We start from the raw sequence: 143694 nt of genomic DNA, 5'->3' as shown, positions 1-143694 counted from the left end.
CATACTATTGCAGTAAAAACTATTAGTTAATTTTACTTTAAAATGCACAAGTCAGTATATTTTCTTGGATAACTTAATCCAAAAAGGTGCCAGGGAAAAGTTGGAGAGAGGTGTCATTTAGATTTGGAGAACAGACATACTAATGTCCAAAGAAGTAAACTCTTACATTTTTTTGCAGATATGGATGTTAACAGGAGATAAACTGGAGACAGCAACTTGCATTGCAAAAAGTTCTCACTTAGTGTCTAGAAATCAAGATATTCATATTTTCAGACCTGTAAGTATAGTTCAAACTTTTTTTGTTGGTTCATCAAAGGATTGCTAATAGCAGTGATGCTGTATTCAATTAGTAGCTGGCTGGCTGTTGAAAGTTGTTGGGTTATTGTACTGAGTGTCATTGTAATGGTCAAGCGGGTAGTACTTTGGTTGTTATTCAAGGCAGTAAAATGACAAAGCATTTAAGGGTGTTGTTTTCTAGAGCTGGTGATGTGCTGTTGAAATGTTTGTAGCCATGTGTGGGTGACCCAGGTTCAACACACATTTTACACCCTTCATAAGAGACATAGCAAGATACCTCTAAATAGTGATCTAATAAAGGGGTCTGTGTGAGGTGAGGTGCTGAGCTACTAAGAAACTGTCCATGCATTTAGGCTGTCTGAATGTCATTCTTGCTTGTTTTAGCATTTTCATTGATAGAACTCTTTAGACTCAAGCAGAATTAATCCTGAATGAAACTGTGAACATCTCCTCTGTAAACAGAGATCAAATTGATATGAGAAATTTTTTTCATGTCACTATATATATGTGCATTTTACCAACAGACTGTTTAAGTAATTGTTAGAAAAGTAAACTGAATCTTCTTCTATGTTTTATATGCATGCTATTCACTTGACTGAAGCCAAACAAAAATAGATTTTCCAGACATTGATTGATGCTGTGTGATCAGACATAATGTGTCTGTTTGTTCTAAATGAACCACTTGCACCTACAGAAATAATTATATGAATATAATTTACATGTAAATGTATTTTCTTTTGAAGCATCAGAATGGCAAATTAGGCCCTGCAGACTACTATTTGCAATTAAATTATTAATGCTTCTGATAAAACTTCAGATCAATTTTTGTTGACCTTTCCACATTGTAACACCACAAATTAAGTCTTCCTGAACAAAATGTATTTAGTTGAGTCAGATTTTTATTTTCATTACCTTGACTGGTAATAAGAGATCAGCATAAAACTGTGTTAACTTAGAATACGCAGTTTTAAATTAGTTAGAAAACACATTTATACAGAATTACTTCTGTGGTTATACTTGTTGCAAAGAAATAACTACTGCATTAATGTAAGAAAATATCAAGCACTATAACACTTCTACTGTAGTTATAAATTAAAACGATAAAACCTTTTGCTACTCTCTTTCCAAAAAGCTGTGTTTTGTTTTTAACAAAACTCTTTATTCTTAGAAGTTTCAGCTTCTATAGTTTGTAATTCTGCAGGTATTTACAAATTTAAAAAAAAATGCGTTCTGTTAGGTTGAAATGTAGGACAGAGAGGAAGATCACTGCTCATCAGTGTGCACAAGTGCTGACATCTCTTCATCTCTGCAATGCAGAAAGAATGTACTAGGCCAACACAGTCTGGTCTTCCTAACAGCTGTCAGACAAGGAGGTTTCTCTTTTCGTGCTTAATTGTGGAAAAGAAGGAAAAAAAATTCTGAATTGGGGCATGTGTATGAGTTTTTCTCTTTGCAGGGGCTTTTTAATGTAACTCAAATTTTATGGGTAGTAGAGCCCATCTGGAGAGAGAAAGGTTCTTTGAACTGCATCAGGCTGGGTAGTTGTGGGTCAAGGACAAGACTTCATATTCAATGTCATTAAGATTCATATATCTTAGAAGTTATTTAATCAATGTGATCTGTTGACAGAGACAAAATTAAAAGTGTAATCAGACCTTGTGTTTTATTCTGTGCTTGGAAGTTTGTCTAGCATGATACCTCTAAAATACATTGATATTTATTGGGAAAAAAATTAAAAAGAAACAAACAAAAAACCCCGCCAAAAACCACAAAACAAACAAAAACTCCCCCACCACCACACCCAAACCTGCCAGTCTCCTCAAAATCTGATTATAATTTCAGTTTTTCATATTCTGTTTATAGTTCAAAACCTTCTAAAATGCATTTAGTAACATTTGACTGTTTTTTGCACTTCACAGCTGGGCTTTTCTGAAGCAATTATGTAAATTTTTAAAATCTATGATGTAATTCTTTCATGTTATGCCTCTTGATCTTGTCTTCAGAGTCATGCAAGATCCAAAAGGATTAGTACTAATGAGCATCTTTATGTCCCTTTGAAATCTGTGCCTGGTTTTCCTTCCTGAAACTGAAGGAACAATTAATAGGGACACTTTATATTATTCTAAGAGCATATTTTGCTGGTTAATAAACCAAAACAATTGAGGTTTGCTTGGGAAATTTTTATATTTTTCTCTAGACCTGCCAGGATGAAAAGACTCAGGCCAGTTCAAAATTCAGATATTTTAATGTCATTAATTCAGCACTATTTTAGCCCTAGCAAACTTTGGTGAGGAACCATTTAAGCTGCCTACATAGATTTTACTTGTTTGAGGATTACTCTGTCAATTCACAAGGCTTGAGGCTTATAGTAAAATTCCATGGGTATTAGACTTGCAATGGGATAAAACCCTTGAACCAAGGCTTCTGGGTATGAGTTCTCAAAACTTGATTTGTTTAGGCAGGGATTTTTTAAGAATGTAACAAAATCTTTTAACTGAGTGTTTTTTATTGAAGGTTGTCACTCGAGGAGAGGCTCACTTAGAACTAAATGCTTTTAGGAGGAAGCATGACTGTGCCTTGGTGATATCTGGGGACTCACTTGAGGTAAAAACTTGGTTTTGGTCAAATTATTTATAAGCTTATGGTCAGAAAGTAATGTATCAGCATCTTCACGCTCTTTTTTCAACTATTTGCCCATACTTTTAAGTAGTCCTTAGAGATACTTTTGCTTATCACTGAGTGTGAATTAGATGATATATGTTGTAAATGTTACTGGGTTTCTACTCTTCTGTACAGTAACAGAAATGGAATTTGTGTACAGCATGCTTTAGTACTGTCTATTCTCTTAACATCAAAGAACTTTGCTGCTTAATCTTTTTGATTTAAAAAATAAAGCCACAGTCAGGAGAATCTTTCTTTTTTTTCCTTCCAGTTGGATGTTGTACATGGAAAACATCATAAAAAAATCTTAATACTGTGTTTTTGTGTTGGGCTACATGTAATAATATTTAATTGTAAATAAATCCAAGCATTTTTTTCCCTCAGGTTTGTCTGAAGTATTATGAGCATGAATTTGTAGAGCTGGCTTGTCAATGTCCTGCTGTGGTGTGCTGCCGATGCTCTCCCACCCAGAAAGCCCACATTGTGAAACTGTTACAGCACCACACCGGGAAACGCACGTGTGCAATAGGTAACTCTGGGCACAATCCTCCTAGGAAAATCTGTAATAAATGTAAGCAGCAGGTGGCACCACAGAGAAATAACTGAAACAAAACCAGAGAGACCTCTTTACCAACCTTTACCAGCAGCCAGGTATTGCATAGTTATGGTGCAAAATGCCATTCCATGAGAAAGGTATGGTTATCTTCTCTATTCTGCAGGAAAGTCTTGATTACTGAAGTAATTAATCATAAGTCATAGATTAATTGTAAGAATTTAAAGGCATGTAAGAGGTTTCTCAAGTACTGTAAGGCCAGGAGAATAAAACCTCTGAAGAACTGAATATTGCAGTGACATTTTCCAGGTGATGGAGGAAATGATGTCAGCATGATCCAAGCAGCAGACTGTGGAATTGGAATTGAAGGCAAGGTAATGTTAACAGTTTCACTGTGAAATGTGTGTCACATAGAAGCCTAGTAGAATGTGATTAGAAGCTTTATTCTTAAACAACAGTGAATTGATCATTTCCAATTAAAGTATTCTGCAAGATTATAAGAATGCTTAGTCTTTAGTATTTTTGCTTGTATGTCTTCTGCTTTATCTTTTTAAAAACAGGAAAAATTGTAGTTGTTTCTGTGTAGCATTTACCTGGAAGAAGCAAGAGAAGCAATGAAACTTATTTGTTACAGCACACTGCATCTTAGAATATTCACTAAAAATTGTCGTGTCTCATTGTAGGGTTGATTTTCAAATAAGGCACAAACTTACCTTCTAAAATTAATTATTGCTTAGAATTTTGAAACTTGATATACATCTTTTACACTGGGCTTCATATTTGAAATATTTTTCTTTTTTTCTAGGAGGGAAAACAAGCTTCTCTAGCAGCTGACTTTTCCATCACACAGTTTAAACACATAGGTAGGCTGCTGATGGTACATGGTCGAAACAGTTACAAAAGATCAGCAGCACTTGGTCAATTTGTCATGCACCGAGGCCTTATTATTTCAACTATGCAGGTATTTAAAACTTTTTCTGAATAGTTAAAATCCCTATGTCTTTCTTTGAAATGTCACAAAATCTTAACTAACCAGTATTGTTATTTTTTTCTATATTGTATCATTTTGTATGTAGAATTATATTAAATAATTAATTATCTGCTTTTTCTAGGCTGTATTTTCATCAGTCTTCTACTTTGCATCTGTTCCCTTGTACCAAGGATTCCTAATGGTAGGGTAAGTCAAAGCAACAATAACAATTTCTGGTAATAAATACAGCAAACTAACCAGTTAAATAACACCATGGGCTTGCTGTCATCCATGTTTTCCATGCATTTATCATGGGTACACTACCAAAACCTGGGATGAGTGTACCAAGAGAAGTCACATTATGTTGGTTATGCACTATATGATGGGGGAAGTCTCATTATCACTTCTCTGGAGAGAGGGATCTGCATAGCCTTAGAAGATACCATAGAACTTGTGCACATACAGGGTGAAAACAATAAAGAAAATCTCCCAGACCAGACCAGCTTCAGCTGTCACACAGATTAATGTACAAATCTCAGTGAGAATCACAGGGTTTTGTGTTTAAAATGGAGCTGAAGCTACTGTGAAATTTCCTCCGAGTGTGCACTATCCAACTTTGCCACATAGATTTCCATTCATGTGAATATGTGCAGCATTAGGAGCACCTTGGTCACGTTGCAGCTGCTGGTTTACTAATATGGTCCCCCAAGTTACACAGCTGAGACCTGTGCATATGTTTGTGTTTGTCCCTGTTCTCTGTCCCTATGACCTAAGAGCTTCTTTTTATTCTCCTTGTAAATAGTAACAACTTAAATCAAGAGTAACTTAAACCTTAGTTAAACCATGGTCTAAATACACCAGACTTTGCAGAGGCAAGCAGCAGACCTCTCTAACAGGTTTGCAGAAGCTGTGATAAGTTCCAGGAAAGTACATGTGAAAGTGTGTATCTGGCATGTGTACAACAAAATCCAAAGCCACTTAAAGAGCTGTTAAGACTCTTATTCATCTACCTACCTTCTCCACATTGTCCAGAATATAGTGCCCTTTTTTAAATTCAGTTTTCATTCATCCATCTATAGATGAATTTAAATGTCAGGTTGTCCAAAGTGCAAGTGCACAGGGAGTATGGTAACAGGTGATAAGCTTGGGTGATAGAATAAAGAAATGTGTTTATTGGTTTTGACTGTATAAGACCTCTGTAACTTCTCACAACTGACAGCTCTCAGAACCACAGGAGCAGGTTGCATGTGAAGCTGTGTTGGTAAGCTGCCTAAGTACTGGGGAAAAGAATCAGTTTCATTTCTCTTACATAAACAGAATAATTGAACTCACTGAACTCAAAATTATGTCATACAAAAGTGTTAATGTGTGTTCTTCCTTTCTCCTAGGTATGCAACCATATATACTATGTTTCCAGTCTTCTCTCTAGTATTGGATCAAGATGTGAAGCCAGAAATGGCATTGCTATATCCAGAACTTTATAAGGATCTCACAAAGGTATGAATGTCCTCAGTGCTCAGCTACAAACAAATGCTAAAATTTCCAGTGTGCAAAACTGGGAATTGTTGCAATCATTTTTATAAGGTATTCCAAGCAAGACAGATTGCATAACTATTGCCAACTTCTGTACTATTAAAATAATCCACAGTACTAAACATTTCAATCATTTTTATTAATACATTTCTCTAGTCACCAGTGGCTGTACTGAAATAATTCAAACCTGAAGGTATGTTGATAAAGCAACCTTCACTCTGGCCCCAAAATCTCTCATGTGGAGTTATTTATGTTTACATTTTCACATCTTACTTTTCCATTTTAATTGGTAGATGAATTTATAGATTTATTTTTTCTTAACATGCAGAAATTACTGCTGATGTCTCCAAAAACTCTCTTATTTTAAATAGCAGATATTTATAACTGAGATATCTGAACTCAATCATCCATGGATACTGCTTTCTTTGTGTTTGCACATATTTGCAAACAAAGTTCATAATTTTGTTACCCACAAGAGTGAAATAAAGCTCAAGATTCTGTTTTAATAAGCTTTTTGAAAACCACTTCTTCTCCATCCTTAGCTGTCAGCTAGGAAAGTTATGATCCAAGACAGAAGCAGACGGTCTTTTTTAGGGATAGTAAATTCTTCAAAGATGTTTCTAAAAGTTCAGAAGCAGACTCTAGTTAAAGACTCCAGTTCAAAATTTTCTGAGTCTTTGTCTTTTTAATTGCACTAAATTAGCTATTACCTATGTTAATCTGGGATCATCTTTTTTCCTCTGTTGGAGATCTTGGTTCTTTCTCTGCTTGAGAATCTTTGAAGTTTTTGAGATTTCAGTCCTTTATCAAACTCCAAAAAGCATGGCCTTCACCTGCTAAACAGAGTCATAAGCTTGCCTGTGGAAAGCTGTTCACAGAACTTGGAACTTGCTGCAGTAATGAAGAAGTGCTGATTCTTGCCTGTTCTAGATTGTTCCTTTTTTTTGTGGCAAAATGGCTGCTTTGTTTGCCACTTTATCCTTTAAAATGTGTATCTTTTCAACTCTTCAGTTCTAACATATTTCATCAGTACCCTCACAGAATGCAAGAGTCATATCACATGTACAGAATTTATTCTTTGATTTTTGCTTATATTTCGGTCTCTACCATTCACAATCAAAATATTTAAAATTTATATGGTAATAGTTACTTGCTGAAAATTTGCAGAAGTCATAAATTTATTCTGTGGAAGCAAATGGGCAGTTTATCCAACATTTAGAAGTTATTAGTAAATAACTGCAAATTTGCTTAAGGTTTTGGTCAGTAGGTACAATACTTTAGTTGTTTTGAAGATTACATTTTACAAATAAAAAATAAATTAATTTTTCTGTATTTGTCATTCTGAAAACCAGCCAGAGCATTGCAAGCTAAAATATCTCTTCTGCTTAAGGCCTTAACTTCTTACTCCCAAATTTAGGCTTTGTGCAATTTCTATACAAGCTTGAAATGAAGAATCATAAAAGCAAGTAGAAGCTTTGTAGCCTTTATCACTTCAAATACCACTTATTTTACTTGTAAAATGTTTCTCTAGCAATGAACTATATATGAGCTGAGTAGATTTATTTTTTTTAATTGTGTTTAACTGTCCTCTCACATGTTTCCCTTAGGGAAGATCTTTGTCATTTAAGACCTTCCTCATCTGGGTTTTAATCAGTATTTACCAAGGTAGGAGAGAGTCCTAATTTTGCTGAACTGAGAAATTTTTGTCTGCTATTAGCAATATTGTTTTTCAGCTGCAGGTTGAATTCCCAAAGCTTAGCGTTTCATCAGTAGTTATATATATTGCTTTCTGTTTATCTCGTAAATCGATATTCCTGTAGTGTGCCAGGCCTATTCAAAACACAGCATGATTGGTTTTTTTATTGGTGCATGTCGCCTAAAAAAGAACATGTTTTTAATTAAATGCTAATCCAGAAAAATTTTAATGAGTGCTTATCACATTGCATGTATTTACACAGTAGTTTTCTTTCATTGAATGACAGAAGTACTGTTGAAGAAATCTGAATTATGTAATCAGTTGAAAGTAATTACACTTTCAACAATATCTCATTTATTTGTAGTACTTGACAAAATGAGGTTAATTAACAGTTCATCAGATATATTGCACTAAAAGGTGTTTAATTTTCTAATAGCTTTATTTCTGTATGGCTTTACTTTGGTTGGCTTATTTCACATGTACAAAGTACAGTAAATATCCTTCTTTTAGAAAGATCAATGTTTTAAAAATTACTGGCCAAATTTTCATAATGAGCAATCAAACGTTCAGTGTGCAGTTGTAAAAGCTGGTACAGTGAAATTTCACTGCAGGGTGCCTTGCCAACCTTGTGTGCCTCTGCACCCCATGCAGGTGGTATTCTGATGTATGGAGCCCTGCTGCTTTTTGAATCCGAGTTTGTACACGTCGTTGCCATTTCCTTCACTGCCCTGATCTTGACTGAGCTCTTGATGGTTGCACTGACCATACGAACGTGGCACTGGTTAATGGTGGTGGCTGAATTCCTCAGTCTTGGCTGCTATGTGGCCTCTCTTGCATTTCTAAATGAATACTTTGGTGAGTAAAAGTACTTTAGCAAAGAACTGTTTTGTATCTTTAATAATGTTTTTCTCTTTCCTTTTTTTCAATGAAGAATAGGTGATGTTTTAAAATGCAGCTTTCTTTATAAGAAATATAATTGAGTACAAATTAGGCCCAATTAGTGTTGGGTTAAAATATTCTCTTACCCTTTTCTCCTAGAATTCAACAATCTTTATCCTGTTAGTATGGTATATCTAGATTATAAACTTTAGTCAAAACACTCCTGCCTTTTCCATCCTTGGTCTGATATTGACAGTCCAAATTGCATACTTTATATTGACTTTGAGATTTGCACTATTGAAAATAGATATGGTTTGTTAAAAGTCAGGATCTTTCGCTGAATTGGTGCATTATTTTGCACGCCAGGCCAAGTGGACCTCATTAGATCTAACTCACAAGGCTAAAATTGCTGAAGTATTGTTAGGAAGTGATGCAGCAGCCTAGAAGGGAAGATACATTATATAGGAGCCATTGCTTCATAATTATAGGAAGCTTGTATTAAGCTTGCTTTTCTTTAAGTTTTGGCATGCCATACTGTGCCTTAAGGTACTGATTGTTTACAGTTCACGAGATGAAAGAACATATTTCAACTGCAAATCTTACCAGTCAAGAATCTGAGCATCAAAATAATACCTATTTCTTCTTGGATCGACTTATCCTTTAGTAAAAATAAAGTATCTAGGTGTGATTTTACAAATGTAGCTTACAGAAATATACATAATAGCTTTAATTATACCTCACAAGGAGCAGAATCCAGCTTCTTCTCTGACTTTTAGGATCTGATGAGTACAGAGCTGGCCTTCTTCGCCTGTCATTTCACATAGCAGAATTGAGCCATTACATGGCAGTTTCTAGAAGTCTTACAATTCTGCCTTCACTCTGTCAGTTTCCAGGTGGTCAGTGCTAGGGTAGTGTGTGTGCATCATACCATCATTTATATAATTATTTATTTAATCAGTAAATGCTTCACTGCCTGTCCCAGGTGTTCTAGTACTTCCAAGATTTCTCAGGAGTGAAGAAACAACTCTGCTGGGCTTGGTACTTATTTTGCACATTATTTCAGGTTTGCCAGAGCACCCTTTTTTTTCCTCTGACACTGATGCACAGACACAATAATAGAGATTATTGGGTTGATTTTTGAATCTCCACGTCAAATTACAAATTAAAGGAACAAACAAGATCAGATACAGGTACTTGCACTTGAGTCCAGACTTCCAGGAACTTCATAAAGCAGAGCTTGCAGCTTCACCTTTGAAAGTCTGTAGTATTGGTGACAGCCAGTCCTTCCATCCTTTCTGATGTTGTTCTGTGAAAAACACTTTTAGATGAGGTTCACAAAGGTGTAGAAACCACAGGAACTTTGTTTCTTGCAAACTTTTCCATAAAGGGGAGTGTTTTCCTCTCTGTGCTTGTGGATTTGCTGGGCAAGCCCAAGCGAGTCCAGAAGCGGTTGCATGGCTTCTTGCAACCCAGGGACTTAACTTCACTATTTTTGTATTTGAGAGTACTGAAAAGGCTGCAGTTTCATGAGATTTTGTAAAGATGTATTTTATGTGTGTTACTCACCATTAATCTGAGAAAATGCCTTTCTTTTAGTCTCACTTCTGCTTAATGCTTTATTCTTATTTAATCTGTCCCATTATAACTGGGGGGAGGGAGCTTTTTTGTGTATGTGATGCAGCATAAACCTAAGTGATGGTTTGCAGTTCAAGATATGGAACAACTTTCATGGATCAGGAAAAATGGTCCAGACCAATAATGCTTAACTTCACTTGCAAATAAACTTATTTCAGGGTTTTTTTCAGTTTATTTCAGTGATGTTGCTTATAAGGATCATCTCCTTCCAGAGAAATTATATGATGACATGGCACTCAAATTAGAAAGGCAAAAATACCAAAGGCAAAACAGATACTGTTCTAGAGCTCTGACTCATGAAAGCAAACCAGTTTTTATGTTTCTGAGTTAATTGCACACAGTGGCCTTTTTAGGGTGTCTATGATAGGTTACACAGGCTTTCAGTATGTCTAAGCAGGCTTAGGCTAAAACTGCATAACAAGTTTATACATTGAAATTTAATATACTAAGTATTTTAATGAGCAGAGTTGGAGCAGGAAAGGATTTCTTTATTGCATTTTATGAAGTGAATTTTCATTCACATGATCAAGTTGTTTATACAGTAAATTATACCTTGAAGTAAAATGTAAGAAAAGTGCCAATCTATTTACAACCTTAAAACATGACCAAATATAAAATCTCTATGTTTTCAAAGTGTTTTTATTTAATTGCTGCTTAAAATAATCTGATTGACATGTGAAAGGCAATACTAATCCAGTTAATGCTACTAACATATTTTCCATCTCCTCTTTGTGTAGCTAACCTGTTGGAGTTTGTTGTTGTTTTGGGGGTTTTTTTTGCATAACTTTTGTATTTTCTGTAAAATCTATCCTTTCACTTTCCCTCTTTGTGAAACAGGTATAGGCAGAGTGTCTTTTGGAGCTTTCTTAGGTAGGTGAAGTTTAACTTTTCTTGAAGTTTTGGTTTGGCTTTTTTTTTATCTTTAAAGATTCACTCAGGAGTTGAGAATTTCTTAATATATGCATTTGTAAATAATGGGCAAAACTAAAAGAAAAAAATTATTGGGGTTCTCTGAGTTCTGGGATCTTTTCATGATTTTTAAGTATGATCTAATTATCATAAATAGGGTCAAAGAATTCATTAGCAAATATAGTATGTCAGCATTATTGTGAATTTTTTGTCATAAACAATTATCTTTTCTGTGTGGTAGGTAGCAATATCACTACATTTTTCCTTGAAATATTTGGGCTCTAATTTAATCTCTATAATTTTAAGAATCATTCAGCATAGATGTAAGAAAAATAATACAGAACAAAAGATCCAAACTGGTTGGGAACTTATAGCAGGTAAAAAACATTCTTACTAGTAAAAAAATAAGCTGAATTAACTTTTTATTATGAGAGAGTCGAGCTTTTAAACTGAGAATCTGTTTCCCCTAAAAGTTACTTCAGCTGCACAACAGTGTGAGGACCATAAAGGAACTCTGAAGTTCCTGTCTGAAAAAATAATTTGCGAAAGCAAAAGCCTGAGGTTAACTTTCTGTTGCTTTATTGCCCTTTTTTTTTTAAATTGGACAATAGCATAAGCAAACAATTAAGATACTTTCATTGACTTTGCACTGTGGAAGTTCCAGTTTCCATGTTACTGGCTCCCATTACTTATTTTCCCTTTTTGTTTCTGCAGATGTTGCCTTTATCACAACTGTGACCTTCCTGTGGAAAGTGTCAGCAATCACTGTTGTAAGCTGTCTTCCACTTTACATTCTCAAGTACTTGAAGCGCAAGTTCTCTCCTCCAAGTTACTCCAAGCTTACCTCGTAAAAGTGATTATATTCCTATGGTTTTTTCACTCACACCAGTCTGCAGATTACATATTCACTGTGCTTTAGTGTCTATGGATTCATGTTGGACTAAAGAACCTTAAAAAAACAAATCAAAATTCAAAAGGGATAATGTGAATAGAGCACAAAAAGAGGAGGAAACATCTGAGAAATACAATAACACAGAAGTACACTAACAACTATCAGAGATAAACTAAATTTTCTTTGTGTTGATTTTCTTTTTTTTCTTTCAGTTGTTATGATTATAAAATAAAACCAAATTACCTTTGATTTGACAATGCTTCTGAATGGTTTCATTGCTACTGTGAAGGATCTTTTGCTACTATAAAGGATTTTTTCCAACTGTGTTTATCTTCTGCAAGTTAAATTGAAACTTTTGTTATTTATTACATAATTTTCCATCTTTAATTACTGTATGACTTCCTAATTCAAGCCCTTTCTTTTAATGTTTATATATGGAAAAGTTTATTCATCCATACTTACTCTAACAAACCTAATACCTGTAAATGCCTGTGTCTGTATTAGCAGCTATTATTCCTCATCAGACATTGATTAATATGCACTATTTGAATTATGTACTGATGTCTGCATAGCACAGTATAATTTTAGGAGCTGTTGTCCTATTCTGTACTCTCCATTTCTGGCACCAGTAAATTACAGATGTATGATGTTGACAGCAGTTCTTTAAATGCACATTACAGCCGGGTTGCACAAAAGCTGTTTAAAAATTAAATTATAAATTCTGTACATAATTCCACAGCACTTATTGATCTGTACAGATATCAAAACATGGCTGCTCAGTAAATATGTTTTAAAGTTCTTATTCATTTTGTATTTGTAAAACTGCAAATAGTGTCAAAGTACATTTCTATATATGAGAAGTCCAGTAAACCTTGTATTAGCTAATATGTCTAAATTGCCTTGTAATCTGTTTACTTAGGTTACTCAGGTAAAAGAAAATAAGAGGAACACATGAACATCATGGTAGGAAAATCTTTCATCTTCCAAGTTGTAAATGTTATGGTTTTATAACTTAGTTTGGGTGCAAACTTATAAAAAAAAATCAAAACATTTTTTGCTTGTAAGCTGTCAGAGTTGAGTGTCTTGGTTGAGTTATGACACTTTATCACACTGAAGATTTGTTCCAGAAACTCAAATACTCTGATGCAATCTGAAAGGTCCAAATCTTGCACACTGTACTGGCAAGTAGGATATATTAATTTTCTATCGTGATACAACTTTGCTTTCTCACGAAGTACATATAATGAATTTGGCATAGTCTGTTAATCAGAGGAAAGGAACAACACAACTATTCATGCTGTCTTTATTAAATATTTACATGTGTGTTTTTAAAACCCACTTAATATGGATGTCATTTTTATGTTTGACTGTATGCCTTTACAACATAATTCCTTGTTTAGTCTCTTTTCCCTTATGCCATTATTACTTTGGATGAGTAATATTTAAGTGATAATTATAACTACTTCCTGGGAGAGCAGAGGAAATGGATACAGAGCTATTTGGATTCCACCCCATTCCATTAATTTCTGTTTTCAAAGTTTTTCTAACTAGCTATTTATCTGCTTTTTAAATTTTCATTCCTCATTATAAAAGCAATAAAGCCTAATTTCTACCAAATATTAGTGGTATATGTATTAAATAAACTACTGAAGTAGAGTTTCCTTTAATTACCCAACATCACAGATTAGTTTGCTCTGTCCCTCTGTGAACTCGATTCTGTAAATCCCCACAAGATGTCACTGTTCTTGCATATTAGTAGGAGCCTTTCTGCATTCTGAGTGGTTTTGCCAAGATGCTCCTGATTTACATTTTTAGCTTAGGTCTGTGGTATTTTTGTCACTGATTTGCTTTAGTTTTTTCTTTTCCCCAATAAGTGGTGATTACTTTCAAACAAATAAGAAAGTCACTGTGTGCAGTTCTTCTGAAATGTTGGTGGCCTTTGCTTCAGACCTTTTTGTCTTACACGTTGTGGGCTCACAACCATATGCGTAAGATTTGGGAGATAAGCACAAGCTCAGAGTTGGTTGTCTTTCATCTATACATCACATCTGTGAAATTAGGCAGAAAATGGGGAAAAAAAACCAGAAATAGAACTAACAGCATGAAAGTGATAGTGTTACTGCAGTACATCTGTATGAGACACAATTGTACCCAAGGATAAAGAACTGCTCGGTTTGAACTTAGTGTAGGTATTAATTTTAAAACCCTTAAGGTTAGTGTGATAGCAAATGTATGGTTCTGTACACAGCTATAAGCCTTTCAAAAGTGAAGTCAGTTCTCTAAAGTGCCTGCTTCCTTAGTATTTCCAAAATACAGCAAAGGTCCAGTTTCAGCTCACACTTTGTTTTAAGGCTTGTGGAAGCCTGACTCAAGTCACTTACCTTGCTTTTGAGGTTCAGCTTACATAAACAGATTTAGGCCTTGGCTCTGCAAGTTACACCCAGAAGGACATTAGATTTTCTTGGTATTAAATAAATGTTTACTTTTGAGAGCTCCTATGTCAGATATGTATTTCTGAAATGGTAATCACATCTCTCTGAAAACATATTTGGAAAACAATTTCAGAAGTGGGACAGAATGGAGGAAGGAGCAAGGTGTGACCAGGAAATACATCTTCACCAAAGTAACTTACATAACAATACATGGACCATGTTTAATGAGCGTATGAGCTGAACACCTAGACTTCCAATGTAGTTTGATGGAAGAAGAGAGGGAAAGGATAGATCCTGCAAAAAAGGAGGGTACTGGTAATTATATTGGGTTTTTCTGATGCTATTCCACAATTCTATGTTCATGTAACTGCTGGAAAACATTTTACTACCTAAGATATTAGTTTGCAAATGAAAGATAAATTAAATCCTTGTATCCTTAACATTAAATCTGTAGCACTCGTCCATGAGTGCGAGTGTTTACACCAATGTTCTTATGTTCAAACTGAGCTTGCTGACTCATGCAATCAGAATTCAGCTGTGTAGTATCTCCTGTTTTCTTCCTAAACCTTCAAAGTGGTTGTCAAAAATGTGCCATTGCTTTTATATATACGCTGGAAGTGTTTGTTATCTTGATGAGCAGCTTCCACTCAAGCAAGCCTGTATTACAAGTGTCCTACCCTCCATCTGCAAGAGTGTGAGCTGAAACTTTTCTTCAGTCTCCATTTAAAACATGTCTGAAAGAGGGAGCTTTGCAGTTGGGAACCTTTTTGGACTGGACAGCATTTCTGTAGGTATTTAAGCAAGAATTTTGATAGCCAGTTATGCTGTTCGTCATGAGGCTCAGACAGACAAAGCTTCTGTGGGTGAAGAGGAGGTGATTTCCCCACATATTGCTCTTGCAGGGCTCACTGGAGGGTTCCTTCATCACTGGAGGCTGGGGCTGTTTGAGCCTGATCCACCTGGGGTTGCATATTGACCTCATCCCTGCTGGTGGGCAAGGCCTGGCTCACTGTGCAAATGACAGTATGGATTTCCTCGAGGCTTTGGAGGTGGGCTGTTAACAGAGATACCCCTTTGCCTGCTTCTGCAGAGTTGCATATTCCTGAGTTTTATACTGGCAAAATAATATGAAAGAGGCTTGCATCTGTTTCACACTTGCATCCCTTCACATGCTCAGAGCTATTAACGTGGCTCCAAAACTCCTGCAGGGCAAAGGAATTAATTGCAGATTATGTGGGCTCTGGATGGACAGCTCTCCTTAAAAAATGACAGCCACAGAAGGAGATTAAGCTGTCCCGCTCTTGCCACTGATGCAGAAACTGTTCTTGTAGGTCCTGCTTACGCTGACATCCATTTCAATTTTATCTTCCATGGAGTTTCTCCTTATTTTTGCTGGCCAGAAAAGAAAAAAAAAATGGGTTAGCAGTCTCTTATAATACTTAATTGAATAACCTCTCTGTATCTAGGCTGTTATTATTAACTCAATTGAAAGTTGAAGGCAATCAAAAAAGCCCTTCGATATGTTAGCCCCCTGTAGGGAGGAAAATCAGTACAAGTGAACAAAGATAACACAGATCGAACATTATATGTAAATAAACAGGAGGCACAATGTCTTTAACACTGTGTTAAAAAGCGTAGGAATTTCTTTTGTAAACAAAACACACTTAAAGCGAGATACTTCCCAACAAGTATTAACTACCCAACAGCTGCCCTCAGCAGGGTTCACAGCTGTTATTGCAAGTGGGAATTTGCTCAGCCAATTGCCAACAAAATCCCTCTCAAACAGGCAATTGCACTGAAAGACCTATTCACTACTTCATCGACCAAAACCATAGTTTTGATCAAAATATTTTACAGCAGAGGTGGTGAAAACTGGATGCCATGAACAGAATAATGAGAGCGCACTCTGCAGTGGAGTTGACAAATTCTGCTTTATTCTTCCATCCCTGACCAGGTTTTAGCAGAGCTGCAGCTGAGGTTTCTCCTGATCATAGCCTCCTCCTCTCCTCTAGCATGCTTTCAAAGTGAGATGGTAATCAGCAATATTAAACTTCTAAATTGCTCAAAAAAAAAAAGCAGGCTTGAGTAATTTTGGCTTTGGAATTTAGCCTTTATGCATTACTGAGCTATGAAAAGATCATCATCTGCTCTAAGGAGATACTGTGTACTATAGCTGTGATGCATGATAGGTATTTATGTGCCTGGCTTTATTCTTCTGGCAGTAAACTATCTTTATTTCCTCTGCTTTTGACAAAACTGCTAAGAATAAAAAGAGCTTTGGTTATAATCATGTAGCTTTAAGCAAGCAGTACACAAAATAGACCATTGTAATTCTTATTTGTAGAACTGCTTTCCATTGTTTCTCTATAATATACACATCTAGTTTTTTCCATGGGCCCTCTGTGTTTTGCTCTAAGTTCTAAGCATGCATTTGATTTTGCAAAGTAAACACACGTTGTGTGGAAGCAAATTATAGATAACTACTTCAAAAGTCTGTTGAAAATGAATTCCTGACTGGAAGGCTGGGGGGATGTTAATGGATGAGCAGACCTGTAAGGGGTAAGTGTATGTACATATGTTTCGTATTTATTGCAATTATCTATTGCCTATTTGAAGGAGAGATCTGGGAATTCTCAGTCAAGATGCTCCCCTGGGGAAAAGCTCTATGCTGCATGTGCTCAGTAGAGGAAGATGAGCTGTTGTTTCCCCTGTGTGTAATTGCTGGTTGCTGCCTCCTCTTGCCATTGAATTCCAAATTCATCTGCAGGAACACAGGTACATAGGCACTTCCTCCCACAGCTGCTGCTTCCCAGAGCACCTTCTCCCTTCATTAGGGTACTGACTCTTCCATGACAGTCACTTGAATATGTCATTTGGTTATCTTGATCCCAGCTGAATGGGGTTTATCCCAGCTCTAGAAGGTAATTTTCCATGTGAGTGTCATGAGCAGGACAGGTGACACAGATGTGGTCTAGTACATACTTACACTTATCCAAATGCAACTAAAGCAATTGTAGACAATCTGTGATTGAAAATAAATAAATGCAACAAACCTGAGCACATGCAATTTTATTGTATTCTAAGAAGGAGGTGAAGGGAAACAAAAGCTAATGGCTTTGAAACTTTTACCCTGTGGCTGTAGTGGTTTTGCCTTGCTTATAGTTGCCTTTCAATTTCTTGCATAATCTTCTTCACATGAGAAAATAGTAAAATATTTCAAATTACTAAATTATCAATCTGATTTTTTTTAAATAACCTAGCTGGAGGCCTTCACATTACCTTCCTACCTGTGCATGGCTAGTTTTAATTCTGGTAGGTCCTTTTATATCATTTTTGGTATTATAATACCTGGAGGGTTGAAAGCTGAAAGGAACATATGAGGATATCCATACATTTGCTCCACAATTGGATGTTGTAATGGAGGATGCCAAGATTTAAGATTTAAGAATCTTGAAGTGTTTTAATTTACAATTATTGTATGATTCTATGAAATAAGAGGTGGAAGGAAGAAATCTGCTGCTGACAGCAACTTAGGTTTTAGATGCCCTTAACTTTAGATGCCCTAGACTTCAGAGAAAAAAAAAACAAAAACAAACAAGAAATCCCCATGGCAAATCTTATTTGAAAAAAAAAAAAAAAAACATTTTAAGAAATGAAGCATTTTAAGATGACTATGAGACTCACACCTGAATGTCTGGAACTACTGAGACAAATCATGTTTTTAACAACCCATCTTGGGAACACCTGCCTGAAAGAAACTATTCCCGACAGTCAAAATCCCTTGCATTTCTGCCTAGCTCAGGTATGTCTGGCCCTGCTTGTATGAGAAGATGTTTGATTTCTCCAGGAATGACCAGGTGGGCTGTCACACTACACTTGCATTGTCATGTTACCCTGATAAGGGCAACCACAGCAAGGTCCCTCTGTGCTTTGGTTCAGCTGTGCCCACTGGAATGTTGGGACACGGGTGGAAGAAGTCCCCAGCCCGAGCCGTTCTGCAGTTGCTGAAACAATTGACTTCTGTGTAAACTGGTTTGTAGTGCTGGAAGGGAAGTAGGGAGGAGAAAAATAAGCTCTCTTTGTATAACCAGAAGCAGATTTGGGGGGAGTGGGAAAAGTCAAGCTGCAGTCACATAACCATGCTGCCACCTTGCCATCTGTCCAAAAGCAATTACTTGGAGATGGCAGGTGAGGAGGGAGAGCAAGGTTATAGCTCAGCTGTAACGCAGAGCCAGCCACAGTCACTGATCTGGTATGTGGCAGCACAGGAGTCTTTCTTCTTGACGTGCAGGTAACTCACTCTGCCAGCTCAGACATATCATCACTGTGAGTGATGGAGTTCACTGCTAGAGAAGCACGGAAAGGCCTGTTACAGCAAAGCCTGCCCTAGATGCAGCTACCTCAGGGCATGGCAGCAGAGATGTCCAAAAGTGCACAACTTTACATGTTCTGGTCAAACACTGGAAATGCCTTTGGAGGCAGAAGGCTGGGGAAGAAAATGGGGGAAACTTCATTTTGCCTGAGGCCCAAGAAAAACAGACCCTCACCCCTCCACCCTGTGCTACACTGGACAGTGCAATGGAACCTCCAGACTGTGCCCTGCTGCAGGATCCATGCAGCCCTTTGCAGCTTCCACCTCCCAGCCCCCTGGAGAAAAATCTGAAGGCTGCTTGCAGCTATCTTGCCGGAACCCTGAGCCAAGTCCGTGGGGCTGTCTGTCTGGCCCTGTATCACCCAGTGCTGGGTGTGCAGGCGCAGCCAGCCCCTCAGCACAGCATGCTGCTTGGGCCCTGCACTCTTGACAGGAAGTCACTTGGCATCACCCTGGGGACATCAGGAGATCTCCCTCAGTCTTCCTGCACACCATCTTGGTTCTTGTGTTTTGATAATTTGATTGGGCATGTCTTTGCCCTAGCTCTTCATCAGCACCTTCCATTCCTGCTTGTGGTGTTCTCCTCTGAGTAACCTGGGTGTCTGGGGCCTCTCTGAAATTGCAGCCTGCTGATCTTGTAGCTGTTGACTCAAGCACGACACATCTGCATGTGGGTCAGGGCTGGTGACTACAGTCAAGACTTCATTTATTTGTGTTGTATTTATTTTTAAAGATGGGACACAAATTCCATGAGAGAGACTCATTTGGTGATCATGTGAAGAGAATGACCAGGCAGCTGCATGTGGCTGAGCTGCTTTCTGGCAAGCTGCATTCAGTATATGCCAGTATATACTGGCAGTAAGGGAGGAATTTTGGAAGGAAGACACCAGATAGAGCCCTCCAGCAATTCAAGGAAAACATGAAAAACAAAGGCTTCTCTATAGTCTTTCTTTTACCTGCCAGTCCTGTTTGAGTCACAGACATCTCACAGCTCCTCTTCTTTGTGTCCCTCCTTTCTTGGTTTGATACTTTTCCCAGGCATAAAAAATGTGGGAACTTTATCTTTTCTTTAGAGAAAGAAAAAATGGGAGCTGCTTGCAAGTCTGAAATACAGCAGTAAATCAGTTTCATGTTACACAAATTTCAATGAGAATATCAAAACCTGAGGCAGTAACTAAGAATTTGAGATGTGAGGTGAGTCAAGGGGGAAAGCTAATAATTTCCATTGTTTTGCCCATGCAGCAATTTATATTCCCAGTCTATTCCACCAGAAGGACTGGTGATTTTAAAGGATACTATTTTGAAGATGTTTGTTTTGTAAGTGGGAGCCTGGTTTCCAAAAAAAAAAAAAAAAAAAAAAAAAAGCTAAATAATCCGTGTACAAGTCTTCAGTCTCTTGAGTCTCTTGATTAATCTTAAGCTGGGCAACCAAAATGATCAGCAGGAAGGGAATAAACCATAGTACATGAGCAGCAAATAGATAATAGTGTTGGTAGCACATTACAGAGCTGAGTAGGATGCTGTAGATAATGATACAGGTTATTCAGAGAGAGAGAAAGACCCCCTTTACAAGGGAAGAAGTTTTGCTGCCATAGAATGAATTGAAGAGAGAAAATAAAACAAGTAATAGTGAGAGAGTGAGGTGATAGGGCTAGGATTAGTCTGTGAGGAGAAAGGTCCTAGGATGTCCCTGACATGACTTGGGAGGAAAGAAATATTACCTTTTTCTTAGAAGGAGGCAGAATTTTCATCAAGGTGGTAAATCTATTGATTTAAAATCTCTGACATGGGGGGGGCTCAACAGTGTCAATTACACATGGCATGAAGGAAGGATTTCTTCACTTTTAACCTGAGATTGATCATCCTTCTTGTTTAAGGCACATCACCTTAGGGACTGCTTCACTTGGATTCGAATTTTTTTACATGAAAATAAAGTGTGAATTTTTGCTATATTCAGACATGGTCACTCTAGAAGTTATCTGGTTAACTTTGGCGTAATTCCGTACCCATCACTCAATTTTCTTCTCATCCTCCAGATTACTGCAATCTCACACAAATATGTGCACCTCTGAGTACAGGAAACACACCTGCAGAGGCTTCTGTCCTGCTCACAGCTCTGCCTTGGTGCTGTGTCTGGGCAGGTTTGAGCCGGTGTCCTGCTGCTCTGCTCCTTCCCTTGTCCCAGAGCTCCCAGGAGATCAGCTCTTTGTTGTAGCAGTATTCCAGCCCACGAACTGCTCGAACTCCTGTTCGTCTCGTCCATGGAAAGCACGGCCAGCACTGTCAGAAGTGATTCGTGTGGAACTTAAGAGACAGAACTGAGGCTTCTTAGCACAGTGTAATGACCGAAAGAGCTGTACACTCGTTCCAGGGAGCCAGCACTGGGGAGATAATGTCTGTACAAGCTCTCCATTTCAAGCCAGTTTCACAGCCACCAGCCCCTTTCACCCAGTGGGAAGCAGTACCTGCATTGTTTCCCTTGCCGTTCAGCATCCCTGCTTTCCAAAGGTGGGCTCGGTTCCAGTTTGAATGACTGATTTTTTTTTCAGTAGATAATCGACAACATCAATAAACATGGAGGGTTTTGCTTTAGTCCATTTCCAAAGGCAAGTTTCTTGTGAAACTTTCTGGTGTTTTTATACAAGCCAGAAGAGGGCAATGCAAGCCAACAAATAAGTAAAATTCCACATTCATGGTCATCACAACCAAGGAAAAAAGATCCTTCTTTCTAGGCATACAGTGCTCGTTTTCTAAAACTGTTTCCACAGTATGGGGGGAGTTTCCTGATCGGTAAAAATTTTAAATTTTTAAATCCTTAAATTTTTCAGATGACCCAAAAATCTGTTATGTAAAGGGTTTCTTTCCAGTTCAGTCACTGTTAAACACAATCACCACAAGTGCTGCCACTGAGGATGCAGTCTCAGTGACAGGCTAATTTATTTACCAATGGGGGTATTGAAAGGTGAAGGTACTTCTGCCAGCAGTCGATCCAGGCTACCTTCAAACCAAAGTCTTGGGTATTCAGAGCCCTCGCCCTCTGAGGCAAGCTTGTGGTTTTTATTGAACTTTCAATTGGGTGAAGGGAGGAGAAAAAGCCCTTAACACCCCACAAAGGGTGGTGTCTGGATGGTGGAGGCGTCTGGGTCAGGACAGACTTTGTGTCGGGGCCCTCATTAACCACTTTTTGTCAGATTTGCTGACCACTAGTGCCAAGCATCAGAAGCAACATGATCCCATGTACCTAGCTGGACATGGATCCTAGCAGGACATGCTCCTAGCAGGACAGGATGTTTCATCCCAGCAAGACACCCCCCTCCTCACCGATCCTGAATCAACGAACTCTGCAGGGCTGCTCTGCCAGACCCAGCGCTGTGATGTGGTCTCTGAACTGAACCAGCATTCTGGTAGCCCTTCCTCTGCCTTCTGCTGCTTCACTTCAGACCTTCACAACAACATTCCTGGAAGACCCTCATTACTAAAATGTGAGCCCATGCTTTGGCCCCTCCACATTTATCCCAAACAGATAACTCTCCCTGCCTTTACCCTCCTCTGATCTGCCACTGATACCAACCTTAAATGCTGTTCATCCAAGACAACCCCAGGACATAAGATGTCTTGCACTGGGCTTTGTACCCAGGCAGTGGATATCCTTCAAATGCCTCTGCCAGACTAAGTTTTTCCCTGAGGTCACCAAGTCTAGCTAGCCATGAACTCTGAACAGAGGGGATGCTCCTGCATGTGTATGTGCCCATGCATGCACAGTTTCTGAGGTCTCAGTCTGCCCTATCCTGTGGGTCACTCTATACCTCTTGGCACTCTGAGAACAGTGACAGGAGCTCCCAGGTCTGTGTATTGAGGGGGCTCTGCAGCCCAGTGACCAGTGAAGGAGCTTTCTGTGGGAAGGAGGAGAGGCTATGGTGGGTGAGAATAGCCTGCCTTTGTCCTGCTAGGGTTTGCTGGCCGCTTCTGTGAAATTGGTCTGCAGCCACTTCTTGGAGTGCAGCCAGAGAAACTTGGAGCCAAATCCCAGACTTACAGACTTGACAGCTTTGACTCATGTAACTTGAGAAACACCACGAGACTTGCATTGTGGCACAGCTCTTATGGACTGCTCAGGGCATCAGTGCTGGGCAGCAAGCAGGGAGCAGCCCTTGAGCAGTAAACACAAGCGGCTTCCACCTCAAAGACTCACCTCTGGTGACAGATTCCTCAGCTGAAGTCCCAAAGGCAATTTCTGTGAAACAAGTCTGTGAAACAATCCCTTGAAACAATCTTCAGCTCCAGTCTTTAGTCTGTCTTTTCACACCTGCCTTCCCCAGAATCAGCCTGGTGGACAGACCCAGCTCTGGGAGGTTGTTCTGCCATTGCTCTGCCTCGTAGCTTAACAAAGGCTTTCCTGTCTGCACAGCTCTGTCCATGCAGTTCTCTCTTGCACCACGTGCACATCTGTGGGCAGCCTCCTTCTCATACACCACAGATAAGAGGTTTCTTTAATAGTTTACTCAGTGTGCTTAAAAAGCAATCTGAAATTTAATTGGACTCTCAGAAGGAAGAGCGTAATGAAAGTCCTGGAAGCAAAGGCGAAGAGATTAATTTGTACCATCTTCATGGTTTTCTGTAACTGTTCCAGGCCTGTGTTTGATATATCGGCATTAACTTGATGTGGAAGAGTCTGTTGATGAGACCTGAGGCACAGTGCAGACACAGAGCCTGGTGTTAGGAGATTGTGGGGTTTCACAACACCCGTGGTTTCACTGTTGCGCCAGAGCACCATTTAGAGCAGAAGAATCATAAGGTGCTTTTTGGCATTTTTCTCAGCAACGAGGAAAAGGATTCTCTGGCTTTGCAGAGGGAAGAGTCTCATATTTGGACTGCTGGGGCTGTGTTCATCCTGAAAAACTTTTCCATGGCTTTTGGAAGGTCTTGCTCTACAGTGTATGCCAAGCAACTGCAATGACTTAACACATTTAGTTTTCAGAGATTCAACTGAGGGATCTCAGATAGAAGTTTAACACTGCTAATGTTTGCAAATGTGTCTTCTTCTAGCTGCTAGTGAAGTTGCACTCTCACATACAGCAACAGATGCAAAAGAAGAGATGGGGCTCTTCCTGGGACTTTTTGGTTCTGCATACTCATTTAGAAATCAATTTAATGCATTTTAATTGCCTATTTTTCTCCTTGGTTTTCTCTTTACAGCTACACACAGCAAAAAATAATAAGGTAGAGTCTAGCCAGGCAGACTGCTAATGAGGAGGCTTGACTCAAGAAGATTTTAATTTTCAGCATTTGCTCTTCAAGATAGCTACTTCAGCATGCAGGGATGTCACAAAACAGGAATGCTTCCAATGGAACAAAGGCTTTGAGCTTGTACATCATTTCCGTACACAAACAACCAAACCTATCCTTGACCAAACTACAGGAGTCTGGCAATTCCTTTTGGGTTGCTGGCCCCCTCAGTCAAACCACCCCAGTAAAGAAAACTAATTGTGCATGGACTGAGGTGTGAAAAGAATGAGGGAGACAAAATGCAAGCTGTGAAAATGGTGTATGTTAAAAGCCCAATTTCTTGCTAGCCTTTCAAGATCCCTCTGGCAAAGAGAAGCTTCTGTCTCTGCCAACCTGACTGAAGCGCTTCTCAGAAATTCCCCATCCATGGGGCTTTTCTGTGAGAAACCAGAATTAGCTGAGGTCTGTGGCATCCTTGGACAGCCAGAACAGGCAGGATAGCACAAAGTCGTGCTGGGTGTTGGGATCAAAGCCAGCCTACCACCAAGGTGCCCCTGATTCCCTGGTCACTCAGCTGTGACCTTGGCACCACTAAATGCTGTATCTGAACCTTGCCATTGCTGCTGAAGTAGCACATTGCAGCTGGGGACATCTGTGTCACCAACCCCATTATAACCTTTCAATAGCACACAGTTCTTATCATTTCATCTTTTAGGTTGAAAAGCTCCAAGTTTCGTCCCTGTCCAAAACCCCTGTCTTTGGAAAGGCTGGGCTGCTCAAAGTGGGGTGAAAATAATAGCAGAGGAGAGTATATTTCTTTACACCATTGGACTGTAATTCATTACCTACTTTACATCAAATGTAAAGGATGCTTCTCAATAGGGCACAGCCACAAGTGAGGGAATAAAACCTTGGCACCACATTTCATAACCTGGAAAATATTTCATTTCTCCCTAAATACCTCTCATCCCCTGAGTTACCCTATCTTGCTGCAAGTATTGGGGAAAGGGGGAGCAGGGACTGGCGTATGCAACCATCTGGCACAAAGGGTCATAGTCAAAATTGCTGCTAGAGTAGTCCAAATCCTATTCATAAGGTTTGTGAAGGTGAGCCCAGAAAATTTTAAAGCAATGATTTTGTGTTTGCTAGAGTTTAACAAGGTTACTGACTCTGCCTCAGAAAATGAGGTCAGTAAAATGTATACAAGTATTGGAGTATCAATATTAGGAGGATAAACTTGGGTTAGGAAAGAGAGAAGTGCAATAAATAGCTCCGTGCACCAGAAGAGAGCTTACAGGGCAGATCTCCTGGGGCTCGGAGCCGGGACTTGCTCTGTTTAAGAGTTTTGCACAAATGAGCCCGAGGCTGGCGCGATGTGCCGGTGTCCAGATGCGGATGACATCATGATAGGAGGGGAGGCTGCTGATAAATTTCAGGAATGCACTAGACTACAGGAGGATTTGGAGACACTGGGGGGAACAGGCTAATACAAAGGAATTCAATATTACACAATGGAAGGTTATTCATTTAGGGAGAACCAATAGCACATTTAAATGCAGGTTTAATGAACTAGAGCAGGAGGAAACTAATGAAGGCAAGGACTGCTGGTGCTGAGAAGCAGTAGGAATAGCAGCAGTCTGACAAGTAAATAATAGTGCAGCTGAGATACTGGAAAAGAGGGCTCATGCTGCTGCCAGGGAATCCAGGACTTCACATCGGGTCATTCATTCCATGTGGCAGTAAGCGTGCTCCCAGCAGTGAACTTGAAGTATGAAAGAGGCTGGTCCCCAGTTATAGAGAGGAAGGCTACAAATGGCCCCTCACTGCTGGTTCTGCTCTGTGCACAGGGACATGGAGCCTTGGATCTAAAACAAGATGCTTCCATACGCATGGAAGTGAAGGTAACTAAGTACATGTTTGGGCTCCCAGGGCATTTGGTTGTGACCACAGTTCAAGACATGCTGCCAGTGGAGCAAATCAGCTCAGTCTAGGTCTCCTCTGGCTGTGGGGAGAGATGCACTCAGGGACCAAGCACTGGCAGAGGGTAGAGAATGAGAAGGACTTACAGAGCCTGTCACTAAAAGCAGAATTTCCAGGGGCTGTAGAGCTTGTGGGCTAGGCAAGAGGGATGGAGTCCCTTCTGCACTGGAAGGGCATGTGCAGCCTTTCCTGACTCCTGACCATCCAAACTCAACCACTAGCTCCTGGACTGCTGAGTGAAGCAACACTTCTGCACATGCAGACACCCCAGGCTTTGTGTCCCTCTTGCTGGGTCACTGCTTCCATTAAGCCTCCTGCAGCAATTCTGCTCCTTCAGAAGAAACACGGACATCTGGGGGAAAAAATGCTTTGCACTGCCTGAAAATGAAGCGTGATCCTGTGCCTCGGAGCATGGATGAGGCGAAAGCCGCCATCCCCACAGTGCGCAGGAACTGATCCCTACCACAGGTCCCAGTCTGCCACAGCCATCATAAATCTGATGTTTCCCTTCCCAAGGAGAGGGGTCTGCTCTGCTGCCAGCTTGAGTCCCTGTGTACCCAATAAGCCTTTCTCTGTCATTAAGTACTTCTGAATGAGGCCAAAAATGTGTTACCACCCCCTGTATCAGCAAGTGGGGAATTCTGAAACTTTAAATATTTCCAGAGTTAAAATATGATGCCTGGTACAAAACCCTGTCACTTTTTCTTTGCAAGTCTGGCAATACTGCAAAAGTACAAACAGAGAGTTAGACATGCTCTTATTTTTTAACCACCCTGCATTGCACATTCCATCAGCAGGGTCCAGGAAGAAATGCAGAGCATCGGTATTTTCATTGTTGATGGCTGTTTTGCCGTGTGAAGAGAGTTCCTGAATGGCCACGGTGAGACCTCAGGGTCACGCAACAGAGACGGAATTCAGCCAACTGCTGGCACCCACCTCAGCTGGGACAGCTACAGGGAGGATGCTGCACATTGACCCCAGCCAGCAGCAAGGGTTCTGCCCTGTACCTGCCCACAGTCTGGGTTTGTGCAAGGGGAAAACTCAAAAGGAAACAAAGGGGCACTGATGCAGCATGTATCATTATGAAATGATTTCTCTGAACTAATGTCCCAGTTTAATTCAGTCACGGCTTTCTGTATATGGGTCTGGTGTGGCTGTCTGATGTCTATCTTGATTTTAAAAAGTTGGTGTCTGAACAGATGACTGTAGCTCCAAAAAGGCTTAAGGTCTTTTGCCTGCAGTCACTGGCTACATTCCTAAACTGTCGTTTAAAAAGAGTCCACTAAATCAAAAGCCAGGTAAATCAACAGAGCACTCAACATCGTAATGAGACCAGTTATAAGGTAAATTACAACATTATTCAAGCACACAAAATTTCTCCTCTGGCATTTGTCCTGCTAAGTGCAATGCACCTTTAAAGTGGTGAAATGATTTCTGGCAGCCTGTGAAAGAGCCTGTGTCAGGGGGATGGGAGGCTGAGCCCAGCCTCTGCCTTTGCACCAGCTTCCAACTCTGGGCAGCAGCCGGCCACTGCTAAGGTGTGCTCCCTGCCCTGTTTGAAAGGTTTATGGATGGGTTTTCGGAATGGTGCTGTACCATCCATAAACACTGGCCATGTGGTGTCTCTGTTTCCAGCAAATCTTGTTATAATTTTCAAACCAGGAGACTAGAAAGACTTTAATTAGGTCCTTGGTTAGGGAGGCTTGAGACTTATAAATCTTTTGTTACAATGAATGAAATTCTGAACAGATGCTGATGCTTTTGAAGCTGCCAAGACCCAAAAGATGGGCATGCAGACCCTAAGGAGATGGCCGCTATTATGAATGTTAGATATAAAAGGCTGTAAGGATACAATGGCAAAAAGCCCAAAACAGGACAAAAATTCCATGCAGAGCACAGGTGGCTTTTTCTGATACATATTTGAGATTATGGGATTCTGTGCACTTATTGTAAGAAAATGTTTGATATTGGTAAACACTGGAAAGAGGGGTTCCCCCCTCCCCCACCCTGCTTTCAAAACACTTCTGTGTAGACAAAGCTGAAAGTTTTCATTTTACAGGACATGGCCTGAGGAAAAAATTTGCCCCAAGTCTTGCAAGCAGCTCAGGGTGCTAGTCAGGCACAGCCTGTTGCGCAGTGCTACTGACCTAAACCCTCTGATGGGGCAAGAACAAAGGAGTTTTGGTTGAATTAGAGGTTCCCGGATAAGTACTGTGGCTACTATGTGCAAAGGTTCATGCAAACCATCCCTCCGAGACTACTGAGGCCCAACGAAAAGGAGAGGAAAGGAAAATGGAGGAGGAAATGCACAGACTCACACAACTTCACATTATATGAAACTTATCCAGTGAACATAAAACATCCTGTATAAATACTCTGCAGTATTTTTTTAAAGGATAACACTACATGCAAGAGCTGAGAACAGGGGACAGATTTAGTGCTTTGCTTGCAAAGATGAGCAGAAGGGGTAAAATGTAGTCCAAAAGTGCCCACTGAAGCCTGCATCATTTGGCTCCTTCCTGGAGCAAAGGAGTGGTGTTTGTGGCTGGGAGGAAGCAAGTGTCAGATGGCCAAGCTGCACAGGGAATGCCAGCGTGGCTCTGGGACCCACAGGCAGCTCCAGCATTGAGGGGCTCAGCCCAGCAATCACCAGCGGTGGTAAGTACTGCAATTCTGGGGCACTGCTCTGCACGTCTAGGAGAGGAGAGAGAGGGGAGGCTCCTTTTCTACTCCCACTGTCCCTCCTTCTGTAACACACCAATTTTTTTTCTTCTTGTGATTTCTCCAGTACAAACTGATTGCTGTCAGGGCAGTGGATATGGGTAGGAACCCAAAAAGGCTGGGTCCCAAGGCTGAGGCTCTGTGGCCTGCTCTGTCCCCCTTCTTACCAAACTCTTATCCCAGTCCAGCTGCTTTCCCTTGGGACAACTGCAGTACAGCAAGTGCCCTGTCTCCCACAAGCACCACCTCGACATGCAGTCGCACAGACGAGTCTCTCAGCCTGACCCAGGCCACACAAGCCACTGCGTGCTGTCTCAGCTAGGGAGGAAAGGTAGAGCAGGGCAGCTGATTAACCCAATTACTGGTTAAGTCCAGCAAGTCTTTTGTTTTCAAGCACAGCTGCCTCTGTGGAGGGGAAGGGAAGCAGCAGCTCACCCCGCCCTTGCAGTGGGACATGCGGATGGAGAGGGACTGCCCAGGGAGCCCATACAACTCCGTGGCAGATGTGGATGGTAAAAAGAGAGGGCCTAGCAGCAGTATTCCTGTGGAAAGCCAGAGAAGGCTGGCCACATGGCAGTGACAGGGGGGAGACACATCCTGGCACAGCACTGGTGCCAAGGGAGGATTTCTAGCTGGGATGCATGCCTGAACAGCCCTGTGTGGAGCAGAGCCTGCTGAGGTCCCACCAGCTCTGCTGGGATTTACCCATGAGGGATTAGGACTGGTCAGTGAGGGACTAGATTTGGACAGCAGGAGCCCTGTGTCTGGTCTTAGTGCCTGAACTGGCATGCAGTGATATCCAGAAAGGGAAAAGAAGGGTGATGGGGAGGGAGGCAGCAGTAGCAGACACATCACCCTGTTGTCCACCACTGACCTCTCTCACATGTGGGCTGTGAAGGTCAGCATATCATGCGGGGGCCCAGGGAGCTGCTTAGAATGAAGCTAGATGTGAAGACCTGCTTCTTGCATCTTCCCTGGGAGGGGAAGAAGCTCTACATAATCATCAGCCCTGTCTCAAAAGCCACGGGGGAGGCTGATACTGGTCCCTGCTAAGTCAGCACCAGAGGTCACTGAAAAGTACTCCAAATACTTTCATAACATTTTCCCCCTCATTTTTTAAGCTTGTTTTTACTTCTGTTGAAAGAAGACGTCCTAAAGTTCAAAATAATGAAGGCCAACGGTGGCCGAAGCCTTTACAGGCAGGATTTAGGGAGGAGATCTAGGGAAGCAAAGAGAGCCAGCCGGTGCGCGAACCTCAGGAACAGAGTCCTGTGCAGCACAGGACGAGAGACCTGGCATGGGGGATGTGGCTTTTAGAAGCGCCGGGGTGCGTTTGCTACAATGATCCACTGAAACAACAGCCGTCTAAAAATAAGGTTGTTTTCTGTACTAAGCTCCTTTTAACTTCGTTAGTCATCACCGACTCCCAAAATAAGCTCCGTGTAACAGTCTCTCCTAGTAGCGGCTGTAAACAAACTCGGGGAGGCGGGAAGGAGGCGCAGGGCCGAGGGAAGCGGAGGCGGGGCGGCCCCGCGGGGCTGCGGGGGCGGAGGGGCCGGGAGCGGCGGCGGGGCCGGGGCGGGAGTCGGGGGGCGGCAGCGGGGCCCGCGCTACGCCGCCGCCACCGGCTGCCCGCGCCGGCCGGCGGGGGCCTTGGAGCGGCGCCACGGTGGTCCGGGCAACGGCATTAAACAGGAGGAAACAGACGGGGGATTCCGTCATTTCGGCGGAGAGCGGGGCGGGGGGGAGCAGGAAAGGAGAGTCCCGCCGAGAGCAGCGCGGCTATCTCCCGCCCCCGCCCCAGCCTCCCGGGAAGCAGCCGGGATCTCCCCCCCCTCCCCCCCGCGCCGGGCAGCCCCGGCAGCTGCCGCGGCGGGCGCGGGCCGGAGCACGGCGGCCCCCGAACGCCGCCCCGTCGGGGGCACGGGGAGGCTCCTCAGCGCCGCCCCGCGCCCTCCCCGCCCTGCGGCGCCCCCTGGCGGCGCCCCGGCGTCGCGCGTGCGCCACGTCCGGGTGGCGCGCGCCGCGTGACTGAGGGGAGGCTGGGAAAGGCCGCCGGGGGCGGAGGGCTTCCCCCCTCTCTTCTCCCGTTCGGTTTTCCTTGAAAGAAAAGCATCGCCCTCTTGGTTCAGGTTTTGGGGTTTCCCCACCCGACGAAACGGCGAGGTCGGTGGACGGTGCTGCGCTCCCCGCCGGGCGCGCTCCTTGCTGGGCACCGTCTTCCGCCGCTCTTCAGTGGAGGAGTCCGCCCCGAAGAACCAGCCGCGGGCTCTCGTTCCCTAGAAGCAGACAAGATTTCTTTTATATTGGGTTTATTTCCAACCACGCATGGCTGTCGGGGAGCAGATTTATGATTTTTTTTTTCATCACACACCAGATATATGCTCAAAACCACCCCAACTGACCCGCATGTCCCATTCCAAAAGTTTCATTCCCTCCTGCCAGCTGTGGGGGCAGAGGGAGGACGGAGAAGAAGGGGGGATGAGGGGGGGAGCGGGGGCGGCGCGGCCCCTCTCAGCATCTCCCGTCCGGGAGGCTCCCGCCTCGGCCGGGGTATCACGGCCGCGTCGGGGGCCGGGACGGGGCATCCTGGAGATGGGAGGTGGGAGGGGGAGTCGCAGTGGGATGGAAATCTCTTCTCCCTGCTACGAAGTGATGAGACACAACTGTGTTGCTGAGATATTTACAGAATAATAATAAATAATAATAATAAATCTGGAGCGACTGAAACCGAGTCCGCGGGTCTGTTAGTAATTTAGCAGAATGGGATTTTCCTTTCTCTCGCCTGCCAGTTGATGCTCTTTTCCAAATTTCCACAGCGGGGGAAGCCTGCGATTTTTTATATAATGATTTCAGCATGCGAGGCTGCCTCGCCTTTTTTTTTTTTTTCCCCTCTCCCTGCCTGCCTCTTTCGCTCCCCGGTCTCCCTTCTTTCTCCACCTTCACTTTGCGACCCCGGCGCGCCGCCCGTTCTCCCGCAGGAGGGCACCCGGCTCCCGCAGGCTGAGGGGACCCCGCGGGCGGTGGCGGCGGGGCCGGGGCTGGGCGGGCGCCGTGCCCCGTGGAGGGGCGGGCGGCCGGGGCCCGTCGGTGCCCGCTGGTGCCCGCCTCCCGCTGGCTGCCCGCCGGCGGTGGGGCCGGGGCCCGGCTGACATCACGGGGCCGGGGCGGGGAGAGGGGCCGGGAGGGGAAGGGAGGTGGGGGGCGGGAGGGGGTGTTTTCCAGCTTTAAAAGGCGGCGCCGGGCGCGCAGCCCTGCGTCAGAGCGAGACTTCCCCCGCTCCGCACACTCACTGTCCCGGTCCCCCGGCTGCAGCTCTCCGCGGGCGGCAGCGCCCGCCGCCCCGTCCCGCCGCCTCAGCGCGGGCAGTGCCTCCGAAGTCCCCACGCACACCCGCCCTCCTCTCCATGCCCCGTCCCCGGGGGGGCGGCGGCGGCGAGCTCCTGTGCCTCCGCGGGCGCGGCTACCACGCCGGGGGCGGCGCGGTCCCGGTCACCGGGTCGTGAAGGCGGGCGGGGGGCGCGGGACAGGCGACGAGGGGCCGGCAGTGGCCCAGGGCGCGCGCCGGGCTCCGCCGCCCCGCCGGGTGGATGCCAAGCGCTGCCCCGCCGGCCGCCGCCGCGCCGCCGTCGCGGGACCCATCCAGCGGGAGAGAGAGGCCGGCGGCGGCCCCGCAGGACGGCGCCCGCCCGCTCGGCAGCACCATGAAGGCGGCGGAGGAAGGTAACGGGTGGCGCTGCGGGGGGCGGGGGGAGGGCGGGCGGGCGGCGGTGTCCCCCGGTGTTTCCCCGCGGCGGCCCGGAGGCTCGCCGGCGGCCGCTTGCCAATAAGTGTCTCTTTCGCCTCTCGCAGGGCGCCGCCGCGCCCGCGCCGCTGCTCCCGGTCGCTTCCCGCCGGTCCTGGGCCCGGGCCCGCTCCCGGAGGGGCTACGAGGGCGTCTGGGATCCTGTCAGGGGCGTACGCTTGGGGATTCCTTCCCCATCTCGGGGTTTGATTTGGGGGAGGTCAGTATACAGCCCGTCGTTGCAGGCGATCACGGTCCCGGGAAAAGGAAGGAGTCCCGGGTAGTGCCAGGCACCGTACCGGCGCTCCCGGCACACCGAGACAGGCGGGCACGCCGCGGCCGCGCTGCGGGGCTCCGCCGCCCCGCGTACCCCCCGCCCCCGGCGGGCAGCCGCGCTGCCGCCGCCGTCCCGGCTCCGGGGGAGCGCTTGCCCTTCTATCCCAGCTCTGAATCACAGCTTCTTTCTCTGCTCCTGCTGCGAAAAGTGCCCTGAAAACACAGTGGCAAAGTTTCTAGAGGGACAGATGGTGGGAGTGGAGCTCGGGACGACCTCAGCTCCTCCGGGCTGAACTTGGCCCCTGCCATGGGTAGCGTCTGGCTGACTTCGCCCTCCCCTCTTGCCAATCGAGACGCTGTTCTCCCCCAGGAGCATCGCTATCCACCTACCGCCAAAACTTTCGGACCTTGCCGCTGCTTACGGCTCCTTTCGGTCTCGGCAGCGGGACCTCGCGGGCATCCCCGCCGGACATCGCCTCCGCGCCGCGGCAGGTGTGGGGCAGATCCCCGCTCCTCGTTGCGGGCCCGACGGCTCCCTGCTCCCCTCCCGGCTTTCCCCGGCTCCCAAGTTTCCTCCCTATCCAGTGGTGCTGCCGATTTGCAGCGGCTGCTGCTGGGGCTCGGAAAGGGCGCAGAGAGCTCGCACGTCCCGGGCAGAGAAAGTTGTGAAGAGGCGAAGTGGGGGGGGTTTGTCCATGTCCCCCGCTTTCTTTCCGCAGCGTGGGACAACGGGACTCCATTCCCCAGGTTTGTCCCCGGAAAGCTGGAAGGGAGCTCAAGACCCATCTCTCGCTCTTTCTCTCTTTTTTTTTTAATATTTATTTTTACACAGCTGTTTTCACCTTAGGGGTTCATTGCAGTTGACGAGATTCTGCCAGTGCGAAATCTACAAGCGCGGCTCTGACTGTGGCTCTGCTTGCGAAGTGGAGAGCCTTTTGGGATGGAAGTTAATTATACTGTATTTAATATAAGTGGCTGGCGTGCCAGTCGCACACTCAGACATCCGTGGGCTGCACGCACGGCTCTTCCAATGCCCTGGGCTCCAAGGGCACTGAATACACCGTTTGTAAAAATTACATCCAGAGGCAGCTGACATAAAAAGCATTCTGCAGCCTCTTGTAAAGGAAAAAAAAATTACCCTGCTTTATTTCTGTGGCATTTCTGATGCCTATGTAAAAATGTGCCAACCCTCGTCGATAGTTCTCTTCCCCGGTGGTGTGGTGTATTTTGTAAGGGACTAAGAAAATGAGTCCAGCCAGAAAGAGTGACCCAATCCAGGAAACACGTAAGGGAGCCCTGCACATCAGGATTGCTGCCTGCAAATTAAGGTGCCATTTGATTGCCAAACTACAACAATCAAAGAAAATACTTTATTTCTTGTTTAGTCTGGGAAGAAAAGCACAAAGAGTCCTAGTGGGAGGACCTCGTTTTTTTCTTTGGGTGATAGCAAGGTGTGGTGTCCTTTACCTTTGAAAATGCCAGTGTTTATGCCAGGTTTAATGCCATGGACCAGTTACATGTCACTTCAGGCTGGGGGGCTGCAGCTGAAGCAGACCATCTGATGCATCCGTTGTTGAACCCCGCTTTATGGAGTTAGAACAAGTCCAATTAACTCCAAGGAGAGGCTGGGTGGGCAGCGGCTGAGCTGGTAGATCGGTCCATGGGTGTGCAGGGGCGGCTGGTGACACAGAAATGGCCTTGCCATGGCGCACTGCCTCCCCATAGCTCGTTTCTCTCTCCTCAGTTCAATGACACTGTTTTGAACTGGACTGTTAGCAGGAGGGCCACTGTTAATCTGTCCACACACGTGGTATTGCTTCGTTTCTAACCTTTTCATGGCACATCTTTCCTCTTTCTCTACGGGAAGGGTGCCAATCGAAATATGTCATTGACAGCACTAGTACTAATGTCACTGACAAATCAAGCCGTCTGTAATTAGTGTGGGACAATTCACCAGTCTTACAGGTACCACATGGGGGAGAGACGAAGGATCGAGGGCAGCAGGTACTTGGGAGCTTCTCCTCTTCTCCCTGCCAGGGCACTCCAGGAGTTGGGCGTCTGGAGCAGAGCAGCGTCAGGGAGGATTGACACTGGTGGAACCGGGACCTGGCGGCTGTCCTGCCTGTAGGCCCTGGGCAGGGAGGGGGACAGGAGGCACATCGTACCCGTCGCCGGGGCAAAGGCTGAGGGGTGTGCGCGGGTGAAGCGGGCCGCTCCTCCCTGCGGCGCGGCCTGAGCCGCCGCCCCGGGGCGACCACGGTCGGGGCAAGCGCAGGGGGAGCGGTTCTCCTGCTGCCAAGGCCTTTAGCACTCTCGGGTGGGTCAGCCCCGGCGGTTCGGCACCCATGGCCCCTTCGGGGCGAAGCCCAGCTCGGCTCCTGCAGGGAGGCTCGTCCCGGCGAGGAGGGGCAAAAGAATAATGGGCTCAGATGGAAAATAATTGTGTTTTCCTGGCACTTTAGAACGGAGATTTCAGTCGCAAGCCTGGAAAATGGTATTCCCTGAGTTTATAAGAGAATACTATTTCCAAAACTGCTTTAAAAAACTGTTCCTTTTGAAACCCGACCTGAAGCTTCGGCAACTGAAGAGCCGAGCCGAGCTGCTGGGGCGGACGCTCCTTTGCCTGGCGGGGATCTTTAGAAAGGCCCGGTATAACATGACAGGAAAGCACCTCGAAACATAAAGTCTTAATTTACTTTTTCCCTAATTTGTATTACGTACGAGCGGGAAGAGGGACAGGCCGGGCAGAGCCCTGTCAGCACAGCCACCGGAGTCCTTTGCAGGCGCCCTCCTGGTGTATGGCGGCGGCCCGGAGAGGACCTTTCCCTCCCCGGCGCACGGAGGCGGCCGGCAGCGTTCCGAATCCCGCTTTACTGCGCTTTTTATAGCAGCTGGCACTAGTGGGTGCTGCGATTAAGTGAAATTAATAATAAATAAATGAAAGCGGAGCCTCTTGGCTCACAGACGCGGCGTGGTGGGCATCCACGGAAGAAACTTTATCAGTCGTCAGCGAAGAGGGAACACGCCGGTGTCCCCCTTGAGTAGGCTGAGCAGCCCACCCTCCCCACTTCCCTCCCGCTGAAGTGCGGAAGGAGCCGCTCCGGCTCCCCGCCGTTACCGCCGGTCGGGAGCAGGTGAAGTCCCGCTCCCGGCCCACCCCCGGGCTCCCCATCTCGCCCACGGCGAGCCTTCGGCGGTCTGGGTCTCCCCCTGGGCCGGGTCCCCCGGGTGGGGCGAGGGCTCCCCGCGGAGCACGGACTGCGCTGCAGGGGCAGAGCCCCGGCGGGAGGGTGCGGGGGGGCCGGGCACCGCGGTTGTTTGCATCGACCCGGAAACATCAACAGCGCGCGGGAGGGCGGATCGGAGGCGGCGGCGGCAGCGAGACAGGCCGCCCGTCGGGGCCGAGATCACGTTACCGAGCGCAGCCGTCCCACGCCGTGCCGGGGCTCCGCGCAGCCCGGCCCGCCGGCAGCAGGTGTCCGGGCGCGACGGGGCGGGCCGCGGCTGCGCCACCACCGCTGCCAGGGCGCCGGAGCGTGGCAGGGGTCGCGGCGGGAGCCATGACGGGCGTGGAGGCCGAGCAGGAGTTTGACTTCGATTTCCTCTTCGAGTTCAAGCACAGCGATGAGGGTGGAGGTGGGTCGCGGCGGGGCGGCCGGGGTACCTCCGGGGGTGCTAGCGGCGGGATGCTGCGGGGAGCCCTCCTTGCGCTGCCCCGTTCGGGAGGGGAAGAGGCTGCCTCCCTTCGCGGGGAGGGGGAGCCGGCAATCCCACCCGGACAGGTCTGCTCGGCCCCGCGCCGCGCTCGTCGCCTCAGCCTCGCCGGGAAGCGGCGAGCGGGGCCGCGGCGACCGGGATAGAGTCCTGACCGGGCGGCAGGCGCTCCTCTGGCGGGTCCCTGGCAGCAGCCGAACGAGGTGCAAGGGGAGACGACCCAGGGGGGGCTGCCGGTGCAGAGTTTTTAGGAGTTTGGAGTTGTTTGAGATGTCCGGACCCCTGCGCTGACCGCTCGCACGGCTTCCCCGGCTGGCTTTGGATCTTGCCCGTGACAGAGATGGCCCGGTTGAGAACTCACTTGAGCCCCCTTTCCCCATCCCCCTGTGAGCCGGAGTTAGGCTCAGGGTTTAGTTTGAAGGTCATCCGCAAATAAAAATAACGGGCGTGAATTTGTCACGAGTCACAACTGTTTCCAACTCTGGTGTCTCGGTCCCGCTGTCTGTTTTTATGGCTTTAAGCAATGCTTGAGGTGGAAATGAGGCGAACAAGGCTGGAACTGGCAGAGAGAGAAGGTTGCCGCTTCCTGGTGTGTGGTTAACTCGCTGCAGTGTCGGTGATAGCGGGTCACCGTAAAGAGCTCTTCCACAAGTGGATGACTTAATGCTGCCTCAGAGTAGGGCTGTGTTTGCTCTGTGCCTTATCTTTTTGCCTGTAAATTCTAGCAGGTTTGCAAATCCTTGCCTGCTTAACGCAGCCTGCCAGGATATGAGCGAAGGTAGTTTGCGCCTTCCTACCTCTCCCCAGTTGCCCACCTCTCTGGGAGAATGTCGGTGTCGAAATAGTTGTTATGAGCTTCTAGTTTTTAGAAGAGGGCAGTTTTTAGAGTTTCACACCAAGCTTTTCAGATAAGCGTTCTAATAATTAGACACCTGAGTGTCTAAAGCGGAGGGGCCTAAGCAAATTAAGTGTCAAAGTCGTAGTGTAAGAAAAGTACCTAACTCCATTAGGCAATTTTGAAAGCATGAATTTAAACACAGACATAGATGTGGCTTCATCTTGAGCAATGTAAGACAGCCCTCATCTTCTCTAAAGACTCTACAAGCTGCAGGTGTTCAGCATTCCTATTTAAAGTACGTAAATAAAAAACGATGGTGCTCAGTGCCTTGCAGGATCCAACCATTAATGATAGAAAGGAATAAAACTTGCTTACTGTGAAATTAACTAGAGGAAAAGAAAGAGCTTTTTAACTGCTACAAAGGGAAACGTAATATGTGGAGGTGTGCTCACAACTCAAAAGGGTCCAATTTCTTGTCCTAGTTATACTTACCATAAGTGTGGATTTGTTGGAGCAGAACTGATGCAAACCTGCACTGGTCTATCTGATACTGGGGCTTGGCCCAGGATATTAAAATACCCTATTAAATGTGTCTTGGTAGTCTGTACACTGGTCCTGGGTGCCTCTGTGAATCACAGTCATAACAGTGACACCATGGCAAAGGCATTACCTTCCTTTCATCTGCATCAGGACTGTCAAAATATCCTACATAGCTACATTATGTGATGCAGGATTTTATTTCTACCTGTCTCATTCACCCTGGTGAGGAAAATGTCAGCATGTTATAAATGCTGACTATGGATGTGTGTATGATGAATTTTGTAAATATGGAAGTTTTGGAGAATGAGCTTATTTCAGAAATTTTAGCTGGTGGTTTTTAGCCCATAAACCAACGTCTCTGTCTTGTTCCTAGTTCTGGCTTTGAGGCTTTTATATTTGGTAGACATATTTTCTACATGCTGCCTGTAATTTTAAGATACCTAAATACGTTTGGAAGGCTTTGGATTTCGCATCTTTCTATTTTGTGTACTATTGTACACAAACTATGAATTGTATGGTGTTATTTTTCTTGGGCCTTTAAAAGTCGGCTTTAAAAAAAAAAGCATAATAGTTCTAAAAGTGGCTGTTCCTTGTCATGTGGATTAAGGTACTTGTTGCTTATAGCACTTGAGGCTGTCTTTTAATAATTTTTTTTGAACTGGATTCCAAAGGCTCATCTGAGCTTTGTATTGCCTGTTGAGTCTGGGCTGCAGATTTCCAGCAGACTGCAGTGTTTGAATTCACCCCAGTCATGCATCAGAATTTGAGCAAACTGCTGGGCTCACAGTACTTGTCCCTGTTATTTTGTTTGTTTACCTATTTATTTTTAATACAAGATCTAAGAGCACTGATTCTGCAGTCAGCAGAGGCAAAGCCCACCTGGTGGGTGCAGAGCTGGGGCAGCCTGCCGAGCCCCCAGTCTCCTGCCGGGACTGTCTGGCTGCATGGTGCATGGTAGGGACTGGCTGGGAGCGATTCCCAGCTGTGCCATGTCACCAGTGCCTTCCAGCTGTATGCCAGAGCAGGAGGCTGTGGAAGGGTATGTGGAAGAAGAGCATAGCCAGTGTCCCAGCAGCAGTGTGGACATGGACATCACCTTCCTCTGGGGCTGGAGGAAGCAGTGTAGGGGCTGAAGCTGCCCTGAAGGTGCTACTCTAGACCCTTTCTCTGAGCGAGTTTCTGAAACAGATAATGTCTTACCACAGCTGTACCATGTCAGGGTTTTTTTCCATGACGGGTAGGAGGGAGGGAAGTGGTGGTGGTTGTGGTGACAGTGGATGGTGCGGCCAAGTGGCAGGGCAGCAACAAAACAGAACAGATTTTGGAAGGAGGGAATTCTGATCCCCCTGGCAGATCTGCCCCTTGGTGTGACCAATGCAGTTGGATTTGTCAAGTAGCAACTCTTTTGCTGTATTTCCTGCTTCCCTTGTTGTTTGAATAGAGTGTGAAGCTGCAGCATGTTTTGAATAATCCAGTGTTATTTGTGGCACACTGCAGTGTAATTTAATGACCTTTCCTGAGCAAATGGCCAGTATCTGAGGGCACACTAGAGAGCAAGTTCAAAAGGTGTTGTTGCTCATCATTCCCAACTGTTACCTGCTATGACATGCATCAGCTGGAGCTGCTGTGAAGCTGCCACAGCACATTAATTTTTCCTAAGTACCATTTGCCTTGGAGTTGTTGCCAGAGAGAAAGGTGAGCGTGGGATGACACCAGAGAGGGTTGAGCTGATAAACAAGAGAAAGAGAATAGCTGGCTGTGCTGGTTTCCAGCTTGGAGGCTCGTTTGCATTTGCAGAGCTCCCTGGTCACCTCTGGAATAGCAGCTGCAGTAATTAACAAAGCCTTTCCATATCTTCCGAGGGAAGGTGCGCAAAATGACTGCCAAGGGATCTTGCCTCCTGGGATAGAAAGTGACAGGTTTCCCATGTGGACTGGCTGTGGCCACGGGGCATGTAGAGTTTCCCTCTGTCCTGCAGGAAAGTGATGCTGCTGCCATAATAAACCTCAGGGAGGGCTGATGCATTGCAAGCACAGCTTGGGGCTGGAGCTGGGTGCATTTCCAGACCTCTGAGAGGAACCTGTACACCAGCCTTACCCAGACTCAGAGTTCACCATTCATTGTCCCTGATACAAAGATTTTGCTCTCTTTTTCCAGTAAAGTAAGAGATACTGGTGTTAGGGCTTACATGTCTGGTTCATGTGTCCTGGTGACACAGAGCCTCCCTATATCAGGAAGAATAGAAGTGAGGATTCCTCATCCCGCTACAGCTCAGAGCACCAGGGGCATGTTGTCTGTAGTTGAGGGCTGCCCATTTCCCCCATGGGCAGCCCACCAATATCTCTGGGTGGCAAAACGAGTCACTTATGCATCCCTGGGACAGGGGAGCGGAGCTGAAGGAGTGCCTTCAGCCGGCAGACAGCGAGGTGAGGCAGAGATGATGCCATGTGGACCGGCTTTGAGATGCTGGTCCACAGGGATGGTGCTCTACAGGGATGGAGGCATGCAAAGGGCACGTTGTTCCTTGTGCTTGGTCAGGGAGCCCATTGGCACAAGGCTGTGATGTGATCTGTCACTTTCCAGGTTTTCCACATTGGCTGTGCAGCTCTGCTCTTGCTTTTATACACCCAGCACTGTTAAATGGCTGGAGAACTGGCCCAGAGCGCGCTGCTGGCAGCGCTTGATGTGGCGTGTGCAATAACCAGCAATTTCAGTGGAATTTCAGCTGTCGCTGAGTAGTGAGACATCCATGTTTATCCTTCACCTGGCCTCTGCCAGTTGGGCTGGAGGATAAGTGGTCCCAGAAACCAGAGCAGATCAATAGATCCATCTTTTTCCAAAATCCTAGTTAACTGGAACCAGTTGGAAACTTGCTGTAATGGAAATTTCGATTGTGTATAATTTTTTTAACAGAATGCAGTTGATCTTTTTCTTTGCTTTAGTCTGCCTCCACTTTTGTTTTTTTGTCCAGTTTTTTGTGTATTCCAACTTTTCAGGGAGGGAGTTAGGCTCACTTATGTAAAAACACATCTCTTCAGCTGCATCTCTGAATGCTGCAGTCTCCCAAAATCCTGAAGCAATGTTGTTTGATGACTCAATTTTTTTGCTTTGAAGGTTCACCTAGGAACCATGTTCTCAAGACCAGCTCTGTCTGTGTGCATTCCCCATCCCAAGATATCTTGTCTTGTTCTGTTCAGTTAGAGGCATTTTCAAGGATGCTAGTCTGCAGCCTCTTGCCCAACATGGTACACCTCTGGGCTGTGCTGTTGAGGAGAGCTGTGCTTTTGTGTGTTGTGCCATGTCCCACCATTTCAGCTGGGTATGTTACTGAGTATATTTGTGCAGCGCCTCATGTCATTCTTTGTTGTTTGTTTGTTTCTTCCAGAACACTATAATTATGCATCTTCAAATGTAAATGCTGGCTTGCCTCTAAATGTGGCACATTCCTCATTGTCAACTCCATGTCATGGCCTGCAGACATCAAATCCCGTCATTTCAGTTGTCCCATCGACAAACCATCCCTCTGGATATGGAGGACACATTGACAGTGGAGCCTCCGAGTACTACCTGCCACCAAACATGAGACCTAATGGGGCTCCAGCGCTGGAAAGCCCCAGAATTGAGATCACATCTTACATGGGATTGCATCATAACAACAACCAGTTTTTCCACGATGAGGTGGAGGAGGCCATCCCCAACGCCAAGCGGTCGCCTTCCACTGCCACTTTGAACTTGCCGAACATCGAGGCATACAGAGACCCGTCCTGCCTCAGTCCAGCAAGTAGCTTGTCTTCCAGAAGCTGCAACTCTGAAGCGTCTTCTTATGAGTCCAACTACTCATATCCATACACTTCACCTCAGACGTCTCCATGGCAGTCCCCATGTGTCTCTCCGAAGACCACCGACACAGAGGAGGGCTACCAGCGCAGCATGGTGGCCTGTACTTTGCTCAGTTCTCCAAGGCACTCTCCATCAACGTCTCCCAGAACGAGCATCACAGAGGAGAACTGGCTGGGCGCTCGCAACTCCAGACCTCCGTCTCCCTGCAACAAAAGGAAGTACAGCCTCAATGGCCGGCAGACCTCCTATTCCCCACACCACTCCCCCACTCCTTCTCCGCAAAACTCACCACGGGTGAGTGTCACGGATGACACGTGGCTGGGGAACACAAACCAGTACACCAGCTCCGCCATCGTCGCTGCCATCAACGCCCTCACCACTGACAGCACCATTGATATGAACGATGGGATTCCCATCAAGTCGAGGAAGACCACCATTGATCACACCCCATCTATGACTCTCAAAACTGAGCCAGCTGGCGAGGATCATGGGACCATATCGCCAACTGCCGATTTGTCACCAGAAGACTTCTCCAGCTTCCAGCACATCAGGAAAGGAAACTTCTGCGAGCAGTACTTGTCTGTGCCACAGCATCCTTATCAGTGGGCCAAACCAAAGCCTCTATCTCCAACATCCTACATGAGGTAAGAAACCCCAACTTAGAGGACAATCCCAGTAGTATCTTTATTGCATGCTTTTGTTTCCTCCTTTTCCTTCCTGTCTCGTTTCCTGCCAAATCTGCCCATCCACTCACTCCACTTTACTGTGTCTTGTGACACTGCCTCTGTTGTTGGTGTGGTGTAACCACCAGTCAAGCCTTGAAGGGTAAAAGAGGCTTTTCTAGGAGCTGGCTATGCATAGGTTGTAACCAGTTATCCACTTTCCAGGGGATGAGCCCCAGGCTGGGAAGTCTGGAAATCAGGCATTCAGAAGCTCAGGGAGCAGGACAATTTGGTGCCAACAAACCTGTAGCTTTGCTTGAAGTTTACTATATCTCAGTATTTTTATGTTGCTGGACAAGCATATGATCTCATTATGGTGATTGTTGCAGGGCCTTTTACATTTATGCTTTGTGTACAGTGAATACAATTTAGTTAAGAAGATGGTTCTTTTGTGAATTATTTCACCTTATCTGAAATTATTTCAGCTCATCTGAAGGCTGTCTATCAATATATTTCTGTCTCTACTGAACAGTGATTCTCTGTTTTTTTCTGTCTTCCCCAATACTTCGGTTTAAAGAGGAAAAACTAATTTTTCAGCTGCTGGCGGTTCAATCTGTTCATCAAATTTATTTATCACAACAGGGCTCCGGGTAGGAAGCAGTACAGAATAGCTGAAATCTTAATTACATTCATTGCATTTTCTTTGTGTCGTAGATATAGACTTTATTTTGGAGTCTTCTGGAAGCTGTAATATGCAGAGGCATGTGGTGCAGGAAAATAGTTCAGCTTTCCAAGGGCTTGTCAAGGCTGTTCCTAGTCCCTGATTCTGATGGTCACCCCCATTTCCTCCTCCTCCCCAAGCACACCAGGCTTCTTGCTCTTGACAGTGAAGCTGCCTTTCTCAAAATGAAAGCAATAAGTGTGTAGCTGAAGTGTTTTAGTTAGCAATGCATTTCCTGGTTTTCAGCCTTGTCAGTCTCACCTTTCTTCAGCACCTCTCTGCCTTGTGCTGTCTCCTGAAACTGAGGTGGAGTGGTCCATGGCTCTTAATGTTGCAGCACACTCCCCTTCCTCATCATTCTCATTCTCCTCTGCATTGCCAAGCTCCTTTCAAGACCCTGGCTCAATTCAGCGCTGGGAAACGCAACAACCCCTTTGGGTATGGCCACCCAGAGTTAGGTACTCATCTTTCAGAGCTGGGGTGGAGACTTCTAACACCAGGCAAATCCTTTCAGAGCCTTCCCATTTACTTAGAAAAAGCCTTTTATGTTCCCCCACTGCAGTGCCGAGTAGCCCACGTTCATCAGAGAGGCTGGCCCTCAGCTGTTGTGTCAGGGGCAGCTTTTTGTCGATGACTTCAAGGGCAGGAATAGGACAGTTTGCCCAAACAGGCTTTTATCTTTCCGTTGCAGCAAGCGGCCGTAGGCGCTGTGCCGCGCTCCGTCAGGAGGCACCCGGCGTGCCTGTGCACTAACACAAACAAGAAAGGTGAAGTGCACAGAATGAAGCCCCACTATGTTGTGTATTTAACATTTTTTCCACTGTTTTGGTCTTGTATAAAATATGTTTCCTGGTTTGCAATATGTTTCCATGTGATCTCATTAACTCGTGCTCTAGGGCAGTTGGAAGTTACTGTTGAAATGTGATTTTTAAGTTGTTTTACCAATCAGATACACTGACAGTGCTTCCTTCCACCAAAAATACCTCTCATTTTATGTATATGAAAGTACTGGGCAAGTGAGCATGGACGTCAACAGGATCACAGCCTACGCAACAGAAACTGTTATTTTAAATCTTTCCAAAAAAATTGGTTAAGAATTTGTCACAACAGAGCTGGATTTTTTTCCTGTTATGTTACACATCTGTTCTATTTCAAACGCGAGGACTGGAGGGGTGGATTCCAACAAACAACTCAGGCTCCAAAATCTACCCGGTCATAATGATTTTGAGATAACCAGAGTTGATTACCTCCTCTGTCCCTTCCTGAATATGTAGTACACTTTTCATCAAAAGCCAGCATGCCTTGGAAAATCACTGACGCCTTTCCCTCCCTCTCTTGCATTCCCATCTCTTTGGGAGCAGGAGGGAGCAGGCTCAGGCACACCATTGGCTGAGTGCTGTCTCTGTTCCCAAGATTTTATAGTGGGCATCAGTCTCAAAAGGAAACTGCTTTTTGCTATTGTTACTAAAATTGATGATGTTTTTGTCATAATTAAAGTTCAGTCCGCTTTAGGCTTTTCAAATCCTGGAGCAGGGGAATAATAAGAGTGTATAATGAGACTATAATAATGCCTGCCTTAACAGAAATAGAGTCTTTATTTGTTTCGTGAGCTCGGATGCTCAGCCCACTCCCCAGGCCGTGGGCTCTGTGGTGCAGATCTGGGCTCACACATCTCCTCTCAGACTATGAACGTGTGACTGTTCCTGCACGGGACTCGTGGGTGCAGAGGATCACAGGACAGGGTGGCAGGAGAGAGCCTGACCTCACAGCTGAGGCTTGAGCTGCGCAGGTTAACCCAGGGCTGGCAAGGATTTGGCTGCAGTCCTTTGGTTGCAGCCCAGGGCCTTGCACCAAATCTACGGATGTAGAAAATATTTAAAGACCAAGCAGACATTCCAGGAGAAGCTGGAACAAGCACTGAGGTAACAGTGGGAACCATACCTTTTCTAGACCAAAATAGTTATCTAAATATACCAGTCTGCCTCAAAAAGCCCTGGAGGTAAATCATGGTGCAGAGTCAAGAGATGGTCTTCGTGAAGCTCTCTTTCAGTTTTATTTCCAACATATTTTTTTATTTTAGTATTTGTGCATTGTGCCGTCTCATTCAAATGCAACAAGTTTCTGTCTGTAGTATGTCTCTTAGAGTTGCTGTAGGAAATAATTTTAAGAGAAGCACTCTACTGGGCAGTTACTGTACAAGCAGGGGAGGCTCTGTGTTTCTCAAACCCTTGCTGTGTCAGTGGTGTTCCTTCTGTGCCATTTCTCCATCTCTCCTAAGTGCTGTGTAATGCAGAATGTCTTGTGGGCAAAAATACCAAAACCAAAATGGAAGTACAGGACTGGACTTCTGTCCTCAGCTATGGGGGCACTGTTAGTGACTACTTCCAAACTAAAATCCTATTTTTTGTATTCTGCACCTGCTCATAAGCAGGTCCTGAATCACCCTATAACACAACAAAAAGTATAGTCACCCACCAAAGTGCCATGTTTCTGAGTATCTTGTACATTTTATATGACTTCCTCTTCACCTGCTGTAATTGATTAAACACATCCTGAGATTTCCTGGAGGCAATTTCTTACTCTTTGAAAAGTAGTGCATTGTATTTATATCAAGTGTAATCAGTTTAATCCAAGGAGTGTGTTGGCCTTTAACACTTGAGCTTGCACTAAATGTAGTGTTTTTCAAGAGAAAGAGAAATGGTTTGGTTTGCTGGTTGGGTGTATGGCACATATGAGGTCTACCACACCCAAAGGAGTTTGCAGGAATAGACAGGTGACTTTTAAAAGCTCCCTATGGTGTTTACTTCCACAGTTTATTGTTTTTTAACAGTCAAAAGCCACAATTTCTTTAACTGCAGTCTCTTTTTCAGCCTCAAAAATATGATGTATATTTTTCACCTCACAGGCATGTGGTTATGTAGTTTTACATATGGAGACTGAAGTCTGTACCTAGAGAATGTATGGTTGGATACCTCTCTGCAAGTTGCAAAAGGACATTTGACTTTTGTCTGCATCAGTGAGCTTTTTTGGGGTTTTTTGTGGATTTTTTGGATTCTACTTTTGGGACTCTGACAGTATTAAACTCAAGCATGCAAAAGTTGAGGCCCAAATTATACAGATGATGTTTCAACAAACTATGATTACAAGTTATGACTTTAAAATGTTGCAGACATTTTTCTTCTTTCTTTTGATTTGCAGACCTTTCAGATGCTTTTGATTTTGCGGGAGTTATGATTTGGTTGGTTTTGGTTTTTGTTTTTTTAGAGGTGTTTTGTTTGAGACCATGAGATAGAGGGCAGCCCTACTTGGGAAAAGCTGAATTTCTCAAGAAAAAGGTACCAGCAATCTTAAGATGAGATGAGATAGTCAGTGGTGCAGCAGCACCGGATTTGCTGACCTGTGCATCCCTGGCGAACTTGCATGTTTATGGCAGGCGAGAGGAAGTTCCTCAGACAAAGCAAAGGCAGGGCTGTCTGGGCAAGACTCAGTGAAGTGGGGACTTGTGGCTGCGTGGCAGTGACCATCTCCTGGGACTCATTAGTGTTAATTGAGGGGCTGGCACTGGGGAGTGGACAGGAAAGAGCCCAAAATGCCACTAATATTTTTTTCTTTTCTGCTATATTCTTGCTGAATAGGAATGTTTGGATGCTTTCAACATGTTTGTTTTGCCATCACATAGCAGTGACTTTTTATTACATTTGGTTGCTGCACCATAAGGCTGAAGACTACTTGGAAGCCTGTCTCAGTAAACTGATATATTTTTGTTTGTTTGATTTAATCCTCCCCACACTTTCTCCCAACTGTTTTTTAGTTCATTCAAACAACCCTGTGAGCATCTTATTAATGGCCTTCCTTCACCGGCTCATTTTAACACCCTAGGATTCTAAATTCAGAATAAGCAGAAATGCAATGCCAGCCACTTGTTGTCTCCATTCCTGCAGCAATAGTTTCTTGTCATTTCTCTAAGCCATCAAATGTGAAACTTCTCATGCAAACCAATCTCTGAGTGTGAATTTTTAGGACAGAAGGGTGAAGTATTATGTGGGAGAATGACAACGACTCATGTTTTCAGACTTCAGCATGAGGAATACCAGGGCGCCTCATGCACTTCACAGAGGAGCTACTTGCTCCACATGCCAGCAAAATACAGCCAAGTCTAGGGTGGGACACACCATCTATTTTAACAGCTCCCAGCCAGATTGCTCAATTGTCAGACAGGAAATTCAAAAAAAAGAGAGAGTAAAATCTGCCCGCGTTAAGTCATAGGTGAAATATAAAGGAGGTGTATTTTTCTGACCACAATCGAGTTGGTGGACACGTAGCCATCACCGTTGTTTCTTACTCTTTCAAAATCACACACAAGGATCTTTCACAGGCATCCATTTCAATGTGAGACGAGTAATAAATAATAAATCGTAACCATATTTGCATTTGGTGTAGAGTTGGAGCAGGTTCAAGCTAGTAGCAGCTTGGTAAAAGTTTCAGCAGCCCTGTGGTTTTTCTAGTTTGTGTTTTTGTTTCTATAGGAAAACTCCTTGTCAGAAAAAACTAAGTTTAGCACAGGGCATCCAGTCTCAGCTGTACTCCTTCTAGGTCACTCACTTTACTTTGGGTGCTGAAAGACGCTGAGCATCTTCTCCTTCTAGGCAGTGGCTCATGCCACTCTCAGGCAGCTGTCTGGGGTAGATGACTCTGTGCTGCAGTATTTGTCCAAGAACAGGGATAGTCCCAGGGTGAGACTGGCAGTTGTTCTTGTACCTTCTGCAGTTTGGGACAAAAATGTTTGTGAATCCCTTTTTCCAGCGGCCTTGGGCTAGTAGCTTAGAAAGTGTAATTATAATTTAATTCCCAAATGGATAGCAGCCATGTGAAAATGGAGCTTAAACACCTTTGAAAAGTTTAGCAGAAGTTTTTAGCTTTGTTTCCTCCCTGTCTATATTCCAGTGGGCTGCTTAGTATCTTTCTTTTTTTTTTTTCTGTTTTTTTTTTGTAACTTGATAAATCTTTCTGCTAAAGGCAGAAGTCAGCCAGACTAGATAATCTGTTTTTGATTTAATCATATTGTGTATCTGGTGTATGCAAAATAAATCACTATTCATCTGGTTTTTAATCTGATTTATGTAGGACGGAGTTATATTGAGCCAGTTTGCTACAGCCTAGCACCAGGTTTTGTGAACCTGCCTTGAAGTAACCATACCTCATTGCAGCATTTAGGAGGACTACAGTGAGACTTCTAGGGCGCAGAAAGAAATGGGACAGGTTTTCAGCTGGTGCAAAATGTCATCTGAGGAAAAAAGACTGATGTGTATTTGATAGGAAGACTGCATGAAGACCTTTAATTCCTCTTCTTGACTGCTGTGGTGGGGCTCTTCTAACCTCCACGTGATACTGGGTTGATGAGGTAGTTGGGATCTTTTCAAATTAATATTTGCAGCAACCAGATTTGATTTTACCACTACACTATTTGTTTGGTGGCTTTTTCCTTTAACCAAGTTTAGCTGCAGAAAATTAAGTGCATGATGAAGATAACCTAACAGGAAATAGCTCTGACAGCCCCAGTCCATGACACTGCTAAATGCATCACTTTGCTTCCTTTATCAGGAAAACTCCCATTAATTGTCAATTTATAATTGGGCAGGTGGTGCTTTGGAATTTTGATTGTAGATTTGAGGCTAACAGCAAACCATATTTTTGTTTTCATACTTTATTTGAGAACATGAATTTTACAACTTAATTATATTAACATTTTCAGGTGCTGATTTGAAAAGGGGGGGTTGTGTGTTTCTTCTTTGGCTCTTTCAAAGAGATGTCATTAATTACAAAACTATGACTTCTATGTATCTTAAAAAAAAACAACCCTCTTCACTTGAGGACTACATGCTGTCAGTCAGAGTTCTCCTTTTTAATTAAGTGTTAAAAATTTCTAATCTGATAGATGTTGTATCCTCAGAAAAAAAATCCATCAAGTGAGAATTTACTTAAAACCAGAAACATCTGTTTAAAAATGTGTGCTGATCATCACCAGGAGAGACACAGCTGTTTTGCTCTACTCTTTGTCATTTATCATTACTCAAATATGCTTCATCCAGAATTTTTTTTCCAGACTAAAATATGTGTACCTAAAGTGCTAGGCAAAGAGCAGTGGCTACATACAATGGCCATCTGTCAGTAATTTTCTGCTGTCTCCTCGTTCCCTGTATGAGTGTGTAGTAGCAGAAGAGATTCCCTTCACCTCCAGAGTGGGCCCTGGCCATTCTGGGGGAAAGGCTTGCACAGGAGCCCAGAAGGTGCAACATCCTGCCTGTAGCTGAGGCAGGGGCTTCCATGTGTGGAAGGGCAGAAGGAAAATTCAGAGTTTGTCCCTGGCAGGATCTTGCCAGTGGAGAGGGTGCCCCCCTGGTTTCTCCTGACTCCAGATGTTCATGGAAGCTCAGAACTTGCAGAGACAACTTTCTTTTAGATAAGCTTCCACTTAGGGTGAGCTGGGATGATGGATACTTTGCTTTCTGTTATTGGGCTTCGTGTCCTGAAGGCTGGAGAACAGAATACCTTGATGTTTGGAGCCTGCAACTTTCCACTGAGCTGTCCTGGAATAGCAGGAGGTGCCCAGGGAGCAAAGGTGATCCTGGTCCTCACCCAGGATGGGACTTGGTGGCTCCAGCTGACCCCTGTAATGTGTATAGTGTGTGTCCCTAGGCATGCAGATCTGTGGCTCAGACTTATAAAAAATGAAGGATAATGTAGGGAAACGTAGCGCCACCTGAAGTCTCAGCAGTGCATACGCACACAGGCGGTAACAGATGTGAGTTCAATATACTCGTGATACAGGGCTGGGTAAGCACTCAAAAACCCAAAAGTCAAAGCACAAAAATGCCCGTGCTAGTGGTAGAAGTCCTGTCCTGCAGTAGAGCCAGCAGGGCTGCTTAGAGCTGTAGTGCCTGTGGAATGTATAAGCACACTGAGTGTGGATGGTAACATGGAGTATCCAGCCTCCAGCTGAACATGTGTTTGTAGTATATGCATCCAGTGTGGAAGCTCTTGCACATCCCTTCCCCTTCAGGCAGGTCACAGGGAAAGGAAAGATTTCAGCTGTGATCCCTACTGCTCAGACTGTCCTTGCTCCTGGGCTGCAGCAGTGAGGCAAGGATCCAGTAAATACCCAGTTCCCAGCCTCCTTGCAGGCTGGAGAGAGCTGGTGAGCCCTTACCTACAGGCTGTGGGGGCACAAGTCCTCTCACAGTGCCAGGGACCCCTGGCCCATGGTCCCTACAAAGAGCCACGATTTTCTGCTTGCTGGTTATCTTCTCCAGGCTGATAGGAGAAGTAATAAAGTTTCACGTGAAAGGGCAGGGGAGGGTGTTGCAGTTGGGCTGTTTAACTACTTGCAAAGACTTTTGAAGGACACTCAGTGAAGAAAATTCACCAAAGGAAAGAATATAGAGTGGACATGAAATTAGTGTTTTAATTGTAAAGCTTATTGCTTCAATTTTAAGGTTAGTAAGTCTGTCTCAGGGCTGCTGTTTCTACTGTCCTTGTTTCTTTTCTTTCAAGGTATCAACTTGGCATTTCTTAGAGGTCTCCCAACTATTTTCAAGTGTGGTTTTATACTGGAAGAGGGTTTCTAAGAATCTCATTCTCCCACCATTCACCATTGTTCCATCAAGGCTGCATGATGGTAATAGGTGCTTGGTATTTTAGTATTTTAGTTAATTGTAGAGTCAATGTTGAGCCAGAAGAGTGAGCTGCATGTTCTGCAGGCTTGCTTGTCACCATCAATAGGATTCATAAGCAAGTTCTGACTTCAGAGTTTTCTCCTTTGCAGTGTATTAACCCAAAAGAGATCAGCTTTGCTTCGAGGATCTCAGACATGCTTTGTGTTGGGAGTGAAGCAGGGAAATAGCTTTTCCTTCTTCTTTCCACTTTCTGTAAACAGAGCAGATTTGTTGAAACCCATTAGATTCATTAAATGCCAAACTAGTTTGGCATTCACTTTCACAGCAGAAATCGTCTTCCTAAAACTCCCTCGTGTCTTTCTGCCTTTTTATTTTGCTTTGAGAGTTAATATATATAATATTTGTAATCTGTGTCTTAAAAATTTTCACTTTTGGATACAAATCAGATAGCATCTGGGCCAACAGATATGCTCCACCCATAAATCTTCCTAAAATAGCCGATACCTTCTAAATTACGTACGTCATGACATTATCCTTATCAATTAAATTTTAACTGTAAGATGGTGAAGGATGAACTGCGAGACTCGGTGTTTAAAGTAAGAGTGCTGGCTGCTTGTGGTTTGTGATAGTGTACTTGATGTTAATTTTTAATCTGTTTTCCTTTCCATTGTAGCCCATCCCTGCCTGCTCTGGATTGGCAGCTGCCATCTCACTCAGGACCTTACGAACTGCGCATCGAGGTGCAGCCAAAATCCCACCACCGAGCTCATTACGAGACAGAAGGCAGTCGAGGGGCTGTGAAAGCATCTGCAGGGGGCCACCCCATTGTGCAGGTACCAAACATGTAACCAGCAGCGCAGGTTGTTTATCTCAGTGCTCTGTGGTGAGCGCCATTTCTTCTCTAAATCCAAAAAGTAATGGGAGATTTTTCCTGTCCTCAGAAATTCCTGCATGTGACCACTCCTTAGACCGCATTTTAAACTGGGTGGACCAAGCTTTTGGTGAAAACAATGGAAGAGCAATGTGAATACAGGGTGGATTGCTGCTCTGTCTGTTTAGGGCTCAGCAAGTGTTCAGCTGTTCAGTGCTGACCATGGACCTGCTTGTGCAGTCCCACTCCAGACTTTATACTGTTTATTCAGTTTATACTGAAATCGGCTGGGGACGTGCCTCAGTACATTTAGTCCTCAACTGGCAGTTGGATCTAATCAGATCTGTGAATGCATGTTGGAGTGCAGAGCTGTAGCAGTGATACAGAAGTATATTGCTGGTTTGGATGTTGCAGTGAGTTCTGAGCAAAGGCTTTTAGAGTTTTTCTGTTCAGTTTCTAGAACCCTTCCAGCTGCTTTGTAAAGCATCTGAGATCTGAATCTAGCTTCATTAATTCCACCAAGCTCTTTAGTTACTCTGTATAAAGCATTTAATTTAATAACACTCTAAACTGACCCTTAATTCGTTTATATGAGTAGTCGAATTCATTTTAAAGGGCTTTGCTCAGGAGTAGGGAGAACAAGATTTGGTTGTTTAAAACAAAAAAAGAAAAAGTAGTGGGAGAGAGTGAGAGACAGTGCCTGTCTCTCCTCAACTGCTGCTTTCTCTCCCAGCAATTAAGTTCCCAGTGCTGCCCATCAGGACTGTGTCCCTGTGTGCAGCAGAGCCCAGGTTTTATCGCTGCCCGGATGCCACAGGACCCATGGATGCCAGGGCACTGCTGCCACGCTCTCACAGCTTGGGCTCGTGCCACAAGCTGTGCTGCGGGAGCAGTGGCTTGTTGAAAGCCCCAGTGGCTCGAGATGATGTACGGAGCACACGTGCAGGGCTGTGCATGTTTGTTTATTTGCTGTAAGCCCCTGTTTGCAAACACGTCTGTGGAAGGAACAGTGGGAGGCTGGGATGATGCTGGGCAGAGAATGCTGCTGTGTAAATGTGTGCTGCTGCCACAGCTGGAAAAGGAAAGTGAGGGGAGTTGTCAGCAGCAAACACACTTAAACTCTGCCAGAACTTGTCAGTGACATGGGATTATGGAAGCTGTCTGCTGGAAGTTGAAAGGTTTTAGCAGACGTTTGTGAATGATATTAAAGAGGGGCATGTGGCAGACATGCTTGTTTACAATTAATGCCTTCTCTGTTTGTGGTTTGATGGAAGGAAATGCAAATGGGGAGGTATCAATTTGCAATGGCCAGCTTGGTGCTTAAAGTTTCTTACGTGCATTTTGGAAAGACTGAATGTGATGCCAACATTTAATTGGACTAAATGTGTCCAGACATTTCCCCTCTCATCCCCTGTCCCGGTCTGTCAGGAGGGAGCATGCTGCTTCCAAACACAAACAAGTGTCAGAAGAGGGAAAGGAAAGGAAAGGAAAGGAAAGGAAAGGAAAGGAAAGGAAAGGAAAGGAAAGGAAAGGAAAGGAAAGGAAAGGAAAGGAAAGGAAAGGAAAGGAAAGGAAAGGAAAGGAAAGGAAAGGAAAAGGAAAGGAAAGGAAAAGGAAAGGAAAGGAAAGGAAAGGAAAGGAAAGGAAAGAAAGAAAGGAAAGGAAAAAGGAAAAGGAAAAGGAAAAGGGAAAGGGAAAGGAAAGGGAAAGGAAAGGAAAAGGGAAAGGGAAAGGAAAGGAAAGGAAAAGGGAAGGGAAGGGAAAGGAAAAGGAAAAAAGGAAAGGAAAGGAAAGGAAAGGAAAGGAAAGGAAAGGAAAGGAAAGGAAAGGAAAGGAAAGGAAAGGAAAGGAAAGGAAAGGAAAGGAAAGGAAGGGAAAGGGGAGGGGGAGGGGAGGGGAGGGGGAGGGGGGGGGGGAAATCACAGAAGGCCATGAAGGGAGGGCAGAGGAAGCAGACTGTCCCAGCCTTGTCAGTTGGCTCTACCGGCTTTATAAGGATTAATGTATTTTTCAGTCCTTTTATTACAACCCAACATCCGTTTCTCCAAAGAGAACAGAAACACAAAGAGATGCAGAAAAAGCTTTTCTGTGCTGATATTGCCATCATGGCCAGTTATCTGTTTGAAGAAATGCATAAAAGCTCTGACTTAGACCAGAGTTGAGTAGATGGATGGATTAAAAGCACTTCCAAAAAGAAAGTAAGTGTTTATAAATAATTTTTGTAAGACAAATAGTAAGTACTTACAAATAAAGAAGTACCTGAAAAACAAATGTATGTATAAATAAATGTAAGAGAAGGAAATCTAGGGAGTATTTTCTGTTTAATTGGTGACTGGCACAACCTGAAAAATGCATCTCTGAAGCATCAACAGGTTTCCAGATGGTTTGGATCAGGTTTGATTCATTCCACTGGGTTGCACAGAGAGGAGCCCAAGTTTTGAAGTTCAAACCCAGATGTAAGCTCAAACAGAATCTGAGTGTCTTCAGGAGAGAGATTTTGGATCAAGCTTTTCGCTCTTTAATGTTTTTGGTGTTTTCTATTCTGTCGACTCAGGGAAAATGCTCAAAAAACTGCTTTGACCTCTTGTGCTACCCCTTTCTGTTACATTTTGCCCATGCTGACCCTCAGGTCTTTCTTATGTTGGTACTTTGGGGGAAACTTGCTTTCATTCTGCTGTTGTTAAAGCTCTTCCCGCTTTATCTTCAACAAGAGGAGAATATGGATGAGGTCTCTCTCCTCTCTCAGTTTTTCTCTCTTTGTTTCAAACCCCCTCTCATTGGCATCTTGCTTCCCAAAGTAGGGGACGTTCTCACATTAATACCTCCACAAATCTGTCGGGCATGCTAAGGCAGAGGAGAAGTAAATCCAAAAAACATCCACTGTTCATGGCATGGTTCCCAAGCAAAATTGCCAGGAGGTTGCTTTCTCTGCAGCCGGAGCAGGTTTATCTATTTTTCCCAGCCAACATTAACTTCCTTGCTGCTGATCCATCTCTTCTTTTAAGAGGTGGAATGTCTGAGGATCAAAGGTTTCTGAGGCAAGCATGCTGGATGAGGAGAGCAGTAGCGCAGGAGGGCAGGAGTCTCTCATGGGTATGACATGAAGCCCAAGCTTCAGAGCCAATTTTTTCCTTGGCTCCTCCAGTCTGGTGACTTTTCTGTGTAGCTGGAGAGGACCCCATGTATAGCTGAGGAGCTGGCACTGTGCTCAGTGCCACCGCTGTATGAGATTGCTTTTCTCTCCCAAACCTGAGCACAGGGAGGGGCAGGCAGAGCTGAGCACGGCAGGCTGCCTCAGGAGTTCATATTGACCCATGCAAAGGCAAGCCTGGTGCCTGCTGGGGGCTGCCTGTGGCAGCAGTTCTGTCTACCACTTGCTCCTTATCATCTTTGAATCATGTATGGGACTTGCTCACTGGAAGCTCCCGTGTACCATCTCCCAGGCGTATTTCAGCCAGCAGGATTTCCTGTGGATTTCCTTCTGTGGAATGGCAGCACCTTCCCCGCTGCACTTAGGAATTATATGGTTTGGAGTGCTTCAAGTTGCCTGTGAAAGCTCATGAGCCTGGTAACACAATATTCCTCTCTCTCACATTTTGCTTTTGCCTGTTTGGGTGTTTGGCTGCCATGGCAGCTCCAAGCTATCGCTGTTCCTCATTGCTAAACGTTTGGAGAGTGGGGTGAGCCGGCGCGCCTGGTGAGCTAAAAATGCCGCAGAGGATTGGCAAGTGAGTGGCGCTGGGGAGCGGTGCTGGTGAGCTCACAGCTGGTGCTGACTTTCACCCCTTGGCTTGGGGAAGTATTTTGCGAGTTGCTGTTGCCTTTGGTGATTTTAGACTGGAGTACTCCCACCTCTGAGTCAGAACAGGGGTGGTGCCCTGGCTGGCACCAGGCATTGGGAAGCTGCATATTGTGTCCAGTGACTCTTAAACCTGGGACCACTCTGAGGAGCAAAATCCTGTCTGTTACCATCCTGCTGGCACCTACTCCTTCTCAAGAGTTCGTGGCTCAGGTGAGGATTTTTTAAACAAAGCAAAATGAAGTGAATGCGTTAGTTAGGAAACCCACAGCATTACGTAGCTATAGGCACATTTTAAGTAAGGTAAATTTAATTAAAGGGGTTTACATCCAGAACACCTTAAAATGTTCTCCATTTGGACCTATCTCACAATTCTTCATTTTGAGAGTAGTGGTGAGGAGTTGCACAAGATGGGGTTTGCATTTCAGCCAGTGATGGCTCTGTTTCAGCTGCAGGTAAGTAATGCAGCAGATAAAAGTTTGCGCTCCCCAGGGAGGGATGGCACCAGATTATAAATACATGGTCTGTAGATATTCTAATTAATAACTCATCTTTGAAATAAGTCAAGCACTTTGACTGCCTGAGATGGAATTTTTACAAGCAGGGTGTGGTGTATCTATGAGATAAAATCCAAATACTCAAGAATGTTTAATTAAAGGGCATGATGTACTCCCATAGAAGATTGTATTCAACAGTGAAAGAAAATATTCAAATGCACGGAGTAGTCTAGTAAGCACTTTTAAAAGCCATGACTATTATTAAACTTTTTGACACAAAATATGCTATGAGTTCTCTTCCAGATCACTCCTGACATGAAGTAGATAAATTGGTTAGAAAAAAGGAAGAAAATGAGTTGTAGGGGTTTTCCTTTTTATCTAAGTAACCAGTACTATCTAGAATTTGTTTTCCTCTTGAAAAGTAAAGTTATTATGGAATATACAGTGAATGCTGCCTTGCCTTTCACTGTACCTCTTAAAGTGAGAGGGTAAAGGTTGTGTTTGGCTCCTGTGCTCCAACACAAAATTTATCTGAGCCTGTACAGAGCTGAATTGTCAGAACACCCTCCTTTTACAGGCAAAACTCAATGATTTGCCTGCTGATTTACATAGTCAAAATGTTGTTTGTGCTGGGAGATTTGCTCAAGGATCATCTGTGTCCTTTCTTGACAAGACCTCAGGTAGGCATTTCAGGTCTGATTTTCAAAGGCCATGAGGCATACACTGGGATTTTTAAATCCCCTTATGACTAACAAGTGTCAGACTCTCCTCTATGGCAATCGCTGCCTTGGTATTTTTTTTACATCTCCACATCACCATAATTAGGCGCCAACATGCCCCTCAGTGATTTGTGCATTTCAGCAACACATGGAGTATCTTATTGTTTGCTTCCCATGGATCAGTTGGTTTTGTTGCTTTCAGTTAACAAGCCCAAAGTCCCCGTGCAGGTGCTGGCCACCACAGCTATCTGCCAGAGCCCTTTCATCTTCAGACCTATAAGCAATGAATACCTTTTGCAAACCCCTTGGGGAATAGAAAGCCTTTTTGACAAAGCAGTATAACTTCAGGGGCCATCACACTCTGATCAGCACCTCTCATACCCTGGCTTCACACACAGCCAACAGCGCGATGTCAGACAGTCCTGTGATAACCAGAAGGCTAGATGAGAACAGGAGAGAACTGGAGAGCTAAAGGAAAAGACTGGAAAGAGCTGTTCACCACTGATGATAGAAAGAGGATGAAGGTAAAAGGAAGCCAAGGGAAGGTTCTTCCAGGCAGAGCAGGCCAAGTTCTTTGCAGCAATGCTGTGGTGCTGCACAGCAAGAGTGAACCCATGGCAAGTCCCATTATATGGGACCTGCAGTGCATTCAAAAGTGCTTTTCTTGGTAGTTGTCCCCACTGCTACAAGTTTGTTTTAAAACAATAGAACTGCCACCATTGCTGAGTGAGTCAAGGGAATTAGAAAGAAAAAACAGTCCCTTGTGGGTCCAGCTCATGGCCATCTGACACCTGAGCAAGAGGAGAGGATGTGGAAAAAATAATGTTAGCTGCTTCCCTCTTCTCTCTCTGAGTATATTGGGGCAGAGCAGAGGGCATATTCTCATTAGTAAGCAGTGATTCAACTCATCATGCTACGGTGGACTTCCTCTCTGTGCTGCTCTCAGCTTCTTTTTAGAAGGCAGCATCACCCTTTTGTTCAGATGGAAATATAATCCTTCCTTATGGTGGGCATATAAAGACATTGGCAAGCACCTGTTAGCCAGGTTGCAATTAATAGCACAAAGCCATGCAATCGCACAACAAACCAGACAGGGGACCTACACTTTATAGCCTTGTTTTAGACAGCCGGTACTTCTAAGAGTAAATCTGAGCTGAATAACTTTCTCACTTCTTGCATCTGTATAGTTAAAGCAAAACCTCAAACTAGCAGACAGATAATCAAAACTGAAATGTAGAATGATTTGGCAGATGTTTTAAGACTGCTGTTGCTTCTATAAATCCAGCAAATGGAAGAATGCCCATTGAAAGCTTTTCATCACAGTTGCTGGGTGTTTTTTTATTAGAGGAGTGCATTTTGGAAAGGAGAAATTTTGTCATTTTTGGGGTTCACATGAAGTTGGTCCCACAAAGTAGCTCCACAAGCACAGCTGTATCACTAGCTTGTGGCCTCCCTGAGGAGGGGTAAGTCCAGAAGGGAGCCGTCCTGGAAAGTGTGCTGCTGTCAGCTGGAGAAGATTTTGTGACCCTGAAAATGCAACTTCAGTTCTGATTTATGAGCCATCCTGGGGACAGGCCTCTGCTGTTTGGTGCAACTGTCCTTTACAAATGAAAAATGAAGTTTCCATCAGCCAGTGCTTGGGGGATGCACTCTGCTCTCTGTTAGAAATGATACCTCGCCCACGCTCAGCATGATGGACGCCACAGTACATATCCCGGCTGTTAGGATGCTGAGATGTTCAATCTGGCTTTCCAGCCTCAAGGCTTCAGCCCTAGGTTTGCTTTCAGTTTGGACTCAGTGGCTGCAGGCAAAGCAGAAGTTGCTTATGGCCTTGAGGGAGGGGAGGATGGAAAGCCTTCACATTCCTCTGCTGCTGCTGTCTCCATTCCTTTGGGAAAGGGGGTGATGACACCAGCTCCCAACTGTCCTTTTCATTGGCCTCTCCTGGTTTCCTGTCTTCTTCTTTGCAATAAGGGAGTCAGTGGCATTGCTGTCACTGTGTGGGCAGTCTTCTAGCTGGCCTCTGGGGGTAGTTGATATGGCAGAGACCTTCTGGATTAGAGGGGAAGCAGAGGAAATACCTTTACCTCCAACACTGCCCACAGAGCCATCCTTTCTGCTTCCCTTGTCAGTCTGGTTTTGGTAACCAGCAGCACATGCACCCTGAGTGACTGCAACCAGTGTGATAGAAGTCTCTGCAAGGTCAAGAAAGGCAAAACATAACTGTAGTAGTCCTCTCTGATTCCTCTCTGATTTGCTTTTCCTCAGGCCTTGTGCTGCATCCTTTTGACTCGGTGAACTGTTTTCATTGTGGACAGAGGGTTTTTTCTGCATGTGGTCTAAAAGGGCAATTCATCATAATTCTGGAAGTGTACCTCTAAAATGGGTATTACTACTTTTCAGCAAGGAATCAGGACTCATCCTTGAGTGTTAGAGTGTGATATCTTTTCTTGCCCATTCCATCCTTTTTGTCCTGTGCTTAATACTGCATCACTCCTGCTAAAAGCTGCAGATGCCATATGTCTTGCACTGTCACAGAATCAGAAGGCAGAGACTACCAGTAGTGCTAGAAATGGCTACCCACTTTTCTAAGGAAAAATACAAAAATACAACCTGGGTAGATCTTCTGCTTGAAGACCTCAAAAAAAAAAATAAAAAAGAAACACCCAAAAAAACCCAACAACAACAACAAAAAACCAAAAAAAAAAAAAAAAAAAAAAACCCAAAAAAAACCAAACCCAAACTCAAACCAAATTACATTCAAAGCCAGACAGCTTAGCCTGCTTAATTCAAGCACATGCTTAGGGCTTTGCTGACTCTTAGTTTAGCCATTTTTGAGAAAATAAGACTGGATGGGTGAGGTGTTGACAAGTGGATTTAAAATAGCTTTTCATGGCAGTTCAGGTGATATATGAGGCTGTGGTCTGGGCATGAACCACAGTTGTCACTTGACTTATTTTTGGTGCAGTTGAGAAGACCTACACCAAAGTTACCAATCAGCAAATCTGCTCCAGACTTGCCAGATTATTGCACGTTAACATGTACCCAAAATCTGAAATGAAACACAGTTAAAATTAAAATGCAGTTTTACCAGAAGCCAGATGCTTCATTATGAGCTGAGCTAACCTACCTGCCAAATACTGCTAACCTGCATGAGGCAGGCGATTAATTTTTTACAAGTCTGCTTTGGGAACTAAACATCTGTCCTCTGTTCCTAAAAGTAATATCTCAGGGCAAACGATTTTTTTTTCTTGGTACTCCAAATTACATAAAACATATATAATTTTCATTATATTGCCTGCATTCTGTATCAAGATATACTGGGGGCCAGTTCTTATTTCAGATCCCTTTCACACCAACCTAACTCCAATGGAATTTCTGATTTTATACTTTCTAATTTTTTTATGTAAGAAGAGTAAAAAATTACATCTGTAACACACTTTGTGATCTGGAATATCAGTATATATAGTTATAATATAGATTTTCCATTTTAATTAGTCATTATTTCAACTAACAGGCTGAATCAGTGGAAAATATGGTGTCCAATTACTCAGTTGCTCTCTCAAAGTACATTGCATCTTCCTTTATGAGCAGGGGTTTATAATTTCTTTCTTTGCAAAGAATAGCTTGAGATCTACTTTGATACATGCCATGAAAGGGAGATGATCCATTACAGCATCTGCTGTATACATACACAGAAATAAAATTTGTTGCATGCTGTCAGTGCAGTGAAATCAAATAAACTTTCGTCTCCCTCAACATGTTTAAGAAATAATTCAGGAGGAGTTGCATATTTTCACTGAAACTGTTGAAACATGCTAGTGATCAGTTTACTTACACATGGTAAAAATAATATAGGTTGCAGACAGATTTGTAATGCACTTTTTAAACACCTGTTTTTAATGTTTCAATATCCAATAAAGCAGAGGAACTCCTGCTTTTGGTTTGCATGCAGACGTTATGCACACTGGGATTTAAAAGTCTGCTGCCTAGGTTTCAAATGCAGTAAACAGCACTTGCAGGCACAGCGTGGGTACATTTTGGGGAGTTACAGACTCTGGAGTCTCCCTCAATGAATTTTGCTCTTTGGGACATTGATAACGTGGTGTTACAGCCAAATGTGAATCCTGGTGAAAACCCACAGTCCTCCTGAGAAAGAGAACACCTTCCTTGCCACTTACAATCCTGCTCATTTAGAAATACTGCTGGTCCAGTTCTGTGTAATGAGAGGGGGAATAAACGTTTGAGAAGGTGGAGTAAAGTGATCTGTTACAGTGAAACCAAGTACTTAAATGCATCCTTAAACTTTCATAAAGTTGGATGAAATGTTGAATATGTTCTTAAGCTTTCTATCAAGCAAGAATACATTGATTAACTGGCTATTAATTAATTGTGCAATGCATTGCCACTCGGGTTACTCGGCTGCAAAATCTGATCTGGCGTAAGACATTTTCGCTGCCTTGCCACGGGTGTTAAAAGAGATTGGGTGTCAGGCTTGAGTGTGTGAGGCTGTGAACTGCCCAAAAATAGCATGATAAAGGGGAGCAAGTTGCAGTAGCTGCATTCTGTTCTTGCAGGCCTCTTTGCTGCTTTTCAGGAGACCTACCAGGTTCTCCCTTTTAAAAATATAATGCTTTTTGGGCATCAGTTGCAGATTCCCTTCATATTGCTATGTCCTTTTGATGGTTTTCAGGTGAATGCTACTAACTGGATCCTCCTTTTCCTCTGTCATCATTCTCTGTGATTTTGGGATCCCTCAGGATGACTGCCTCTTGTTTTTTTATTCTGCCACCATTGTGCCTGTCTACATCTAATGGCCATGAAGTCTCTGAAGGTTTTACTGGATGTCTTGATAGCAAGTCAGGCATGATGATCCTGGAGCCAAGCTCTCCATCACTGTGCAAAATCTTCCCATTACTTTCCTCTGTCTTTGGGCAAGCTGTACCCTTCTTCATGTCATCTAAGTCTGCAATTTAGACTGTTCAGTGAAGTCTACTCTATTTAGCTGCTTGCTGTCCCTGTGCCAGCATGAAAACAGCAGTATCAGCATGCATGTTCTGCGCAGGCCATGGATACCCACACTTGCTGTGCCTAATAAGCTGCACGTTCCTGTCCCCTCGGCTCTCTGCCCACGGAAGGACAGTGGCTCGCCTGGGAAGCCCGCAGCACATTGTGGCTGCACAAACAGATTAATAGCTAGAAGGGAGCAGGATGGGAGAGAGATCATGTTTCATTTCTGGAGAGCTGTTCAGAGATGAGCTGTGCATGAAGCCCCGGTGCAGCTCACGCATAGAGGGTTAGTCCCGACTTTTCATCCCCCTCTTAGTATTTTCACTTGGGGCAGCTGCTTGGTTAGCGCTGCAAGCAGAGACACCTGAGCCTCAGATGGCTGCGACATGTCGGGATAAAGAGGCTTGAGCAGGGCTTGCAGGGTGCTGCTTGTGTTCACCGGCAGCTAGGACTAGCAGTGCCTTGGCTCTCCTGCATGCCCCTGCCGGGATGTAATGCTTTGCTCCTGAGCATGAGCAGAGAGGGGATCAGAGTGCCTGGTTTGGAGACCCACCATTGCCAAGGCAAGCACCGATGCACAGGGCAGCAGGACACTGGATGCAGCCACGGGGCAAGAGGATGGATGTGCGGCAAAGGGATGGATGTGGGGCAAGGGGATGGATGTGGGGCAAAGGGATGGATGTGGGGCTAGGGGATGGATGCTGCGTGGGTTCTCCCAGCAGCATGCCAGGGACAGCAGGAAGCACCAGGGCTGGTGAGGGGCTGAGCTCCTGCTGCCAGCCCCCCTCCCTGCATATCCTGGCCTTACAGCTTCTTGTTATGATTGCTATGGAAATAATTTCAATATGTTTTGCAGCTCTGAGTTGCCGTGTCTTGCATTGCTTGGATGGAAAGCTGCTTGACTGGTTTTAGAGGGTGGCTGTACATGCACAAATACTAGCTGATTTTTTGTGGTGGTGGAATGTAGGAGATTCACAGCATGGTTTTAATTAGAACTGCTCATTTAGTCTTTCATTGCAGTGTGTTCTTTAGTTGAAAGATAATTTAATTTTCTTTGTTTTGGAAGATTTTCGTGCTTGTCTGTGTGAAATGTCTTTATTTACTGTGTCTCATTGTGCTTTGTGCATAACTTTGATTATGAGGAGAGTCAAAAACAAAACTTCCCTGGACTGCACTATCTTCTACCTGCTGTGGGTTTTAATATAGTCCCACTTGTATATATGTACCAAGTGTATGCATTTCTAGGACAAAATCACCAGAGAAAATTGGCAAAGCATGAAGGGGTAGATTTAGCTGTAAAACTCTTCGTGACTTGAACAGGAATAGCATGTCTAAAAGTTGTGAAGTGCTGAAGAAGCGTAACTGGTATGGGTCAGTTTGGTTTGTCATTTTGGAGAAGTCCACAGAAGATATCACTTGTTGAAAAAAAGGCAAAAGCCACAAAAAATCCTGCCTTCTCTTGCAGCACTCCATATTAAGATCTTGTAACACCTCCTCTTCAGTGAAGAGTATTTAGTCTGGTTGTAACACAGTGCAGTGTGGATCAGTCTTGTTAATATATACAAAAATATTTAGATAGTATCTGTCATATGAGATTTTTTTAAAAAAGCTACATAAAATATGCAAATCTCTCCCATAGGTGCAGGAACTCATAAATTGCTCATAAATTGCTCAGACTATGCAGTTACAAAAAGAAAGAATTCTAGATTATATTTTTTAATCCTTAATAATCCTGAAATAATTTTCTAAAAGGGTTTCAAATTAATTTTCAACCACCTCTTTTGCAGTGATAATGTTTTCATTATGTGGGCCTTATGTGCTGTAGCTCTTAATCTGGAGCAATATAATATTCTTCAATATGGACTCAAATCTTGTTACTGAATATGGGTTATAGAGTGTTATTGACCACAAACTGGCATACAGTTGTAGACTTGTACACAAACTCCACCCACAGCTGCAAACTTCAGTTTCCAGGGACAAACAAAATTAGACCACAACTTGCAGGCACATGTGCTAGCATCTAGGTACACAAGTAATCTCAAGCACATGTCTTGAATACATCAAAGCCTCATTTTCTAATCCCTCACAGTTTTCAGGAAAACCTTAAAATATGTGAACTGGCACAGCCCCACTGCTGGCTGCAGGAGCCTCAGTTGAGAAAGAAGCAGGCTGGAGAGGCTTTGCAAAGAACAGACAGTGCAGTGAAAATAGTGGAGCTGGGTAATGGCTCTGCAGTTTTGCTGTCCTAAATGAAATCCCTGAAACTCTTAGCTCAAATAGATTTTACCAGGGTAATTGCTCTAATCACAGGACAGTGTTAATCTGGAAGCCTATCTGTAATAGCAGATGTTTGTAAGAAAATGGCCTGGTGAGTAAAAGCATTCTTCTTCCTCCAGTTTGAGTAAAACTAAAGAAAAAAAATGATGAAATTTGGCGCTTGGGTTCTCCAATTATTATTAAATTCTCTTTTCCCTTTTTGTAGTAGAAAAAAGTGTGTAATGCACATTTGAATTGAATGTAAGAAGTGGTAATTAGCAGGAATACGGCTCAGGATTCTATTTTTATTATGATTTAAGCATGCCATCCAATTTTGGAACAATGACAAGAGCAAGGCCGTTGAAACTGTACATGATGGTGCTCCAGGATTTCCTGTGTGCTCCAGAGCAGAGGTTGGGAGCACTTTTGAGACTAGGGAGGTTGCTGCAGTCTTTGCAGGGAAATGAGCTGCTGCTTTGTGACACCCTTCTGAGGAGGGGAGGGAGGGGTGAGTAGTCCCATCGCAGGCACAGGGAGGGAGGCTGCAGAGAGACCTGGTCAAGTGTCTGCCTTCTGGCCATGACCACCTTGTGCCCAGCCTGTGCTGAGGCTGACTCCAGGACCAGGCTAAAGCAGGCTCCCAAAGCCAGAGTGGAAAAGCCAAAGCACTGAATTTAAGCTGTGGTGGAGCTGACTTTGATCTTTCCCTCTGGGAGGGGAAAGAGCTGGGAAGTACCACTGTCCAAGGTGATGGTCTTGTACCTCTGCTGTGGGAAGCTGTGGGTGGCTGCCCGAAATGAAATGCCTGCTGGTGAAGTTGCTGCAGAGCATTGTGTCTGTAGTGGGCTCTGCCTCTGCAGGGGCCTTTTCCCAAGAGATCTGCCGTGCGTCTTAGGATAAAGCGTGTGTGCCTCACAGCACTGCCCAGGGACTGTGGGACACTCATGCTTTGAGCTGTGGCCTGGGCAAGTGACGAGGGAAGTCCCCATTTCAGGGTTTGTTACATGTCTGCTGCTGAGCTAATTGCCTTGGTTTCTCTCTGTAATCAGGGGAAGGCTCGTCAGTACAGAGTTTAGTGAGCTATTAATTTTATTCTGATGTGAAGATCTGAAGCTGCTTGGGTAAATCACACCTTCAGAGTGCCTGTCTTGTTTTGCTGGCTGTGATGGCAGCCAAGGTGACTAGACCCTGTTGTTGTCCAGCCTGTACCTGTTAAAAGTAAGGTGGCATGAATCACCTGGCTTTTCCCTTTTTCTTTTGACTGGATGTGTTGTGTGCAATTGTTTCTAACTGTGCTCAGCAGGCTTTAAGGTCTTACTGGTTTGCCAAGACTGAGATGTAGTTCTCAGGCTGGATACCCAGGTAAGGCTGGACTATGGCTGGGAGAAGCAGTGCCTTTTAAGACCTTGGCATTTCTATCTCTGGCTTGGGACTTGACTCATACTAGAGCCTCATGTTTGAAGTCAGCAGGCTGATAGAGACACAGTCTTGGTTTGGGTGTAAAAACAGATTCTGGTCGCCATCACCTCCTTGTCATACGTCCCTTCAAAGGAGATATCGTTACCCCCACCATCCTCCTCAGTTCCCAGTCATACGCTGGCATCCTGCTCCACCAACTGCAGCAGAGTCTCATCCGTTTGCAGCACCAGATAAGCTATTCTATAAGGCTTTTATTGGCAAGTTCTGCTGTTAATATTTGCAGCATTTTACTTGGCTGTCTTACTGGCTTTAAGCAGGGTTATGGTGTTAGTCTGTGAGTGTTCAAGTCAGAAATTCTAGTGCAACAGCTGTTGCTAAATAATGTTGCTCAACGTGACAATATTTAGAATGATCGATTGAAAATAGTCCCCTGTATGTTGAGAAAGTTTTAGAAATCTTTCATGCTTATTTTATTTACTTTCAGTTGGAGATCTCAAGCCTTTCTGTTCATTGTAGCACTGGTGGCAGAGCACCTCATGGTATGCTCATTGGTCAGGCATGTCTATTCCATCCATTTGGTTTTTGGATTTTTTTTCGTTAAAAAAAGCAGTGACATCAACCAATGGCATCACCCTCAAGCAACTTACAGTGTGGAATCCAATCTCTCAATATTTCTTATAGTTTGATCAGACTGTTCTGAAGGTCAAAACCTTGAATCCAAGTTAAAAGATATACCTGACCTATTTTTGTTGCTGCATTTAGATGCTTTCCATGGAAGACGTGCTCTCAGATAAAACTGCAGTGTAATCAGAGCTGTAGCACCAGGTGGATTAAAGGTGATTTGGGGAAGTGGAGTAGGACCAGAAGTGGTCTCCTGGCAGTGTGGGTACTGTCTTTGTTTTGTGAGGAGGTTGAAGCACAGATTGGTTAAACAAAAAAGTCTGGAAATATGTAAAAAGTTGCTATGATTTTGTTTCTGCTCTAATCAAATCATAATTTCTGATAAAGCAAAAACTCTGGCAGTGCTGGAGATAGGAACTTCCTCACTCCATGCCCAGCTCACTGCAACTTCAGCTGAGACATCTTTGCTCTGCACTTTTATAAAAAGCCTTGAAATGTTTTCCTTCTTTTAATTCATTCCTACATAAAAATTAAAAAAAAAAACCAGCCAAAAATGGACAGAACAGAAGTACTGTGAAAGCTGGAAGCCATCAGTATACATGTGACTTTCAGAAGAAGAGATTATTTCATACCTTCAGCCAACCTCCCTTCCCACTCCCTCCTTTCCCCAAACACAGAAAGCAGTCAGGGCTTGATTCATGGACCGTCTGATTATAATAAGTCTCACTTGGGGCATACAGCTGTATACCATGCTACTGCACTACGTGCTTTATCTGCCTCCACCCTTGGGTGTTTAGTTCCTGCTCTGTGCTGTGGCTTTTGACTCCATTGGCTGATTAAATAGCAAAATGTCTCATATAAGATTTTTTTTGTCTTTTTAAACAAGTACTTGGCAAATCAGAGAAATTAAGTATTGAAAGTCTATCTGTAGTAATTTTCGTGGCAACAGAACAGTAAGTGCAATATTCGTATTATGAATATGGCTCAGTATTTATAGCTCTCCAAATATTTACAGAGATAAAGCCTTTAAACATAGCCCCAGCTTTCTGTCTTCAGTAGCAGTTTAAATAAATGTCATTTGGAGAGAAGTTAAAATTGAGAAAAAAGGCAGCCATTTCTAGTTTAATACTGTCTCACTGGTGTCCCTGAACTCCAAAAGTTTTCAGCCTGAAACTGAGTTGCCTCTGTCCCATATGAGCCAGTGTTTATCTTGACATGCACCTCAAAAGCATTGGCCTTTAATCAGATAACTCTTGTGAGTAGATGGGTGCCCCATTGTCCTCAAATTCACAAGGGTGAGAATTCAAAGTCATGCATTTGCTGAAGCACTCATGAGCCACCGAGTTAAAACGTGGCATTGAGGGTGTGTCTGGGATTGGAAGAGTCACCAAGGGATGCTGGCAGTGTGCTGGAGCACGGCTGGGATGGGCAGTGGTGAAGGACATGGTGCTGACGGCACCTGACACACACCCGAGGATCCCGGGCCAGCCTGTGCTCACCACAACCGGGAGCGTGCTGGGTGCGAGCGGTGCGTCAGCAGCATGGCGAAAGGCAGGCTCACAAGTATGAGCTTGTCCAGGCTATCTGCCTAAGAACGTGTCATAAATTCCTTCTATTGGGCTCTTGTGATCATTTTTTTTTAACCCATGCATGGCCATGGTTATGACTCTCCAAACTGAAAGCCATGATGGATGCTGAAGGCAAATGTTTTGAGTAGAAACTCAACAGAGTTTCTACTCTACTGAGTTTCTTAAGTTTCTAGAGTGAGGGGTTGGGTAGTTTCAGGGAGGACACTGTTGTCTTGGATTTACCCCCAGACCTGGATTTATAATCCTTGGAGAGTGATGAGGCAGCAAGGATTCAAAGAACATTTCTATGGTCTTGTGGTAGAAGATGTCATGAGAGCCGTAATGATTTTTTGGTGTCCCAGTGAATAAGGTGCCCAGGAATAACAAATCCATAATATTAGTAACTCCTTTTCTTATGGGCATCTCTCTTGTGAGTCTAACAGTTTTAGGAGGAGTTTGACATGAGTTGGTTTTTAGGTAAATGTATTTTTTAGGAGGAAAATCCTTCCTAGAAATAGGGAGCAGCATCTTGCGGCTGTTTAGACAAGGAGATTTCATGGCTGTGCTGAGAGCCAGCAGCCACGAAGGCTGTTTTTCCCTGGATAGAGACTGAAATTACTTGTGAGCCAGTGACTGAGTGTACAGCATCTCTATTACATTAAGATTAATAATTCCTCAGCGTATTTGCAGCTGGAAGTTTTATATAGATCTTTATTCATCATGATGTGAACAGCTGCTCTTTTGCTGCTCTGTTAAGGTCCAAGTGGCAGCACTAGAAAGTGCCACATAAAACACACTCCTGCTGTTTCCATTCACTGCTCTCCCATCCAGCTCTAGTCCTTGGCCCAGGGTTGGCCCCTTGCAGGAGCAAGCCATCTTATTTTTATTTGTGGACCAGCTCTGACTGCATTTGGATCTTAAAACAGAGTTTGAGTAAATCCAAGGAAAGTTACTTTCAGAAAGAAAAAATAAATCCTGAAAGTAGCACAAAAATCTGTAGGATTTCCTGTTACAATGTTATATTAAGTAAGTGAAAGACTATGGGGTAGTAACATGTTTCATTGCACAGAGCATAATTTATTCTCTTTTTTTGTTTAACTGCATCAGATGTAGTACAGCAAAATCTGTCACAGCCAGAGGGTCATCTCAGCTCCTAAGGAACTGTTTTATTTTCTGTTTGGTTGTTTTTTGAGGAGTTGTTCTCTTTTTACTGTATTTCATTTTGAAGTCTGTCTGCTCTGTTGTTTTGAATAAGATGCTCCCCTTTTTTTGGCTTGTCCTCTCAAAGGAGTGTCCAAGCAGACCAAGTTTAGTACCTGAATAGTCTCCGACAAAGAGTCTGGAGCTGAGCAGTGCTCATCATCCAAAAACCAGCGCTCCTCCTTGCTTGCCTGGTTGCTGGCAAAGGGAAGACTTTCCTGGTCAGGATGATGTGCCTCCCTCGGTCCTAGGTACCCGGAAGCAGGCGTCTAGACATCTGGAAAGAGCAAGGGTCACATGGGTGGTGTGGCAGTGACTGAAATGTGTACACCTGCAGAGTGTGAGCTTGAAGGTGGAGAAAAGCAGCTGCAGAGAGACAGGGATTCTGCAACATGCCCAGCAAGACACGTGCCTCAGTGGTTTGCTGGTGCTCTGTCGATGCTGCCTGTCTGCCTCATTGGCACTGCCAAGGCTGCTTGCTCCTTGTCCTGTGGGGACCTGAATCCCCAGAGCAGGGGCTGCCAGCCCCTGCCTGGCTCGTGCTTGGCAGCTCAGGGTACAGCTGCCCAGTTGTGCCCTGCTGCTGCTCTTCAGCATGCATCCCCTGATCTGCGGGAGGACTGCCCAGCTTCCCTCTGGAGCAGAGGGGTCAAGGGGAGTTCCATAAACTAGCTCCCATGGCACCTGGGATTTGGGAGAGGAGCTTGAGAGGAGAGTTGCTACAGTCCCAGTCCCCCATCTCAGGGCATCTGAGGTGTGTTTTTTTTCTCAGACCTCCCCCTACAGAAGAGTTAAGGTCCAAACCAGGTCAGAATGGGTATTAGGGAATTTTGCAAAGAATGGGGTAGTCTTTTCCTGACTCTTTTTCCCAGAGGTGTAGGTTGCTGGCTCCCAGAGCCTTCAGCAGCAGGGTTTTGGGTGTTTTCACCTGGAGGCATGGTGGCAGGGCAGCTCGCTGGCTCCCCAGGCGGAAGCCGGGCAGGATCTCTGCAGTGCACACCAGAATAGATGCCCTGGTCTCCTGACCTCACCCCCTGTGCCTGCGCTTCACATGACAGTCACTGCTCGCAAGATCAGCTTTTCCCTCCTGCCGTTCAAATCCATGATGCAGTGGCTTACGTCCTCTTCGGCTCCTGTGTGGGAGCCGAAAGTAAATTCTTTTTCTTGAAAATCAGATTCATGACACTATTTTTATGCATGCTCAGTGCTAACTGCTGAAATCAATACCAAGAATGTTTGTGTACTTTCTTTGTAGATTAAACAGCTGGATCTTTGATTTGGTTTTAAAAAACCAGGACACTGAGCACTCACTGATGGTATTTTATTGAGGCTGTATATTAGGTGCACTTTTAAAACATGACAATTTGTTTCATTTTATCATTCATCATGTGCAGTTCCTGAAAAAAAACCAACTGCTGCTTGAAATGCAATAAAGCTATTTAGTGTGTAGCTCCAAACTCTAGCTTAAAGAGACAAGCAGCACTTGTCTTGTCTTGACTTTTAAATGTCCCTATTTTATAGATTTTAGTCTGTTCGACCTTTTTTGAAAGCATTGCTTTCCAAAACATGATGAGGATAAAAGGGAAAGAAGCCCCCTTACACCAGACTGGGTTGTTAATCTCCCTGATGAGTCTCACCAGACTGACTCGGGTATTCCTTGAACAGTTCTGGGAATGCAAATGGGACAGACAGATGTGTAAGGCTTTGCTGAGCATAAGCACTGTGGTACCTGCTGCAAGCAGTGTGGCCATCAGTTACATGGTCAGGTAAGTAGTTATTGTTCTTCGTATTTTTAGAGGCATAAAATGGATTGTTGTCTTTATTATATACCAAACATAAAAAACCAGGCAAGAAAAACACACACACGGTGATATGGATGTTCCCTGTGGCGTTTTTTGGCACATCATTGTCATTAAGGAGGCAGCCCCTACGGGCCTCAAAAGTCTCAAGCACAGCTGCTGACTGGTTTTGAGAGTGAATACAAAGTCCCTGGTCATGCCCTGCTTTGTTATTAGTGGGAGGTCAGCCTTTAATGCATTGGGACAGGCTAAGCCCTAAATTATACCCCAATGTTCATTTGATATATTTGCAAAACAGTCCAGGTCTGGAGGAATGCGCCACTGTAGCGTTTTTGCAGTCCTTTCCCCAAATTCCCAGGAAGTACACTTGAAAGCTATTGCACAGGATAGCTCCCTTTCTTCCTGACTGATGTCATGGGTGCTACAGAGGGTGTATCTGGCTGGTGTGTCCCGTGAGAACAGGGCCATTCTTTCGGTGGCCTCCAGGAGCCTCTCCAGACAGAGGCTTCCTTGTTATGACAGGTAGCTTTCTGAGCATTTCAACAGATGCTTGGGCATGCCAAAAGCATAAAAGCACTTGGAACGGGAACATGCAGAATATTTCAACTGCGTTTCTTAAAATAAATGCCATGGCTTAAATAATAGAAGTTTTCCTCACTGACTCTAGAATAACCACTGAAGCTGAAATAGTGTTTGAGTTATTGGATGTGGCGCTTGCAAAATTTCCTCAAAATTTAGTAACTGTAGGAAGGTTTGGGGAGGTTTTGCTTTTTTTTTTTTTTTCCCTAGTGCTTATGTTCAAAACACCTCATCTCCTTCTGCTCATCGTTTCCAAGTCTGTTCAATTCCAATTGGCAGATTTAATAGATGTGTACCAGGAGCACATCTGGAATCCAGGCAGCCTCAGTATGCTCATGTCTGTGATAAACCAGAGGTCATCATAGCTGTAGGACTGAATCAGATAGTACCTTGCTCGTGGCTGTGAGGGGTGACAGCTCTGTTTCCCTCACACTTCACTGGCCACTGGAGATTGGAAGATTCCTGGCGTTCAGTGCCACGGCATCTGGACACATGAAAACATCCAGCCCCAGTGCATCTCTCTGGGGAGAGGCTGGGGTTTGCTTTGGCACCCTGCACTGAGATGAGCAGCAGCCTACTGGTGAGAATCGAGATACGTTGGTGGGAGATAGCGCTGGGAAAGCAATGACGGAGAGGTGTAGGAATCCCAGGGAAGGCTTGATGCGGTGGCTCAGCCGGTGCAGCCTTTTCCCTCGCTCTTTCATAAGAGGATGTAAGGTGACGAAGAGCTTAGCTGTGATAGGTCGTGTTCTGGTGTTAATTACCAGTGACTGCATCGCTTTTGATAGAATTAGAGGAGTGTGTAATAGGCCTGCAATTAAGTCTGATTTTGATCTTTGCAGCTTCAGACAATAAAAATGAAAATGTCATTTGAGATGAGTTCAAGTATTTTTAACAGTGTTGCTCAAAGAGGCAAAAAGCAGAGTAGTCAGTGTTTGGTCAGAACAAGAGAATATGACCTATTTTCATTTCAAAACCAAACACTTGGCCACACAGTTCTTACCTGCATATTTAAGTCTTTCCTGCGTCTTTCCTTTGTACCAAACCAGGTGACTGCTGTATCACTGCCTTTATTTGGGAAGGGAAACTCATTCAGAAACATTGTGCTCCTGGTCCTTTTTTGCAGCTAATTCTTTTTACAGTTTCATGGCAGGGGAAAGTACACCTCTTTCCACTTGGATCTATGTATTGCCAAGGAAAGCATGCCTGGTAGGAAAGACATGTCCTTTATTATGAATGCTGTAGCTGAGAGCACCTTTGTCACCCATACTCAACCACTGAGTTATTAGGAGCTTTGGACTGTGTTACACAGAGAAAAAGATAAAAATAGGGTGTCTGACGCATGCATCCCATGTTGCATGCCAGGAAACTGAATCGCTCTTCCACCTAGTACAGTACCCCAGAGCATACATGGAAAATATGCATGGATATGAACATGCGAGATCTTTCCTCACCAAGAAAAATGCTCAGTCACCCTTTTTTCCCATCCCATTTTACATTGATCTTGTTTGATATTCCCTTTGGCTGCTGGCAAACCTAACAGCCTAAAGTCCCTCAATTGTGCTTTTACTGCCACTGCTTCTCATTGTTGAACCTGTCTCCCATGTTTTGAAGGAACTGTGGAATATTCTTACTGCACCCAGCTGGCAGTAAGCAGGATCTTGCCCATTCACCAGACATCTGCAGTGGGCTGAAAACTCCCGAGGCTCAGCGCTGTCTGTCACAGAAATAATGCACTGGAGGCATAGTCTAAAATAAGTAATTTGCAGTATGTGCTCCTTTAAATGTTAATCCTTGCATCGCTTTCTTTTATTGCTTCTGTTGGCATACACGATTATGTGACATAATATAAAAGTAAATAATGTGATGCAACGGGTAAAGCTCAAAAGGAAATACGAATTAGAGATCAGATGCTTCCTAACACAGAATACGACACAAAACTTACAGTGACGTGACTGTGAATTTTTCTTATTTTGAGGGCAGCAAAATCAAGCATATAGCAATTACAAGAGTCCTTCTGGATGTTTCTGGCACTTTCTAAGTCGGGGAGTAAGTGACTTTGGGTAATAGATCCAAAATAAAGTATGGCTCTGCTCTAAGACAGGGCCTTTAAAAAAAGCAAGCATAAATTCAGCTTGACGATTACAAACCTTAAAAAACAATGCAAAACATGCAACTGGGATCTCATTATTTATTTTCCAGCACATGAACACTTTTCATGGGAAGGCAGGTGTGCAAAGCTGAGGGCTATGGGTGTTTGATTGCCTCCTGCTAGGAAACCTGTGGGAAAAGCACAAGCTGAGGCTCAGCAGTAGGTTACAAACTATGGCAGCAGGCAAGTTCAGATTTAAAAATAAAGTCTGAAATAGCAGAACCCAATGCAAGACCAACATTTTTGGTCCTCTTTGCCCGTGTTCAGTAAAACATACGGGTACCTCGGTGTGCGATTTTGCTTTTGCTGAATTGAGGTTTGAGTTACTCACTAGTCTATTTTTACATTTTAAGTGTCCTTGTAACTCAATATGTGTTTGTTTTAATTTTACACTCTCCATAAAAAGCATCCTCCATGACGACTTGGAGAAGTGGCCGCTGGCAATGCATAGAAATTTATTTGCCTGGCATGTCACACTGTCTTACTTTTCCCCCTGCAAACCCACGTGCTGGTCTTGACCAAAAATACCCTGGGATACCTTGTGTCTCCTCCCTTACTTAAGCTTTGCTGCTGAGGCTCTGGAAGTGGTGAGGCAGGAAGGATCAGCTTGGGACAAATCCAGGTCACTCCACCAGCCCTGCTCACACACACCCCGTTGGAATTAATGAGCAGTCAGGCTGTCGTGGGGGGAACAGGGTGGTGATGAGTAGGACAGTGGCTTCCCTGTAGCCGCTGGCTGTACCAGGAGCACACCTGTGATCACCCATCTGCAGCTCAAGCTGCATGTCTGTCTCTGAGGGAAGAAAGTGAGGATGTCCCTGTTTTTGCAGGATAGTGCTGATGTGTGTGTCAGGGGCCATAGGAGTGGGTGTTCCATGTAGAGCTGGAGGGAGGTTCGTAGCCCATGGCATCCTACTGAAGGCAGCATACAGGCATGGCTCTGCTTTTCTCTCTCTGTTGTTTCGCTGATAGTGCAGATTATCAAACTGCTACTAATGTGTTTCCAATTTTACAGTTCTGGCATGGAACCCTCATATCAATCGTATCATATAATATCATAAACATATCATATCATGTCACAACCCCCTGGCTCTGAACCGCCTTCATATGATGTCTCAGGAATGCAGAGCTGATAAAATAATGTAGAAAGGCTAGAAATGAACCTTCACTTCCTTCTATCCCTGCATCCTTCCAGCATTCATGTGCCTTAGTTAAGGATATAAAATTGCTGCACCAAATCAAACAAAAATGCTTCTGTTCTCTTTGCTTTTCTGACCAACGTGTGGGGTGAAAAATTTACGGTGTGCCCAATTGTTGATGGAAGGTGTGTCTAGGCTCATTGTCCTCCCTTCCTCATGCCTTGGTCTCTGTGGTACCTGAAACTTTGCCACTGTGAATTGCTGTTGCCATTCACCATGTTTGATAGTGGAGAGATGGCTTTGGGCCTGTTAGTTAGTACCCACCAGAATTTCGCTGGGCTCAAGGAGTAAAAATGATTCAAGATCTTTGTTTTTAATAGCATTCCTGCTATCAGATGGTAAAATGCCCTGGAGAGATAATATGAAATTGCTTTGTAAGGAGTGTGAAAATTTAAGGAGAGTGAAAATAGACAAAATACAAATATAAGCAGTGTTTGATATATGGGTTTCACCGCTTGTTTTCAGTTTTATTTAGCTTTGAACTTGCAGCTAACTTAAAACTAGTGTTGCTCCTTACCAAATTGTGGTAAGTTTTGAGTTTTGGTATGCAGTGATGGTGAATAACTCATGCCCAAACCCACATGAACCATTCACAGTGGAACCTAAACCTACAACAAAGTGAGTGGGTTTGCTCTAGGGTGGGGCATCTCCTGGGACAGTGGGCCTTGCCCACATTTCTCCCTCCTATAGTTGCTGCATCTTCCCTTCCCTTGGGACAAAACTTCGCCACTAACCCCTGTAAGAGAACTGGTTTTGTGAGACTCATTTCCCAATGTCAGGTGGCAGCCACAAGTGAGACGTTGTCTGGGGACTCCACAGCAGTGGGAACCATGAGTAGCTTCTACAGGAGATGGTGCGGGTGAGGTCAGGGTCTGCTTCCTCCGCATCCTGTGGCAGAAATAACTCTTGTCATCAGAGCAGCCACTGTAATGTGGATGAGGTTCAACCCAGGCCCAAGAGCTTCAATGAGATTTTTGTGTGATTATAACAAGAATTTGACACACATGGTGAGCTGCTAATCATGTATATGTGATCTGTCTCCATGCTGTCCCAGGAGGTATTTACCAGCATAAAAATCAGCTAATGAGGTCACAAGCAGCAGACTGCTGCTCCATGGGAGTTGTCCAAGGAAGCATGGGGATGGGTGAGCTATGTCCTTTCCTCTGCAAACTGTCAGTTTTGCATCCCTTAGTACTGTGAACAGGCATCAAGTTCATTGTGTTTTTCTGCTGAACACTGCAGCAGAATTTATGCAAAGTTTTCTGTAGATGTAGCAGGACTACTCAAAAGCTCAGTCCATCTGAAGTGCCTCAGGTCCTTTAGGATAATGAGACGTTTTGTGAGTGCACCTTTTTATTGTACCAATATTACATTACAGGAAAAATGGAAGGGGGGAACTTAACGCATAGCACCTGTCACAGGTTCTCTCCTTGAAATTAGGTTCTCCTGCTTATAAAACTTTAATTGATTCCTAGCAGTTTATGTGCGTGGCGCTCAGTGGGCGTTTTCTGTTCTCTTGCCAGCTCCATGGTTACTTAGAAAGCGAGCCGCTCACGCTGCAGCTGTTCATTGGGACTGCAGACGACCGCCTGCTGCGACCCCATGCCTTCTACCAGGTTCACCGCATCACCGGCAAGACAGTTTCCACCACCAGCCATGAAACAATACTTTCCAACACCAAAGTCCTGGAAATCCCTCTTCTTCCAGAGAACAACATGAGAGCAATGTAAGACCAAGGCACCATGTCTGACTCCTAGCAGTTTCGTCTTGGTCAACTCACTTAATTTCTTTGGGGTTTGTTCCTTTCTTTCTGTACACAATTTTCCTTTCCCTATCTTCTTTTTTTCTTTCCCTGCATTTCTCTCTGTAATAGTAGGTTTCCACAACGTTGCTGAGACAAATTGCCGCTAATCAGCTTAACAGCAGAATGAACTGCACAAATATTTATGACAACTGATTTACTTTCATTCTAGAGTTTCAGCCAATGTGCTTATTTGCCATTTAAAATAAGTATCTCGGTTACTGAGCTGTAAATATCTCCTACCTCAGCTCCTGCATTTAGTTTCTAAATATGACACCTGTTGCTCCTATACGCACTAGCACAAGGAACAGAGCTGATTAAAATTTATCTTTGGATGTCAAAGGAAACTCTTAGAGAGCATTTCCAAGTACCCTCGTGGTTTTTCTGAGACGAATGAAACCACTCATTTCTCACATAATAAAACTCAGCATTTTTCATGGCACTTGCTTACAAGCAAATCTTCCAGAACTAAGAAGGGTTACCTCTGAGAACCTGTATTCAAAGTTGATGCAGTTTACAGACTGAGTTGTTAAACTGGGCTAAGTTTAGTGCTATGCAGAAAAGCAGGCATGGTTGTCTTAGGATATCTGGGTGATAATTAAGTGCCCTGTAGGTCCCTTAAGCATATGTAAACCGTTATAGGATGGTATATAAAGGTTAAAATAGTATACTATGTAAGTGATATACAGCAAACCTTTCACACTATTTTATCCTATCCTCTCTGGACCCCTCCCTCAAATCAGCCTACTCCCTGAGTTGTCTCCTCCCTTCATTCAAATTATCCTAACCATTATCTGAGGTGTCTGCCTTGGGAGGAATTTCTGTGTGCTTGTGTGCAAGTACAGCTCTTGGTGTGTGTATAAATGTAAATGTATTCATATTTACATATGGATGCATGCACCTTTGTGTGCGTATATATAGAAAGATAGAAAGTAAGCAAGAAATCCTGACCTCCACCAAACCAAATACCACAGGAAAATCACAATTTCACTCCTTGTTTTTCATACAGTTTGCCTTGCCTTAACGAAGTGGAAAATGCTGTCAGACACCTAAAGTCCTTCCACACATAGTGGTTATTAGAAGCTGTTTTGCAGTGTCATGTCCAACGTGCCCTGGAGTGCCTCATGTAAATAGAAGAGCCAGAATATGTTTAGCTGCATTGCCAGCTGGGCTTAGAGTAATCACTCAAGACCTGAGGATCTCTCTCAGTGCATTGTGTTAAAAGTCACGACAAGCCTTCAGAATTATTGGCCCTGTTTGCTGCCATTGTATGTTAGTGGGGCTGAATTGGAGTTAAGGAAATTTCACCAATTTGTACCCACACAGTATTTATCTGGCACTTTATTTATCCAGTTTGAATCAAGTTTTTGGCCATCTAGGAACTTTATTACCATTTCATTCATCTTTCTTCCTAAAATAAAGGTAAGTTACACAGTTTGGGAGCCAAGCTGAATATTTTTGTGGCATGTGTGCCAGACGGTGGTACAGCTCACTCAAGAATTACAAACTATGCTTTGGCATATATAGGCCTTACATGTCAGTAGTCTAAAACCTCATGTAGCACTACCAATTAATTGAAATTTGGAGCCAAGGACTTTCCTCACACTTCATGTGTTCAGGCCCTGATTCAGTGAAGCACCAGAGCTCATCTGCCCATTTAAACTTTTGCCCATTTAGCTGTTCCTATTGACTTGAGATTTCAATGTCCATGACTTTACAAGCTTGAATTTAAATACCTTTTCCTCTCTGAACATTTGGATATAAGTTGTACATCAATAATTATTCCATTTACAAGTGTTGCTGTAGGAGAGACAAAATGGTGAAATGCACCATTTCTTCCATAACTTATGGATCTTTGCATAGAATTTTGACATAGATACAAATACTCTGTATTCTTATGCAGACTATAAGAATTCTTATGTAATTCTTATATAATTCTTATGGCTTCATCTGCTAATAAGCATTGTTGGGGATCTTTAATACTTTCATTAGTTTCTTTGATCGTATCAGCAAGGGCATTTTTTAAATTCTGAAATCCATACTTGAGAAAAAATGCAGATCAAAACTGTGCTGCCATAGTGCTTATTTGCAGTTTGCTTCAGAAGAAGAGCTTCAAAGGTCTAGAGGGGGAATTAAACTCTCTAAATGCAAAATAAAATTAACTATGCATACTCAATGTAATAAAATGCATGCCAGAGACCAGTACCCAGAAGAAATTGCCATGTAGTCTTTGTAGTCATGGCCAAGGCAGAGGTATTTTTGCAGTGCGTTTTTGAGTGCATATGTTTATATGTCTTTTGCTCTGGGAGCTTCTTCTGTTGAAATATTCTTTGACAAAAATCCTGGCTCATAAACTCATCCAGGAGAAAACCAAAGTTAAAAAACTAAAGAAGACAGTGAGGCCAGAAATTGTAGTAGTTATATCTGATGAAAAGCACGTTTTTCCGTAATGTGAGGAGAGGACTCTGAGTTTAGTTTTTTTCATGCAGAGCTTCAGCTCAGCGCTAAGCTTGGGAGTATTTCCAACTCATTGAAATACAAACAAACTGACAGTAGAACTGACCTCAGGGAGAGCTTTTTTGCTCATTAATAAGAATTTCAGGACTTCACCCTAGATTGAAAATCTTGTCAGATTTTGGTCTAAATTAGTTGTAACAAGTAAAATTTTAAGTAGCCTGGCATTCTAGGTTAGTAACAGTTTCTGCACTTCTGTCGCATCCCACTGGCTTTTTTAGTCTTGCTGTTTCTTTGGGCTTTGGTTTATCTTTAACTACAATCCTTATAGGATGTGTTGAGGAGGAAGGGTCCTTTAGATTTTCTTCCTCTGAGAACTGAGGGAGCATCCTAAATTTGTGTTCTTTACAGCAGCCACTACCTGCTGCTACCAATAGCCCCAGCTCAACCTCTTGGGAGTGCAAGTACTAAACAAAGTCTGCTGCGCTCAGCCTGGTCATTGGACTGTGCCTGATGCAGTATTTTAAGAAAAGCATGCAGGAGAGAGATAAGATATGCATGCTCGTGTCTTCCTGAAGTCTTCTTGAAGTGAATTGAATTGCCCTGTGTTTCCTTTTGGATAGCATCGACTGTGCCGGGATATTAAAGCTCCGAAACTCTGACATCGAGCTGCGCAAGGGAGAGACGGACATTGGTCGTAAGAACACGCGTGTGCGTCTGGTCTTCAGGGTTCACATCCCACAGGCCAATGGCAGGACCCTCTCCTTGCAAGTAGCCTCCAACCCCATTGAGTGCTGTAAGTAGCAACAAACATCCTCCTCTTGCTGGATATTATCAGAAAATCTTTTAATCAATAAGGTTGAAAAAGATGTCTAAGATCACTGTTAACTCAGCACTGCCATGTCCACACACCTTTTGAACAGTTTTTAACTTTTCTGCCCCATGTGCATTCTGTCCACACCAACATGCTCTACATTGGTTTTGCTTTACCTGTCTAGTTAGTGAACTTAAATCTGCTTTCCAAAAGTACATGGTTTTACACTGAGAACAGAATATCTGTGTCTTAGGAAAAAATGTGTAGCTTTGTGCATTGAGTGTTGTAGAAAAACACACACAAGTAAAGAACATTTAAACTAATAGTAGACCTGGGAGGGACAGGGTCTTTGGTTTTGGTGACTTCTTATCATAAAGGTAACTGCTGTAGAAGTTTCGGAAAACATCTCTCATGTCCTGTTCACTCTGTTTCCCCATCATAAAGCAAAAAATCAGGAAACAAAACCCCAGCCCCTTTGATAAGGAGCTAGCAATATCCTAGAACTGACACACTGGCCTGCAGCTTCAGAAAACCTCCAGAAGCCAGGTTTCTGCACTGGGGTCTCTTTAAAGGAACAGCCTGTATTTTATCAGATACACTGGGACACCCTTCAAAGATACCTATATAATTTTTGCTCTCTAAGCCTCATCAGCCTCCCCCAGACAAAACAAAATGTAGCTGCTTTGTGTAGCTTTAATAGTTCAGCATAAGTGGTGGAAGCTGAATTTCAGTCTAACTCCCAATACTACTTTTATTGGCTGGATGGACTGAAACAATTTTTTAAGATTTTGTTGAATTCCATTCACAAAGTGGATCTTTTTGATGCTGACAGAGTAAGGGGGGACACCTGACATCTGGCAGGTATGCGAGGGGTGGGCTCTGGCAGAGGGGGGAATGGGGAGGAAGGCCTGACCATTCCTAGCTCCATTCATGCTGGAGGACAAAGCAAAAAATGGGAGTCATGCTTTCATCCTGCAGTTGTTTATTAGAGCTTTTCAGTTGCTACACAGCAAGATAAGGCACAGTTTGAATCTATCCTGAACTGGTCTGTGCAAAAGTGCCAAGCTCAAGGAACCACTAAATGTGAAGCTGGTTGGATTTGTGTCAGGGTACTGCTGCCGCTTTGAGTGTTGCATAATGAGCAAAAGCATGGCACATGCCTGCTGAAAGAAGTGTAAAACAGGAGAAAAAATAAGTTCTAGTGATATTTCCAGCACAGATTGTGGAATAAGTTGGTGCCAAAAACTTCATACATTTCTTAGTGCATGTGATACCAGAAGGATCCATATAATCTGGATAAAATGTCGCGTTGTCCCTTGAAGCAGCACTCTCTTCACGTCCCACAGCTGAGGGGGGATAAAATTTGTGCCACAAGAATACCAGATTCAGTTTACATGATCCTGTGTGCTTGGGCCCTAAGGTTCATTTGGAAATATTCTTTCTAAAGTGTGAGCTGCTGCTGGATCACAAGGGCCGTGTCTGCTGCCGCTGCTAGAAGACAGTTTGCAGAATTGACAGTAGGGTATATGTTGACTGAAACAAATTTTGGACATGTGTGATTACCTTGTCATGTGTGCCATGTAAACACACAGCATGTAGAGTGAGAGAAAATTATTTAAAAGAAATGAATTTCCATTAAAATACACTTTCTGATATAGTACATATCAAGCTGAGTTTTAAAACACTTGTTCTTTGTGAGTCTTTTGAATCTGTACTGCTGTTTAACACTATTGTTTACAATCAAAGCACTTGAAAATGAACCATGTTTCCTGTAAACCTTGTGACCTTTCTTTGTTTCTGTATCAAACTCAGCTTATCTTATGAAGGTAAGCATGAAGTTCCTTACTAATGCAGTATTTACTTTTTTGTGTGTTCGTGGTTGCCTTTTGTTTTTTTTAATCTTCTTTATAACTCTCCAGCTCAGAGATCTGCCCAAGAACTGCCTCTGGTGGAGAAGCAAAGTACCGACAGTTTTCCTGTTACTGGAGGGAAAAAAATGGTACTGACTGGTCATAACTTTTTGCAAGACTCCAAAGTCATCTTTGTGGAGAAAGCACCAGGTATGTCTTTTCAATCTAGACTCCAATCTGCTTTCCCCCCCACAGTGTTTGTGTCAAATGATGAAAGCACAAATATGGTAATGACATTTTCTTCTGCACATAATATGTTTTCCATGTCACTGGGCAAAGCTGTGGAAAGGATCTGAGCCGTGCCTAATGCTGAGGTTTCACACTGTGACAACTGTAGTTACAGGTAGACAATAGAGACATTGAAAGTCAACCTTTGGCATTTGTTTATTGTAGCAAATCATGAGTTTAGCAGGCAGGACCTGTGAGAGGGGTTGGAAATCTCTGGTGCCACGTCCCCCTAAAGCCTGCAGTACAGTGCATCTTCTTAAACATTTGTGTAATTTGTGCTGCTGCAGGTGTGTGTGCACCTGTGTCTCCTGTGGCATTTACAAGGTGCTGGCTGAGGAGGACTTGGAGCACACGCATTCATTTGAAGGACAGGTTTACCTTGAGGACTGGGGGAAGGACTGAACACAACTTCCCCTCGCCGAGCACTGCTCCTGCAGTGCTGTGGTGGTGGGACTGGTTCTCCTGGAGAAGAGTCGCAGGCCAGGCTGAAACAGCGAAAATGGCATGGAGTGGGAGCTGGGGCTGGGGCAGGATGTGCCTGCAGGAGCGGTGGATCACAGAGTGACAGTGCCTAATGGGTGTGAATGCCCCCCACAGGAATAAGCGGTGGCAGTGGAGCTGGGAGTCAAAGTCAGCCCTGAAACGAGACTGCTAAGGATAGTTCTGAGTCTTGTTTTGGAAAGGGTTTCCCTGGCGCTGGCACAAGCTATGAATTCCTCAGCTGCCGGCTGAGCCCCCCACCCCCACGACGAACTTAAAACAATCTTGGGCACTCCTCAGGCCGCTGCACCAGCTTTGACACTGCGCCTGTTTAACCCTTTATGCCCACGAGGTTCCCACGCTGCTCTCCTGCCCGCGGCCCCTATAGCACCACAGGAACTTGGGCCATGGGTCCGGATGGGAGGGAGAGCAGGGGAGGCTCTGGAGGCAAAGACACCCAAGTCTTCAGTCTTAGCAAGCTCAGGACAAAAGCAGAAGACTCCCCTGAAATTCCCCAAAAGAATCTGAGTTCATGAAGTTTAAGTTGCCAAAAGTGTCCGGGCAGAGATAATGCTTTGGGTTTTTGGGGAGGGCCAGTTGGCACATGTCTCTGAACCCCAAGCACTGCAGCACACACAGTGGGGATGTGGCTGTGACATCAGCAGAAACATCCTTTTTATTTCATAAGAAAGTGTAAAAAAAATAGGAAAAATGTGATATTGCAATTGAAAAAAAACTGAATTCTGTTCTCTGTGTTCTCCCCACGGGAGAAGAAAGTTAATGTCTACTTTACTTTAAACTTCCTTTGCTGCACAGAACTGGGTTAGTGTGACATGTCAGGAGTCCTTGATCTGTCTCATTACAAGAAGGAAACCACATTAAAGGGTGCATTCCTTAATACTTATTTCCTTTCCTCTTCTCTTTTTGAGTTGGAAAATTTTAAGTATAGCTTTTCGAAGGATTGTGATTGTGTTGCTGTTTGCTGTGTGTGTTACCACAGCGTGGATCTGAACACTGTTTCCCTACTCCTATATTCCTATACTACATTAGGTACACTAAAAGCAGGATATTCACTGTATAGCTTTCAATTACAGAATTTAAGGTTCTGCCTTTCTTTAGTAGTCTCACTGTGCATTTTTTGCAGTTGCAGGGCAGTACAGCCTGCAGGGGCTGAGCCCTTAGAGTCAAGAGTGTAGTATCTCCAGGAGCTGCAATAATTGTGTCAGTAGAAATGACACACAAAAAGCAAAGCTGCAGGCTAATCTGGGCTGAGCAATTTTTAAGGCTTCCATGGTTTGTGTGCTATGCTGCCTCACACAGCTCAATGCATCAGAAGCAAACAAGAGCAATGTATCATTACCTTAGTGGCAGACTGCTCTGGCTGGATTTTTGAACAGTCACTGTATTTAATGTCAAATGAACAAGCATTAGCAGCCTTCACTTTTGTAAATCAGCATGGGGTGTTTCTTTCCCTTTCAGCTCTTGAACATCAGTGAAAGTAGGTCAAGAGAAGGAACACCAGCATAGTTTCTCTTAGAGCACTGGTTATGAACCTCTGTGATTAGCTGGAGACATTCATTAGTTTTGCTGCTGTTACCACTTTTGTTTTTGAATTTAGAATGTTAATCACGTTCCTAGTAGGTAGCAGCCAAACACAGCTATTACAGAGTAATAGATCAAAGTAATAGATCCTTGTGCTCATAAAGAGAATGTATCTTTTGTATAAAATTTAAATATTGTACTGTGTCAACTTATGTCTTCAGTCCTTACTCAGGCAGAGTCCCCAAGCTGGGAGGCAGTCTCCTGGAGCTTGTCTAGTTCCTCCTAGTCTGCATACTTAATTGGATAACGAAAGGAGTTTGAGAACACTTTTTGTTTGCCTTTTTTTTTCCCCAGCTTTCCCCAAGTCTGCTGAGTGAATTGTGGTCTGCTGAATGTTTTTCCAAGCATGAGTCCCAAGCTTTCAGTCTTCAGGGCTAGCCCTCAGCTGTTGTAGTCTCTGGAGGAATGGCATTATCCTGGCTTCCTTTGGTGGGGGAGTCAGTCTGAGCAGTGACTCATACGAGAGGGAATCCCTGAAGAATGATCAAATCAATCTTTCTGCCGGGGCAGCAGTGGCTTCCTGCTTTTAGCTTAACCCCTTGCAAGCTGCTGTTCAGCCAAGTGTATGAAACAGAGCAAAACAAACTTTGCAGCCCTGCGACTGTGTCTCACACAGGGAAAATGAGGTATCCAGGGGGTGAAGTCATGGCACATTGAAAGGACCACAGGAGAACCACTGTGAGGACCTTCTCTGGAAGGACAACCCCTCATGGTGGAGTCAGGCAGAAGGCGCCCCTTTGAATAAATAGTGACTGTTCAGAAGTGCACTAAAATTTGCTCAAGATTCCACAGTACCATAAAAAAGTTCTTACATGTTGATCTGAGGCTTTATTTTGCCAGATTTTGGGCAATATTCTGTTGCTTGCACATCAGACCATATTTTCCAGTGATGAGCAATGGTATAAAATGTCAAAGAAACCTAGTAGTACTGAAAATCTGAATGTTAAATGTACTTCGAGAGGTTCAATTCAATTCAAATTCTGAATTCTTTTAAATTCAGAACTTCCTTAGACTGGAGGAGTCCCACAATGACTTTGATGCTTAAAAATTACACTAGTAATTTTTTTTTAATCTCCTTTCACTTTCTGTCTCTGTAGTCATATGTTTCTCTTCCTGAGGTTCAAAAGTGTCTTGTGCATGTCATAGTTGTTGAGTGCCATGTGGAGGGTGGCCAACACCCATCTGTTTGTCACCAGAAGAATCAGTACTTTGTAAAATATTGAAAATATTGCAACTCCTTACTGGCCAGGTCGCTTGATGTCTATAGGCTGGGGGTTGCTGTGGCAGTAAGGTGTGCATTTTAGTTACAAAAGTAGGTGAAATTAAATTGGTGTTTGTCAACTATGGCAGGAAGTGTTCTAAGAGTGAAAATGTTTCCTGTTAACATGTGCATCTGCATGGATCATGATCTGGAATTATAACAAAAGACTGATTTAGTTACTTGAAATTTTAAAACTTTTTATTTCATTTGTAGATTATAAATGTACCAAGCAACAAAAGTCTTGAGAGGTTCAGAAAAAGCAGAGATGCTTGAAGAGTGTGTTTTAGGGATTGCATATCTATCAGCAACCTTTTTTTGATAACTCTTTCGGCAAACACTCTTTTCAAAGCTATTTTTTTAAAGGTAATAAGTTATTAAACACAAAGCAGCACAAAACCCTAACTAACCAAAACGACCAGATGCTGGCTCTCAGTATATCAGATTATGATCAGTGATCTATAAAACTGTTCACTGCACTGAAACAATCCCGGTTTTCATCCCTCTGTCCACAAAAGGTATCTTGTAACTGATGAAAGAAAGCTCAGTGATGAGACACAAACCCAGTATCCCAAGGGATAATGCACAGGATAATTATGGGTACGTTATGGTAAATTATGGATTATAGTTCCTGGCATGCTGTAGAATATTTTGGGATAAAAAGAGTGTTTTGGGGGTTAGAAAAAGTCTCATATTTAGATCTGAAATAGTTAATCTACCCTGAAAATCCCTCCTTGCTCAAAAATCGCTCCTCGCTCCTATAGCTTTTAACACTGGAACTAGCTCAAGTATTTCCAGACTTCACAGATTTGGCAAAGTCTAGACATACCTAAAAGATCAGGTTAAACTGACAAAATCTTTATAATCAATTTGTGACCTATGGGCAGAAATGGTCATTGGATGTATTATTATTATTAATTATCATAGGGTTGAGTTGCCACTAGTTAAGTCAGAGCTCCAAACCCATTTCTTTTGTTTTGTGCTTAGTGACGAGAACTCAGGGCAAAGGTTGTAAAGAGTGAAAAGGCAGAAATGTAACACCCAACTTCACTATGGGATTAGTTTCTCAAATAACACTGACTTTGGTACTTTGACTCTGGGATGTTAATGTTGAGGGCCATTTTGTCCTGGTCAAAGGCCATGTTTAATCTTCCCTGTAACAAATGCCCCTCCCTGAAGACACATCACTCTCTTTGATGGACATTTGTAGTGTTCATATTATCTCTAAGTAACTCCAGACTTAGAGACTTCAGTGGTTTTGAACAACTTGTTAATTACTCAGACTTCAGCAATAATCCTGGCACCTACACAGTTCTGTAACCTAATTGCATAATATCCTCAGCTATTGCACCCAAAGTCTTTGACACTCAAAGTTCCTGAAAGATGGTAAAATAAATAATGTGTAAACAACATTTCTTCCAGGGATTTTTCTTTTTGAATATTCTCAAACAATTAGGAAGCTTTTCAGATTTAGTTATTGCTTGAAATTCTTCATTCTGCTGTTGTTTTTATTTTATTAAATGGATTTTTCTGTCAAAACTGTTCCTCCTCCTTGCTGAGCAGGTTTTGCTCTTAGAACATGAAGGTGTTGATGTGCAGTAGTTATAACTAGAGCAGATGAAAGATAACTGGGTGAAATCACTAATACAATTTTTTAAAATATAGTTATGCCAAAGGAAATCATAACTTTCTGTGAGTATTTCAGATGGGAAAACGTAACAGTTTGCCTTCTGTTTGATGTGTGGTCAAGCTCAGTCAGCTGAATTTTTACACAAGAAAAATGTGATACAGAAAAGAAGGAAGCTGGATGAATGTAACTGTCCACTCTAGCACTTCACAGGTTTTTTGTTCCTCTCAAATTTCTCTGTCTCTGGCAAAAACTAGAATCAATCAATTGCTGCCTTAAGGTACAATTGTCAGTTTTAGAAATTCAGTTCTGTTTCCCACATGTGTGAGCAGGATTTACCTTGTGATGTGGCAGGTAATTCAAACACAGTCCTTTAGCTTCAGCAAAACTTACAAAAAGTTCTGGAAAGTGATATGTTGACAAGATATTTGAGTGGCATGTGAATGGAACGGATGTGTTGAGGAAGCATGTGGGCTTTTTGGTTTGACTCAGATACACTGTGGAGCTCAGGGTTTGGAGTCTGTTTTGACGTGATGTGATGGTATGGTGAGATGGGTGACCTGAGTCTTGGCAGAGCTTCACGTGGTAAAAGATCTCACATTCTCAGAGATCTTTCCATTGCTCTTTCCATTGCCAGTAGCAGTTTGGGGGGCAACTGGCCAAAAAGGGGTCATGTTTCACACCAGTAATCATACTGTAGCTCACGTAATAAATAAGCAAGTGGCAAAACTCTCCTTCCCCCTCTAGTCAGATAGGCAGATACTACTTAATTTTGTCTTTATCTGTCTGTTTATCCAAGTTCAGGACACATGTTCCAGTTGGCAGTGTGCAATTGCATGCTGACTCATGCGCAGTGAGGTTAGAAATTTGGGAAACTAGATAAACTGGAAACTTCAAAGGCATACAAGTTGGGAGCATGGAGTTCATGTGAAGGTCACTTGAACCTAGATCCTAGAGATGTATTGATAGCTGAAGGGGTTTCTGGCCGCTGCCCAGAAACAGACATCCTTAGGCAAATTGTGTCATCAGATGATGGAGTCATTTGATGGTGGAACCCTTTCACGCGCACAGAGGAGTAGTGATGCAGCTTGTAGGAAATGTCAGCACGTTTCAGTTTTTCCTGGCTGTTTAGTCTAGGGAATGGTGAAGACAGAGTGGGACAGCAGCCATACACATGAGATGGTGTCAGCAGCAGCAAGTCTCATCCAGGGTGTTGCTCTCACTGTGAAGAATGAGATCAATCAATCACAGATACTTACTGTGGACAACAAAGAAATAAGGAATAACCACATGGTCTCAAAAGTCACTTGTCAGAGTAATCCTGTAAATTTTTTATTATTATAGAAAATGTGGCTGAATGCTTCAAGTTCATTCTTTCATGTCTTCCAGACTAAGTGGCTTCAAGCAGCTGTATCTGTGCAATCAAAGCTCTAAGCTTTGTCGCTGAACTTTTACAACTAGCACAAGATTTCACATAGTTTTTACTGTTACTGTTCCAGTAGGACTGTCTGTCCAAACACACAGGAATTCACAGCCCTTACAAGAAATCTGAGAGTCTAATGAAGTGAACAGTGCCTGAAGACAGTGGAGGAAAGAAGTATGGTAGATTGACCTTAGCTGACTGCCAGGTGCCCACCAAATGTGTCTCTCACTCCTCCTCCTTAACAGGACTGGGGGGAGAAAATAAGGTGAAAAATCTCATGGGTCAAAGTAGAGACAGGGAGATGGCATATCAGTTACTGTCACAGGCAAAATGGGTTCCACTTGGGGGAAGCAAGTTATTGTCAATTAAAAATAGAGTAGGATGGTGAAAAACAAAGGTAAAACTGAAAACCACCTTTACCCCTGCCTCACTTCCCAAGCTCCACTACACTCCTTCATTCCTGACTTCTGTGTCTTTTCCCTGAGTGGCACAGAGGATCAGGGAATGGAGGCTTTGGTCAGTCCATAACAGCTCCTCTTTACCATTGCTTCCTTCCCGTTCTGTTCCCTTGCTCTGATGTGGGGTCCTCCCATGGAAGACAGTCCTTCATGTACTGCTTCAGCATGAGTTTTCTCCACGAGGTTCTGTCCTTCAGGAAGAGCCTGCTTCAGCCCTGCAGCCATCGTTCCTGTGAGAAAACTTGCTTCTGCCTGGGCTCCCCTTCATGGGCTGCAGCTCCTGCCAGGAGCGTGGGCTCTGACTGGCTGCATGTGGATCTCTGCTCTCACGTGGTTGTCTCCATGGGCTGTGGGAGCACAGCTGCCTCACCATGGTCTTCCCCACAGGCTGCAGGAGAATCTCTGTTCTGACTACTGGAGCACCTTCTCCCCCTGCTTCACTGTTGAGGGGTGTGCAGGGGTGTTCCTCTCACTTATTCTCACTCCTGTCTCACAGCTGCTGCAGGTTTTTTTCCCTTCTTAAGTATGTTGGCAGGGAGGTTCCACCAGCTTTGTTGATGGGCTCAGGTTTGGCCAGCTCAGGGTCCGTCTTGGAGCCATCAGGAACTGATTCTGTCAGACATGGGGGCAGCTTCTGGAATCTTCTCCACCCCTGCAGCACAGCCACTAGCCAGACCTTGCTACATAAACCAATACAAGGGGATGCCTTCAAAGTTGTTTGTTTTTGGAGGGAATGCCTACCTCTTTTGGAAAATGCCAACTTGTCTCTTTTTGCTTTCCTGACATCATTAAGAATTGGTTTGTGTCTCAGATGGGTAGCACAGGAAATTTGGAGAGAGCTGAGGGAAGAGGAGCATGTTCCTTTTAGGTCTGCTAAGGAAGTAAGATTACACCTTCAATGTGGAAGAAAATACAATGACATTTAAGACAGGAATAGAGAGATAGATTGTTTCCAAAGTGTGCCTTGTTGCTGGGATGCTGATGTCAAGGCAGAAAACCAAAGGATAGCAGGAGGGACCTCTAAGATTGAGCCTGACCTTCTTGGACAAGAGAAACAAGAAAAGGGACATGAGGGGGACAATGAGATGGAAAAAAAATGCTCTTCAAAAGTATCTGCCAAAAGTCACAAGGAGTTGTCATAACGAGAAGTTTCTGGAAGTTGAAAAGTTGCGGTCATACAGTTGAAGTGTTTGTATCTCAAAAAATAATGAAGAAGGAAGATTTAAAAGCACTTGGATCAAATTTACATTTTAAGATGAGAAATAACTAGAAGTGGCTATAGTACAGGTGGTGTTGTTGGCATCCAGCACAGAAGTAGAGGAAAATAATTGTTCATGGAAGAAAAATTTGGAACTTGATTTAAACTGGCTGTGAGGCTCGTTGCTCCAATAGTCTGAGAAAATATGAGACAGATTAGACAGAAGAAGATGGACCAGGAATATTTTACTCAGTTTCAGCTGCAGAGTCACAGGTTCAGCCTACTAGAGTTTCCCAGAGGAAAGTAAAATTCTGAAGACAAGGAGATGACGTGAATGTAATCAAAACCAGAGTGAAGTGCTGTCATGACTGCTGGTGGGTGGCTGTGCTGGGTGTGCTTTGCTTGACCTGCCTGCTCCAGAGAGATTTTTCAGGGATGTCAAGCTGCAGTTTTACTTGGAAGTTGTGTGTCTTAGACCTGGAATTACTTAAAGTTATTAAATAAAACCCTCAGACCAACGATAATTTGAATAGGGGGAGGTGCCAGAGAGCACAAATTGCACAACCAGCTTCCATTCTGCTGAAAATAGTATCTGGCAGGTCTTTCCAATGGTTTTGGCTCAAAACAAACCTCGATCTGTCAGTTGTCAGCACTTTGCCTCCTTTTAATTACCTGGACTAAAATTACAGTTCATTTGCAAACACTGAAACTCAGAATAATTGCGTCTGTTAGACAGACTGTGGTAAAAGGCAGCTAAAAAGGCCTCACCATTCAGGCAAAGTGAGTCCCTCAGCTCTTGGCTTGCCCAGCTGAGCAACCAGAGAGGAAGCGCGTGCCTGGCACTGACTCCAAAGTACAGTAAGATCCATTTTGTGCTGGATTTTGACACCTGCTCGCTGCATGACATTGGTATTGTTAATTCAAGGTAAGGAAGGGAGAAAAAGTAACTCAAGAGTATCGTATTGACGGCAAACTGACCTAAGTCTACATGGCACTCAGCTCAATACTGCAAAAATGTATAGCTGAAGGAGCGGACAAAATACATATGCTGCAAAAATGCTTATGAGAAGACACCAAAAAATACAGCACCTCTGATGTGGAAACAAAAATAGGTCAGTAATGCCCTGCCGCACGTGGACAGAGGCATGCCAGAAGGCATGCCAGGGATGGGGAGCAAAGCTGTGGGGAAGTCTCTGTAGTAGCACAGTCGGCTGTGAGGAGGGCAGAAGAACATCTGGGGGACTTCCTAGCATGGAAGAGGGAAATAAAGTAAATGAAAATCAGACCAGCTGTGTGGTCTCATAGCAAAAGTGGTGTAAGAGCAAAGAATAGAGATGAGGGTGGCTGGAGAGGCAATCAGGGACAACGTGCTGGGCAGTAGGCAGGCCATGGCACCAACTGGAGCTGCCCCAGGAAGTAGAGCTGCTCTGAAGGTGGCTCTGGGACTAGGAGGCATCTCTCTACTTGCAGGTCCCTAAGAAGCTGAGATCTCAGGAGAGCAGAGTGCCATTGAGGAGATCAAAAGAAGGGTCCTGGCCACTTGCAATTCAGATACTTGCTTTCTACTAGCACAGACTGTATTTCTGAATGTTTCATTGCTCTCTTGCCCCATCTTCCCTGTACATCCCGTGTCAGACTGCTTGGCTGGTGTTGGTTCCTCCTTAGTGCCTGACCCTTGTAAATGTCTTTAAGATGTACACCAGTGCATCGGGATAGGTATAGAATCCCACCCACTTGGTGGGATACCCTTCCCTTGCTGTTGTCCAGCTGGGGAAACATTGTTTGCAGCAATACAGCTGTAGGACCAGCTGAGAAAACTGCTTGTGGTATCCTCAAATAGAGCAGGCTGCTGCCCCTGCAAAATCTGGCAGCAGTACACCCATGCCAACCCATAAGTGCCAGCTGGTGAGGCGGTGCCAGTGGGTCACACCCAGGACTGCCCTGGGCAGTGCTGTCCTCCAAGCAACAGAGCTTGCTCCTTGCCTCTTTCGTTGCCAGTCCAACTTGCCCTTCCCCCGGAAGCTGATGGCATCTCTGCAGAGAACTGGATAACTCTTAAGTTTGAATGATGAGACTTTGCCATAGTCTTCATCCTCTTCTTTGCACAGAAACCCATCCATTCCTTCTGAACGTCTTCACAGATCAGTCCTCTCAGTGTCATGAGGGCGCTCACCTGGGGAGAAGGATAGCAGTGCAAGTTGAAAGCTTTCAAGTTCTCAGTTCCTCAGGGATTTAAATATGCATTGTTAGAGCCAAATAAGAGGGCAGACAGCCTTTGCAGAGCACCTCAAAGTGACTCTGCATTACATCTGTGCCCTGCCTGTTGTGGACATGTTAAAGTAATCTAGCCTATAACATAGGAATTATTGTTCAGGGTAATCTCACAATGCAGCAATCAAGTAGTGGGTTCCTTTGGGAGGGTAGGGCTTGTTTCACCATTTTGCTTGGAATATATGAATTTAAATACAGATTTACAGTGCAGCCAGTGCAGTCAACTGTGTTGAAGCACAGACTGGAAGAATATAAAATGTACCCTGTGTATAGGCAGTGAAATCCTAGATAATGTCTGTTCTTCTCATATCTCAAATAAACACAGGTCCACTAAAGAATATAGACTGTTTTAATCTCCTGTAGCAGAGTGGAATCACTTAAATATACCTATATGTTCCCATTATGCCCATCTCATAGCGGCAAGATTTAAGTGGTTGCCAGATGTTATACCCTCCTGAGTTTCCAAGCTTAGGGTTTTTTGCATTTGTATATTCTTCTCCCTTTCTGCAGTCCATCATTTTGGAAAGTTATGCTGGTGGTTTGATTGTTTTGAGCTTGCAAAACCCTGACACTATGGTTGCAGTTCCCTGAGACACAAAGGTAAATCCAGCCCTAGAAACCCCAGGGGATGTCTCTGGATGGGCAGTGATGTGGGGAAGATGCTACAAAAATGTCTTTGGAAAGTCTTTACAGCTCTTTGTGTTGCTCTTCCATGAGGAAAATTTGTATGCCATGGTCTACAAGGCTCTATGGGTGAATAACTGAATCTGCTAGATTTACACAACTACTTTTCAGCCCTGCTTCTCTGTTAAAACAGACCTTTACAGTGCCTTTTTATGTGGAAATCTTGTAGCTGGGTGTGGTGGGGAAGCCGCTTGGTGACTCATACTGCAGGGAATTCCCTGATGAATTAGAGTATTTTTACTTCTGGACTTGTGTGCAGTTTCCTTCAACGCTGGAGCGAGCGGCCGATAAGAGCAGGCTACAAAGGCCCATTCACCGTTCAGCTACCCTGTGTTAAAACAGGGTGTCTATGCCTTGCAGAGCTGAAAATCCACCCCCATAACATGTGGGTTCACAGCATTTTCGTCATTTACAATCCCAGGTGCTTCGAGTTTCACAGCGACGAAGAAAACAAGGCAGAAGCGGATGGTGGTGAAGCACACACGGAGCAGGGATGGCTATAAATAACAGGGATGGGTCTGTAAATGTCAGGCTTCCTGACCAACCTGGTGTCTTAGCTGGCAGTAGTGCTGATGGCCACCTGTCAGCACAACCTTCAGCCTGTGCAGGACGGGTGAGAGCAGCTTCTCCTTCCCCCAGCACTGCTGCTGTCTCTTTGGAGGAGGAGGGATTTGAGGGTGATTCATCTAGCCCGTGCGTGGTTCCCCCTTGAAGCCTTGGCTCTGTCGGGTTAATGGCTGTTGCTGCTGGTAGTGAGGGAGCAGGGCACTCCACCAGGGACTCTGCAGGGCTTCTGCCCTGCCGTTCCGTGCATGGATGTTTTGGGTTTATTTCCATTTGGTAAAAAAGCCCCTCACAAAACGTAAGACACCAATATAATACCTTGACCCAACTTTTTAGCTATATAAAGAACTGTCTTTCTCTTCAAAATATTGCACTATAAATCTTAAAAACGCCAAAACAAAGCCAGGCATTTGGTTTGGAGAAGACACTTCTTATTACTTCGTAAAAGTAAATAGTGAAATGAAAGGGAATGAAATAAGACCTTTGGAAAAGACGTTTTCTCCCTTCTCCTTCGTGCCTCCTCCTCTCCTTCCTCTCCTGACTCCATCGCCCCCCCTCTCTGTATAACAACTGCCCATTTGGGTACGGTAATTCCAGAGAGCAAACTTTAACGGGAATGCCTGAAATGTGTCTGCTTCAGCTTTGTGTTATGTCTGTAATTTGAATTATTTGCATTTTGGAAAGGTATAAATTGCTCTGGTGTACTTGGATTGGCTGGCGGCCAGGAGGGAGTTGCCTCGGGCCCAGACCAGGCGTGTTGCTGCAGATGTGGCAGGTGTACAATGGAAACTTTTGTGGGCGAGCAGCCCTCACTCCTCCAGCACACGCTGACAGGAGGCGGCATCCCGCCTGCTCGCCAGGCTCCCCGGCAGATGGGCACTGGGGCAAAACCATTTTCTCCGGCATAGATGGACTATCTTGAGACTTAGGGCTCCCACAAACCATTCCAAAGCCGTTATTCCTTTTTTTTTTCTTTTTTTCTTTTTTTAATTTCAGCTGAACTGTTTAAACCTGCAAAACATGTTTACTGTAAAAGGTTGACGTAGTGGTCTAAGGTTTCCCTCCTGGAGCTGGTCCCAGTCCGTGGGCGTTGAGATTTCCCTCTTGGTTCACCAGACGTAATATGAGGAATTGTCTTCCTTTCTTTCTTTTTCTTTTTTTTTTTTTTGGTCTCTTGCTTCATAACAACTTTTGCTCCCTGTGTTTTTTTTTAAATGAAATGTCACTAGCTGTTAATGAGTTGTCTATTCCCTACTTCTTCCTTCTCTTCCCTTTCCCCTCAGTTGCCAATGGTCTGAACAGTCCCAAGGGAATTTCTTGGAGCAAAACCCATATTGTTCTTCCCAGCTTCCAAAGACAAGCCACGGCTCTGGATTTTTTATTTTTCTAATAGTTTAGATTACAGCATCTAAAATACTTCTGAACAAACTCCTTTTGTCATCATAAAAATTTTAAAAATGCATAAAGGCAGTGCTGCATGAAATAATTGAAAGAATAGCTGGAGATGGAGTCATTTTGAATTTTCCTGAAGTATCGGCAGGAAATAAAAACCAGAAACCTGAATCAGATCATTCATCTTGCAAAGCACAAATTAAACATAGCAAAAAACCTGAATTTCTGGTAATCCATTTACAAAGGCAAATTGAACACATGTTAACTACTAGTCTGGACGTCTGTAGGTTTTTAAAAAAAACAGCCCAGCAAACCCCTTCCCAAGCAGAAGTTCCTACACTTCGCAAAATGTGTGATAGTGTCAGCATTGTGTTGCTTTTATATCTGATTGGATTAATTAGGGGCAGGGAGGGAGTGCTACAGAGGCTGGAGATAAAGGAGGCTGCTCCCAGACAGGGATGTGTCCTGGCTTGCCGAATTTTGGTCAGGATTTTCTACTGACAGCCCAGGGGAAGCATCTGTTGGATAAATTGTGAAGTGATCTCCAGTCCTCTCAAGAAGCCTACTTCAATTCTGGCACTCTCCAAAGGCATCATTAAAGAGTCTCAAGCACAGTCTGGCTCCTCCTTCTCTCTCTGCAGCTGAACGTGGCAGTACCAATTAAAGGGATTCCTCTTCCAGCATCACAAGTTAAAATGTAGGAAGAAACTGAGGGTAGATCTGCTGATTGTTTTTCTATGGGAAGACCTGCCAAATTCACTGTGGTATTTGTGCTACAGCCTTCATGTTGTACTTCTTTCCATACATTTAAGAGAAAGGGGTTTTCGATATTAAAACAGTCGCCAGGGATAGTCCCTCAGCAGCATTCCTTTCACAGTAGGACAGCTGTACACAAAAATATTATTTACAGACATTTGTAATAAATCAGGCAGTTCTAAATGTGTCACCTTCATCCTGGCCATGAAAGTGAAAAGAGAAAGTGCCATTCACTCTTTTACCTTTCAGAGGGCTGTTTTTCTAAGGCAAGCCCCACATCCATGTGATGAAGTTCAAAATAACTATTATTTGCATTTGCATGTCCCAGTGCTGCAATAAGTGTACAAAAGAGATTACATAAGTCTCCGTTTTCCCTTCATTTTGGTAACATCTGACAATGGTGGGACTCATGAAGCTGCATGTGTCTCCACTGTCCAGCTTATCCAGCAGTCTGCTTTTGGCCTTTCATTTGTGTTTTTCTAGGCCTGCAGAATGGAAACCTTGCATTCTGTATTATTTTTCTCGTTTCTTTCCTATTGAAGTCTGAAGATGCAAGGAAATTAAAGCCCAACTTGTTTTCCAGTGATTTCTGTATCAGTAATGTGCAGGAAAAATGACTAGACAAAGCCAGTTTCTTCCAAAAGACATGTTCCTAGAAAAAGTTATAGTTGTGGCTTAAATCTATGTTTGCTTGAAAACAGAAATTCGGTAGATTTGGAGGACCCAACACACCACTAAAAGCAGCTCCAGAAATGGGACTACTGTAGCTGAAAAAAACCAACTTCAAAATGGAGTCTAAAGCTGTGTTTCCAAGCCTATGGCCTTGCCTTTTGAACTAAGTAGCAGAATTATGACAAGCCAGACTATATTAAAATCAAATCCTGCATGGCTGAGTAGCTTCCTTAATGCTACCTTTCTTTATGTATTGTTTAATATTAATATTGAATATTACTTAGAGCCTAGGTAGTGTTCAAAAGGTGTCGTAAGTAGAAGTATTGTCTGAAAGTTCAGCAGATTGAGATGTAGAACAGTAGCATATTTTGTCCAGGCTAGTGGCAGAGCAAAATCCCAGTGGCTCCCCCCTATCGTGGTATCATCCACTCTGGATTGTGGTTCTTCCCTTCAGAAAAGCTGAAGGAGCTCCTGTCACAGGTGACTCAGATGGCCTCTTAGTTGGGCAACACTTTGCAATGCATTGTGAGAGCTCCTTTTCACTTATGCAGTGCCCCTTCAAAGAGATTGTTTTTGTGAAAGTTGTTCCTTTCTTGGCTTGGGAAAGGAAAAAAGGAAAGAACTAGATATCTTTTTCTTTTGTCTTTTAGATGGTCACCATGTGTGGGAAATGGAAGCCAAAACCGACAAAGAAATGTGCAAGCCAGTAAGTCTGCCTTAAATATTTTAACATCAAGATGAAAAATATATATTGCCTTCTCCAGCACTGTTACTAAAGAGGGATTTCCAAGGCTTTGGCACTGAAACAGAACAAGTACTTAGGCCTCCCCTCCTGGAAATCTTTCTTTAACGTGAGCATGGGGTAAAAAGCCTTTGCTGGAAGCTATCCCGAAAGTAGGAGAGACCATTTGGAAAATATTTTTTCATTGTCCGGGATGGGCCAGTTCCATCTGCTCATCTTTTGTCTTGCTGGGTCAGTTCTTTCCGCTGCTCCCAAAGCAATTTCTGATCATTTTCCTTGGCTTTCCTCTATCTTCAGCAGGAGAAACATGAGTTCCCTCACAGGGGATCCACATTGGAGAAGTGTGGCTCTCTCAGCCATGACTCTAAGTGGGAAGTACGTCCACTATTCCACGTCTGCAGGAATATGCAATACTTGCAAAACTGCAGGCAAACAATTCAAAGATCTTGGCTGAATTCAGGCCAAATGCTAAGAGAATTCCCTGTTACTCTTTCAAAAAGCACCAAGGGAGGTTTTGATGGTCATAGCAGATTCACTGTGCGTATGTCTGAGCTGATGCCCTAGAAGCTAAGTCATTCCTTAGCCCCATGCTGGAGTATTTGGTTTCTGGCAGTGGAAGATCATCTACACATTCTCCAGCCCTTTTTCATGTTGCACTAGATGTGTTTGCCTCAGTAACTCTCCCATCCACAGAAGCTAGCATGCTTAAAACTCCCTGAATTGTTATATAAAAATACATTTCACTGTGGAAAATGGAAATATTTGAGTAATGCTGTCCTAATGCCTTTCAAAGGAAATATTGTTAGGTTCAGATATATCAGGGATGACCTGCCAACTGAGCCATTGTGCTTTCTCCTGCTGAGTTAGAGACCACAATTTGATTGTGGTCCCAGATTCTTGACAGAGGCAAGCTGCATAGAGCCTTGTCCATATGCCGTATCATATTTGCTGTCCAAAGGGAAGAAGGGAGGGCTAGTGATTTTGTAAAGATCTGAGCCATGCTAAAATAATTTCCCTACTTCTAGAGTCCTTGGCAAGGACACTGGGATTGGTGGGAAGCCATCCTTGCCCACAAAGCCCACCAGTTTCCCTTCAGAGAGTGTTCCTCTTCCTTCTTGGGGTTAGCTTTTCAATACTATTGTACAACTAGACTGCCTTAGTTGTGCCTTGACTTTCTGATTTTTTGCTTTTGCAGAATTCATTGGTGGTTGAGATACCACCTTTCCGCAATCAGAGAATTACCAGCCCTGTTCAGGTCAACTTCTATGTCTGCAACGGGAAAAGAAAGAGGAGCCAGTACCAGCTTTTCACCTATCTTCCTGCTAATGGTAACAAAACAAATTCCTTATCTCTGCTAGTAAAAGTGAGAGATAATGATCATACATGCTTCTAATAATTCTTTAGTAATTCAAATATTTTAGAAATATACCTGGTGCTATGAGAGTGAGAATAAATCCAGGAGAGCTGCCTTTGTCTCTGCTGCCCACGCAAGAGACGATGGAGATTGTTTCCATTTGCATCGGTGACGGAGACCTGTTGAAACAAGGACTTCTGCTTTTGGGAGCTGAAGAGCCACAGCACAAACTCAGATGTTTGTGAAGGCACTGAGCTCTCTGCTAAGCTGCTGTCAACCCTTGGTGTGATTTTCTAACCCCAGAGGGTAAATTGCATTCAAATAACATTTCTAAATTCACACCACAATATTTTAAGCATACTGGGCTCTGAGCTGGAGGTGGTGTGTGGATTCCCCTTGCAGTCATCTCGCACCTTGCTGCCTTGCACAGGGTGAAAATTGAGATGGACAACGTGGGTAGAGATCAGAGTGCTCCATGTTAAATGTTTCATGGATGGGAAATGTTCAGAAATGTGTGACCATTTTTTTTTATTTTGAGCTTATATTGGTAGCTGTGAAGTGACAATAAAGTCACTCATGATAGCTGAATTCCAAGCAGGCTTGTATGAAGATTTTAATAGCTAGTAAATTTAGATTTTTTTTTAATTATTATTTGAAATGGCTTTTTTTACCAAGAACACTCTTTGGGGGAAAGTAGGAAGAGAAAGCTGTTTGTTTTGTTGTTGTTGTTTGGGAAGCAAAAGGAATTAGAAAAAAATTATGAAGCTTTGCTTTTCTTTCCAAGTGAAAATAATCCTTCTGTGGGAATACCAACAAAGCAATATTCAAGTCACATCACATGACTTGAAGAGACATGCTGACTTTTTGTAGGTGAAATCCCATAAAATACAGATTTGCAATTTCACCCAGTTAGCATGCATGCACTTTTATTGGGACTTAAATTAAAAACAAGAGTATCGGAAACCTGACATGGCAACGGAGTGCTTATTGCATATGTTCTGTGTAGCTATGCTTCACTGAATCAGCCTACTTATGCAAACTTCATTCCCAGTGGGGATGTCTGTACATTTAAAAACTGTTCATCTCTTAAATTGGAAAGAAAAAGAGTTGTTATTCTCTTCCACAACACTTTTCAGCGACAAAAATCTGTTGCAGAGGCATTCAGGTATTGCCTTGTCACCCAAGTTACCCTCATAAATATTTCAGATTCAGGCCTCTTCTTAGCTGCTGTTTATTAGGCAGCATCTTCCCTCCAGCCTTTACATAGACCTTTTTTTACCATTGTATTCTAAACCCTGGGAATAGTGTGCACTCCTGCAGAGTTGGTTTATGCTATCACTATTCTGTGTTTGGAACATTTGATGCGAAGAGATGGGAATACATACTAGTGACAGCAGACTTAGTGACCACAGGGAACCAGCCTAGGCTTTATTCTGCAAAGACATCTTTAATTATGGTAATTGTTGAAAACATTAGGAATCTTGTTTAGTCTGCTGCACCAATTTAAATTCAAGTGAAATATTTTCATTTCATTGTGAGGAAACCTGAAAGAAAAAATGTAACACCAGGGTAGGGTAAAGGAAAGCAGGTATTCCTAGTAAATATTCTTTCCATTCCTATTTGGTTCTCCATTCACATTCTCTTAAAACATATGTATATGTGCATGTAGGTAATTGAAAAACGTTGCATTCTTTGGAGCCTCACCCATAGCAGTGGTAAAAGTGAATGTGCTTCTGCAATCATCAGAATTAATAGTATAATATGTTTTTAATAAGCATGTTGTAATGCCTGTGTTACAGCTGTAAGGTTTTGCCCTTCTGTGGCTGATATTTTTTTCCATCACGCCTTTCAAAGATAGATACAATCACCTCTGCTGTGTATTTAGAAACCAGGTACAGTGATTGAATCAGTAGTTCATGCTGCTGTATTTCTAGGAGTCATTTTAGGCTTCATTTGATTGCAGTCACAACATTCTTTTACTGCTTCAAGGCATTGTAGAAAACCGAAGTTTAGCTCATGCAGAAAAAACTATCTGAGTCAAGAACCACTGGGTGATCAGTGTAAAAAAATGTAGATCAGATAAGCATGATTTTGGCCCAGGTAACACTTTGTCTGTTGTTTAAACAAATCCCACAAACAGAGAAGGTGGAGGGTTTTGACAAGCGAATGTCAGAGTGATCATGAAGTGTAAGATGTGGTTTTACACAAATGAGACAGTATCCTGTAAACTGCTTCTTAATCTTCTGTGCTTTAGGACTAATCAAATGCTGCATTTCAGTGCCTACTGTAGTTTTGCAGGTATTTCTGTGGCTTCATGATGCACATCAGACATATATTTTACAGCTCAACTGGACTGTGCCAAAGCAAAATACCAAATGTGGACTAAAGCCTAAATGTTATGTGAGCCCCCTGGCTGTGCTCCTGGGGTGGGTGTGGGCACATGCAGAGCAGTGGGAGAGCCAGGGCTCACTGTGCAGCTCCCACCCCCACTGCGGGGCAGTAGGGGGTTTTTCCTGTAGCTCCTATTTCTCCTCATTCCCTAGGGGAAAACAGCCAGTGGATCCAGGGACACGTGACCTCACTCATCCCACCTCCCATGGATGGTCCTATGGCATCTCCATGGAGTACAGCTCTGTGACATGCAGCCAGCACAAGCTGCCATCTCCAGCAGTGTTATTTCGCCATCTCAGGGCTTCTCCCATGCTGCGGAGATGTGGCAGGATTGTACCTTCCCTCTGTTAGCTCAAGTGTTTGGCAGAGCAGGAACTTACTTGGTGAAGATGAGTTTCTGCTTCAAAAGTAGACAGTCTGCTGTAAAAATGAAAATCTTACTGCTCTGTAAATGAAAAGTTCAAATAACAAAGCAAAACAGAAAGTAGATGCTTCGCAAAAGGAGCCAAGATCTTGAAAACAGCCTTGCTTAAGTCTTTGGCTTGGGATAGACTGTAAACCTAAGTACTCATAATCCACTTTTAATTGAAATTTTGATTTACTGTTCTGCTAAATTTGAGCAACTCCTGAATGCTGTATTAGCTTATATTGTACAGAAATGACTGTAATGTCATTTTTTTAGTGTTACTTCAATGATACGTATCACTGAGCAATTGCATATCAGTTTTGTCCTTGAGCCTGCAGGCTTGTAGGCTCTTGAGACTCCTCCACAGACATGCCTGGCACAGAAATATAAGTAGTTTCCATACCATTCCATACCACCTGGCACAGGTGAATTCCTGCAGCTCATATGGTAAGTACTGATGCATTTTGCATTGCCACATCCCATCAAAATTTGAGGAGAAAGGCTCTGGACCAGACACTGCAGTCAGGATTCTGAGCAGAGCCTTTGGATGTTCAGCTTTTAAAGTGCCTCCCCTGCTGTGGCTCCATGCAGGGGGCTCTGCAGCTCCATTACGTGCAGCAGAACATTTTGGAAAACCACGTTTCAGGGTTAAACTAACCCGGAGAGTCTGAAGAAGAATGCAGGCATGTATGCTGTGATTCCAAATCCTGTGTTTTCATCTAAGAAAGCTGAAGGACTTCTCCTGCTCAGAAGACTTTAAACAATGAATGATAAGGATTAGATTTCTGTCTGTTTAGATTTCTTTTAAGTAGGTACAAAAAAATAGAGGAAATATGGTCAAGAACTAGTTTTTTGCAGATAGGAGCAAGTGCTCTCTATGTTTTCTGTTATTCAACAAGTATTGATATCAAGAATGTTGAACACAGGAAAGTTTTTCTTTGAATTTTATTTATAAAGTAGTGATATTTGACTAACCAAAGACAGGCTAGTTTGTCCAGGAAATATTTAATAAAAAGGAAAAAGGAAAGTTGATGTGTTTATTCTACTGGAATGAAAAATACACTTTTGCAAAGAGTTGATGATAAAGTGTTTCCAGTTTCTGTTTCTGTCAGGCTTCGTAATTGTCAAAGCATTATTAAAAGATCATTTCATTGCTTCTGGTATTTATTAAAATCGTGTTGATATTCTGGGTAACTTTTACTTTGAGATGTGTTTCGCTACCCCCAGGGCCAGATTTCCAACTGCACAGCCTTCACTCACAGATACAGCTTTTCTGCAGCTCCTTTGCCTCCCTGCAGTCATCTGCACAAGTCTCCAAGATGTTGAGCTCCTCTGAAAACCTGGCCACAGTGACTTGGTGGAAGTCCTTTGAATCTGTGGGTGTGTAGCTGTGCTGAGAGCCTGTCTGTGGTGACTAGATGTGCCTCAGTATTGTGGTTTACAGCCCAGCGGCACAGAAGTGAAGCTCCTAACATTGTAGAATAGAATCGTAGGATATCTCAAGTTGGAAGGGACCCATAAGGATCATTAAGTCCAACTCCCCACTCTTTGCATGACCACCCCTTGGTGTACATCTGAAAAGGTGTGTGTTGCCCATGGCATATTGTTGTCAGCATTCTCCTGACTTACTGCCTCTGCTCTAAAATTATCGCCTGCCCACCATACAGATGGGTGCAGCAACACTTTTCTTATGGCTGCATTGAGCAGCCATGCCTCTATTTCACCTCAGCCCTTCCGCCCACATCTCACTCCCTAAGTTCAAAGATGACATCAGCCCCTTAGCAGAAATGAGGATGCACAGTGTTGCCACTCTAATGTGACGCAGCATGTGGCTTGTACTGATTATCTCCTGACAGCTCTCACCTCTCGGTATTTGTTGAAGTTTCCTGCTTGAGGTTGGCAAAATTATTAGCCTAGTCCTTTATGCAAACGATGGTGACTTGGGGGCTGCTGGGGCAGCAGGGCCAATGCAGGGCCTGTGTTGTGCAGGGACCATAACCTGTGGCTGGTGCAATACAACCTCAGCAGTGCCTCAACAAGGGGATGGAGCGTGGCTGAGTCAGGCCTGGAGCCTCGGACCTGCTGGAGGTGTTTTCATCCCCAGGAGCATGTGGGCTGCTGCAAAACCAGCATGTGGCAGGACAGGTCAACAGAGGGGACGGGGTGAAAGATTGGCCCTAGAGGACTTTTATTTTAGGTGAAAATAGGAATCACAGTTACTCATTTTTACACTATACACTGACACAGTTTATTTCGTTTTGGCTACTCAGTGGCTGATTGTTAATTTTGACATTTAGCAGAGTAACTAAAAGCAGGTGAGGTTTTGTCAGAGTCCTGTTCTCCTTTATGACAATCACAAAGTTCATCATCACTGGATGTATCAGTCCCTCCACGCCCATCTAGGAGCCATGGGAGGTCTGTGGAGGGGCAGAGGAGGTTCATGTTGCACTCACCAGCATTACACTCTCAGGTGCTCGGTGCCCACTGGAGCTGCCCACGCTTTGTGCATTGCCCACACTTCATCCAGGCGACATCCATTGTCAGCAGTCAGACAGAGCCCAGCCGGCTGCATCTGACTTGCACACAGAGTCTGTCTTGATCTGTGTGGAGAGGCATATGAAGAATGCTGCCTCTCTGTGGTGCTTCATCTTCACCTGGAAGGCCAGGAAAAAGCATCACCTGTGTGATTGCCCTGAGAAAGGCAGGGGTGGACAAGTGCTCTGTAGAAGTCCCTGGCTGTGTCTGACCATCATCAATGATCACCCCTAACAGTTAAGTTCCAGTGCGTAAAATTATCTTTTGTCAGTACCTCAATTTTCAAATATTCCCCTTCAGATGTAAAAAAACCCAGCCTGTAGTTTTGGTCATTGAACTCCTCTGCATGAGGACTCCTTGCCTTGCTTTCCAGTAATTTCACATGCAAGCAGGGATAAAGTCAGCACTGGTGGTGTAATGTTGTGTAGCATAATCAAAATAGACCTCAGCCCAGTGGATTTTAACACCTGACAGAGGTGACATAGAAAGATTTGGCCGGTGCAGACTGGGTGTTGTGCACAGTTAAACGTCCAATTGAAGGCAGCAGAGGAGCCAGGTGCTGCACCACGCTGTGGAAGCAGCAGTAGAGCGTCCCAAGTGGGCATATCACAGGACTTGATTTTCCTATTCAACACTGTAGGATTGAACAAAGTGCTATGGTGAAAAATTGTGCCTTTTAAGAATTTTTATCTCTTTCTTTTGAAAGAAAGCTAATGCATAATTTTCTGTACTAGCACAACCCGAAATGCCCTCCACCAACCTTCTAGTTCTCCCCACCTGATTTAGCAGGGTATGCAACAAGCTACTGTATATAATCTTCTGTCTCATAAATATATGTAGAATAACCTAATAGTTTAACAGCTGTTGAAAAACATTTAGCAAATGAGTTAGCTGGAAAGCACTTCCAAATCAGATAACGCCACTGTCCGAGATTATGTGGTGAGGTGTGTGCACAAGGTTTCCATCTCCCCAAGCTATTCTTGTATAAAACTGTACATTTTCATCTGAACCTGTAAAAATCCATACACAAAACCTGAAAAGGGCTGGCAGGCAGGCAGGCATGTTTTAGAGTTAGCCCTCCTGATGAGTAGCCCGAGTAGAAGTGTACAAGTAAGAGAGGGCGCGTTCAGATACTTGTGCAGACAAAAGTTGCACACACACATGTACTCCCTGCAATGTCTTGATGGCAGGAGGCTTCCTTTGTGTCTGAGTCACCATGCACTGGATTTAGTAACTAAAAGCAAAGGCTTGATAGCAGCTTGACCTTTAAAAGTGTTTTGGCTTAATAGGTGCCTGGGGAAAACACCAAGTTCACAGGCAGCATCTGCACAGGTCCCTGTGGTTGACTGTCTCACAAGATCCCTGGGACTGAGTGCTTATCCCATGTCACTGAGGTTGCCATTGCTGCACATTTGTTGGCAGGGCATTTCAGAAAGTTTTGCTCAGCCGTGCTGCTCGGGTGTTACTGGAGCAGGGCTTGTGTTTTGTGAGGGCAGCCAGCCCCTTGCCTCTCCCCAGCACTGGCTGCTCCGCAGTCAGAACAAGGGGTGAGGCCTCAAGTATGCTGGATCCGGCCAGTGCTGCAGCAGCAGCCAGCATTTTGTCATTGCACAAATCCAGAGTGGCTAAACTGCACATGGAGATGTGTCCACATCCCTAATTAGTCTTTGGTCACCCAGCAGCAAAGCAGTGACAGGAACTGGGGTCACCAGTGCAGTGTCTTCTGAAGGTGTGCTGCCAGTATCAAAACTGACTGACAGGGAAGGATTTCAAAGGCACAAATGGCCTTTCAGAGCTCAACTCAGTAATGGAGATTTAGACAGCTAACTCCTCAGCTCTCTTTGGAAGTCCCATCCCAAATTCTTACCAATTGCCAGACATTTAGTCCAGAAGTTGAAGAAATGTGTGTGTGCACATGATGAAAAAAGTAGTGTTTTGATTTTCATACTCTTAACTAAAATCTGTGTGCAGGTGCCAGGGTAACTATATCATAGTCTGCACCATGAAAGGAAGCTATTTTGTTGGATAAGTTCAATCAAACTTAAGGGTAAAATAAATCTATTTTAGTGCCAAAAATGTCTACACTGATAATACTACATGGAATTGGGAATTTGATAGTTAAATGTTAATCAGGATGAACATCCATTTAATTGATAAGATTTTATTTTTTCAGTTCACATATTTTTATAACATTCCTCTTCCCAAAAAATAAAAAAAGTTTAAAAACCCATCTGGATTGCTGAAGTGTAAAAGCAAACACACACTTGTTAGAATTGTCAAAAAAATGTATAGTTTATATCTGAGCACTTTCTGACTCCCTTTACTGAATGTGCATGATTTATTATTTTTCTTCTAGGTTTGATATATTAACTTTTTACCTGCTAGAAAGGCCTTTCATTTAAATGTGGGCTTGCAGAGTTGGCTGAAATATTTCTCCCAGATTCAGATACACACAGAAGGACCATTGTCTTCCACCGGTGCCTTGGTATGATGTCATAACCCTGATCTCTCTGAGTAAGAAGCTTTGATTTATAGCTAGGGCTGCTGCCAATGCGTGGTTCTCAGCACTTCATATTAAATTAGGTGACATAATGACATGAGTTCAGAGTCTAAGAAGGCATCACCAAACCACTGAAAACCAATTTGAAGTTAATTTGTGTATCAGACTAAATTAGAACAGTGACTTCTGTCGTATTTTAATATTCAAAATCAAGAACTGTTTAAAACCATCTGTCAGCTGACCTTGTGCATTGTGAAGTAACAGGCATTAAAAATTTCACTGTACCAAACTTGCATTCTTTTTTACCTTTTTAGGGCAAGGGCCAGATCCTTCAGCACTCTTAAATGAATAATGTGGCTTCTGAGTCTCATCTTTTGTGTTTACAGTTTCACAAATTCTGGCTTCATTGCTGCACTTTATTATAGGCGAATCTCAGTGTATCGCAAATTCAGTCACAGTTTTTCGTTTTAGCCAGCTGAGAGTCTGCAAGACTGGGTGCTACCTCAGCACCATGGAGCAGTTCTGAGACAGAACGATTGTTGCTGTTGGGTATGGCTCTGCTGGATTGAAGAAGTGACTCTCTGCTGAAAGTGTTCACAGGTTCTGAGCAGCTGTAGGGCTTTGCAGTTAATTGCTAGCCCAGGCCTGCTGTGTGACTGACTAGGAGTGTCTCTTTTAGCTGGCAGGGTGTTACCAAGTCATTCAAGATTTGAAATATTTGGGCTAGAAGTTAGGCTATTACTGTTCTCTGTTAAATATTAATCCTGAGAAAATTAGCAGTGCTGCCTATATCACGTTGCATCTCCCTCTGTGAAATACTCACTTGTGGAAGTCAGTGATGATGGAAGTGGATGTGTGTTATGACAGCTAGCTTACCATGCCTCCATGGGGATGTATAAAAGGGCTCAAAACCCCTTTTTCAATCTTGGCAGTTCATCAAGCATGAGTCAGTAGATAAGTGGTAACGCAAGCTGGCCTGTGAACAGTGCTGTCCACTGTGTTGTCTCGTGCAGAGGGTTCCCCTGTGAACTGCCTAGGGTTCTCCTGTGCAGAGCCCTGATTTGGACTTGATCCTTGAGGATCCCTTCCAAGTCAGGGTATTCTATGATTTTCTTATCTAGGAGAAAACGGTGAAGGTGGGTACCAAGGTTTGCATCAAGTTCAAAGTCAGGTGCAGTTGCCCACCCCAGCTGAGCATTTCAGTCCCCCAGAGTCAGTGAGACAGTGGGTGAGGATGTGTTAGTTCCTTCTAGCCTCATTACAGTGTTTGAGTACACAATAGACACCGTGATGGTAAGTGGCTAGCCAGTGAATACAGTTACAGGCTGTTCCTGCTTTGATTTGGGGAGGTGTGCCTTGAAATATCCATAGCTCTTACTTCGGGCCCTCTAAAGTCTGTTGAAAAGTGGACAAAAACAGCTGCCCTTTCAAAGAAAAAATGTAAGGTGGTTTACACCAACTTCTGACACAATCAGAATTGATACTTTATTAATATTTATTAATAGTAATATTTTCAGAATGACCAGATCAGACCCACAGGTAGTTTGAGTTTGCAAATACAAACATTGGCAAAGATTTTGGCCTTTGTTACTCTGTTTGTTGAAGATGCATAGGCTGGGGAAAAGTAGGTAATGGGGCAGAGTAGTATAAACAAGCCATTAACTGATGTAATATAGCAATTTGTGGTATTGTGTCCTCCCCAAGTCAAGTAGTGCAGTTATTCATGTGAAATACTAAAGCTGAGATCTGGCCGGAAGGGGAATGTTAATGTCTTCCGTTTCTTCTGACATGCTCAGCTTTACAGGTCTGATTCCAGATCATCTGGATCATTAGTAATGGTTTCTTCTTGGGAAAAAGAAATTCTTACAGACCTCCTTTCTCCAATCTGGTACCTCATGAAGACGTTTGCTGTTTTTTAGGGGGTTGAGTGGCTTCCATCCCAGTCTGTATGATGCTCGCACTCACTCTGCACAGGGTTAATGGCTATGCAGCTGGCAAAACACCGAGAAGTCAGATACAAATCCCTTCACCATTTCAGCAGGAATACTTTTTCTGTCTTCTGGTGTGATACTTATTCTAGTGATGAGATTAGCATACAAACAAAATATATGAAAGAGAGCAATGTCTGACTTTCTTTACTGTGTTGAAAAAAACACATTAAAAAAGGTAATGAAAACAGTTCAGTTTAACAAGTTCAGGCAGCTCTAAGCATAAGTAAATCGAGTATTTGTCCATTTAAAAACAATTTGTTTCCCATTACATGAAATAACTGATGCCCATCAGTATTAGTTCAAAGCAAAACAACCCTGACTAGCCCTGACCAGTCTCTGTTTTCCGTCTGAATTTGTAGGCACCAGGAGTGTCTTTGGCTGCTGTCACCATCTCCAAGTGAGATTTTGGACTAACAGGTGTGGAATAGAGTTCCTGCCACCCATCAGTCCTTCACCTTGTGCAGAGCAGGACTTACTGGTGGTCTTCTATTGGCTGCAGTATGTGTATTTCAATGTAGCAACACACAAAAAAAAAATCACAATATTCATGACCACTAACTAGTCCTCCAAATGGACCCCATGGCATTGCTTTTTTAAAGAAAAAATTCAGACTGAAGTGACAAGTGCAGTGGTGTGCTGCAGAAGAGCTACAATGAAAAGCCAGCCTGAGATCAGGAACCTGTCTTCTGTAAAGCCTCCAGCCTGCCTGCCACCAGGGCTATAATCCTTCCCTGGGTTATAACAAGTCAGACAACTCCAGGGTTTATTGGAGTTGTATTGCCAGTGGTTAAGCGTGGAATTATTTAGCACAGGTGTTTCTATAACAATGATATATTGGGAAAATTCAGTGTTCAACAACCATCATATTTCCAGCTGTGCTGTGGTTAGTGCTAGCACAGGGAACCTAATATAAAACATGTGAGAATATTTGCTAGCTCAGGAACTTGTTAAAGGTATTTTCTTACAATATCTGAGTTGCTGTGTTTATCTAGGTGCACTTCTTCGGTCTTGCGTTTTTCTAAAGGGTGTGATAGTGGTTTTGTCAAGCTGTCACTGAACGTGGAATCTGTTTCCCTCCAGCCAAGTGGATTAGTAGCCCTGCTAGCCAGTGTGCATCACCCAAGCTGGTGAAAATAAGATTATGAGAAATCCAATGACAGTCCATCACACCTAGCCTATTTGTCTTGAGCAGCACCTGTGCATCTATTACATATATAGACCTGTTTTTACTGGGGTGCTAGAAATCTTGAAACAAGTGTTGCAAGCATCTACATGTAAAAGAACATAAAAGGAACAAAGTTAACAAGGGGCTCAGGGACTGTAAAACAAGGGTAGTGAAGTGCATTCACCACCAACAAAATCTGTGAGTGTTAAAAGAGGTTTTATATGTACAGATGGACACATGCATTTTAAGGGGCTCAAAAAGACTCATACGCAAACATAATAAATGGCTGAAAAATGTGTGTTTTGTAAAACACATGTAAATAAAAATACAATCAGAGACACTCATGCAACACACATGTATCTGAGCTGAGTTGTGAAAAGAGTTTCATTGTTAACTTTGTGCCACAATGGTTTGGTTATTAGAATATTACGAAAAATATTTTCTAGTGTCACCAGAAATTTTTTAGAAAGAAGATAAATGCCACCATGCATCCATACTTCACTGTTGTATGCATTAGAGGTGCATCTGACTAGAAAAAATACATCTATGGTCTATCTTGGCTCTATTATTTGTAATTTTCCTGACAGAGAATGTGAGTCAGTTTTGCCTGTACACTGCATCTCTTGTAGGAGAAGTTTCAAAGACACCTCTCTTTGATTTGAGAGAGAAAGCAAAGGTTGAAAAGACACCTCGATTTGACAAAGGATCTTTCCTTGATTGGAGAAAGCAGCTCTGCATTTGTCACCACTGAGTTGATGCTCACTGACAATCATTTCTGTCCACATTCTGATAGTTTTTAGAGATGTGACAGCTCATTTACGGCATTGTTTGGGACAGTGGGTAGAGCAAGCAGAGGTCTAAAACAGGAATCAGTGTTTCTTGGTAGCCGGAGACTGACTAACTTTGTTAGGAGTTGGCATTAGCAAAAATCAAATGCAATTATGTAAAAAACTAAACAAATCAGATCCTACTCTTTCAAAAATATCTTCATAATTGAAAACTTCTTGTACATAGCACTTTGTCATGTATCTTTGCAACTTTATTTTCATTGAACTCTAAAAGCCCCATCTCTACCTTGTTATGCTCCAGTTTACTGCGTGTACAGACATTTATCAAATGGGCCATCGGTAGCTGTAGAAATGCAGTAGTCTATCCAAGTTAAAATTCTTGCCTTGATTACTACAAATCCATGGAGCCCTTGGGTCCAAAGCTTCCACTGAAGCACAGCTATTTGCAAATAGATTTTTATAGCACATTAGTGCTGAAGGAGAGTCCAAAGAAAATAGTCCTTTTCAATATTAGAACCAGCTGTGACTTTCTTGTGCTGATGACTCATTCATTTTTTTTTATAGGGTGGGAGAACTAGGCAAAAGACACACAGAGTCTTATTCACGACGTTGTTTGTTTTGCAAAGGGTATCCTAGCCACAAGCCAACTTGATCATACCAATACGCAACTCATGTTTATTTAAAACCTTTTTTCTTTTAACAGTTCCAATTATAAAAACAGAACCCACAGATGACTATGAGCCTGCTCAAACCTGTGGACCAATGAACCAAGGCTTAAGCCCTCTCTCTAAACCGTACTACAGTCAGCAGATCATGATGCCCCCTGATCCTGGTTCGTGCCTTGTGGCCGGCTTTGCCTCCTGTCAGCAGAGAAACGCCGTGATGTCACCTTCTCCCAATGCAAGTCCCAAGCTGCACGACCTTTCATCCTCTCCTTACAAGTGCATCCCCAACCCGGGCCACAGTCACCTCGGACTTCAGCAGCCCGCTGGAGGTGTCCCCACCATACAGGAAGTGCCAAGGTCTATAGTTGTGCACCCAAGCCCCCCCGAGCAATCATCTCACGTCATGCTGCAGCCGCAGGTGAGTCAACATCTGAGCAGTAGCTGTCCCCTTGGTTATCAACAAACACTCTATCCCAACAGTCCCTCTTCTCCAGTTCCATCTGTTACCCAAGAGCCAACCTATTTGCAGTCCTGCAGTCCAACTCACTCATCCATAATGGGTCAACAGCAGCAGCAACTGCCGAAGGTTCACAGAAATGAGTCTCCAACAACCCAACCACTGTCATTGCCAGAGTTGCATGAGGAAAGTAATCATAATTTGGCCCCTATTCCTGTAACGATCAAGCGAGAACCTGAGGAATTGGACCAGATGTACCTGGATGATGGTAAGTCCTCCATGACACAGGTTTGCGTTCGCCATGTTGTTCTATCAGTGAGTTCCCTTAAGGCCCCCTTCTTTTGAATCTTGGTGGAAAAGAAGTTCCATTAATAGCCTGGTGGAAAGGTGCGGACTTTGCTTGGGTTGTTCTTATACAGGAAAGGGCTCTTTCATTTCATTTGCAGTAATGAAACCCCATTATCTAAGCATTAAATGTTGTTAGTTAGCATAGAGCTCTAGCTGCATGACCAATAGCTGTGTTGTAATAATCTTAACTCTATGTTCTTGGCTTATGCCCATGCCAGTGACCTGTGGAGCTGCAGTGAAAACATATTTAACATTGTCCCATTCATAATGCAGTGAAATGTCTGATGTGCAAATCTGTTCACTGAAACTAAATGTTAAACTGCTCTACTTCAGTTGAGAAGGTTCAAATTAAAAATGGAGGCGTATCTTTCAGCATCACTTTTCAGTCTGTTTGCATCTGATGTTTAGGATTACCCTTTTTTCTCATTTTTATTGTGGCCTTGCTGCTGCTTTGTCTTTTCTTCTTTTTTTCTTTTTCTGGTTTTGTAAGATTCTGTATGTATATATATTTTACATGCAGCACTGAAAAGTTGAAATGCTGTGAAGACCCTAATACTTATTAGTTGAATGTAATAAAAGAGAAAATATGAAATTTGGTTATGTGACCTTACTGAACTGCAACTGAGCATTTGCTGCTAAGTATCCCAGTGGTATTCCGGACCCTTACCTTAATGCAGGATGGGAATTCTCTTCCAATAGCCACGTAACTTTATATAACATACCATGCTCATTGAAGAAAGAAATGCCACTTAAATGGCTGCATTGAAACTACTTGGTGCCAAGGAACATCTGAATGTTATTGTCCTTTAGGGAGAATTTAAGGACAATTCATTGCACTGTTGGGGTTTTTTTTTTTAAGAAAGGACATTTTGTCATTCTATTTTAAACGGCATGCTACTCACTGAATTAGGATTCAAAATTAATGTTCTGGAGCCTGAGTACCAGCTCTTTGCTTTTTAACTCTAGGAAAATTATTTTTCTTCACAGAAGTTGTTCCTGCTTACATGATAGAGAGATCTAGGGAACTTTCCCTAATTAGAAGATAAGGTCACTAGTTTTGCACAACACATCTTTTTGTCAAGGTTTTCTTCATACAGTGTGCATTTTTATCACTTACTTATGCTGCAAGGAGCATGATTTCAACAAGGTATATGAGAAATGTACACAAACAAAAAAAAATTTTTGGGTTTGAGAAAAAACAAACCCAAACATAATTTATCTATATAAGGAGGAGAATTTAGATAAATCTAAACCTAAACTCTGCTTTTGAAGAAAAGCACAAGAAAGGGGCAGCCTTCCTGCCTTACCTCTCAAAAATCCAGCTACCTCTTCTCAGAACCATGAAAGCTGCCTTTGCCTTTGCTTCTTGCCCCACTCTCAAGGGCTGGATCCACCTAATGGGTGTGGTTCCGTGAGCTGACCCAACTGACAAAGTGTAAATGGTTTTGCCTTTAACCTCATCTCTGTTCCATTGCACACCAGTCCTCTAACAGATGATCAGAACTAATTGTAGAAGCTACCATGTACACCTATACTGATACCTGAGGCTGACTTTGGAGATCTCTTCAGCTAGCCAAATCCAGATATACTTCCCTTTGGCATCCAGCAGGCTTTCAAAATCCCTCTGTGGCTAACCACAACAGCTATAGACCAAGAAAGACGTAACAGCCATGATAACGGTATATATATAATAAGGGGAAGCCCAAGCCTTTGTGGGTCAATGAATTAAGTACTACCAGTTTCCTCTAAGAGGGTCAATCAGAAATGGCTAGAATGATATTTAGGTTGTCTCAGGGATCACACCGATGGAGCTCAACCCACATGAGCTGCCTTTTCCTATCTAAACCTTATCTCACTGCCTGAAGAAAAGGTCATCCGCACTATGTATTGCTGAAGGGGACTACTACCCTCTTTATATTTGTCTCAGTATCTGAATGAGGGGCTAAAGGCAGGAAGTGTTTCTTGTTGGATTTGTGCTGGCCAAGACACCCTGTTCAAACCATGCAGAGCTCTGGCATGCCTCAGACATGCAGCACAGGAGCATGAAGCTGTGAGTCAGGCTGGAAGCCTGTTTAGGTATATGCTATATGCATTTCATGAAGGCAGCATTTTCACCACCACGGCAGACGTAGGTTTCACATTACATTTAATCTGATGGAACTGCAGGCTCCTATGGAAAGGGCGGCCTCAATCTGTCTTGCTCTGTCACGTGTTCTTGCTGCTTCCTTCAAGTCGTATCAATTGATTATGGAGCAGCAGAGCAGGCTAATGGAAAATTAGCCGGCCCAAAATAGCAAAATCTGCACAGTTGGGTCAGCTCACGGAACCATGTCCACTAGCTAGATCCAGCCCTCAAGAGCAGGGCAGGAAGCCTGGTGCTGTGGGTCGAGGATGCTGCCAGATCACTTTGGGTGGCAGAAGCCCACCAATAGGCCAGAGCAAGTGTGAGTTGAAGCCACTTCTGATGTGATCTTATCCTCCCCAGCAACTATCTAAACACTCATCCTGTTTTGGTTAAAAATCCCCTTCACCTGTCAGTTCCGGAAGGGTGACGTCTGGGCTCCCTCTCCCAGTCTCAAAGGGCATTTTGGCCACTCTGGTGACTGCCTGGAAACCACCAGTGATTGCTTCTGGTGTCCCCGGGGGTGCTGCTCACTGAGATCAGCAGGGAAAAGGCCAAGCATGGATGCAGCAGACCTGGTACTGTGCCTGGTACTATTTCATTCGCACCTCTGACCATAACAGTAAAACAAGGGGCCGTGAGTTTTGGTGAGTGGCTCGTGCCAAATAGGAGCAACTCATTTTTCCATGTACCTGACTTTTTTAATAGCAGCTTTTTGAAGGTATCACCATTTTTAATTGCTAGTATTTCCACCTCTAAGTGTTTTTCTTGTTGGAGGAGTGGGTGGAATATCTGTAGCACTTGTGAACAATATGAAGGCCAGAGACAGGTCAAGTGTACTTAACTGCTTCCCTTGCATGATACTTCGAGTATAACAATTCTTTTTCTCATCCCTGATTAATGAAATATTTTAATGACATTAAAAATTAAATTCTCAAAGCATCACTCAATAAGTATATCTGCACAGGATCTTGTAGCTATTTAATACGTCCACTTTTATCTAAAAGTATTTAAGAAACGTGAGGTATTGACATCTAACACATAGGAGACTGCCAGAAAAATAAAATATCCAATTGATTTTCCCAGATTATAACTGATAAAATTTTGGTTACTTGTTTGCCACTTTAGGAAGGTTTGATTTATGTATCTAATATACATAGAGCAGTTTTGGAGCAGTATAAGCAGAAATCATTTGGTTTCAGCTCATGGGTTCAAAGTAATATTAATTCCTTTAGTTCTGGAATATGTCCAAATATAGACCATTTACACTGCAAAGTATGTATGGAAAAAAACAGTCAATTAATTTATATAAATAGAGATCCTTTATATGACATTTTTGTGCTTTGGTAAGAGGTGGGTAGCTGAAGTAATATAAAGAGAGCACATGAAGAGTATTCAATTTTGGCAAGTAAGTTCTGGTCTTGGCAATCTTATTTTAAATCAAAATCTACAGCAGCCACCTGGGCTACTCATTAAATGTGTTGTCCATTTCAGTGAATATGTGATTCCACATACAGAACGTATTTAAAACTCACGCCGTAAAGTGATACCTGATATATTATGGCTGTGCTCTTGATACTGAAAGGTGTCTGGCAGCACCCATTTCAAATCATTTTGAGTTCAGCCTCTTAGCAAAGATTATGGCTGACTACCTTTGCTGCTTTTACAGGAAAATTTGATTAAAAGCGGTTGAAATTTTTACATTTATGCCTGGTTTTGGTCTTCTGTGAGAGGCCATGGCCCTTTGCAGGGGGAGAGGGAGTGTCTCCCGTCCTCTGCAGCAGGAGCTCCTGCAGATACTGTCAGGACACTGGGGCACCCTGGTACGTGATGCTGGGACTCTCCATGTCCTTGTGCCACTCCTAGGCAGTGAAGGTTAAGTGATGTTTGCCTTTTAGATCTAACCTGGGAGGAGTGTGGGGTGCTGGGTGCTGGAGCTCATGGAAAGTCATTAGGCAGACAGGCTTGTGGGACCTCTTTAGTACAAGTCCATGCTGTAATTTCTTTTAAGAAAATACATGTTATTTAGGTATTGATGATACAGCCCTTTGAGATGTGAAATGGAATTAGTATTGTCCAAAGAGATGGGTAGTTTGGGGAAGCTACAAGCTGATGAGAATTCTTCCTGGTCCCTTGAACCAGATGTGAAAATTTACCTAATTTATATCTTTGATATCTTTATATTTTGAATGTGCTTGTCTCTGCAGTTATCTAACTAGCACCTGGGTCAAAAGCTATGCTAGTCTGCTCTTGAACTAATCCTCCTTTTGTGTTAACTAGGGCAGCTCAGGCAATTTTTCAGAATTTTAACTTCTTTTCTTAGTGGTAGAAGAAACCCGAAGCCAGAGTCAGGAGAGTGGAAATTCACACAGCTTTCCGGATGTCCAGGCAGCTGGGAACTGGCCAGGCTCTCAACAGGAGATGCTGTAGGTGACTTGAAATCACCTTCCTCATCCCCATTTCCCTTTCCTGGACCTTGTGTAGCCTGTGTGAAACACAGAACTGAGCTCCAAGTCTTTCATTTCACCAGGATGGATGATGCCAAGAAGTATTTTTCAGGTTGTAACTGGCATTCCCACGAGCTGTTAGATATTTTACCTGCAGCAGAATGACACTCATTTGTGAACTTATTTCCAGCTTTTAGAAACATCAAACAATGTCGTTTTCATTACAGATTAAAATGAAGCTATTTTGTAAAAGAAAGGGGGAAACACATTGATACCAGCAGGAAAAAATGTGTGACTTAAATTCTCAGCAGATTTCAAGGTGTATTGTACATTCTGTAATCCCATTTGTTATATTAGTGCACAAAACTTTACAAAAGCCATTTGTAGTTGAAAGCAAAGCAGCATCCTGGAGGATTCTTTAATCAAGGTGCTTGATTACTCAGTGCTTGAGTACTGAAGGCCTGGCTTCTAATCTCAACTTTTGAGATGCAGTGGCAGCCTTGTTGAAATCAGGAGCACACTCTCATTGCTGGCCATGAGGCCAGGGTTCCACATGCTGTTGAAAAAATTTTTTCCAGAATGTCCTGAGTCTTGTGTAGGAGCCAAAACTGAAATAGCAGCATCTGAAAGACAGATCTCCTGTCTGAAGTTTTGTATATTAATTCAGCCTCCTCCTCTCCACATAAATGCTTTCATAAAGGTCTCTATCCTGACCAGATCTATAAATCTTTGCATAGTAAGATGAAAATACACAGGCCATAAACAAAGGTATCTGATGTTTGGATATGTGGCTAGCAGAAAGTATCAGAACCACATAATCATCTTTTCTAAAACAAGAAGGCTTTTGTTCTTGTGATTGTCTTTGCACAGCTGTAAGTTTTATAGCACCGTGCCAATGAATGCACTTATTGCGACTTGTATTTTACTCTGAAAAGGTGAATTGGGAGTATTAAGCCCCCAATAAGTATGTAAAAGTGGCAAAACCACAGGTAAAGTGTTACTGAAAGCTGCAGTCCTGACAGCCATTTCATTTTGAACATGGCTCTTTTAAATATAACTTTTGCAGTAAAAGCTGTAACTCCTGGATGTAATATGAGCTATTGCTAATGTCATTCCCATGAATTGCTTACAGTGTTGAACCGTTAGATGTCTGACAAGTCCATATATCTCCTATACGGTATATATGAAAGTTTTTTGCGTCTAAACCATATGTTCTTTTTTTACTCCTCTGTATTCTGGAAATGCACGTGGTTTGGTGATATAGTTTATTTGAACAGGAACCATAGCAGACAGAATTATTCTTTTGCTGAAATGTATCCTTTTTCATACATCTCAGCTTCATGATTAAAGCGATTGGCTCTTAAGGCGTTAAGTTTAGTCTGCTTCTGCCACAATTATGCCTTTGAAAACTCCTGAGTTCACCCAGTGATTTCCAGTAGTCCAAATGTCATTAGAACAACATGCAGGTAGTCTGTAAAGTCCAGTAACACTGTCTACACCATTGACTTGGGCGAGCTTTTCCCTTCCTCCCTCTTGGCCAAGCTTCGCAGCTCTGGGAGAAAACAAATAGCTTTCCTCATGGAAAGTTTTACTTAACCTGGCGTGGTGCCTGAGCCTAGACCCTCCTCATCTCTAATGATGATTGAAAGTGTACATGCTACTGTGATAAAACATGCTGAGTCGTTAACATTTGGGGCTTGGGTTGTAGGCGATGAGTAAGGGAGGGCTGAAGTAATGCATTCGAGTCAGACCTTCGTTGGACTTGCACGTCTGTGTTGGAGGAGGATCCTCTTACATGAAACCACACACCCACGGGAATGCATTTTGCTGTTTCTAGCAAGTTTGATGAATTGGGTCTCCCAGGAGGCCTGCCAGAAGAAAGCCCCCAGAAGCACAGATGACCAGACTAGGTGTCTTTCCTGGTTTTCTGCAGCCCCAGGTGTGCAGCTGCCCATAGAGCAGACCTGCCTACCTCTTAGCTGTGGTATGCTGTGAAACATAGTAGGGAACTTTGCTTTCTTTCAATGTCAACACTTACATTTCCAGGGAGGTCCTTGAGCCTCAGGCTTTTGAGAAAGTGTCCAGTGCCTTCAGAGAAGTCCTTAGTGGCTCCAGCCCCATTCAGTGATGCCAGACACTGGTGGAGGGAGCCGGAGACTGACCAAGGGGCAGGAAAGCTGCAGAAAGCAGTGTTGAAAAAGCAGTCTTTGGTTGATGTGCATCTGCACAGGCACCTTCACGTTAACACTTGGAATTATTAAGTGTTTGTCTGCAGCTCTGTTGCTCCCCCTCTTTCCAGCAGAGAGCAGCTTGGAAGAAGTCACTTCTCACTCCCATGCCCGATGCATTCTTCCATTTCTGTATCAATGACTGTTGGTGTTGCTGCTTCAAATGGTGAAGGTTTTGTTAATTATTTTCTGTAAGCTTTCCCTGGCAGTCGGGAGCTAAGAAGTTGCTGTATCTGAGCCTTGGTAACATTTACATCTGCTTTTAAGCCTGGAGAAGTGCCAAGGAAAATACATGGCTTGCAGAAGCACAAGCTTCGTGAGAAAGCTTTGTTCCAATGCAAATTATTTTAGGAATATGTTGTTTGTTTGAATCCTTTCTGCTGAGCTGAGCAATATTAGCTGCTCAGGTGTGGCCTCGTGCCTTGGCCTCCATGCTCTCATGTCCTGAGCCCCTTCTGTCAAAACATTTGTGGGGAAGTTGTGGTGCAGGCCCCTTTTCTTGAGGGAGCAGAATATGGCACAGACCCCACAGTGCCTCCGCGGAGCTGAGCTGGCGGCTCAGCCCAGCAAACACATCCGTGTCAGAGGGAGCAGCCTCCCTGCCTTCACGTACAGCACTCTTGGAGAGGCACTGGCAGGCTGCTGGATCCCCAAGCTGTGGAGGGCCTGCCTCTGCTCCCACTTAAGTCAATAACACCGTTCCCTTTGGGTTCGTTGGGAACAGGACCAAGCACATGGCTGGTAGTTAAAGCACACATAATAGCTGCATTCATGGAAGCCTGGTCCCTGACAGACAGGCAGAGAGGGAGTTTTTCCAAGCAGATTTCTGCACGGCACCTCTCATTGTTTCATCTGTGTCTGCCGGACAGCTGGGGGCTGGGGCAGGGGCCTGATAGTGGCTTGACCATCGCTGCAGAGAGCAGGCTGCTTGATAACCTGGCTCCGGGTCCTTCCTCCTCTCTGAGGAGCTGATGCTGATTGCAAGCAAAGGGGCGCAAGCTTCCACAACAGGCTTATCACAAGGCTGGGAGGAAGCTTATGAAAAAAAGCAGACCGTCAAAATGTTTCCCTCCTCCTCTCTCACTGAGGAAGTCTGCAAAGCCTGGGTATTGAAAATACCTGGGAACAATCGGTGAGTAAGAAATACAGTAGGAAAACTGCAGTCCTATTCCTCGCTGGGCAGCCTGACTGGGTTTGGCAGTAAACCAGGGAGCTGGACCAACTCTCTATCTCCTTTACAGGCTTCACTTTTAGGTCTTCTACATTTTGCCCACCATGAAACCTACTGCAAGACAAATAGCAGAAAGCTGAGTGATATGGGGCTCCAGGTGTGTCAAAACTCTCAAACCATATTGTTCCTGAATAAATAAATTGCAGTATGAGCACTGGAACAGTCCGGAAAAAGCAATGCTGCAGGTTATCCAAATCCATAATTAGTGAGTTAATTCTTTGATCCTTATGTAGTTATAGCTCATTATCTAAGCATCATGTAAACACAAGAATGTTCTTCACTTGCCTTTCTTTGCATAACTAAAACATGATTTCTCTACTTAATTTTGACTCTTCTGCAGCCGTATTGCTGCAGAGAATGCAGAAGACAAAATTTTATTCTTCATGTCTGTATATCCAGATTACTTTTGGTGTTAGATTTCTGTGGGAGCTAGGGCTGAAGATCTGTTCCATTTCATAACTCTTGTGATACCTTTGGGGTTGCAGAATAGGTATTACTGTAGATATTATGAATCCATTTTGATATCCTGGGAGCAGCAGTCAGTTCCTTTTCTAGTGCTTCAGGGAAAATATGTGTTTCAGCGCCACCTCATAAGCAAAGTCTTCTGCAGATTACTTAAGAAGTAGAAAAAACGCTATTTTGGGTCACAAGAGAAGCCTCCAAAAATAACTAACTGAAGAATATTTATTTTGACCTTTATTTCTATCCTGCATATGCAAATCCATACACAGATAAAGTATCTGAATTTATCTATAAGGCCTTGTGTTCTAATTATTTTACATCTTTGTAGTTGTGGTGGGTGAGAGTGATCTCTTGTACTCATGACTGACTTCTGAAAATCCTGCAGGTGCCTGTTGAGTAAAACCTTTTAGAAACATGAGGTCAGGTGCAGAAGCCCATCCCTTGGAGGTTCTGTTGTGCACAGTCAGTTCCTGAGCCATTGCAGCTCCATTGTCACTAGTGCTGGCATCTGAGCTTTTGCTATCCAGGTATTCTTTTGGAAAGCTGAAGTGACTGGCACTCTCTTTGCTGTTAGTTGACATGTTTTATCCTCTGTAATCACTGTGTTCCACCAAGCTCCAGGCTGCATTTGTACTCAGCTATTGGCTTGAGGCCTTTCACCTCTGGCCATCTGCACGAGGCATTAACAACTTCTCCAGTCATCTTCTTCTTACAGTAATGTCTTTGGGTCAGTAGTACTGGGAAGTTCAAATGTTCTTCACAATCTAACATGACTTTATATGAACTTGCCATATAAAAAGAGAAACTGGTTCTGGTTGGTTTTTTTTTCAATTGTACTCTTTATTTTCTTTGTTCTGAGAAACTTCCCTGACCCATTAGCTGTTCACCACTGCACGACACACCGTGGGTCCCAGCAGCCAAAGGCCAGAGCTTCCTGAAGCTGCTGGAATTGATGCCACACAAATTCCGGTTTTCCAGTTTTTCTTGTAATGAGTCCAACTTTTGCCAAGTTGTACCTCAGCCAGACACTGCACAAGATCTCTCTGGAAGGGCCACCAGAAATGGAGATGGCTGTTCCATTCCAGACCCTGAGCTCCTAGGTAACTTTGAAAGAGTTCTCAGGCATTTTTTTCTTTGTTTTTTCTTCCCCACAGAGAGTGTGTTAGGATGAGGAAAGACCTCATTACAAAAGAAAAAGAAGCAGAGCTGATTTTAGGGTAGAACGTGCCATCAGCCACAAAGACTCTGCTTTTTGCATCAGCAGACAAACACAGGGGCAATGGTGCTTCAGAAAACTTTTCAGGAATTCTCCCACTGTCTCTGGAATCCTGTACTGGACCTTTACAGGCCAGAAAAGCACACTACCACCTATTTAAACCACAGACTCATAGTTGGATGAGCTGTCACCACTTGGTAGGAACCCACAAATCTCCATTGTTACCAGACAAACTGCTGATTTCTGCCCTATTCAGCAGATAGTCAGAGTTGTAGAGATGGAGGTGACCATGGCCTTTGGGGTTAGAGGGTTCAGACTTACCTTTTGCAATCCGATATCCCAGATATTTCATGCCATTTCAATGGCAAACTAAAATCTTAAAGAGGAACCAGCAATGCTGAAGTCAAGGAAAGGTTTGCCAGAAGGACATGCTAATGTGAAAGCAGCTCCTTGGTGCTATTTTAGTAGCTAACTCACAATTCCAGAGATAGCTGCAGCCCTCAGCTTAGTTGGTGTGAGCTTGCTGGCAGAGGCAGATCTATGTTGCAAGACTCCAAGACCCCCAGTCAAAGCTGGGGCTGCAGAGGATTGGAAGGGATGGGGCAGTGGGGCCCTTTGTGACAAGTACAGGCAAGTGCATGTGTGTATATACATCTACTCCATTTGGGAAACTTAGTTAGGAAACTTAGTAGGGAAAGTAAAATAGCATCTGTCTCATGAAGCTGTGGCACCGTCAGCAAGCATTTTAAAGTTTCAGACTTCGAGTATGAAACTACCTGATGGCGTAATTAGAGTGAAAGAAGGCCTGAGAAAAAGAGAAATGAGAGGAGGGTTAAATATAACATCCCCATTTAAAAAAAAAAGCATAGATGAATTCGGGAAGAAGAGGAGAAAGGAGGAGTGTGGGTGTGAGAGAGAGGAGTTTGTCTAAAAGTGAAATGGTACAAATGAGTAGTAGGAGCCCGGGATTTGACTGCGTTGGAAAAGTGTGTCTAAAGAATACTTCACTTTGCCCCAAAATAATTTAAGTATAGAGAAAAATGAGAGAAGATGATGAAATGGACATTGTGCTCCTTAAACTTACATAGATCCAAGGAGAGAGGGTAGAGGAGCCTTTCTGTCTGTGTTGGTCTGCATTGAGATGGCTGCACTGTCTGCAGGTGGAAAGGTTTGGTGGGCAGCTGCCCCAGGGCAGGACATTCAAATAACCCCATGGCTTATTTCCATGACAGGTTTTCTAAGGGGCAGGGAAAGGGCTTCAGAGCTGCCACTGGGTGGAGAAAGCTCCCATAAGGAGACCAAAAAACCCTTAGAAATATGGTAAAAATGAAGGGGGTGGGAAGTAGTCTTTGAATAAATATAGTCCCATCACCTGAACTTAGTGAGAAATTTTCATATCAGTTTTAACACTTAGAGTGTACCAGGGCATTCAGTAAAAATGAGAAAAATAAGAATATATGATCAATTTATTTTTCCCCAGTTGGAAACTACCCAGAAGAAATAGTGCTAGAAGGAGTAGAAGTGATCAGACCTTGACAAGGCAGTTGAGGATTTGTAAAAGCTCACTTTCAGGATATACAACTGAAGAATAGAACAGGAAATCCCCTTACTTTGCAACTTTCAAAAGATGGCATTCAAGTTACATTTAGGATGTCATCCAAGTGCCACAAATTTTTTTTCCATCATCTTTGATGGGTGTTCTAAAACAGGATGTGTTAAATCAGGGAAAATAATAACAGACTTTCAAGTCAATTAACAGAAGATTCACAACAGATTATGAATCACTATATTAAAGAATCAATTAGCATCAGCTATTTACATAAAGGCAGACTAGTAGCAAAAGAAATTTTGAACTAGAAAAAATCAGAACATCTGCTGAAATTTCCAAAGCTATATTTAATATTATCTTAGGAAAAGCACCTGGACTGAATGGTGTCTCATCACAAATTTTTAAGTGTTTCCAGACCAAAATCACTTGGATACTTCTAAAAAAAATAAAGTCATCTGCTAAAGTAAAAGAGAAAACTCCTCTCTAATCCCTTCCTTTCCACTGAATTTTGTGGGATGGGGAACATCACCATCTTAAACCATGGCACCTTCTGCTGCCATGAACTACTTTGCTGGAACCCAGGCCTGCCCTTGCATAACAGTACCATTAGCTAACTGTAGGGTAGGCTTTATTATTATAAGGAATATTTTGGATTCAAGCACTCAGCAGAGAGGAGTGTATGAAAAGTGAGCAAACTTCGATAGAGATGCCAGATTTCCTGCCGAGAAATCTACAAATGGATGGACCTTTTCTTTGTTTGTTAGATGAATATTCAGGGGAAAAATCTGCTTTTGAAATTTGCAGCAAACCTACTGTCATTTATTTTAGTGAGGAAGGGGGTAAGATACAGGGCTGTCTACATCTCATGGTGTAAGCTGTGACCCTAAAAATTTTTGGTCAGCCAGACAGAGGTCAGCAAGATGCATACCTAATGTTTCAATGCTATTTTTATGGTTTCTCTGATAGTAAAATCTAAATTTCTGCAGCAACCAACATAATTTCTCTGCTGTCAGTTAAGAGCCTGCTTCAGGGAGGAGCTGGCAGATGCTTGTGACGCCAGATGAGGCTGTATCATGCTTTCTGTCCTGCATGATCCCCTGAGGGATGTGGCCACCACCTCCCTGTGCCTATTTTTGGAAAAATATCTGTGTTCAGAAAGTTGTCTGAAGACAGATTTACATCTCATATGAAAAACTTTCATTGGGGGGAAGCCCCACTGAAGGGGGAAAACCCCACATCTTGTGACACTAAAATAATGGTAAGAATTCTTCGCTGAGATGTGTAGGTGGGAATATTTCTCATAATATGGAAAAGACATCTAGATTTTACATTGCTGCAAAATTAAAATCTTATGAATGGGAGAACTTACCATTGGGTATTTTTGATAGAGGCAACTGGAGTAACTCAGCATAGATCCATCTAATTGTAGTGCAGCTGCACTGATTTCTACCTGTTCAGACCCAAAAACAATTTATTTAAGAATGCATGTACTAGCTGCAGGGATGATTATTCTGGCTACATCCTTACTTGAGATTACCTTGCTTTTAAGTACTAACAGACATTTCTCTGTATCTTTCTCTTTTCCTTTGCAAACTTTTATTTCTGTTATTTATCTGTGTCTCACATGCCAGTGGAAATCAGAAAAGGAAATTAATTTGTATGAATGGGCTTCATAAACTTCATGATTTACCAGTAATGAAATCCGGGTTTGCAGAATGAGAAATAATGGGGCTTTTCCAAAATATCTTAATCCTTGGCTATGATTAGTGGCATAAAATGAACCATTCTTTCCTACGTGTCTGAAGTCCAAGTTGTGCTCCATGTGATGTTCTTTCCAGTCTCATGTCAGTAAATAATTGCTATGCTGCACTTTAGGCTGTCTCTGACCTTCACTATCCTGACTTCTCTTGAACAAAATTTAGGAATCTTTGCAGATTGATCTCCTACTGTGATCTGATCTAGTCTAGTTTGAAAGGAAAGCTTGTTAATCCTACTCCCAAATTCCTTACCCAGTTTACTATAAATGTACTGCTCTGTAAGCATACGTAATGCAGCACAGCCATAACAGTGCTTAAAACAGGATTAGGCAATGCCTCATATTTTCTAACTACTTCTACAGGAATACAAATTTACTCTTTTTGTATTGTCAAGAATAACTTTTTAAAAAAATGGTTTAGCTGGTTTCAGTTTCGTTATTTTTTTGCCAGAATATTGTCTAGTCTGTCTAAACTTGGCCAGTTTGTTTAATTACCTGAATATGAACCAGATATTGTTCATATCTTACGGAGCCTCTTTTGAGGATGGGAAGAACCAAGTACCTTAACATGATCTTATTTTAACAACTAAAATTTGGCAGCTGTACTGTGTACTCAAGTGAAGCAAAGACTTTTAGTTCTAGATAAATGGTTTAAAATCTAGAAAAGAAAAGCTACATGCTGCTACTGAAACCCTGTGCGTAGTTTTCCACTATTCCCTAGAAAGTAGGTAGGGTTCTAGGATCACACTGTACCCACATGCATATGCACTAAAACCAACACACTGAAGTAAACACAGAAATGTGCTTGTCCTGTTTGAGTGGTGAAAATCAGAAGTCTGCTGACCTCAGGGAAGTCTTGAGTGCTTCAAAATTCAGGCAAAATAGGGGAACACATCTACCTGCCTCTTTAGCATATCAACTTTAAAACATTTCAAATGATCTTTTGGGAATAATGAAGAAAATAGAGTGTTTACAATACAGTGACTGGTATTTTTTTCCTGCCCAGCCATCAGTCCAGTACATTGCATATTTGTAGACTACCTTTGCAGATGTCTGTCTGTGTTTAATAAGAACTTGATGCAAAGCTCGTTGAAGCAAGTAGGAATTCTTCAGTTGTGTCCTGTGCTCTTTGGATCAGGCTCCAATTCACAATCATGATAACCTTCACTTAATAATCTTTTAAAAACTCCTGTGTTGAAAATAAATAATGCATGAAAATCTCTAATATTGTGTGAAAACTTCAGGACCCAAAACTTGATGCAGACACAAGTTATAGCTCCCAGAGTAACTGTAGAATTACATTAATAAGTTAAGTTTAATGGCACATACAATAACCTGAAATGCTGCCTGTATTTCACTGGCTGGCAGTGCTTCAAGCACACTCACTTTGCTTCTTTGGATGTGCTGATATTTAAAGCAATGTTTGTGTTGGTTGCAAGGGATCTCAAGGAGATCTCAGCGTGTTCTTGCACACTAAATGGTGTGTAAGTGTATTTTGTATGAGCGAGCCAGGTCTGTTTCTGTCATCCTTTATGCCAGTACGACAGAGACATTCTTCTCCTAGAGTAGTCCTCATACAAATGTATAAGGTCCCTTTTTGAAAGTCTCTTGAGTGGCTGTACTCATTCATGTGGTCTGTAATGAGACAATGACAACACTGCACCATGTGTTCTCTATGGAAAACAATGTAATTTCAACAATTTTCCATTTTCTCTGATGTTTTTCTCTAAAGAGGGGACCTTCTGTATGTGTACGAAGATTTCTGTTGCAGCTCTCCATAGATAGCCACACCAAAGAGAAAGCATGAAAGCTTCTAAGGCAGGACATTCATCCTGACTTATCTGGCCCTCAGAGACATTAGCTAATCGAGGCATGATACTCCATACAATAGGACAAGTGCTGTAAAGCTACCTCTGTTATCCCAGCAAACATGGAGACTTATTATTCCCATGGCCATTTTACAGGATTTGTTTGCCTCTGACAACAGCACACGCAGCCTATGGTGCTAGCAGCTCCAACAATTAATCTGATGCTGGCTTTCTGTGTTATCGTCTCCCTAATAAGTCTTTTTTTTCTTCTTTTTTTTTTTTTTCGTTCCCACCCCATTTGTGAGAATTTCTCCCCTGGAGCTCTTCTCTATCAGGCCCCTGCAGCTGCTGTTATTTTAGATATGGCAGGAAGTAGGTATCGGAAAACAGCAAGAACTCACAGCACTCAGAAAAATCTAGAAATTCCTCTGATTTACCCCAGGCTCTGGCTCCAATCAAAGCTGGTTGAAAAAAGAAAATTAAAAGCGAGAGGGGGGGAAGTTGGCGGGGAGAAAGGCCCAAGCAGACGAGTCTGGGCTGCGTGTGTAAGGAAGGAGAGTTTCAGGCATCACCTCCTGCGGGTATCGGGGGGATGCTCTACATGGCTGTGTGGGATGGGAAGTGCGTGGCTGGGAGCAGCATTCTGTGGCAGAGCTGAGGCTGCCACCCTCTCCAAGAGCCAAGAAAAACCCTTCTTGCTTCCCCAGGGACATGTGTTTCTCATCCCTTTTTCATGTTCTCCCCCTTGCATGTCCGGTGTGTGCCTGAAGCAGATCGGCTTCCCTGGCCCTCCGGCAGCTCCTGTAAATGCTTTTAGTGGCACTTACCAAGGGGGACCAGCCAAGGACACTGGTGGAAAGTCACTGGAGCAGGAAACTTACATCACTACTATTATTAGTAGTATTAGTATTGTGATTATTATTATTACAACCACTTTTATTTTTATTATAATTTTACAGCTCAGACAGGATACTTCTTAATCTGCTTAGCAAAGACATTTTTACTCACTCTGACTACCTTTTAAATCAGGCTGACTTTGGAGATGACTTCTGAGAGGAAAGAAAGGAAAAGAAAAAAAACTGTAAAGAAAAACACCTCCAAATCGTTCATTCGGCAAGCAGTTTAGGGAAGACACGACCACCCCCATACACAAAATGCATGCAGAAAAATTACTACCTTTAGGACTGGTTTTAATAAATAAATTGTCCCCTTTGAAACAGCAGATAAGGAGGAAGATGTCCACGCACAGACATCTCACACTCTTAGCAATCTAGTTAACATCTGTGAATGTTTTAGGGAAAGAAATTACACTTTGAGACATTTCTTTTTTAATTACAGGCTCCAGATGAGATTTGTTAGAGCAGGGAAATGTATCCCATAGCGACTGATGTCAATAGCAAGCAGTCCCTAAAGCCAGCCAGGATTGGGAAAGCCATGCTGTTTGCTGCTCTTGGCACTGCTCCCTGCTTTCACAGTGTCAAAGTTAGAACCGCCTTTATATGCACTTTCCTTTTTTTTTTCCACAGTAGCTGTTGCCAGCAAGCTGTAAACTACCGTATATCACTCAGATTTAAGAACCTAAACTTTAAAACAAATTAAACTCTTGTTGACATTGTAGTAAAAATCAGAATCGAACTGAACAGCTCAGTAAAACTGCACTTCAATTATTTTATGGATTTAAGATTGTTTTCTGGGATTCCCAGACTCCCAATACAGCAAAGTTATTTCCTCTTGGCAGATGTCTGGAAAAAAAAATTCATTGAATGGATAAAATCATGTGGCAGACACCAGGTTGAAGCCTGAAGGGAGGAAATGGTGTCTCCCCAGCACCTGTAAATATTTGCTCAGTGTCTTGACCAGGAGAGCCTTTCGTCCATGCTTTGAAAAAAAAATTTCAAGGTTTTTATTTTGTGAGTTTTTAAGGAAATAGAATTTTCATCTGTCAAAACCCAGTTTCAAACTAGGTGTCTGTGTGGGTTTGAACGAGAACGGCAAACACAGATCTGACCCACCCTTTAGAACTACATCCAATGGCAGGTAAATGCATGCAGCACACCAGTGGTCCGAGTCCCCGGCCTCTGCTTATCTTTCATTTTCCTACTTAGCAGTTGGTGTTGGGTATTCTTTTTATAATTCTCTCTTTTTTTTCCCATTCTGTAAAATGGAAACAAGGGTTTCCATCTGATTAATTGCCAGGTTTCCATTCTTTTTAATGTTTCCTCTCAAAACAGTTCGGAATGAAAGTATTTCAGAAATGTGTGTAGACAGAAGCTACAGGAGATAATAATTTGTTTCATGGAACTATGTTTCAAAAAAGGTGTGGTGCACCAGAAGGGCTGTTATGTGGAGCAAACAACAATCCATTTGTGTGGCCTTTCATCAAAACCTTTGTTGCACTTTTTTCTTTTATCTCATCAGTGGAATGTCCTTGATGTTCCCAAATCTCCAGACTAAAAGCGCTTGGTTCATGGGGTCTTCATCTGACCCTTGCTGGGTTGCTCTTGTTGCAAGGATGCTTCTGAAGAGAGAGCCAGATGTTGCACATCTGCATGCCCACAGCTAGGTTCTGTGGTCTGCATGTCCTGGCTCAGCTCCCCAGGGAGCAGGGACCTGCCTGCCCCTTCAAGCAATGTGTAGTCGTGTAGATTTTCCAAAGCTGCTGTGTTAGCCTCCATGCATTTGCCTCCTACTCTGAATTAGCTGATTTGACCTGACTGAATCTCATGAAAGCAGCCAGTTTGCTTCATTGAAGCATTATTAAATTTTTAAAGCTCCTCTTGAATTACTGTTAAAGTTCTTCCACTCATTTTGTTGCCTGGAGCACCTCTCAAAAGTGCAGGCCAACTCCTGCTGGAGTTTGGATGTGCTGCAAGATCACCGCCTGGGCCATGGAAGCACCCGGTCATTTCTCAGCTATTGAGAAGCAAGGGTTTTGAAATCCAGCTACTCAAAATGAGGTAGAAAAGAAGCCTGTTGCACATTGCAAGTGGCTGTTTGGAAAGTGTAATGCAACCATTTTGAATAAAATTTCAGGTCCTTAAGTGTGTTTGAGAGATGAATGTTGTACACATGCTCTCAAGTGCCTTTTTCCTAGTTCTCTAGTGCTGGCTGCAGGTTTACAGTGCTTTGTTCTTGGGGCAGAATAAATTTCCTCTCTAGTGGGTGCACTGAGCATCAGCAGGGTTCTTGTGTCAAGAAGGGGGAAGGTTTTGTCTTCCCTGGGAGCCCAGCTGTGATTCTTGCTGAATTCTTGCAACTGCATGTGGTGATTTTACTGTTGACATTGCTCTGTCAGTCCAGCCAGGACTTGAGCCATTCTGCAGCTAGGCACAGCATGTGGGAGAGGAGAAAAGAGGAAAAGACATTTTGTCATGTTTGCAGCTCTGTCACACTGGGACCACGTACAAATAAGACTGTTCTTCCAGCTGCTATAATCTGAGATACTTGCTGGAGGTGGTTTTAGCATCCAAGGAGTACTGGAATCCAGGAACAGTCTGGGTGCAGTTTTCACAGCCACGTCTCCACACTGGGGACAGCATCCACTAACATCGTGGGGGTTTCCACATCATGGCCCAAGCTGCACTGTTATATCTCCAGTGTAACTCTGCTTAAATCAGCCTTTGGATCAAAGCTTCCCAGCCAAACTGGATGGGGGGTTTGTTATGAAAAGGTCTGTCCCTAGTTAGGGTGGTACAAAGCCAAAGCATGAGTGTCATTGAGCACTGCCAGTGCCCTTGTCCAAGGAGCCATGACAAAGAGGACATGCACTCCTGTTTGAGCGGCGGTGTTCTCCAGCAACAGATGCTGCCATGGTTGAAATGAAACCCTGTGGCATTACTTACAGCTCACATTGTGGTGGTGACCAGGTCATCATGCCAAAAGCAAATTTATTACGTGACAGCTTTTTATTGCATCCATTTTTTTGCCATCTCTTCACAACCACCAGTTCAGATTGCCAGAGCCAGCCAGGTTCTTGTCCACTGCTGAAGATTAGCAGCTGTGTTCCATTGCCTAAGGATTTCCCCTGGCTAGCATGACCTTTCCCAGCCTAGTCCCCAGCAGGCTCATAGGTGGATTTCTTTTCCCTTATCAAACACATAAAAATTTTATTAGCCCCACCCAGCCTTTCTCTTCTATTCAGCAGCATGTGGCCACTCACTGAGTCACTTCATGGTCATCCTTTTATCTGACTGAGCAAACCCCTGTGGATTAGGGTTTACCAAACAAGGCTCAGCCTTCACACGGGCAAGGCACAGATGTGTCCCCACAGTGGCCACCCGCTGTACCATAGGCACATTGGGTATGGCCTGCATGGTGGCATCCTCCTGTTGTCACTGCCCAGGCGCCCTCTTTGCTGGGTGATGTGAATAATGGCACTGATCTTTTCTGTTTGGCATGCGCTTCACTGATGAAAAGGGCTATAAAGGAAAGAGATGGTGGTGATGGTGATGATAATAGGACAAGCTGGGTCCATTAGAAGAAAAAAAAAAGAAAATAAAAAAAGACAGCCAAACACTTCTTACTCAGAAAAAGATCATATAGACCCTGTTTTAACTTATCTCCAGAACACTTCCATTCTTGAGACCATGTTGCTCCTACTCAAGTCCATCAGATTTTGAGGCTTGGCCAAATCTCTTGGCCAATCTCTACCCATGGAAAGAAAAGGGCAGTCAGCAAATACTGCTATGTGACCTAAAGTGTTTCTTGCCTCCATTTATCGTTTCTTTGTTTTACTTGCTATGCCCAGCTGCACACAAGCTGGTTTTTTATGAACAGCAGTGCAAGGTGGCTTATTTTGGAGGATTCCAGAGGATCACTACAGGCCGCACTATTATTACATAAAGTCAATTAAAGAGCATACATGCACATCCCATTGATTTGATTTAGAACTAATGAAAGCTTCAGTAATGTGCAATTACAAGAAACTTAATGACCCCTTTATATTGAATGCAACTTCTGTGGCACCTAATATGCTTTGATGAATTGCTCATTATGTGCAATGTTAGAAAAGCTTCTAAAAAGATTAATAATTGCATAATCGATAGAGAAATTCAGTTTTCTTTTACTTTTTTTAAACTCTGAAGTCAGTAAACCATAGAGATTATGGACCTTTTCTTGCTCCGTTTTTTCCTCCTGTACCCCCAGAATTATTTTTTCTCTAAAGCTAACCTGTCACTTTTCCAGCATGCTGAGAAAATCCCTTTCTTGTGTTATGTAGAAAGGTCTGGCCTGATGGTCATGTGAGGTCTGAAGGGTTGGTGTCAGCTGCCCACAGAAAAGCTGGATGCCTGCACAGGGGATGCTCCTTTGGCAGGGCATGAAGTCTCTGAGTTGCAGCCTTCAGCACTGGGCTCAGAGCTTTGTGGCATGGTCCAGTACCACTGCCCCTCTCCCATTCACAGCTGGTGAACCTTAGAACCTGCCAGCCCTGGGGGCCATCAGGTGGGCTTTAACCTTGCTTTTCTAACCATAGGATACCTTGAGAGCCTCATGTCACAAGTGTTATAGATCTATGCTTCAGTTGCCAGCTAGTTGTGAGGTACAGCAAATCTTGGGAGATGGGATTAGGAAAATGAGAGTAAAAATACAAAAAAATGAAGTTTCATTTTGGTGACATTCAGAATTTAGCAATGCCAGAGACGCCTGGAGGCTAGAAAAATAGGCAAATACAGAATTTTTAAAAATTTCTTTCGATTTTGAATCTAGTCTTGTCATGCTTCAGGGCATGAATCATGAGTTCTGAATGCCAGGATCTGACAGTCCTGTTTCACTGTTGGGCACTAGATTGAAAAGGAGAACTCTTCACCAATATCAATTTGCATTACTGCATTGCTCGTGACAGGGGCGAATTCCTGTTGTCTATGGCAAAGGGGTCCGTGGTCTTCCTCACTCCTTCCAGACTGGCACCCGCAAAGCTTCCAGCAGCGCTGACCTCAGGTTTTGGCTGCCTTAGGTAACATTTGTGTAGTGTATCTGTTGCGTGGAAATTTTGTGTAAAATGTAAAATATGTCTGTTTTGTTTCCCTTACAGATGCTCTTAGGAACGTAAACACATCATTTTGGTTAAAATGTGGTTTATTTGTTCATTGCCCAGCCTTGCCCTCACACGTGTGCGTATGTGTGTGTCAGATGAGGCTTGCATCACACTGGGGCAGATCCTGCAGCCTCTGCACAGCCCAAATGCCCGTCTCCCCAGGCAAGGTTGGCCTCAGTGAGGGCTACCTGAAATTCCTCTTGAGTCTTTGATTCTTTGGTAAAAAGGGCAAATCAGATTGAGTGCAGCCATCCTCAGACTAAGAGTAAAAACAAGCTGAAGTTTAGACTCCAGTGTTTTGGAAATCACTGCAGCTCTGCTGATCCTTGAGCTAATTTCTAGCAGCCGGGGAATTCATCCCTAAGTGTTTGCAGAGCAAGAGACGCAGGGCGTTTCCAGGGCTGCATATGGGAGGGGAGAAAAAACTGAAACCCAGAAATTTTGGTGCAATAGGATGGGACTCATTTAGTCTGGGCACCTATTCAAGAGCCCCAGTTAAATTGCTGCTGCACAGTGCTGTCATCACACTAGAAGGAACCTTTCCCATTAGCCCTCTGCAGCGCAGCCGCCCTTCCGACTTGGAGTTGTTAAACTAAAGAAGGCAGAGGGAAGAGCAGGTAGGAAATGGCTCTGTGGTAATGGCTGTCATGCACAACAATGCATCCATCGTGCCAAGCTGACGCTCTTACGGGAGATCATGTTTTATTCAAACCTGCTACTTGTTGTCACTCACTTGCTCCACTGTCCTATTCTCTGTCTCCAAAAATAGCATGCCCTGTGGTAGTGGCTTATTATGATTAAACAGATAAAAATAAGTTTAAGGTTTAAACACATCCAGGACACCTGAGGTAATACAAGATCTGACTTCTTTGTGGAACATGTGAAGTTATATTTTCCACTGCTTCACAAGACTTGTTTTGTTTGGTTTTTAAGTCAGTAAGGTTTCATGTGATCTATAGTTTTGGATTACAGTCTGGCACCTCAGGAATTTATATCACTGTTTTCTGATGTTTTGCCTCGCTTACAGAATAATGCTTGCTAGCTTTGAAAAAATACTTTCTGTAAGAAAAACAAATTTTTTTTCTGTGATTTGAGTAACAATTATATGTTGTTTGTTGCAGTTTTCATCTGTCAAAAAGTAGTGATGCTTATTAGTAGTGAGGAAGTAGGTACCCTGAGAAAAAACTGGAGAATTTTATTCATGGGATGGTTTATACTAGGAGCTTAATTTTTTTAGTAACTGTATATGCATCTATATTTAGCCATTTTTCTCTTAAAATAAAATCTCTACATGGAGATAAGAAAAAAAACTTTCCTCCTGTATTTTGGCTTCCTCTGCATTTATTTGCAACTTTGAATTCCTCCTCAGTGATTCTAATATGTGGCATTTCATCTAAAAGAAGGGCGTACAAGAGCACAGAAGCCTGATGGAGCAAGATATGGCATCACTGCTGGTGGAAAAAATCCGAGGGCAATAATTATAGGCAGCAAAGTGAATGTCATACTACAAAGCATTACTACAGGTAGCATGGTGTCAGCATCAAACTCATAGTCACTCCAGAGCTATGTGTCCCCTGCTTTCTTCCTGTGCTGAATAGTGACAGCAGAAATTCAGAGCACTTGTGGGTACATCCATGCTGCGTAATGAGCTGTGTGGAGAGATCCCTGACCTGAGTGTCACTGTAATTGTATCCATGTAAGGCCTGACCTGAGCTAGTGAGTTCTGCCAGGAGGCAAAAACAATGAGCCAAATCAAGGCAGTTTTGCTTTCAGGACTGCTACTTGTTTGTGGAGGTGGCTCAGACCTTCCACAGAGCTTCTGGAGGGTGTGACACAGAAGCTGTGCAGTCTGACCAGTGTCAAACACCATCCAAATAAGGTCTCCAGTCATGGCATCGTACTGCTTGGGCAGCTACACCCATCAGAAAGATGAAGCGTTATTGTCCAGACACGGCAGAATCAGAGTGTGATTTACCACAGGTTTTCCACACATGTAGCTTGAAAGGTGCAGCTGGTATTACTTGTGTTTTCCATGCCATGTGAACCAGTCAGAGCAGGCTGTGTTGGTTCATTTTCACCAAGAGGGCGTTTATGGCATCTCAGCCTCTTGTCTTCAGTTCTGCTCCATGTTAGCAGCAGTGGTCCCCGGCAGACACAGGTGGACATGAAGTAATGAACAAAGGTTGGCTAGCCAGCTGTGGATAGAAACTTCATGTGACCCTGCATGCCTGCATGTCTTGGGACATGCCATGTGGCACTTTCTATTGATGAGGAAACCAAAAACCATCCTGAAGGAGCTGAGTTGATGCCATTGCTATTTACAGGGCAACAGGAGCATGTGAATCACAAGTTTCCAGTTCAGTGCAAAGCATCTGAGCGTCCTTTTGCCTAAAGTCTTACCTCACCTCTGTGTGTATTGAAAAAGAGTGAAGTGAACCTCCCTTTTGAAAGAGAAGAGTGCATCATAAAGGACCACAACAGTAAATACAGCCTTACTCAGTCTCCTTGTGCAAGCCTTTCTGGGCTGACATGGATTGAAGTCATGGGAACATTGGTCTTTGGCTTCCACATGTGTGACAAGACAGCAACTTCACCTAGCCAGAAACCGGAGATTTAATGTTTCTGCTTGCAATGTGAAAAGAAATGGGATATGTTTTCAAACTGATACCATTCACCCACAAAACTGTAGACTCAGCTTTTCATGATTGTGAGCTTGACCACGGCTCTCAGCTCACTTCCCATTTTCTCAGACTCTTGGGGGATATTCCCCTTTAGGAGTATGAATCTTCCATACTCTTCTTATTTGTATCCCCAAAAAGCTCCCCAGTTGGGGAAACCCTGTGCATGTGCCCTCTCCTAACTCCCTGCACCACTGACCTTGCAAATTCTTTGCTCTGAGCAGGATCAGTGTCTAAGCTGGAAGGCAGAACTTTGTCTCAGAAGTACCGGTATTTATTAAAACAGAAGGCCACATTGTTATCCACAGTAATAGTCTGCAAGGAAAGCAGAAATCTGCAGAAACTCAAAGTCTTACCAGTTGATGGAATCCATGTACAGCCACCAAATGTTAAAAATACTACATTTCCTATGAAGTTCACGTCTATATATGGAACCCACATTTGTACAGATATATCTGGTTGTCCTGTTCCGTGCGGCAACCCAAACTGGTGCATCGGTAAGACACTGATTTTGCTAATTAGTAAAGCAGAAATTTCCATTGCAAGGTCATTTCAAAGCAAAATTAAATATAAGAGGAAAAAAACTCCTTATTAAACTAAAATGTGGGGTAACAGCTCACCACATCCTGCTACTGTGGCATCTGCTGTTTAGCAAAGGAAAGGTTCCTCTTTCAGAAGCCTTGACAGGTAGAGAGGTCACGCGTTACCTGCATTTCTCAGCGTTATTATTTTTTTATTTTTCTGTCAGTGGAAAAGCTGAACATGACAATGGAAAATATCAGTTGAGAGAAGGCATTGTGGGGAACTGTAGGTGTTAGCTATGAAAGCGACAGTGGCCTCCCCCCACAAAGCCAGCAGAAAAACACTGAAAAAAAATCTGATGACAAAGGCACTGTAAATCATAGTACTCAGCTGTTTGGTCTGATAGGGATCAACCTGGTGCTTTAAGGGAAGTGCTGTGCTACTCTAGGCATTGAAGGTTAAACATCTTGCATGCTATCCCAGATCTGCTGCTAAGCTGTACGTAGGGCCTGAAACAAGCTGGGTAATCATTTGTGTCTCATCTGTCCTGCTTATAAAATGAGTCTTTGTTAGTACTCAGGTCATGTTGTTTTAAAAATTAGTGTAAAGCCATTGGAACCTTTCTTTGAAGAATGTTGTGCTTATTCAAAACCCAGGTACTCCTGGAATGGTGCTGCAGACATGGATGGATGTGTATCCAAGAAGCTGGGGAATCAAAGACCAGTGTTTGCTTTAGGAATGCAACTCAAGCCTGGGCCAAAATACTGCTTGCACTGAATATTGCTGTTCTGTGGAACATGCACAATCCTCCTATAATAGTAGCAGGTGTGTAAGTCAAAACTTGAGCATTCAAGACTGCAACCAGCTGATTCTCCTTAATTATATAATAAATATATTGTTACAAATGTGAGACCCAAGAGAAAAGTGTCAATTACTTTATCTGCATGATCAGATTTTGCCTCTCTGGGAAGTTCTGCAGTAGTCCTGCAGGACCAAGTGGAGCTCTGAGGATACCAAAGGGATAGATGGCAAAGGAGATAGTGAACAGGGAACAGTCAGCTCATTTACTTGAAACGTGAATTAAATTTACAAGAAACAAATTTAAAATAGGAAAAAATAAAAAATTTTTTCCACCCTCACATATGTACACTTTGGAACCCATTGCTACAGGAAACTGTGAAGGCCAAAACAGGTTCAGAAGGTTACTAGAAAACTTAATGGAAGAAAGTTCATCAAAGTCCATTAGAAGCAAGGGTGCAGACCTCTGGCTCACTGTGGCAGCAGCTCAGTGGCCACAGAGAGCAGCAGGCACAGACTTTCCCAGGATTTTCCTGGGGAAGGCTGTAAGAAAGCTCAGAGAAAATAATGAGAAACGTATTATAGAGATTTGTTTACCAAAGGGTGATTTCTGAATTGGACACTGGATGGTGTTTGGATGGATTGACCAGTTAGGTCAAAGCTGTATCAGACTGTCTGTAAGGGTTACAAGTTTCTTAATAAGTATAGTGTAGTATGAGATATAGAATAAAGCAATGGATCAGCCTTCTGCAATCATGGAGTCAGTGCTAATTATTACCCAGCTGGGGGCCTGCAGCAACAGCTCATGAAGTTCTCCAGCAGAGCAAAGATGAACTAGAGACAGCCCCACTGGAGGTGTGCTGGTTCATGTGCTCTTTCCCAAAGAACTGACAGTGGTGGTGGTTGTAACACTGGTATGGATGGACACAGAGGATACTTCAGCAGAACCATACTTCAGTAATGGAGGTTTGATTTGCTGTTGGGAAGGACAGCCTTGGGTCAGCCTACAACAAGAATATTGATGACATTCCAAGATACTCCATTTGATGCAAAATAAAATATTTCCTAGCATGCAACAGAAATGTTAACATTTTTTTGACTATTAAAAGGAAGTAAATTTTCCAGAAATCAAAAAAAAAATGTGGAGAGTCCTCATGGGAGCACTGGACCATGCAGCTGGGGGTAGTGGGGAGCATCCTTCTAGCAAACCCAGCAAGCATCACCCAGCACAACTCACATGCGCTTGCCTCCTGGTTTTCCCCAATTTCCGCCCACCAGAGGGTTTTCCTTGAAGCCTCAGGTGTCTGGGTGGGCAGTGAGGGAAAGCCCGCTCGAATCACACTTCCCCTTTCATCTCTGCTAGCTGGCTGCTGCTGCAAGGTCAGCTGTGCTGCCACGTATTCCCCCACCTGGGGCTTTTGCATGCACCCTTGTCTTTATCTGCAGGTTTTTTCCACTGCATTGTTGGGAATATTTAGCATTTTTGACACTGCAGTGGGTCTTTACAAACAGCAAGTGAAACAGCAAGTGAAATAGTGAAATAAAATGAGCTGTATCTGAGCCATGCTGTTCACAGACAACTGTGGAGGAGAGAGATGTTGAGTGTCCTCTTAGTGGTTTTGGCCCTGCTTGATTGTGATGTCTGGTGGCAATGGATGCACTTGGGTTGAGGTTCCCAAGTCTGTCTCCCAAGTCTGTGGTGACAGTCTAGTGACTGCTGTTGAACAGCTGCCAGATGTTGTTGCATGAGGACACCAGGCTTACTCATCAAGGTAGCAGAAGTCCACCTCTCTTAAGAAAGTAATATAAAATAAAAACACGCAATAAACTGTTGTGAGTCAGTAACAAAATATGAGTGATTTCAGCTGCGGACAAATTGATTTGGGTGCTGAGAGATAGAGAGAGTGTGATTCAAGGAGCACCGTGGTCTCATGGCCTGAGCCAAGGCAGGTGTGCTCCCAGCTGAAAGGAAAAGTTGTGTCATATCGGAGTAAGACGTGTCCTGCAGCACTCAAGTGACAGAGGATCAGCTGAACAGACCTGGAGTGACTGGAAGGGGCAGCCTCTTGAGTGTCTGAGCTGGTTTTGGAGTTGGACCTTTGGCTCATGTCATTGAGTTGCTTCCAAAATACCTTTGCTACATGCTTTAATAGGGGAAAGCATGAGCTGGCAGGCTGAGGGTGTTGCTTTTGAAAGTTTTACTGAAAGAAGCAAGAGTAACTCAGCAAGTGCTACAGCATTAGTCAGAGATTTGAGATGCCTTGGTGCTAATCCTGACTGAGGTGGGGAGGCCCTTCACGTTTCCACCTCCCTGTCCCCATGAAATACCAGTGATGCTTATGTTCACATTTTACAGAAGCACTGTGAATATTCATTATTTAATGTTTCTAAGCAGTAAGTAACTGTACAAAGAGTGAGGATAGCCCTGACAAGTGTCTTAATTTTATTTGATTTAACAGAAGCTTTGAGGGAAAGTTATCAAAACTATGATGCTGCCTGGCCGGTAGGAGGATTTGTTTTCACTGTCACATAAAACACAAAGGTACCGCTGTGTGGTTTTGCTGCAGACCTGAGAGTGCCTTGAGAAGTTTATCACAGAAGCGATCTTTACAAAAGCATCATGGCAGAATTCCACAGAAGTTGAATGCTGTTTGCATTCAAGAAGTTGAATGCTGTTTGCATTAGAGATTCAGTCCCTAAAGCTCTCTGGAGTCTGCCCACATGTAAATGGGGTGGCACTTCTGGCTGGGGTTGAATGCATGCAGAGCAGTCTTTGCCTCAGTGCAGGGCTTGCCACTTGAATTTGTTTCTGCTCTTTGGTAATAATAAAGATGAACTCCACAGCACTTTCAAGGAGAAGAACTGCTTTGTCTTTTCACAGCTCATTTCCATACTTCTTAGTTTGCTGCTGTAAATAGACAGTTACAAATGCAACTGATATTTCCTCTCTAAAGTATGGCGTGTGTACCCATTGGTAGAATTGGTTTTGGTGGCCAGGACCTGTGACACAAATCCTGACTGATTCATGTGCTGCAATTACTAAGTGGGCAATAGGTCTGCAGGAAAAAAAAAAAAACAGCCATAAAAACCAACACCAAACATACCCAACTAATTGGTTCAGGAAGCTGGTTTTACATAGGCTTAGTCTTTTCCAGTAAACACATGAAGTTATCTGGATTACTGTGAAGAGCAGCCCACAAGGAAAGGAAAATGCAGGCTTTTCCGTGGTGCTTCCATGACGTGGGCACGTGTTTCCCAGTCCTGGCAATGTTAGAGAAGCCCAGAAGCAGTGATAGTCCTGTTGATGGCATTTTGTCTATCTCTGTGTAAATCAGGTGGTGGCAGTTGCTGTAGGGAGGTGGAGTGGAAATAAAAGGGATGTTGTGTGGATGACCTTTGCCAGGTTCAGTCATTTCCTGTCCATCTGCCAAAAATCACATGGACATAATTGGAGTGTGGGAAACTGTATTGCTTGATGATCTTCAGGGGAGGGGGAAAATAAAGAAAGAAGACTCGTGAATAAAGAAAACAACTCTTTATCAGTGGAGATGCAGTCTGGCTGGCTGATGCTGAGATAGCAGACCTTGTTTATTCTCTCCTCTGACTCTTGCCAGGAGAGTTTTTTTAACTTGTCCCTCTCATTGGTTTGTGTGGATTGAAGTAAAGAGTGCATGTCCACATGCATTGGTCACCACAATGGGAGGGTATATATTTAAACATGTTACCAGCTTCAGGGAATGGGCAAGCATGCAGCAGCTTCCTCTCTTCTTCTTTTTTTTTTTCCTTAATATCAACCCACAGTGGAAAAAATCAGCATGTGAAGTTTTATTCCATCTAGGCATTGCAGCTGCACATAGCCAGGTTCACTGACTGGCAGCTTTCTGCCACCAGTACCTACCATGGCTAACATACTTTCCAAGCAGCTCTTTTTGTGGAAGGAGTAGATTACTGTAGGATCTCCTATGGTCCTCCTGGCTTTGCATTTCTGAGGTAGTTCTAGAGGAAATGAAATGTTTTGTCTGTAACCAATTTGAAATGTTAAGTATGTTTCATGCAATCAAAGATCCAGGATGCTGCTGTTTTTGTGATGCCTGGTTTTACACAGTATTTAGCATGTTAATAACCTTGGTTAATCCTGCTGGGTTTGCACTGTGATCAGCCTGTACAAGCTACCTGGTGATGTCACACTTACTGTTCAGAGTTGTACTGGAGCTCTCAAGGAATGAATGCGAGTTCGGGGGGTTTGTGGACTGAGGACAACTGCCTGCAGCAGCAGGATGCTAATCAATTCCTTTTCTTGTCTTCTTTCTTTGCAGTAAATGAAATTATAAGGAATGACCTTTCCAGTACCAATGTCCACTCATAGCTTTCAGTGTGGGCTGGTATGAAATCCACACTTTTGACTTGGCTGGCACATCACCTCGAGTCAGGAGAAACCGAATGAACTGAAGACATTGCCTGGTACCACTCTGATCTTCCACCTTAATGAATGTCAGGAACTGAAGATTTACCTCTTTCTTACAGAGAAGTAGCTCCTCAACTTCAACTGATGAAACAGCTTTTTTTAAATAAAATCATCTCAAAAGAGAAAAGAAGGAGTATGCTCCAAGATGGCGCATTTCATGGGACAAAACTAGGAAACTCAGTAAAATCTGAGCGCTTCTTCCCGTTGCTGATCCTTTTGGCATGGCACCACTGGAATACAGCCCTGGAAGTGCCTTATTTTACCAGGTTGTGGCATCAGGGCATTTTTAATAAGCTTTGAATTTCCTACCATTAAAAGTGTTGGTAGGTGCCGAAACTCTAGAGCTTGAATTCTGGAGAATGATACTGGAAAAAAGCATAGGACTCTGCAGCAGAGTAGGGAGAGCAATCCCAACTCCAGTAAGACACGTTTATGAATTCCAGAATTTCCTCAGCTTTTCCTCTGCTGTAATGTACAGCCTATTGCCTTATTCTCAGTGCATTTCAAAAGCCTCCTGATTCATCATCATCTCAGCTTTCTTTTTGCATATTGCCTTCATTACGTGCTAATGAATCATAGGGTTGGTAGTAGTAGCATGGTAAGATTCTGATTTTGATCCAGCTTCTGTCATAGCACAAATGAGTTGAATAGCACAAAATAAAAAAGGTTGATGGACAAAAAATTGAAATCTATCTTTTACACGATAGATGAATGTGTATGCATGTACATACATACTAGTATATATGCATATATTTATATATGACAAATAATATAGATGATTGCCTAGTAAGGGCACTGAATTTAGCAATAATTTCAATTTCTGAGAATGCATTTCAAATCCACAGCAAATATTTCAGCTACTTCTTTTGAGGGTTTGTTGCACCTAAAGCAGGTATGCATTTTCTTTCCTCACGCAGTTAAGCAAGCACTTTAGATAGGCAAGAAGGATGCATATAAGATACATGTTATTTACCAAATGTCAGAATATGAGTTATAGTAACTGTAAATACCATTATGGAAGAGTGTAAAATATTTGTTGTTATAATATTATTATTCCGCAGAAGCCTTATAACTCTCTGCTACGTGTATGGAAAAGGATGTTACCAAAAACCCACCTTGGTTTCACATGCGGCGCTGTATAGTGTTTTCAGATTAGCTAATGTTCCTGGACTTACAGGTAGTGTAAGCCTTCAACATTGTATTTTTTACAATCAACAGCTTATTATATAACTAGCGACGACCTATTACTTCACATAACCAAAAAAAAATTTTAAAAAATGAAAACAAAACTAAAATAAAATAGCATGACTAAATTAAAAATGTTTAACATTAATATTGTGCCTTAGGAATCTGTGCCCCCTCCTGGAAACACACCCGAACTACACCCCCGAACTGGGGTGGCTCCTTAACCCCAATGCAATGAAGACTGAACAGGTTTCACAAAAAGGTGAAATCCAACTAAGTGTTTTAAAACATTCTTCTGTATAATTATGTCTTACTTTCTTAAGGAAAAAAAAATGAAAGCCATATTTGTCACATTTGCACATTACTGTGAAGACATGAGAATATAATATGGCTATATGTACATAATATGCTGTTACTGGTCCTTAAACAGTCTGTTATTCCTCACCTGTTTAATCCCAATTATTTACCCTGTATTTAGCCTTGTAGACATTGCATGAAACGTTTCTTATAAACTGCCATATGAAAAGTTAAAAAGCTCGACAGATGTCAGCTTGACTTGTAGCTAGAAAATAGAACTAATAAAGCAAAATGTTTTGCTGGAAGCTAGTCTTAGAGTGGTTCATTTTATGTTATCTTGAAAACTCTTCTCATATAAAATAGTATTTTTAAATTATATACATATATCTGTCCATCTCTTCTATATGAAGCTGCTTGCATCCTGCTAATATAACATCTTATTATGGAAGCAAAGTCTTTTGTCAACAGACTCCTCTTCATTTCCCCACTGCATTTAAAGACATTGCTCCCAAGAAGAGGAAATTATATATTATATAGTCCTCAGATTTTATTCTCTCATTATTTCAGAAATGTCAATAAACTGTGCATGGAGGAATCTCTGATTATGCCAAAGCATTTTTTTAATTCATATATACTAAATATCTTGGGTGAGGCTTTAACCGTGCAGGACAATGCACACATACACACAGAGGCACTTTTCAGCAGTAATTTTAGCAAAGTTTTCGAATGTATGGTTTGGCTATGTTGCAGCTCCTTCATTCTGGTTTTTATTTTCCTCTTTAAGCTATTTTGGGGGAAAAAAAACCACCCCGACCTGTTACTTTTAAGCCTGGATAATGGAAGATTATACATCTGTTGTATATGTATTCATAAAATAAAAACGAAAGCAGAAATATTTCCTGTATGAGACTGCTATCTTGTTTCTGTACATGTGTTACAGTTGTTGCTGTCAGTTTAGGAAAATGATTTTCATCAACCTTTTTGAAAACAAAGCAAAACCAAAAAGCCACAACACTCTGAACTTGGAGCGTAGGTATGTTCAAAAATAGGTACGTTCAAAAATACCTTTGCCATGGATGATTCTGACTATTCAAAAGAGCCCTTTGGCTGAGTTTGAAGTGGTGAAACAAGCTACCCTGTTGATCACGCAACAAAGTACTTGGCATCTGTGTGCATTGCTTGGACAACAGTTTCTTTTGCCCTCCCTGGAACCATTTCTGAAACGCCTGGGTTGCTAAGGGTAGGCTTAGGATCTGTGGCCTTCAGTGCAGTAGATAGAAGAGACATTTTTGTTAGGCTGAGGGCTTTGGTAGCCCTGAGGGAGAAGGGCTGGCCATGGGCTGGCAGGAGGGGATCTCTGGCCACCAGCTGCCTATGGTGTGATCAATGGATCTGCTCTGTATGATGTGTCCTAGCCCTGAACCTCCTCACTGCTCTGCCCCAGAGGTGAAGGGGCAACAGGAGGCTGT

The 143694-nt window shown here is 43.4% G+C and overlaps 2 protein-coding genes across 10 annotated transcripts in view; both read left to right on the top strand.

The window, feature by feature from the left end:
- ATP9B (ATPase phospholipid transporting 9B (putative)) overlaps positions 1–13642 on the top strand; it is a 158897-nt gene extending 145255 nt beyond the window's left edge. Inside the window, exons 20-30 of one of the 5 annotated variants that reach the window (XR_004061703.1) lie at positions 179–277; positions 2812–2901; positions 3343–3487; positions 3821–3885; positions 4317–4472; positions 4624–4683; positions 5870–5978; positions 7622–7679; positions 8362–8565; positions 11062–11094; positions 11848–13642. Coding sequence is in view for 4 of the 5 variants with exons in the window: in XM_030971881.1 (XP_030827741.1) it covers positions 179–277; positions 2812–2901; positions 3343–3487; positions 3821–3885; positions 4317–4472; positions 4624–4688; positions 5870–5978; positions 7622–7679; positions 8362–8565; positions 11062–11094; positions 11848–11984 (1161 nt within the window). In the remaining variant the exon portion in view is untranslated. Of the gene's footprint in view, positions 1–178; positions 278–2811; positions 2902–3342; positions 3488–3820; positions 3886–4316; positions 4473–4623; positions 4689–5869; positions 5979–7621; positions 7680–8361; positions 8566–11061; positions 11095–11847 lie in introns of all 5 variants that reach the window. The other 4 variants (XM_030971881.1, XM_030971882.1, XM_030971885.1 and 1 more) reach the window with 4 other exon arrangements.
- An 18683-nt stretch (positions 13643–32325) lies between these two features.
- On the top strand, positions 32326–143109 carry NFATC1 (nuclear factor of activated T cells 1). Of its 5 annotated transcripts, none has more exons than XM_030970227.1 (10): positions 32326–32479; positions 41294–42392; positions 51478–51637; positions 76017–76219; positions 79372–79544; positions 81482–81622; positions 96736–96791; positions 98023–98155; positions 110661–111040; positions 140595–143109. In XM_030970227.1, exons 1-10 carry the CDS (start codon positions 32347–32349, stop codon positions 140595–140597), a joined length of 2481 nt encoding a protein of 826 aa, XP_030826087.1. In that variant the 5' UTR covers positions 32326–32346; the 3' UTR covers positions 140598–143109. The 5 variants fall into 5 exon arrangements, with proteins under 5 accessions (XP_030826087.1, XP_030826072.1, XP_030826064.1 ...); XM_030970212.1 differs by having other exon boundaries at positions 110661–111347; XM_030970204.1 differs by lacking the exon at positions 140595–143109 and having other exon boundaries at positions 110661–111427.
- The last annotated feature ends 585 nt before the right edge of the window (positions 143110–143694 follow it).

This window comes from Camarhynchus parvulus, chromosome 2 (assembly GCF_901933205.1).
Source record: "Camarhynchus parvulus chromosome 2, STF_HiC, whole genome shotgun sequence".
Lineage (NCBI taxonomy): Eukaryota > Metazoa > Chordata > Aves > Passeriformes > Thraupidae > Camarhynchus > Camarhynchus parvulus.
This window is presented reverse-complemented; position numbering and strand designations above follow the sequence as displayed.

Coding starts and splice junctions, on each gene's coding strand:
- NFATC1 (XM_030970204.1), top strand. CDS start 32,347: ATGCCAAGCGCTGCCCCGCCGGCCGCCGCCGCGCCGCCGTCGCGGGAC. Junction 81,623..96,735: donor CTTTGTGGAGAAAGCACCAG/GTATGTCTTTTC, acceptor TTTGTCTTTTAG/ATGGTCACCATGTGTGGGAA. Junction 96,792..98,022: donor ACAAAGAAATGTGCAAGCCA/GTAAGTCTGCCT, acceptor TTGCTTTTGCAG/AATTCATTGGTGGTTGAGAT.